The sequence below is a fragment of the Schistocerca cancellata genome, chromosome 7, assembly GCF_023864275.1.
Source record: "Schistocerca cancellata isolate TAMUIC-IGC-003103 chromosome 7, iqSchCanc2.1, whole genome shotgun sequence".
In the NCBI taxonomy this organism is placed as follows: Eukaryota; Metazoa; Arthropoda; class Insecta; order Orthoptera; family Acrididae; genus Schistocerca; species Schistocerca cancellata.
Genome location: NC_064632.1, coordinates 553363217 through 553507395, shown reverse-complemented (window position 1 = coordinate 553507395; position 144179 = coordinate 553363217). Strand labels below are relative to the sequence as shown.

At 41.2% G+C, this 144179-nt stretch overlaps 2 protein-coding genes across 2 annotated transcripts; both read right to left on the bottom strand.

Moving 5' to 3' along the window:
* Positions 1-19179: 19179 nt before the first annotated feature.
* LOC126092896 (uncharacterized) lies at positions 19180-20430 on the bottom strand. The gene has a single exon (XM_049908625.1). It carries the CDS (start codon positions 20428-20430, stop codon positions 19180-19182), a length of 1251 nt encoding a protein of 416 aa, XP_049764582.1.
* A 52195-nt stretch (positions 20431-72625) lies between these two features.
* On the bottom strand, positions 72626-126443 carry LOC126092200 (uncharacterized). Its single transcript, XM_049907689.1, has 2 exons — positions 126327-126443; positions 72626-74391 (listed from the first exon to the last, which is right to left on the bottom strand). Exon 2 carries the CDS (start codon positions 74386-74388, stop codon positions 73147-73149), a length of 1242 nt encoding a protein of 413 aa, XP_049763646.1. The 5' UTR covers positions 74389-74391; positions 126327-126443; the 3' UTR covers positions 72626-73146.
* Positions 126444-144179: the final 17736 nt, after the last annotated feature.

Sequence of the window (144179 nt, the reverse complement as noted above, 5' to 3'; positions counted from 1 at the left end):
GTTTCTACAAGGTGCAACAGAACGCAAATTCATCGACAACGACGCTTTTCATTCCACATACGGAACAGTTTCACACCGTTTACGGTATTTTATTTTTTATCTCTGAATAATTTTATTTTATATCACGCGCATCTATAAACTTTCAGAATGTTCATGTATTCTGCTCAGTTCAAATATATCAGCGATTCTGTCTTACCAAGAGGTTGAAGTAAAAAAATTTTTTCTTCAATATTTCTTGTAACGTCAGTTCTTATTTCTTTCGTAGTAGCTGGCAAGAATTTTGTTTTGGAAACTACTCCATCACATTCTGCACTAAAAATAGATGTTTCTGCCTTTTTTTAGACTTTTTACCAACATTTGAAATTATCACTAGCTGGCAGTTCTGTAAAACGGTGAGATGACATGGAAGTGCCATTTTCGTGACAGCCGCTATATTGTTGATCCACAAGAGAGACCAAATATCTGAAGGTATATTGCTATTTAGGTTTCACAATACCTGAACAACGACAAAGCCTACACTTTAAATAAATACGACCATAAATAGATAAATAATTTTTAATAAAAATAGTTTCTTCAGCGAAAAAGTCAGATCTACTGCACGATAAAATAGTTTTCGATAATATTTGGGTATTAGCAACAGAACAATAGGCAAAGGAGAAAGTAAAATGTTGCTGTTTACTACTTTCTAAGTACTGTTCAATGTATTCTTATGTATATAGGCCGGGCAACGGCAGTCTGATGATAAGGGCAGAACAAAATTCTCTAGACAGCCACAGGTTGGAAACGCTCCTTGTGCAGCTATAGTCACAAAACGACAACCGATCAAAACAAGCACGATGAAGTGCTAATAGTCATTATGTTAATGGGAACAGTTTTTAGCTGAAGGAAATGTGCTCAACTGAATAGAGAAAGCTAGGCAAATTCTAAATTCCTGTCCATGGCTAGTTACCGTTAGACGCGAATTTTCTGCGGTGTTTACTGGGCTAAGTCTGACTATTACATCAGGTATGGTAAATGTGCCATAATGCCGTAATTTGTCAAGAATAATACGCTGTACTTCAAAAACAGCACTGCACTGAATAATACCCAACTATTTGTTTGTTGCGATAGTCGTCGGCGACTGTTCATTGAAGATGAATCACAATCGCTTACTTTGTTGCGCTCCTTGTCGACGAATTGTGTCAGAGGGGGTTCACTGGCTTAATGAAAAAAAGAGACTCGTTCACTACTTCTGAGCTCCCATTTGAAGAGCTAAGAAGCAACAAGGACAAGTTTCTCTCTTTTTAAATTTCTGCTTGATTCCTACTACAAGTTTCTACAAACAGATTGGTCTGTTGAACAAACGTCTACGAACTCATATTGAACAGCAACATGTACTACAGTTTATTCAACAGAAAATAATTTTCGATTTCAGTAGTGAAAGAATTTGACAACGTTGACTGAAATACGCTATTTGGAATTCAGAAGGTATAAGACGAACATCAACTAAACATAAAGTGTCGGTAAACTATGTACAAAGAAATAAGTGACGTGGTTCATCTTCGTAGAAAAATCGCCGACGACTATCGCAATGAACTGTAGAGATCAGAAACTAATAGTCGTTGTTTTACTGTCGGTTTCCGCTACCGACTTGTTTAGAAATCTGGACATTTTCAGGTGCTCGAAAGTTGACAAATGGGACAAAGGAATGCCTAATATACATTAGAAGGCAACAAGTTGTAGTCTCTACTTAAACCATTCGCTCTTTAACCGCTGGCGCTGTACTGAGCGTTCAGAATCGATAAAATTAATTCTAAATATTCGAACCTGTTTTTACTGTGTGACGAAACTCACATTACCACCCGATTTTCGTTAACTGATAGTTCTATACACAGTCAAAGCAAATATTGCTAACTGCTACGCAACCCATCATTTGCAGGTGTAAGTCTTTTAGTTAGTCTAGCCAAAGACCATACTAAGAGAACGTCTAGTTCAAAACGTCTGTGCTGAACATATGTCAAACACTGCTGGATTCCACGCCGTCATTGTAGTGGCATAATGACAAAGCTACAGCTGTTCAGCTTCACATTTCTACATTACAGTCTACGTCTTTACTCCGAAGGTCATCGCCCTAAGTATGGTAGGCGCAAAAAGGGAACTTTTCGCCCAACGAGTCAGAAAACAGGTGAGTGTTAGAAATACTAAAAGATACTACATGGTCGAAATGTAAACTAGATGAAGGACAAAAGCGTGACAGAATTTCACTAGAAACAATAGCATTCTAACATTGGTCCTCTCGTTTCACCGAAGTTTCCAGCACCATGGATAATTAAAACTAGATAAAGAAGTGTTGTGATGGCACTGATACTTAAACTTACGTATTTTGCAGATACCCTTTATGCTACGACGGGGAATATCTTCGCACTACGATAACTTGACTTACACAAACTATCCTGTGTCTAGCGCGTGTCGCTGTACTGAATACACTAACTTAAAGGAACGCTATCAAAGGAAGTGGACAACACCATCAGTCCGATGAAGACGCTTAGATTATCTCAACTTGGGGCGAGAAAAGACATTACTGTGAGCGAATCGCCGTCCACTAACGAGGTTACGAGAAAACAGTAGGAAGTGAGATGGTATCGTTTCGTGGATATCATCACTGAACAAAGGCTGCATTCAGTGAAGGCCAGCGTCCGTAAAGTTGCTTCATATATCTCTCCTAACGCAACACATGCAGGCACTGTTTGCAAAATTAAAAGAAAAAAAGATCCGTTTGAGCTCTGAACTGCACCGGCAGAAAAATACTGACTTTTAGGAGACCATTACGCAAACTCAAGTTCTCTAAGAAATAGTGGTTGGAAACTATGAATTATTGTTCCAAGCACGCCGCAACTTACGTCAACTACTGTGCTTGGAAAAAAAACTGTATAATTACGTGCTACGTATGTAACTAAGAAATACATACGCCACTGTTCCGTCCTGATTTTTCTTCATCCGTATCAATTCGTCCTTCAGATTTTGCATCTCGGTTCTTTAACACTGGCGGCTGTAGTCGCAGATGACAGCAGGTCACTGACGTACAACATGAACAGCGAGGGTGTCAACACACTTTCTTGGGAAACATCTGAAGTTTCTTGTACACCTGTCGACGAGTCACAAAAATTCTCATAGGACTTCATTCAATTCGTGAGCAGTCCTTCTGCACCATCTATGAACTTACTGTACTGTCACTTATGTTCAAAGACAGAAAGTACGTAGCCACTGAACTTCTGTGTTGGTTCCTTGGTGTTTCCCTTTTTCCGAAGAACTCCTCAACTAGCCGAGTCCGGCACTGGTGTCCCTACCATAGGACGCACAGGTATCTCAATTTTCAGTGTTAACCGTACTGCAGATAGGCGAAATGGACGGGTTAAAACTAGTATTGGAACTTTAGTTCTGAACAACAGGTTTTTTTCGGTATGTTTTGTCTCGGTTACGAAAGTTTTTTTTACGATAACCGAGTAAAAACAAACGAAATATCAATCAACCATAAGATTTCATTTTTAAATAAACCTGTCTTTAAAAAAAGGAGTAATTTTTATTCGTTAAATTCGCTTTGGTTTGAAATATTGCATTACCACAGAAAATGGGAAATGGGAGCAGTGCTATTTTAGTAATAATACCTACAGAAACGAGCAACAAATACATGGCATAAGAATTGGTACATCATCGCCGACTCTTATAATGTCCCTGTTGTCGTGTGTCGTGGCTTAACAGTTCGCGTCTGCATGTATTGTGCAAGAGTTTCCCCCATCAGGTCTACACGCTTGCGTCTACATAATACTCCGTTATCTTCTTGATGTCCTTAAAAACGAACAAATTAGCACGAAAAACAGATTTCTTCAACCTCAGTTTTCATCCTTTAGTACTGACTATTGGTAATGGCCAGTTAGTACACAGAGGCTGAGCACCTAAAGGATAATTTGGAAAACATTTCGAGTAGATTTCCTCACCATGTTATAGTTCTGGGTGGAGATTTTAATTTGCCGGATATAGACTGGGAGACTCAAACGTTCATAACGGGTGGCAGGGACAAAGAATCCAGTGAAATTTTTTTAAGTGCTTTATCTGAAAACTACCTTGAGCAGTTAAACAGAGAACCGACTCGTGGCGATAACATATTAGACCCTCTGGTGACAAACAGACCCGAACTATTTGAAAACGTTAACGCAGAACAGGGAATCAGCGATCATAAAGCGGTTACGGCATCGATGATTTCAGCCGTAAATAGGAATATTAAAAAGGGTAGGAAGATTTTTCTGCTTAGAAAAAGTGACAAAAAGCAGATTTCAGAGTACCTGTTGGCTCAACACAAAAGTTTTGTCTCAAGTACAGATAGTGTTGAGGATCAGTGGACAAAGTTCAAAACCGTCGTACATAATGCGTTAGATGAGTATGTGCCAAGCAAGATCGTAAGAGATGGAAAAGAGCCACCGTGGTACAACAACAGAGTTAGAAAACTGCTGCGGAAGCAAAGGGAACTTCACAGCAAACATAAACATAGCCAAAGCCTTGCAGACAAACAAAAATTACGCGAAGTGAAATGTAGTGTGAGGAGGGCTATGCGAGAGGCGTTCAATGAATTCGAAAGTAAAGTTCTATGTACTGACTTGGCAGAAAATCCTAAGCAATTTTGGTCTTATGTCAAAGCGGTAGGTGGATCAAAACAAAATGTCCAGACAATCTGTGTCCAAAATGGTACTGAAACAGAGGATGACAGACTAAAGGCCGAAATACTAAATGTCTTTTTCCAAAGTTGTTTGACAGAGGAAGATTGCACTGTAGTTCCTTCTCTAGATTGTCGCACAGATGACAAAATGGTAGATATCGAAATAGACGACAGAGGGATAGAGAAACAATTAAAATCGCTCAAAAGAGGAAAGGCCGCTGGACCTGATGGGATACCAGTTCAATTTTACACAGAGTACGCGAAGGAACTTGCCCCCCTTCTTGCAGCGGTGTACCGTAGGTCTCTAGAAGAGCGTAGCGTTCCAAAGGATGGGAAAAGGGCACAGGTCATCCCCGTTTTCAAGAAGGGACGTCGAACAGATGTGCAGAACTATAGACCTATATCTCTAACGTCGATCAGCTGTAGAATTTTGGAACACGTATCGTCTTCGAGTATAATGACTTTTCTGGAGACTAGAAATCTACTCTGTAGGAATCAGCATGGGTTTCGAAAAAGACGGTCATGTGAAACCCAGCTCGCGCTATTCGTCCACGAGACTCAGAGCGCCATAGACACGGGTTCACAGGTAGATGCCGTGTTTCTTGACTTCCGCAAGGCGTTCGATACAGTTCCCCACAGTCGTTTAATGAACAAAGTAAGAGCATATGGACTATCAGACCAATTGTGTGATTGGATTGAGGAGTTCCTAGATAACAGGACGCAGCATGTCATTCTCAATGGAGAGAAGTCTTCCGAAGTAAGAGTGATTCCAAGTGTGCCGCAGGGGAGTGTCATAGGACCGTTGCTATTCACAATATACGTAAATGACCTGGTTGATGACATCGGAAGTTCACTGAGGCTTTTTGCAGATGATGCTGTGGTATACCGAGAGGTTGTAACAATGGAAAATTGTAGTGAAATGCACGAGGATCTGCAGTGAATTGACGCATGGTGCAGGGAATGGCAATTGAATCTCAATGTAGACAAGTGTAATGTGCTGCGAATACACAGAAAGATAGATCCTTTATCATTTAGCTACAAAATAGCAGGTCAGCAACTGGAAGCAGTTAATACCATAAATTATCTGGGAGTACGCATTAGGATTGATTTAAAATGGAATGATCATATAATGTTGATCCTCGGTAAAGCAGATGCCAGACTGAGATTCATTGGAAGAATCCTAAGGAAATGCAATCCGAAAACAAAGGAAGTAGGTTACAGTACGCTTGTTCGCCCACTGCTTGAATACTGCTCAGCAGTGTGGGATCCGTACCAGATAGGGTTGATACAAGACATAGAGAAGATCCAACGGAGAGCAGCGCGCTTCGTTACAGGATCATTTAGTAATCGCGAAAGCGTTACGGAGATGATAGATAAACTCCAGTGGAAGACTCTGCAGGAGAGACGCTCAGTAGCTCGGTACGGGCTTTTGTCAAAGTTTCGAGAACATACCTTCACCGAAGAGTCAAGCAGTATATTGCTCCCTCCTACGTATATCTCGCGAAGAGACCTTGAGGATAAAATCAGAGAGATTAGAGCCCACACAGAGGCATACCGACAATCCTTCTTTCCACGAACAATACGAGACTGGAATAGAAGGGAGAACCGATAGAGGTACCCTCCGCCACACACCGTCAGGTGGCTTGCGGAGTATGGATGTAGATGTAGATGTAGAAGAGCCAACAAAACTGGTACACCTGCCTAATATCGTGTAGGGCCCCCGCGAGCGCGCAGAAGTGCCGCAATACGACGTGACATGGGCCCGACTAACGTATGAAGTAGTGCTGGAGGGAGCTGACACCATGAACCCTGCAGGACTGTCCATGAATCCGTAAGAGTACGAGGGTGTGGAGATCTCTTCCGAACAGCACGTTGCAAAGCATCCCAGATATGCTCAATAGTGCTCATGCCTAGGGAGTTTGTTGGCCAGCGGAGGTGTTTAAACTCATAAGAGTATTCCTGGAGCAATTCTGGACGTGTAGGGTGTCGAATCCTATTACTGGAATCGCCCGAGTCCGTCGGAGTGCACAATGGACATGAATGGATGCAGATGGTTCAAAAATGGCTCTGAGCACTATGGGACTTAACTGCTGTGGTCATCAGCCCCCTAGAACTTGGAACTACTTAAACCTAACTAACCTAAGGACATCACACACATCCATTCCCGAGGCAGGATTCGAACCTGCGACCGTAGCGGTCGCGCGGTTCCAGACTGTAGCGCCTAGAACCGCTCGGCCACTCTGACCGGCGGATACAGATGATCAGACGGGATGCTTATGTAGGTGTCACCTGTCAGAGGCGTATCTAGACTTATCAGGGGTTCCATATCACTCCAACTGCACATGCCCTACACCATTACAGAGCCTCCACCAGCTTCAACAGTTCCCTACTGACAAGCAGGGTCCATGGATTCATGAGGTTGTCTCAATACCCGTACACGTCCATCCGCTCGATACAATTTGAAACGAGACTCGTCTGACAAGGCAACATGTTTCCAGTCATCAACTGTCGAATGTCGGTGATGAGGGGCCCAGGCGAGGCGTAAAGCTTTGTGTCCTGCAGTCATGAAGAGTACACGAGTGGACCTCTGCTCCGAAAGCCCATATCGATGATGATTCGCTGAATGGTTCTCACACTGGCGCTTGTTGGGTGATGGCCCAGCATTGAAAGCTACAGAAATTTGCGGAAGGGATGAACTTTGTCACGCTGAACGATTCCCTTCAGACGTCGTCGGTCCCGTTCTTACAGGATCTTTTTCGGGCCGTAGCAACGTCGGAGATTTGATGTTTCACCAGATTCTTGATATACACGGTACACTCGTGAAATAGTCGCAAGGAAAATTCCCACTTTATCTCTACCTGGGAGATGCTATGTCGCATTGCTCGTGGTGCGACTATAACACCACGTTCATACTCACTCAAATCTTGAGTACCTGCCATTGTAGCAGCAGTAACCGATCTAACAACTGCGCGAGACACTCGTCTTAAATAGGCGTTGCTGATCGCAGCGCCGTATTCTGCCTGTTTACATATCTCTGTATTTGAATATGCATGTCTATACCAGTTTCTTTGACGCTTCATTGTATAATGGACCCCGATTAGAACACGATTTTTAAACAGAGTTTAAAAAAATAAGTATGAGTAGGAGAATAATTGTGATTTTTTGTTGTTCAACCATTTATCACCTTTCGAGGAAAGCAGCGGACGTTGGACGGACTCAGTTTTATTTAATGTGTCTGTCTAATTTAATATTTTGATTCTATGTATCTTGGAACTGAGAAAGTCAAATTTTTTCAATCTTTGTTCTATTTCTATATTTATTACAAGAAATAATAGGAACAAAAAACCGAAAATACTTTATTTCAGATACGGGTTATTTTGAGCGCTTTTTACGTTCAGGTTAAACTATCGTGGAAAAGAATCGTTATCACCGAGATACGGTGGTTCCAGTGATGAAAGCCATCCATAACAGGTGCTGACTGCTCGCTTCGCCTGAAGATAACGTAGAGACCTTGTTGTCACTACAGAGCTTGCAGATAGTTATGAGTTTTTGCAGATGATACATTCGTCTACAATACACTACTGTTTGAAAATAGCAGCAGAAATACTCAGCCAAATCTTGAAAAGATTTCGAACCGGTGCGAAAACTGGCAACTTGCTTTAAGTGTGCGTAAACGTAAAAATGCGCAGTTCGCGAAACGAAATTCCGTAGTATCCTATGATTGCAATATCAGGAGATCAGTTGGAATCAGTCAACTCATACAAGTTCCTGAATGTAACAGTTTGTAGAGGTACGAAATGGAACGATCACACTGGTTCAGTCGTAGGTAAACCAGCTGACAGCATTCGGTCCTCTGACTATGCTAGGAAAATGCTATCAGTTTGCAAAGATTTGCTCACAAAACACTCGTGAGACCTTTTGTTACGGCTCCCAAACTCTAGGTCCTCAGCGGTACTTTTGGGGCAGCCACCACAAATTGTATAAAGCGTGGGCAGTGACCAGGATGTAGCTATCTATGTCTGTTGGCCGAAAAATAATTAATGACAAGAATTGCGCCAGCTAGAATGAAGAGATAACTTATCTTTATTTCTGACGAAACGTGCACCAGCAATACAGGTCCAAGTAATATCCAAGAGTAATCCGTGTACTGAGCCTAGTCGAATACAATAGCAAATATCACACTGCAATGGCTCCGCTATAAACTCCACGAAAGGATAGCAACGGACAATCGACAATAGACTGGCCGTCTCGGGGCCAGCGCTCCTCCTTGTACGCAAAAGGCAGAGGGCGCTGCGGACCCGAGCTCAGCCATGGCGCGACCTCTTCCGTCGGCGGTAACGCCCTGAGACGGCGACGCCCGCGACAGGAACTGTGGCCAGCGATGTCACGGTCAGGGCGCGCGTGCGCGAGTTGGTTGGTTGGTTGGTTGGTTGGGTCCGTGGATACAACAAGACCTATGCTACAATAAGGCTCCAGTGTGCGGGACTCGTACCTGATGGGTCTGGCTGGCTGGCTCTGAGCACTATGGGACTTAACATCTGTGGTCATCAGTCCCCTAGAACTTAGAACTACTTAAACCTAACTAACCTAAGGACCCACACACATCCATGCCCGAGGCAGGATTCGAACCTGCGACCGTAGCGGTCCCGCGGTTCCAGACTCAAGCGCCTAGAACCGCTCGGCCACTCCGGCCGGCACCTGATGGGTCTAACAGAGTATACTGAACTTATTGGTATACAAGGAAGGACAGCACGAGTGGTCACAAGTTTGTTTGACCCATGGTGGACCGTCGCGGAATAGGTAAAAAGACTGAATTGGCAGACGCTCTAAGCCTACCTACAGAGTTCCAAGGTCCACGTCGAAGTGAGGAATCTACGAATATCCTACAGCCCCTACGTATCGCTTCAATAGGGAGCGCAGAGACAAGATTAGGCTGATTCCAGCACGCGCAGAGGTGTTAAAGTGATTATTATAAAGGTGTTCCATGCGTGAATGGAACGGGAAGATGCCCTAATAACCGGCACAATAGAAATGTTCCTCTGCCATGTACTCCAGTGGGGTTTGCAGTGTATGGATGTAGCTGCAAATGCAGATTTTTCCCAGTTGCTTCTACTCACCTTCCAGTCGGTCGCCACATCTTTTCAAGTCCCTTGGCTTCCAGTAAAGTATTTGCCTTTTACATCTAGTTTCCAATATCCTGGCTATATGTCATTCTCACCTCCATTTAATTTTCTTTACTCACCCACTGACATCTTCCTCTTCAAGCTGTTCCCTAATCCAGTCGTGCGGGGTTCTCCTGTTCTAGTCATTACACGTCTCCATTATCACTGGGCAACCCTCAGTTTATGAATGGTATTATAATTAAAGTCTAAATGCCATTACACAACAAACGTAATTTATAATCACTGAACTTTGCTAACATATCCCAAACAATGTTTTAAAAACTTTATTTACTATGTAACAACCTGACACTCGCCATTCGTCATCCGTTTCCCGTCTAGCTTACCAAACTAAAAGTGATCTGTAAAATAGTATTGTACACTAAAGGTAAACTGAATGAGGTTGCACTGTTTTAAACAGAGTATTCGGGCGAGTGGTGACTCCATATTTCACCCAGCCATTCTGATTTAGGTTTTCCATTATTTACCTAAATTATTTCAGCAAATGTCCGCATGGTTTCTACATTAAGGTTATGGTCAACTATCTGTCCTATTCTTGTCATTCTAGATCTGCAATAGATGAAGAGATGTGCAGATGAATACAACTACCAGTACAACTGCTACTATTCGTAAGTTGCCCTTCTTTTGTTTTCATTTCATAGGGTAGTTCATTTTGTGTTTGTAAATTTCATTTTTAGTTATCTAAATTGTCTGTTTCATTCTCTAATAGCTTAAGTTTTATAACAATGTTTCTTGTAAATCGTTTAAAATAATTAAACTTGTTTGAACCATGAAATTTGGGGTTTACTGTCTGATATCGGTAACTTCTAGTTACGATATTTTAACACTCAATTCGTTGGGAAATTTTTAAATCTCACAACTTTCACAACGTCGTATCACCAATCAACCCAAGTGCAACACAACTTTTTAGACTTCAAAGTAAAAGGTTTAGTAAATACCATAATAGATGAAGTGATTAATTTATGATAATGATTCAATATTACTCATCAGCTGTGCCTAAAAATGCTGACTATTCAGACTCCTCCATTTCACATCACAAATATATATCACTGCTCTGTTACATTGTAAGTAACTTTTAGTTCTCTGATCTGTGAGTGTACCAAGTATCAGTTTTTCACATTTATTACAATCTAGGATACTGAAACTCTTCTTGTTCTTATGAATCCTTTGGAAATGTCTAAAATGAAGTATTTTGAGTTCAGCAATTTAACACAGCAAAATATAAGTAAGTGTGCTTAGTTCTAGGCATTGAAAGTAAAGCAAAGTAAAAGGAGATGTTTAATGAAGTGGCATTAAAATACTCTGACAAGGAGCTTACATTGTCTTCTCATATATCAATGATGCTGATGATGAGATATGGGAGCATTGTTTTATCATGTAGTGAAACACAATTTTATTTGAGTCTCTGCAAGAAATTGAAGAAAATTAGTTATTTATCTACCAACCAGAACCATTGATACACATCTTTTCTAAAAAAAAGGATGACACACAGCTTTTTAGTTGTCTTTTATTATTGCTACTGGTTTCTATTTCACACCATCATCATGGTATGTGTATACATCAACACAGCATGAAACAACCATGAATGCATACAGTCCAACCAATTATATATGGATGGTATAAATTAATACTTACAAAAGTCAAATGCTATTCCACTGTCCTAGCGTATTATATCAGTATAACAATACATATAACTGCTGCCTCTTCTGAACTGTTGGAAATTCTCAGATCCTGACAGGTATCTGTGCACAGTAAGTGGTGTGGCCAGTGATTCTTTGATCACATAATGAAAAATGTATTACAGCATAAAAGGATGAATATTCCTGGGGCAATTCGTCATTAAGAGAGAATGTATTCATTGCACAAAAGCAGGTAATCAGAATTGTAGAGGGAGCCCACCCAAGATCACCTTGTAGACATTTTTTTAAGGAACTCAGGATATTCACAGTAACTTCACAATACATATAATCACTTATGAATTTTGTTACTAATGATCCATCCCTATTCAAAAATATCAGGAAAGTGCGTAGCTACAACGCTGGAAGAAAGGATGATCTTCACTATTCTGGATTAAATCTCACTTTGGCACTGAAAGGGGTGAATTATGCTGCCACGAAAAACTTTGGTATTTTGCCAAATAGCATTAAAAGTGTGACAGATAGCCCACCAACATTTGAAAGGAAATTAAAAGAATTTCTGAATGACAACCCCTTCTGCTCAATAGGTGAATTTTTAGATATGAAGTATTAACTATAAATAATTAATCTTTTGTGTAAAGAAAACGTATGTTGAAGTAACACGTTCCACATCATTAGGGAAATGTCGTATTCATGATTTATGGAACAAGTATGTATGTATGTATGTAAAAAAATGAAGTGAGCGTATTGCATCGTTGGCTGGGAGGCCCCTATTCACAGAAATTGGGCCTCCAAGTGCAAGTCTTATTTCATTCGACGCCACATTGGGCGACGTGCGCGCCGGTGATGAGGATGAAATGATGATGAGGACAACACAACACCCAGTCCCCGAGCGAAGAAAATCTCCAACCCGGCCGGGAATCGAACCTGGACCCGCTTGCATGGGAGGCGAGCACTTTACCAACCACCTAAGCAGGCGGACATGTATGTATGTGTGCATGTACCATAGTAATAGAATTACTTTTTATAGATTTATCTGAGAATTATTTCAGTTTTGATGGAGATCTTGATAAGAACTACAAGATCTGCTCTTCTGTTACAGTTCAGCTGGTACCCCCTGCTGATATATTCGCAGAAAACATTAAAAATAAAATCTAACAACTAAGTTAGAAAATAAAATAAAACACTAAGAAAAGAACATAATACTCTACAAAAGATGTGTTAACGACACTTATTGTTTTGAAATGGCTTACAAACAATCTACATAAGTTAGATCAGTCTTACATTCAGGCTTACATCCAGCTATCAAATTTACGTTAAAAATTCAAAAGAATGGAGGGATTAATTGCCTAGATTTATGAATAAAAAATAGAGGGAGAGAGAAATCGTCAGTTCTGTATATTCCAAGAACCCACAACTATTGATGTTATTATACATGAAATATCTGATCACCATGTCCTGTAAAAATGCGGTTTCTTTCACTCAGGTGACAATACTAATGATAAACTAAAAACATCATCTCACATTATTTGGCAGAATGGTTATGAATCAATTTTATTTGATAGAGTATATCAGAAGAAAATTAAAATAAAATGAAATGCCGCAACACTTGAAATTACATTGATGGATATGGATGACAGATTGAAAACTAAATATCCTGTTCGCCGACATCTTGAAAGAGTTTCAGAGGAAATTAGTCAGTTATTCAAACATAGTAATGTCTCCACCTCTTTCCAGACTGACAATAATTTAGGTTTAAAACTGCAAGACAGTATTAAAAAAACATACATGATCAGTCAGGAGTATATAAAACCTTATATCTACACTATAACGACTTTTATATTGGGCAGACAGGGAGGATGCTAAAGACCAGGTTCAAGGAAGACCTTTACCAAAGCAACTCATCAGCTTCAGATACCCATGTAAAAACTCACAAGCATTCACTTAATAATATGAATGAACAAACGGAGATGCTACATATTGCCAATGAAGCAGTAAGCATGACTTTATATGAAGAAATGAAAATGTTTTCCAATATCTTTAAAGACCTAGAAAAAATCTTTAATGAACCAATAAGTTTTAAAAAAACTGCTTAAAAAGCTACATTGACATTGTTCAGTTTGTTACAAGCGATCACCTACGTTTTAAGCCTTCATTCACACATCTACCTTATATGGCCTTGTTTTCTAGTATTGCATTATGTGATGTCCACCGTTTGGTCTAATTGATCGTGTAATAACATGAATTGCGCAGGCTTAGACACCATTACATGTATGTTGTACCTGGGTCTCGCAATCCTATGTGACTTTTCTCTATGATGATAATACTTCCAAAGACAATGTTACATGATTACTTATAACCTTAATGCTTCATCGTTAATAACTCCCCCCTCCCCAAACTCTCTTTTGTTGCATTGTCTACTTAATTCCTATGAATACTGTGGTCTTATTTGGATAGGAAAAGAAGCTACATGTTAATTACATTTGTAATACTGGTTATATGACTTCATGATAATTACTGTTACTTAATATTTTGTTCTTTTATTGTGTCTCCAGCCTTTGCCTGAGATTAATAGTAGTCATGCTTATCTCTTATGTGAGTTGGCTGTCAGTTTGCTTCTGACATTCACATTTGATATTCGTTACAATCTGCTAATGTGTTACATATTACACATTAAATGTTGGGCACTGTTATTTCCAAATATTCTAGCTGTTTTAGCACATTAGCACTTGCGTTATTGCCTCCAAACTAGTAAATGTACTACAGGGCACGTTTTTTTTTTACCATGTGCAATGATAGTCATACGACTTAGTTGTCAGTTTTATTGATTTACGCTAGCATGTACATGATGGTTCCCACCCACTGTTATGCTGGACAGTAGATAACTGACAACTACGACACGTGCATTCAGAAGCGCAATGACGGTGGACGCTATTTAAATGTACACAGGCGCAGATACTTGTGTGGTATAATATGCCATCGGTGATCTACTTTTAAAGATACTTTCTACCTGTCTATGAATGAAATTAGCAATAGTACAGCAAATAAAGAAAAATATTAAGTTGAAGGCAGCATTGGGTCATTTAAACAATTAATTATAACTGCAGGCCAAGTCTCAATGAACAATCCTCTTAGCATACGATAGTGCCCTAACCTTCTTATTAATTTCGATAACTCCCGACTATACTTTTCCATCTCCGCTATCCATTGAGGTCAATTCTTCCGAATCCTGAGTTTGTCAGTAGTTACAATGTACGGAACCAAGGATTGTCTGCAATTTATGTACAAACCAATCTGCATTTTTAATAGTCGAGGTTCATAAAACGAAGACGCTACTTGAAAAAAGGGGTGAAACAGGGCTGTAGCCTATCCCTGATCTTATTCAATGAACAATGGGCAAGCAGTAAAGGAAACTAAGAAGGAATTTGGAAACGGAGGAGGAGATTAGTGTTTAACGTCCCATCGACAACGAGGTCATTAGAGACGGAGCGCAAGCCCGGGTGAGGGAAGGATGGGGAATGAAATCGGCCGTGCCCTTTCAAAGGAACCATCCCGGCATTTGCCTGAAGCGATTTAGGGAAATCACGGAAAACCTAAATCAGGATGGCCGGAGACGGGATTGAACCGTCGTCCTCCCGAATGCGAGTCCACTGTGCTAACCACTGCGCCACCTCGCTCGGTAATTTGGAAACGGAACTGCACAGTCTGGGGAGAAGAAATGAAAGCTATAAGGTTTGTCAGCGACTTTTTAATTCTGTCAGAGACGGCAAACGACTTGAAAGATCAGCTGAACGGTATGTATAATGACTTGGAAACATGCTGTAAGATTAGGACAAATCAAAGTAACACAAGGATAATGGAATGTTGTCGAATTAAGTCAGGTGATACCGAGGGAACAAGGTTAAAAAAGAAGACGCTAAAAGCAATAACCGAGGTCTGTTGTCTGGGCAGCGAAATAACTTGTAATTTCAGCAGTAGAGAAGATATAAAACAGAGACTGGTCACAGGCAGGTTAGATATGGTGAAAGAGAGGAAAATGCTAACAGCGATTAATGAATCAAGTATGACGAAACGTTTTGTGAAAGTATTTGAGTGGGATGAAGATCTGTACTTACGGCGAAACATGAAAGAAATACAATACGAACATTAACAAAAGGGAAATATAGTTCTAAAGAGGAATACTGAATATTAGATGGCCTGAAAACACAAGTAGTGAAGAGGTACAGAACCGAAACAGGGAATAAGAGCGAAGGGGCGACCGTATTTCGGGACACATCCAAAATCATCAAGAATTTGATAATGGGGGCGTGAAGTAGTGGGGGGTGGGGGGAAGGGGAGAGAGTGCCTTGAATACAGTGAGCATGTTGAAATGCATGTATACTGCAGTAGTTATGCAGATATGCAGGAGTTCCACAGGCTGCAGACTGACGTGAAGAGCTGCTTCAAACCAGTCTTCGGTCTGAAGACCGCAGCAATGTCAACACCTTCCTTACAGTTAATGGTATCTTTTCCAACGGTATCAATGAACGGAATACGAGGCACAAATTACTGATACTTCCTACTGAATGAGATATTCGAGATGTGCCAGCTGCGAGACTCTTTGTTCCTAACGGCTACCATGTTGCTGATTGCACTGCCTAGAGTTACACATAGGGACCAGTCCACGAAATTTGAGTTCTCTTTTTAGTGTAGACTACACAAAAGCCAATAGTGAGACGATGAAGGTAGGTATAATGAAATACAAGGTGCGGCTTCCCCATTTTCTTTGTAGAAAGCAAAAAATTGGTGTTTTTCTCCAACTTGTTCTGGAATAATAGAGTGGTATCTACGCTGCGAGTAACCAGCTTACTCAGGGACTTTCTTACATATACTGCGCTTAGAATCTAAGTTGCACGTCAGTACTGAGATGTACATGCATCATTCACGGCAACCCAGGTGGCAGTAGTTAGATATTCTTATTACACTCCACTCGTGAATCTTGTTTTCTTACAAACTACGCGACGGGTCGCAGGTGCCATCGGTAGCATACCGTTGCCATATTATTTAATTAGGTAGTAAGTATGTTCTTTATTTTTTTAAGAATTGCATGGGTAGCTGGAAGGTCAAGTAGAGGACTGGCGAAACATAAGAACAAAGTTACAGAGCAGTCCTTTTTTTAAAGAAGATGATTAAACAGTTCTCTAACTCATACAATGTAGGCTTTCACGGTCGGTGTTGTCTTCAGTTGAAACTTCCGGGCTTAGAGGCCGTGGTCGATGTACACTCCTGGAAATGGAATAAAAGAACACACTGACACCGGTGTGTCAGACCCACCATACTTGCTCCGGACACTGCGAGAGGGCTGTACAAGCAATGATCACACGCACGGCACAGCGGACACACCAGGAACCGCGGTGTTGGCCGTCGAATGGCGCTAGCTGCGCAGCATTTGTGCACCGCCGCCGTCAGTGTCAGCCAGTTTGCCGTGGCATACGGAGCTCCATCGCAGTCTTTAACGCTGGTAGCATGCCGCGACAGCGTGGACGTGAACCGTATGTGCAGTTGACGGACTTTGAGCGAGGGCGTATAGTGGGCATGCGGGAGGCCGGGTGGACGTACCGCCGAATTGCTCAACACGTGGGGCGTGAGGTCTCCACAGTACATCGATGTTGTCGCCAGTGGTCGGCGGAAGGTGCACGTGCCCGTCGACCTGGGACCGGACCGCAGCGACGCACGGATGCACGCCAAGACCGTAGGATCCTACGCAGTGCCGTAGGGGACCGCACCGCCACTTCCCAGCAAATTAGGGACACTGTTGCTCCTGGGGTATCGGCGAGGACCATTCGCAACCGTCTCCATGAAGCTGGGCTACGGTCCCGCACACCGTTAGGCGGTCTTCCGCTCACGCCCCAACATCGTGCAGCCCGCCTCCAGTGGTGTCGCGACAGGCGTGAATGGAGGGACGAATGGAGACGTGTCGTCTTCAGCGATGAGAGTCGCTTCTGCCTTGGTGCCAATGATGGTCGTATGCGTGTTTGGCGCCGTGCAGGTGAGCGCCACAATCAGGACTGCATACGACCGGGGCACACAGGGCCAACACCCGGCATCATGGTGTGGGGAGCGATCTCCTACACTGGCCGTACACCACTGGTGATCGTCGAGGGGACACTGAATAGTGCACGGTACATCTAAACCGTCATCGAACCCATCGTTCTACCATTCCTAGACCGGCAAGGGAACTTGCTGTTCCAACAGGACAATGCACGTCCGCATGTATCCCGTGCCACCCAACGTGCTCTAGAAGGTGTAAGTCAACTACCCTGGCCAGCAAGATCTCCGGATCTGTCCCCCATTGAGCATGTTTGGGACTGGATGAAGCGTCGTCTCACGCGGTCTGCACGTCCAGCACGAACGCTGGTCCAACTGAGGCGCCAGGTGGAAATGGCATGGCAAGCCGTTCCACAGGACTACATCCAGCATCTCTACGATCGTCTCCGTGGGAGAATAGCAGCCTGCATTGCTGCGAAAGGTGGATATACACTGTACTAGTGCCGACATTGTGCATGCTCTGTTGCCTGTGTCTATGTGCCTGTGGTTCTGTCAGTGTGATCATGTGATGTATCTGACCCCAGGAATGTGTCAATAAAGTTTCCCCTTCCTGGGACAATGAATTCACGGTGTTCTTATTTCAATTTCCAGGAGTGTATATTTGATATAAATATTTAATATCTAATTTTATTGCGTCTGCACTAGACAGATTTATTTCCACGCTGGTCAGTTACCGGTACAGAAAACATGGACACTCGTTCAAGAACATGGATGGTCCAGTCGTCGAACACAAGAAAGTACATACTTCGGCAACACTACCCACATCGAGTCTATCAAGTAACCACATATTAGTCTTAAGCAACTACACAGTCCATCCGAAATCGACAGGGGTTCAGAGTGTAAAAGTTTGTGCCTCATGTCGAAGCACCATGCTGACGTTGACCTCGGTATGCAGCGTAGAGTGGGGAGTGGGCGAGCCTTACATTTAGGCCCAATTTGTAGTCGTGATGTGTGGTACACAGGTAGATTCCAACGAGCTGTCTGAAGCGGATTAGGCTGTAATGCACTCATAATACGCCTTGGGTGTACAGTGCTACGATCACGCACATTCTAGAGCGTCTTTCGTATTAAGTTGGCTAACTAACGTTTCTCCTCTTTCATAACGAAATGAGCGTAGTGGAGGTAGTGGAGAAATTGGGAGACCAAATCAACAAGGAGAAAATTCGTCCATCCTGAGTGAGTTGCTTCTGAGACGCAACAAGGCGACTACAGTAGGCCTCTCTTTTCAAATTCTGGCAGCATTTGTTTTATAGCCTGCGTATACTGAGCACCATGCTGACGCAAACAGTGGAACCCATCATGGAGTGGGGCCTGTCTGCAGTCGTGACGTGACAGGTACGCAAGTAGTTTTCAACGAGCTGTCTGGATCTGTTCAAGCTGTAACGCACTCATAGTACGCCTTGGGTGTAGTGTGCTACAATCAAGAACATTCAAGAGCGTCTTTCATATTAAGTTGGCTAACTTACGTTTCTCCTCTTTCATAACGAAATGAGCGTAGTGGAGGCAGTGGACAAATTGGGAGAGCAAATCTAGTGGAGAAAATCGTCCATCCTGAGTGAGTTGCTTCTGACACGCAACAAAGCGACTACAGCAGGCCTCTCTTTTCAAATTCTGGTAGCATTTGCTTTATAGCCTGCATATACTGAGCGCTCGCGAAGGTGTTTCTGTTGGCAGCACTGTCACTTTCGTTCAGAGACGCTTCCACATCGAATCTAGTTTCGTCTTGAGTGCGCACGATTGGCAGCACTGCTACTGCCGAAAAAACGGCGTACAGTGCCTGCGCCTCGAAATCCTCCAGTAGCTCCTCAAAGGACATCTGTTTGTCCGTACTGATACCAATATCGTCCATCACCTCGATTAAATGGCTGTGGTACTCCTTCAGAAGGTCTGATAAATGATTGGCGTACACTTCTTCCGTAAGGCTTGTGTGAGTAAAATATTGCAAGTCAATCGAAGGTGAACAGTACGAAGACAACTGGAAATCGAGTAGGACCACGTCTTGGACGACTCCTGCAGCGTATTTGAACATGATGTTGTTGACCCAGGTATCTGCGTGAGTTAGCACACGAAACTTACCCTTCCGTTTCGTCAGGTCTGCCAGCCGTGGAAATATGCTTTCTGCGAGAGTTCGTAACCTCGGCGCATACTCTGAGTACGATCCGTCTAACGTGTCCAACTGATCCGCAAGTAATCTGCAGCCCTGTTTCAAGAAGGTCTCCAGATGCTGTGCGGTAGGTCCGTGGAAAAACTTGAAGACCAGGTAGTTGTCCAGAGCCGCTGGGTCCTGCTCGAACAGCTTGACGGAGGCCGCGTGGAACTCTGCCAGTTTCCTGACCACGAGTTTGGAGTGCGCCAAATCGAGTCCGCTGCACCTCTTCGCCAGCGAGAACCCTCTGGCCTTCAAGTCCTCGAGAACCAGATAGCTGACCGGCTGCCTCCCAGAGGCGAAACACTTGGCAGACAGCTGCGTGTATTTACCGGGTGCCGCCTTCTCCAGGATTTGTGACATTGCGGGAATGGTATCGCAGAACATGCGAGTCTCTTTCTCGAAGGCTTGAATCTCCTGCGCCATCTTTTGCATCGCCTCTCGCGTCGGGAGGCACTTGATGACCAGCGACAGGCAGCTGCCATGGGGACTGGCGTTGCGCTCCAGCTCGACGGTCATGCGGTAGACGTCGCTGAGGTAGTTGTCGCCCGTAGCCGTCGCCCTCTGCACAGCCACCGAGGTGACCTTCAAGTCTCTGGACGCGTCGCTCTCCTTCAGGGAAGTCTCTGCGAACTGCTTGTCCAGCCAGGCAGGCAGCACGGTGGTGGCTTCCGCGGTCATCACCTGCATTGCAACAGAAATGAAAGGGACGGTCTAGTGACGGTTGAGACGAATTGTCTTGAATCGCAAATAAATGCTATTGGTGTACCTAATAAATTATGCAGAACCATAATACGAAAGCACACTCATAACAACGACAGTTGTGCACGGGGTCCCGGGTTCGATTCCCGGCGGGGTCAGGGATTTTCATCTGCCTCGAGATGACTGGGTGTTTGTGTTGTCCTCATCATTTCATCATCATCCAGGAAAGTGGCGAAATTGGACTGAGCAAAGATTGGGTAATTATACGGGCGCTGATAACCACGCAGTTGAGCGCCCCACAAACCAAACATCATCATCATCATCAACAACGACAGTTAATATAAACTTTCGTCTTTTCTTAAATTTCGATTCCTCACCAGAGTAGGCAGGGTCACAGAGACTAAAACCACTCTTCATGTGGGAACGATTACCTCACTGTTTGGTCCTCCCCTCAGACCAACCAACCAACCAACCACCCTTCATGCAAAAGTTTAGCTGTTTAATAAAACTTTTAATCACATAAAACAGATTTAAAAAATTCTGTTTCTCAAAGTACGCGAGTTTAGATAACTTAAGATACACCGCTAAATTTGACATTTTCAGACGGAAGGATGCAATCTACAAGAAATGCGTTGACTGAAAGAAATTGCAGCACCAAAAAATAATTAATGTAGAGTAATGAAAATTGGAAATGCCTCTGTATAGGTAACACATGTAAGTGATTAACATTGCAAGTTCACAGCATGAGATACCCCACTGAAAATGTAAATTAGTGGTACATTAATAACGGGTATAACAACCTGAATGTTGAACGGAAACATGCAAACGGTCATGCATCGTGTGGTACAGATTCAGGATGTTAGTTTGTGGGACGGAGTTCCATGCCTGTTGCACTTCGTCTGCTAGTATTGGGACTGTTAATGCTCATATCACGCTGGTGGGGTTGTCGTCCGATTAAGAACTGTATGTGCTCGATTGAAGTCAGATATGATGTTCCAACAGGCTAAGGGGACATGTCGACACTCTGTAGAGTATGTTGGCTTACAACAGCTATTTGTGGGCGAGCGTTATCCTGTTGGAAAACACTTCCTGAAATTCAGTTCATGAATGGCAGCACAGCAGGTCGAATCTCCAAACTGACGTAGAAATTTGCAGTCGGGGTGCGTAAGATAAAGACGAGAATGCTTCTGCTGTCATACGAAATAACACTCCAGACCGTGAATCCGGGTAGTAGATCCAGTGTACCTGGCACACAGACAGGTTGGTTGTAGTCCCCCAACTGGCCTCTTTCTAACCAACACGGCCTTCACTGCCACCGAGGGAGAACCAACTTTTATCCGAAAATACACAGACCTCCAACCTGCCCTCCAATACCACTGAAGTCGCAAATGGCAGTGGTTTGGGGTCACTGGACAGCACGGTACAGAGCGTCTGGTTTGGGGCTGTCACTGATTTGTAACAAATAGCTTTTGATGTCGCTGAGCAACAGTCCTACAATAATTGTTAGATGAACTTATCGCCATTTAACCGTATTGTTGTTTATGTAATTGCGACCCAGGTTTCGGTTATATCCAAGAATGTTTGCCTATCGAAGCCGCGGGCTCCAAACGATAGATATCGAACGCGCGATTCTAATTCGATCACGCAACCATGGTGGCGCGCGTTATGAAAGCGAGATGCTACGAAAACCGAAACGATTTATGACGGTAGTGAGTGGGATATCTGGTATTGTAGCCGGTTCTTCGAGCGATTGCCTCACGCGGAAGTATCTAATTCCATGCTTATGCAATGTAGAAAATTATTTGAATTTTTGTCGGAAATGTGACACTCTACCCATATTTTTGAGTGACACTTGCAGAGTCTATCCAGATTACGGCAAAAATGGAATTCTTTCCGCAGCATACACATCAAACGGACTTCCTCATGACGACAACGTCGACGTCGAGTGAGGTAAGTCGTTTCCTTTGTAATTAAAACTATTTTAGTAACGCTCTTCTTTTACCGTTGCTGCAGTGACCACTATAAACATGCCCATAATGCGCGCCACCACAGTGGCGTGATCGATTTAGAATCGCGAGTTTGATATCTATCGTTTGGAGCCCGCGACTTCGATAGGCAAACATTCTTCGAAATTACCCAGGTTTCGGCCGTTTATGCGATTTTCAAGTGACTGAGTTTATGTCATTAACGTATACTGCAGGACATCAAACACAAACAAGGCCGTAAATTAAGAAAAATATTCGCTCTCCACTAAATGCCAGATGAAATGTCATCATCTTGTAAAAAGATCACTAAATATGTTAATAACATAAACTCAATCACCAAAATGGCATAAAAGGCCGAAACCTTGATCATAATTACGAGGGCTGTCCAGAAAGTAAGTTACGATCGGTCGCGAAATGGAAACGACTATGAAAATCCGATAAAGATTTGCAAAGATGTGTTGGGCAGTGTCTCTAGTACGACTCTAGGTAGAATTATGTCGCTCTTTTCATTCCTGTGTTCTTAGTGAGCGCGTAAAGATGGTATAGAAAATAGTGTCTCCCGCCAACTAAGAGGGCCTGGTGAGAATTTTCCCCTGAAGCTATGCAACCAACATTACATAACTGTCGTGCGGTTTCTTCTTCAAGACAATTCTCAGCCTCATTCTGCAGGGGCAATGAAGACGTTCCTACATCGTTTCAATTGGAAATGTTTGGTTACCCACATTACACCCCGTAATTGTCTCCCACTGAGTTTCATCTCTGCTCAAACGAACCGCTGCCTATGAAGACAACATTTTGGCACAGACAACGAGCTTTAGGCCAGTGTAGAGAATTGGCGGAAAGCACTGGCGGCTGCCTTCTATGATGAGGGTATTGGAAGGTTGGTACAACGCTACGACGAATGTCTGAGTCAGAACGGCGACTACGTAGAGACGTAGCTGAAAGGTGTAGCTAACTGTTACAAATGAAACATTTCTGATTTTCACTGTGATTTTCATTTCGCGATCAATCGTAGCTTACTTTCTGGACAGCCCTCGTACGTAAACGATGATGCAGTCAAATGGCGGTGTGTTCATTTAAAAATGATTTGTAGCAGTTCGTTTCGTCACAGTGGTGCCAACTGCTGCTAAAATTGCTGCTGCAGATGCAGTGCGATGCACCGGAGTCATACATCCAACACGATGGTCTTCCTTCTCGGTAGTGCCACGTGGACGTCCGGAGCCTCGTTTTCTTGCGACCTTACATTCTCGTGATTGCCGCTGCCAGCAGTCATGTACAGTGGCTACTTTCAGTCTCAATGGTAGCTAACGATCACGACCGTTACAGCGTGTATCTGAAGAAAACCTGATTCGCACATTCTTTGGCACTACTAGCGCCACTTCTATGCGACTGACGTGAAATCTGAACAGACGTCATCTTTCAGATGTAGAAGCACGGCTACCATCTTTCGTTTATTTCGTACATCTCCTTCTTCGTATACAGGGCTATTACAAATGATTGAAGCGATTTCATAAATTCACTGTAGCTCCATTCATTGACATATGGTCACGACACACTACAGATACGTAGAAAAACTCATAAAGTTTTGTTCGGCTGAAGCCGCACTTCAGGTTTCTGCCGCCAGAGCGCTCGAGAGCGCAGTGAGACAAAATAGCGACAGGAGCCGAGAAAGCGTATGTCGTGCTTGAAATGCACTCACATCAATCAGTCATAACAGTGCAACGACACTTCAGGACGAAGTTCAACAAAGATCCACCAACTGCTAACTCCATTCGGCGATGGTACGCGCAGTTTAAAGCTTCTGGATGCCTCTGTAAGGGGAAATCAACTGGTCGGCCTGCAGTGAGCGAAGAAACAGTTGAACGCGTGCGGGCAAGTTTCACGCGTTGCCCGCGGAAGTCGACTAATAAAGCAAGCAGAGAGCTAAACGTACCACAGCCGACGGTTTTGAAAATCTTACGGAAAAGGCTAAAGCAGATGCCTTACCGTTTACAATTGCTACAAGCCCTGACACCCGATGACAAAGTCAAACGCTTTGAATTTTCGGCGCGGTTGCAACAGCTCATGGAAGAGGATGCGTTCAGTGCGAAACTTGTTTTCAGTGATGAAGCAACATTTTTTCTTAATGGTGAAGTGAACAGACTCAGTGTGCGAATCTGAGCGGTAGAGAATCCTCACGCATTCGTGCAGCAAATTCGCAATTCACCAAAAGTTAACGTGTTTTGTGCAATCTCACGGTTCAAAGTTTACGGCCCCTTTTTCTTCTGCGGAAAAAACGTTACAGGACACGTGTATCTGGACATGCTGGAAAATTGGCTCATGCCACAACTGGAGACCGACAGCGCCGACTTCATCTTTCAACAGGATGGTGCTCCAACGCACTTCCATCATGATGTTCGGCATTTCATAAACAGGAGATTGGAAAACCGATGGATCGGTCGTGGTGGAGATCATGATCAGCAATTCATGTCATGGCCTCCACACTCTGCCGACTTAACCCCATGCGATTTCTTTCTGTGGGGTTATGTGAAAGATTCAGTGTTTAAACCTCCTCTATCAAGAAACGTGCCAGAACTGCGAGCTCGCATCAACTATGCTTTCGAACTCATTGATGGGGACATGCTGCGCCGAGTGTGGGAGGAACTTGATTATCGGCTTGATGTCTGCCGAATCACTAAAGGGACACATATCGAACATTTGTGAATGCCTAAAAAACCTTTTTGAGTTTTTGTATGTGTGTGCAAAGCATTGTGAAAATATCTCAAATAATAAAGTTATTGTAGAGCTGTGAAATCGCTTCAATCATTTGTAATAACCCTGTACATTCATCTATTCACATATGTGTCCTAGAATGAGTTTTGACTCTGCAGAACAGAGTGCTTTTATTTGAACCTGCCTGCTACACTGAAACCGTATACCAGACTGGCAGTCGAACCGAGAACCTCTCTCTGTCTTCCTACCGAGTGAGCCATTCCAGGGCGATTGAAGACCCACGCAAAGTTCGAGTCCCGGTCTGGCACACAGTTTTCATGTGTTACGGTGCTTCAATCAGCGCCCAACTCCACTGGAAAGTGAACACTCGTGTTGGAAACAATCCCCTACTCTCTGGCTATATCCTTTCTTCCAAGAGAGTAGTGAGACGTGTTTGGATAGCTTAGACGGCAGAGCATTTGCCCCCCAAAGGGAAAAAAAATGTGTGTGAAATCTTATAGGACTTAACTGATAAGATCATCAGTCCTTAAGCTTACACACTACTTAACCTAAATTATCCTAAGGACAAACACACACACATGCCCGAGGGAGGACTCGAACCTCCGCCGGGACCAGCCGCACAGCCTGCAGCGCCCAAGACCGCTCGGCTAATCCCGCGCGGCCTAGAGGGAAAGCTCCCGGGTTCGAGTCTCGGTCCGATGCACAGATCGGGCAGAAAAAATTGTTCAAATGGCTCTGAGCACTATGGGACTTAACATCTGAGGTCATCAGTCCCCTAGAACTTAGAACTACTTAAACCTAACTAACCTAAGGACATCACACACATCCATGCCCGAGGCAGGATTCGAACCTGCGACCGTAGCGGTCACTCGGTTCCAGACTGTAGCGCCTAGAACCGCACGGCTACTCCGGCCGGCAATCGGGCAGAAAAAAAAATTACAAATATTTTGATCGCATTTGATTGATTTGACAGTTAACCGGTTTCGACTCTAATGAATCATCATCAAAAACAAAAATTCTGAACAGAAAATAATGCAAGTTTACTATTCAACACAAAACGACTGGACTTGTTACTTTTGACTTGCTCTTCTTAACATTTTTATAACTTCAGATGTAATAATAGCAGTGAGCCATTTCTGCCTTTTCTGGATTTTTAGTTCTGATGGTCGCTCCTCAGAGAAGAAACTTATTAACAGTCAAAAAAGTGTTCAAATGTGTGTGAAATCTTATGGGACTTAACTGCTAAGGTCATCAGTCCCTAAGCTTACACACTACTTAACTTAAATTATCCTAAGGACAAACACACACACACCCATGCCCGAGGGAGGACTCGAACCTCCGCCGGGATCAGCCGCACAGTCCATGACTGCAGCGCATGAGACCGCTCGGTTAATCCCGTGCATTAACAGTCAAATCAACCAAATGCAGTCTAGACATTTGCGAATAAAAGACTGTAGGTAAAGTGTAATCAAAGATGATGCTGCCGTGCTATAATGGTGATACTGGTGGTGCTTGAAAATGATCACGTTCATTACGGGAATGAAATGAGTAGTGTCCACGCAGGATACGGTGGCCGACGCGCAGTGACCAGTTTTCGTCCAAACCGCTGTGAAAGTTCACTTGTTTGTTCGGATAGGGAAGCCGACGTTGTTTGTCCGCTTTTGGCCGGTTGGCGATGCTCCGTGCTGACAGAATCGAGGCGCTCACCGTGCCCTCTTTCTCAAACGATTTTACAGAAACTATTCAATACAAATAAAAAAAGGTTTAACATACAGCTTCACATGCTAACTTCATGATGACGTTCCCAACATTTCGTTAATGATCATAATTATTGTGGTATTTTCATTTAAGTAAGACACTGAGAAACTGGAAAAGGTTGGTTGGTTGTTTCGGGGAAGGAGACCAGACAGCGAGGTCATCGGTCTCATCGGATTAGGGAAGGACGGGGAAGGAAGTCGGCCGTGCCCTTTGAAAGGAACCATCCCGGTATTTGCCTGGAGCGATTTAGGGAAATCACGGAAAACCTAAATCAGGATGGCCGGACGCGGGATTGAACCGTCGTCCTCCCGAATGCGAGTCCAGTGTCTAACCACTGCGCCACCTCGCTCGGTTAAACTGGAAAAAAGTTTGCAATAAAACGTAGGGGTCGCTATGATTTTGCGCTGCAGCATATGTTGCTGGGTATGATAATTATCTAATATTTTGAATTTTTCAGCGTCTTTGATTAGTAATCAAAACGCCCACGGTATCGGTTTCGAATCCCGCCACGGCCTAAATTTTGAATAAAAATCTTCCACGATGGCGGCCGAAGACTTATGTGATAAGACGTCACCGTCATTCTGTCAAAGATCTTGTGAAAGAGAGCGGAAGAGCGAACAGAAATTTAGGGCTTTCCCTTGCCCTTGGGATGGAAAACTGCTCCTAAAGGCGGGATAATCAGCAATGATCAGGGAAATGGAACAAGTGCATTAAAGACACAGTGTCTATCCACACGACATGTGGCCTGTTATTGCAAAAAAATTTTCATGATGATCTCTCCGTTGATGATTCCGGATCTTACCCCCATTCAGATCTCCGGGAGGGGACAGCCAAGGTGAAGGTGACCACGAGAAAAAATGCAATAACCAAAGGAAGGATAACGTTCTAGGAGTCGGGACGTGGAATGTCAGAATTTAGACGTGTTACGAAATATACAAAATAGGAAAGGAAAATGCAAAAGCTCAATATACAGGGTGAGAAGTATTTAAACCGACAAACTCTGCGAGGTTGTAGGGGACATCAAACCAAATATTTTTCCCTAATGTCATTTTTTCCTATGAGGAGTATTTAAACCGGTAGAGGAAGATTTCTCTGGCGGTAAAATAATTAAACCAACAAACACTTTCCCATTTTTTATGACCAAGACACAACACATTAACACAACCCAATTTCAATTACAGTAGATTTTCAAAAATGCCTCCATTGAAACGTAAACAAAGGTTACACCGTCGAATCTGTTCTGTCTGACACGGGCAAAAACCCCAGGAGTATCCTGAATTGTTCCTGCTGCTGCTACTGTCCAGGCAACTAGATCCTCTTCTGGTGCAACAGGAGTTGCGTAAACATGGTTGCGCATCTCTCTCCACGCACAAAAGTCCAGAGGCGACATATCTGGGTATCGAGCAGGCCGTGGTACAGGACCACCTCTGCCAATCCACGTTTCTGGGAACCGTCGGTTCAGGAATCGACGCACACGACGACTGAAATGTGCCGGCGCCGAGTCACGTTGGAACCACATGCTTTATCTTGCAGGGAGCGGGATGTCTTCCAGCAATTCTGGCAATGCTCTGGCGAGGAAATTGTAATAGTGCCTGCCCATTTAATGGCATAGGTAGCGGATACGGGCCAATTAAACTGTCCCCAACAACACCGACACACACATTAACGAAAAACCGCACTTGATGAGCGCTAGTAACTGTGGCATATGGGTTATCCTCACTCCAAACATGCGAATTGTGTATGTTGAAGACTCCATCACGCCCGAACGTTGCTTCATCGGTAAACAACACAGAGGATGGAAATGTAGGATGCATTTCACACTGTTCCAGGTACCACTGCGAAAACTGCGCTCTGGGTGGATAATCAACTGGTTCCAGGTTGTGGACGCACTGTAAGTGAAATGGACGTAACAATTGCTCTCGAAGGACTGTTCTTATATTCGTCTGATTCGTCCCCTTGTGACGTGCAATTGCACGAGTGCTGACTGAAGGATCCTGCTGCACATGCTGCAAGACAGATTCCTCAAATTGCAGCTCTCTTACTATGTACGGCGTCCCTGTACAGGTAATCTGCTAAATGATACGGTCTCACGCAGACGATGGTACACAGCAGCAAAGGTCGTATGATGCGGGATACGGCGATTAGGATATTGTTGTTGATAAACCCGCTGTGCAGCTCGTCCGTTGTGGTGCGCTACGTAGTACGCACTAACCATTTCAGTGTACTCACTCCAGGTGTAACGCTCCATTAGTAAACAGAGACAATGCACTACTACGCTGGTGGAAAGCAGTTGCCTACAAGTGAAGAGCGTAATACGTCCTCTTAACAACTGAAGATCGTAATACGGCCTCTGACAACTGAAGAGCGTAATACGGCCTCCACCGGTTTAAATAGTCCTCGTAGGAAAAAATGACATTAGGGAAAAATATTTGTTTTGATGTCCCCTACAACCTCCCAGAGTTTGTCGGCTTAAATACTTTTCACCCTGTAGATATAGTGGAAGTCGGTGAATCGTAATGGAAAGAAGACAGGGATCTCTGGTCAGATGAGAATAGCGTAATATCAACAGCAGCAGAAATGGTGTAACAAAAGTAGCATAAGTTATGAATAGAACGGTAGGGCAGAGAGTGAGTTACTGTGAACAGTTCAGTGGTATCGCTGTTCTCATCAGAACTGGCAGCGAACCAACAGCGACAAAGATAGTTAAAGTATACATGCCTACGCCGCAGGCCGCAGATGAAGGGACAGAGAAAGTATATGAGGATATTGAACGGGTAATTCAGTACGTAAAGGGAGATGAAAATCTAATAGCCATTGGGGATTGGAAACAGGTTGTAGGGTAAGGAGTAGAAGAAAGGCTTATGGGAGAATAAAGGCTCTGTAAAAAAATGGTTCAAATTGCTCTGAGCACTGTGGGACTTAACATCTACGGTCATCAGTCCCCTAGAACTTAGAACTACTTAAACCTAACTAACCTAAGGACATCACACAACACCCAGTCATCACGAGGCAGAGAAAATCCTTGACCCAGCCGGGAATCGAAAACGGGAACCCGGGCGTGGGAAGGGAGAACGCTACCGCAAGACTACGAGTGCGGACAAAAGGCTCTGTACTAGGGATGGGAGATGACAAAGAATAGTTGAGGTCTGCAATAAAGTCCAGCTAGTAATAGCGAATACACTGTTCAAGAACCACAAGAGAAGGAGGTAACTTGGAAAAGGCCGGAGGATAAGGAAGATTTCAGTGAAATTACATCACGGTCAGGCAGAGGTTCCGAAATCTGGTGCTAGATTGTAAGATGTGCCAAGGATAACATATAGACTCAAATCACAATTTGGTAACAATGGAGAGAAGGCTGAAGCTTAAGAGAGTAGTCAGGAAGAATGAATGCGCAGAGAAATGGGACACAGAAGTACTAAGGAATGAAGAGATAAGCTTGAAGTTCTCCAAGGCTATAGATATTGTGATAAGGAATAGCTCAGTTGGCAGATCAGTTGAAGAGGAACGGAAACCTCTAAAAAAGGTAATTACATACGATGGGAAGAAAATCGTCGTAGATACGAAGAAAGTAACTGCGAAGAAACCATGAGTAAAGAAGAAATACCTCAGCTCATACATGATAGAAGAAAGTACAAAAATGTTCAGCGAAATTCAAGAATACAGGAATACAAGTCACTTACAAGGGAACCTCCCCATCGCACCCCCCTCAGATTTAGTTATAAGTTGGCACAGTGGATAGGCCTTGAAAACTGAACACAGATCAGTCGAGAAAACAGGAAGAAGTTGTGTGGAACTATGAAAAAATAAGCAAAATATACAAACTGAGTAGTCCATGAGCAAGATAGGCAGCATCATGGCTAGTGTGAACGCAGGTGCGCCGTGGTCACGTGGTTAGCGTGAGCAGCTCCGGAACGAGAGGTCCTTGGTTCAAGTCTTCTCTCGAGTGAAAAGTTTACTTATTTCTTTTTTTTAAGTTATGATCTGTCCGTTCGTTCATTGACGTCTCTATTCACTGTAATGAGTTTAGCGTCTGTGTTTTGCAACCGCACCGCAAAACCGTGCGATTAGTAGACGAAAGGACGTGTCTCTCCAATGGGAACCGAAAACATTTGATCGCAAGGTCATAGGTCAACCGATTCCTCCACAGGAAAACACGTCTGATATATTCTATACGACAATGGTGACGGCATGTGCGTCACATGACAGGAATATGTTGTCGACCCACCTAACTTGTACACTTGGCGAATGGATCAAAAGATTCTTCTACCTTGCCCGATTTAGGTTTTCTTGTGGATGTGATAATCACTCCCAAAAAAGTGATGAAAACATAAGAGTTTGTCACATAAACTGCAACAAATGAATGCAACAGTTTCACAGTCGCACAGTTTTCCCTGTGCTCTATCAAAACATATGTTTTTAACGTTTTCAAATTTTTCCATATGTAGAGCATCAAATCCTGCATAGGTCCAAGGAAATCTGAACATGTCCTGGCATATTGGAGAGCGAATTTGATTATGTGTGAGTGCCTGAACTTTGATAATTGTCTGAAAATAAAAAATTTAACTTTTCACTCGAGGGAAGTCTTGAACCGAGGACCTCTCGTTCCGCAGCTGCTCACGCTAACCACGGGACCACAGCGCTCCTGTGGTTACTCTAGCCATTATGTTACCTATCTTGCACATGGACTACTCAGTTTATATATTTCGCTTATTTTTTCATAGTTCCACACAACTTCTTCCTGTTTTCTCGATTGATCTGTGTTCAGTTTTTCAAGGCCTATCCACTGTGCCAACTTATAACTAAATCTGAGGGGGGTGCGATGGGGAGGTTCCCTTGTTAGTAATGAAATAAACAGGAAGACCAGGGAAGCTAAAGCGAAATGACTGCAGGAAAAATGTGAAGAAATCGAGAAGAAATTATTGTCGGAAGGACTGTCTCAGCGTATAGGAAAGTGAAATCGACATTCGGTGAAATTAACAGCAAGGGTAGTAACATTAACAGCGCAATGGGAATTCCACTATTAAATGCAGAGGAGAGAGCGTATAGGTAGAAAGAATACGCTGAACGCCTCTATGATGGGGAAGATTTGTCTGATGTAACAGAAGAACAAACAGGAGTCGATATAAAAGAGATAGGGGATCCAGTATTAGAATCATAGTTTAAAAGAGATCTGGAAGACCTACGATCGAATAAGACAGAAGGGACAGATAACATTTCACCAGAATTTCTGAAATCATTGGGGGAAGTGACAACAAAATGTCTATTCACATTGATGTGTAGAATGTATGAGTGTGGTGATGTACCATCTGACCTTCGGAAAAACATCATACAAGAAATTCCGAAGATTGCCGATAAGTGTGAGAATTATCGCATATTCCGCTTAACAGCTCATGCATCCAAGTTGCTGACAGAATAACACACAGAAGAATGGAAAAGAAACTTAATGATATGTTACACGACGATCGGTTTGGCTTCAGGTAAGATAAAGGCAGGACAGAGGCAATTCTCATATTGCGATTGGTAATGGAAGCAGTACTGAAGAAAAATCAGGACATGATCATAGGATTTTTCGACCTGGAAAAAGCGTTCGACAATATAAAATGGTGCAAGATGTTCGAAATTCTGAGAAAAATAAGGGTACACTATAGAGAGAGACGGGTAATATACAATATGCACTAGAGCCAAGAAGGAATAATAAGACGACCAACAACGAAGTGCTAGGATTAAAAAGAGTGCCTCTACTGCTCAATCTATACATCGAAGAAACAAATTATAGAAATAAAAGAAAGGTTCAAGAGTGGAATTAAAATTAAAGCGGAAAGGATATCAATGATAAGATTCACTGATGACATTGCTATCCTCATTGAAAGCGTGGAAGAGTTACATTCTATGCTGAATGGAATGAGCAGTCAAATGGGTACAGATTATGGATTTGGAATAAATCGAAGAAAGACGAAAGTAATAAGAACTAGCAGAAATGAGAACAGTCAGAAACTTAACATCAAGATTGATGACAGAAAGAAGGTGAAGTTAGGGAATTCTGCTACCTAGAGAGTAAGATAACCTGTGATTAGACACAGCAAAGAAGACATAAAAAACGGAGTAGGTCTGGCAAAAATTTGCGTTCCTGGCTAAGAGAAGTCTACTAGTATCAAACATAGACCTTGATGTGAAGAAAAAATTTCTGAGAACGTACGTTCGGAGCACAGCATTATATGGTAGCGAAACATGGATTGTGGGAAAACCAGAAATGAAGAGAATAGAAATATTTGAGATATGGTGTTGCAGAAGAACGTTGAAAAGTAGGTGAACTAAAAAAATAAGGAATGAGGATGTTCTCCACATAATCGACGAGGAAAGGAATATATGGATATCTCTGAGAAGAAGAAAGAACAGGATGATAGGACATCTGTTAAGACATCACGGAGTAACTTCCATGGTACTAGTGGGAGCTATAGAGAGTAAAAACTGTAAAGGAAAATCGTGTTTGGAATACATCCAGCAAATAATTGAGAATATAAGTTGCATGGGATGCTCTGAGATGAAGAGGTTGACACAGAAGAGAAATTCGTGGCGTACTGCATCAAACCAATCAGAAAAATGATGACTAAAAAAAATTAAAGACACTACACGTTTATTTTTGTACCAAGAATGTGCTTTTTCATAAGATACTGATGCTTCTTGTCCTCTGTTCCTCACGTAATAACCTTCATAAACCACTGTTTCCAAATTCTCTCGTAATTTCGACTGCAAAATTACATAAATAAGGTGACATTAAGAAAACTCCGCTGTATTTTGGCAGAAAAAGCAAATTTTAACATGTCAACAAAAGAAATGTAGGCTGTACTCAAAATTCGTCACTAACTGCACTTCTGAGAAAGTTAAAAATGATTAACAAGCGAGGCGAAAATAAATCACTGATTTTTGCATTTTCAGCGGAATTGTTTTTGGATACTAACAGAAGCAGATGTGACAGTAGATGTGTTTTGATGGTCGCCATGGAACTGTGACCGTGGATAGCCTCCACTTAATATTTGCAAAAAAATGTGAGTGTAGGCTTCAGCTCAGGACGACACTTCTCCTCCAGCACTCGGCATTTCACAGACACTACATGCCCGCAACTGCCACCACTACTGCTCTCCCCACACTTCACCTGCCGACTGCGCAGCTGCTGGTCACTTTATTTTGCGCGCACTCTACTGCAATGGGTCCTCGTTGAACTGCATAGAGCAGCTAACGGTTACTAAGAGGGGAGGATGGAAGAGGGATAAAACTATGCATTAAGTGAAGTCGAGTGTTGTTGACTAGGACTGCAAATAAGATGTATCTTAGGATGGATTTCATTGTCACATGACAAGAGGTGGTTGAATTTCCGGTGGTAGGTAGCTGAATTGACTGTCTGCTAGAGGTTTTGGATAAGGTATTAAGCTGCGTATAAGGTGGGATGTGGGGGTAGTGGCAGAGATGGTTAGTGATTAGTGGATGGAATATTGGGTGTTGGGGCTGATGTTTCCGATTAATATACTGGGTGTGAAGGTGCTCCAAGGTGAGACGTAAGTATGGGAAAATAATGAGTTGGTATAGGAACTTAGATGGAAACGTTTGGCAGATGTGAAACCGTGTCATAGTGCATGTATTTCAAGGTTTTCAAGCGACTGGTAGAGTTAAGGAGACGTGGAGATCTAGGAAATATTAACACAAGTTAGGGTGAGACTGATGTAGGAGTTATAGGTGAGGACAGTGGTGGAACGTTGTGGGTTACAAGTGTGGCCTTTTAGTAGTAATGGTCGCTTAAGTCAGTTTTGAACTTTGTATTTGATGGTAGGGAGGTATTCATTCCATGTTCGTTATCTGTCAAGGGTCAATCCTATACGCTTTACTGTGTTTGCTGTAGCTGGAAAGGCTGAAATCTGGACGATGGAATCAGCGAGTGGCGCGTACAGAGATGGTGGTTTCGATTGTCGGTGGAGTCACTTGAAACGTCCGCATATTACATCACTCGTCCAGGACATGCAAGTGACTTTCGCTTGGGGTGTGCGACAGTTGGAGGAAGGTGTGGGTACCTAGGTACGCACTGCCATCATAATATTATAGGAGATAAAAGGAGGATTGGGAATATGTGAAGGGTACCGTGTTCATAGCTTTTTATTTACGTATATTATACAGGAATGAAATAGTGAAGGCAGCAGAGAATCAAACAGGTAAAAAGACGAGAGCTAGTAGAAATCCTTGGGTTACAGAAGAGATACTAAATTTAATTGATGAAAGGAGAAAATACAAAAACGCAGTAAGTGAAGCAGGCAAAAAGGAATACAAACATCTCAAAAATGAGATCGACGGGAAGTGCAAAATGGCTAAGCAGGGATAGCTAGAGGACAAATGTAAGGATGTAGAGGCATATCTCACGAGGGGTAAGATATATACTGCCTAAAGGAAAATTAAAGAGACCTTTGGAGAAAAGAGAACCACAAGCATGAATATCAAGAGCTTTGATGGAAACCCAGTTCTAAGAAAGAAGGGAAAGCAGAAAGGTGGAAGGAGTATATACAGGGTCTATACAAGGGCGATGTACTTGAGGACAATATTATGGAAATAGAAGAGGACGTAGATGAAGATGAAATGGGAGATATGATACTGCGTGAAGAGTTTGACAGAGCACTGAAAGACCAAAGTCGAAACAAGGCCCCGGGAGTAGACGACATTCCATCAGAACTTCTGACAGCCTGGGGAGAGCCAGTCCTGACAAAATTCTACCATCTGGTGAGCAAGACGTATGAGACAGGCGAAATTCCCTCAGACTTCAAGAAGATTATAATAATTCCAATTCCAAAGAAAGCAGGCGTAGATAGATGTGAAAATTACTGAACTATCAGTTTAATAGGTCACAGCTGCAAAATACTAACGCGAATTCTTTACAGACGAACGGAAAAACTGGTAGAAGCCGACCTCGGGGAAGATCACTTTGGATCCCGTAGAAATGTTGGAACACGTGAGGCAATACTGACCCTACGACTTATCTCAGAAAATAGATTAAGGAAAGGCAAACCTACGTTTCTAGCATTTGTAGACTTAGAGAAAGCTTTTGACAATGTTGAGTGGAATACTCTCTTTCAAGTTCTAAAGGTGGCAGGGGTAAAATAAAGGGAGCTAAAGGCTATTTACAATTTGTACAGAAACCATATGCCAGTTATAAGAGTCGAGCGGCACGAAAGGGAAACAGTGGTTGGGAAGGGAGTGAGACAGGGTTGTAGCCTCTCCCCGATGTTGTTCAATCTGTATATTGAGCAAGCAGTAAAGGAAACAAAAGAAAAATTCCGAGTAGGTATTAAAATCCATGGAGAAGAAATGAAAACTTTGAGGTTCGCCGATGACTTTGTAATTCTGTCAGAGACAGCAAAGGACTTGGAAGAGCAGTTGAACGGAATGGACAGTGAGGATATAAGAAGAACATCAACACTAGCAAAACGAGGGTAATGGAATGTAGTCGAATTAAGTCGGGTGATGCTGAGGGAATTAGATACGAAAATGAGACACTTAAAGTAGTAAAGGAGTGTTGCTATTTGGGGAGCAAAATAACTGATGATAGTCGAAGTAGAGAGGATATAAAAAGTAGGCTGGCAATGGCAAGGAAAGCGTTTCTGAAGAAGAGAAATTTGTTAACATCGAGTATTGATTTAAGTGTCAGGAAGTCGTTTCTGAAGGTATTTGTATGGGGTGTAGCCATGTATGGAAGTGAAACATGGATGATAAATAGTTTAGACAAGAAGAGAATAGAAGCTTTCGAAATGTGGTGCTACAGAAGAATGCTGAAGATTAGATGGGTAGATCACATAACTAATGAGGAGGTATTGAATAGAATTGGGGAGAAGAGGAGTTTGTGGCACAACTTGACTAGAAGAAGGGATCGGTTGGTAGGACATGTTCTGAGGCATCAAGGGATCACCAATTTAGTACTGGAGGGCAGCGTGGAGGGTAAAAATCGTAGAGGGAGACCAAGAGATGAATACACTAAGCAGATTCAGAAGGATGTAGACTGCAGTAGGTACTGGGAGATGAAGAAGCTTGCACAGGATAGTGTAGCATGGAGAGCTGCATCAAACCAGTCTCAGGACTGAAGACCACAACAACAACAACAACATACAACTTTCTCATGACTCACAACTTCGCTCAGTATATACATGTATAATGCATGCAAAACAATGCTGCTGAATTTTATCTATTGACACCATGCATTTCGCTCTCAGAGATGATAATTTGATGTCGACTCCTCAAATAATCTGCCGTCTGTTTCCTGTCACTTGTTAATAATAATATTGTCCTGTCTTTGTTAACATTCTATTTAAAATTAATGCTCATTGATGGTATAACAGGCTTACGGTTATTACCTCCCTCCTCCGCTGTAACTGAAACGAAAAGCGCGGAGAACGGTCTCGTATGCTTTTGGGAGTCACTTGAAAACTTCCTAAGTGACTATTTATTAATAAACAGAAAACCGAATTGGGACGTTCAGGACGCTACTGGAAGTGGTACACTTATCTAAGACATGATTTTCGGGCTGCCGATCAGCTAAAGTGAAATTTTATTGAGACCAAAACAGTTTCCTGAAACTTGCTGATAATTCCAAGCAAACCACAAATGCTTAAAAAAATTTGAAAACTGCACAATCATGCATAACGGAATATTAGATCATCTGTGGCAAACAATGCAACAATGCAAATGCATCCAGTACTCAAAAGACCTTTTGCCGACTCTCAGTTGTTTCAGGAATGATTTATTTAAACCGTCAAAAGCCGATATATCAAAATAATTTTTATTGCCGTCTAGATTGGATCATAGGTTGTCGTCATGTCACATAATATTAAAAATGTAAAACGGTATTGCGTTTCGTTGACATCAGACGTATGAGCGGTGTATAAGAGCCGACTCTACTAAATATCATGCCTCCACGCCAGACCAGTTTGATATCAACTGCTATATTTACAATACTGTATTAACCCTTAACCGGTGAGGTGATTTTTTGTAACACGACTGGTGAGGTTGGGTTATAGATACCCAATAATTTCCATGGCCCTTATACATTGCAAAAGTAACTTTTACTGACATCTCTGAACAACTTTTGGCAGCAGAAAATTGTTTACAGTGAACAGAATAGACAATATTTCAAATATATGTAAGTCCATAACAAATTTTACAACATGTCACGAAATACATATATCTGCAACTTTTTTATAAACAAATAAGCCAAATTTTAATATTACAGTATAAGGTAACAATGAACCTTTATAAAAGCACATTATTTTTTTGACAAGTTATTATACACAGAAGAATTGGCAAGCCATTACTCTACGCAATCTCGGCATACAGGAATCGTGCAGGCTCTACAATTCGGTACGTTGCCGCTGTTACAGACCTTTTTCGTTTTTCTGTCAGAGCCTGGTGGGCACTTCTTACACGTAACTTGTTTGCCCAAGTCTCGTCTGGCTTCACATGGAACTGGTATCTTGAGGATTCTGCTGATGTTTAGCCGCAATTCACGGGGCAGATGGTCGTTTTGAAGTCGACGATTGAGATGAGGGTCTACGAGTTCCTTGGCAAGATTTTTGATGTATTACAATCTGGTTAGCTCTGGATTCTCTGGGAATCCACGGTAGATAACATAGGCATTCACTAGACTAATGTTCATTACAGTGAAAAATGCGGCTAATGGCCATCGCCTTGTGCGTCGACTTGTTCAGTATACTATGCATTTCTCATCTAAGGCCTCGACCCCTCCTTTTGTGTTGTTATAAAAGGCAATGACTTCTGGTTGCTGGGTTTCTAGATCAGTTGACTGGGTATGGTGCATTGAGGATACAAGTAGGATGGCCTTGCCTTTCTTTGGTACGTAAGAGAGTAGTGTTGTCTCCTTTCTGAAACCATAGAGAGCTTCTCCTACTTCTCTTTCCTTGGCAGGTAAAAATTCTTTCGGTATTTCTTGTTTATTTTTTCGCTGTGTTCCTACGTATGTCAAGCCCCTTTTACGTAGTTCCTGTACGAGAACAATGGACGAACACCAATTATCTGCTGTGATTTTGCGGTTACTTCCGATAATGGGTTTGGTCAATTGCACCACTGCTTGAGTTACCTGGAAAATTTCTTTTCCTCATCTGTGAGTGTCCTGCCATCACTATCCTTTCTGGAGTAAATGTAGGCGTTTAGCAAGTAGTGGGTTTTCGCATCTGCCAAAGCCATTATTTTGAGTCCATATTTTCTAGGTTGGCTGGGGATATACATTTTAAAGCAGCATCGACCACGAAAGCCCACCAACATTTCGTCAATGCAAGCGTACATTCAAATTGAGGAACTAGCCATACAATTTTTCGTAAACCCCTGGAAAACCCATTTCATACGAGCTGTTGCATCACATTTTTTCCTCACACCTCTGTCTGAGGTGTCATCAAAACGTATACTGAGTAGTAACACCAAGACCCTCTTCAGTGACATTGTACAACGAAAAATACCGCAACCAGTACCGTCGGTTGCAAACATAGCTTGAAGATCTTCATTATTAGATTTGAAGATGGCTGTGAACATGAGAATCCCCAAAAAAGCCTTGAACTCGATCAGATCCAAGTCTCTGTAGTCAGTTCTTGTATCATCAGACAACTTTTCCCTTATGAGAGCCAATTTTTATTGGTTTGCAGAATTATTTCATTCAGTATTCTCTCACTAAAAAGTAGCGTCCAAGCAGTCTGGGGTCTACAAATCTGACCAAGGGCTTTAGCAAGGCCAATTATTCCCGGTAAATGTGAAACGATATTATGTTTCCTTGTGCGAACATTTGAAGCTGGAGGTTTTTTGGACCATATGAAAACGTTCTTCCCATAATATTTCTTTCGCTCGTATTGACGATTCTGCCTTTTTGAAAGGGGTTCGTTTTCACCTGATGACGATGTGTCTGTTTCAAAAAAATGTGGTGGTTGTAGTGAACTTGGTGATGATCCAGGAACTGCAGCATTAGATATACCATGCACTTCATTCTCAGCTTCACATACTTCTTGCTCTGATTCGGTTTATGGGTACTCTCGAAACCTTGTTCTATAACATTTTCATCCCCACTACATTCACTCTCAGACTCATCCAGCATAGATCTCGCCCAGTCACCAAATCCAGGATCACTAGGTTTCATAGACCACCTTTTAGATGGAATGCCAGCTGAAAATCGGAAAACGAGAAAATCTCAGGGTAACTAACGTGGTTATCAATAAGCAGATTTTCTAGTAATAATGAATCAAATAAACTCACTGCTTTGATAAGAATTGCATCCAAGGTTATTTATTAGTTATCACAGGAAACCTGCTAGACGCCATACTACCTATACAATAGAATACGAGAATATTAAAAAAAAAGTTCCGCAACTGGTGAGGTGGGTTAAAAATACCCAGTAACTTTACAAAATCGCGTATAATATCAAACAACTCACCGCTCTGTTGAGTACAGCGCTTCAGGCCGACTTGCAACAAACTGACTTGAAGGTATAGGAACCAACAATGATGTACTCACGACAATCTGGTTAGATTTAGCTGGGTATCTGACACCCACCATCACCAGTTACGTGTTAACAAGCTGCGACATTGTCACGAAAGAACACTGACCCGTATATACAATAAGTGTCCTTTAATTTACGTCTATGGTCACAAACATATTGTTAACAATAAGTTTGTGACCATAGACGTAAATTAAAGGAAACATACTGTATTAAGATTTCTATGAGAGCTGAGTAATTGTGCCGTCTTCGTCACTTTTTATTTACGTATATTATACTACTTTACTTTATAAATATAAAGATGTCATTCCCGCCCACAGTTTAATATTAGGTCCTGGGTTTAACATAAAATTATTAGTGTTATTATAACAAAATTTTCGAAATAATACAGATTTATATATATGTGCTCGAAGTAATGTAGGAGTGTTCTTCTGCGGAGAATGCAAGGTCACTTTCCAATTACGGCAGTTGACCCAGCCTCAATATTGTCGTAACAACAACAACACTCCCTGAGGCGGCTGACGTGCACCAACCCCCCCTCCCTCCCCCGCCCCGTGACATCACACTAATGACCTAACAGCGCTGAGTCCTGAGATCTGTGGATTCCCAGATGTATTGGTTCGTTTCTCTGCATGTTTAGTTATCAAATTATTTAATTATCCTGATGCTGTCCCCTGGATCCTGAGATGTATGTCGTAATTTCATCAGATAATTACGTATGATTTTACCAGACAATCACGCTGTTACCTGGCTCCTGGTCCCCAGATCCTGATAGGCTTGTCTTCATTTTGTCAGATAATTACGCTGTCCCCTCTATCTGAACCCAGGGCTCTGTGCTCTGGATATGCTTCAACATGCTTTAGATGCATGTCATAATTTCATCAGATAATTACGCTTCAGATGTATGTACTAGCGTCTTTCAGTTTGATCTGTTACGCAGTTGTGATATCCCCAGACAATTACGCTTACGAGAATATGTCTTAGCTGCTCTGCACATGTAATTTCATCCACATAGCACGTCTATGAGACGTTTCCAGATCAAGAGTTAAGATTTTCCCTAGATGAACACAATATTAATTAGTAGACCTGAAACTTGGATACTGAGATGTATGCAATATGCTTTAGGCTTATCTCACGCAGTTATGTTATTGAATTAATACTGCAATGAGGTGTAATTTAATGAGACAATACGATTCAATAATAAATTCAACACCAGGCACAGAGATTTTCATTTTCTGACAGAATAGTGGTAGTGTGGAGAAATTTGTTTCATATTAGTAGCGACCTTCCTCAGTGAAGAACCGGCTGTTACTTGTTTTGGCTCCTCACCATGTTTCTTTTGGTATTTTGCATTTGCCTGTCTTCTTTTCATTTTTTCTCATGATAACTGTCCCAATAAAATAAAAATAAGAAATTGTAACAACTTCTCTCATATATAGGGTATAGACAATCATCGAACAAAATTGTAACAAGATCCCTCCCTAATCTTTAACACTGTAACAATTTACCCCATGTTATATCAAATTACAGTCTTGATGAATAACTAACCACACATTTTTTTGCAAACCGCACTTTCTTAACAGTATGTGAAGTCATGATGAACGGAATATTGTTTGACAATGAGAGTCGTTTTACTGCATGAGTGTCGTTAATAGTATATGAAGCCATATTGAAGTTAATATTGTTTTAAATCTGTAGCGCAGTACAGTCGCTAAGTGTAACAGAAAAATGTATACTGCGAATGTTTTCCTTAAACTGTTTTTACTTACCGCGTCCTGCAAGGTTTCATCACATATTGCAAACCTACCAACAAATAGGAAATTGGGTAAGACGAACTAGGTCGATGTTTACGACGTGTCCACGATGAACGCAATATTGTTTTAAGACCGCAGCACAGCACAATAGCCAAGTGTTAAAGAAAACGTGCAACGAGCTAGCTACCAAGTTGTGCAAGCTTTCATCATAAATGAAAAAAACTACTCACAAACGTGGAGTTAGGCCAAGATGTTATCACTCGATGTTTACGAAGTATCCTGAAACCTATCGATCGCGAAAGTGGGAATTTGAGAGGGCGTGTTAAATCGCTGAGGTCCTGTTCGTTGGATGTCACGCAATGATTTCAACTCATCCGCTGGTACCGGTAACATCTGCAGATCCTTTGAAGGTGTTCTACTGTACACTATTACGTATAATTTGAACAATTATGAATCGAGTAAGTTGTTGTTGTTGTCTTCAGTCCTGAGACTGGTTTGATGCAGCTCTCCATGCTACTCTATCCTGTGCAAGCTTCTTCATCTCCCAGTACCTACTGCAACCTACATCCTTCTGAATCTGCTTAGTGTATTCATCTCTTGGTCTCCCCCTACGATTTTTACCCTCCACGCTGCCTTCCAATACTAAATTGGTGATCGAGTAAGTAACACATGTAAAAAAGTTAATGTCAAACGTGACACTACTTGCACGCTGCGAATTTCAGCCATATGAAGAATTATTTCTAAATATGTTACAACTGTTTTGGGTATTCATATGTGGCACCATAAATGTACAGTAGCTGCAGGACACTGGAAATGAACTGAAACCACATTCTATTCTCCCACATGAAAAAAAACTTCGAAATAAATGAATGTGTGAAACGTTTTTATGTTTCACTAGAAAGTCTCGTACAAAGCAAACGTCTGTTCTGCTAAATGTCGAGGTGAAAGAACCACACTCTCCGAATTTACTTATGACTTAGCCCACCCAGATGGAGTCTTCCTTTTCCTTTTTTCTTTAATATTTTTTTTCTTTTGAACACCTCTATGTATTTTCTAAGCCTTTGTTCCAGTGAAAGTATCAAATATTAAAAGAATGGTGAGCGGAATCGGTGGTTTAACATTCATAGAGTTTAACGGCGTTGTACCAGTACCACTACCAGCTGAGATAAAACGTAACTCGGTTGTTATACGTGACCTGTGGAAAACAAACTCGGATGAGGAATTACTTTTGGTTTGACAGGCATAACAAAACGGATCCATTTTACATTTCGCAGCCATAATCAGAAATACCTAAACAGCTGATTGGTGACAGTATGAATATTATTTTCGTTTTCAAACAGGACGTCACGAATATGGAGCAAATTTATGAAGATAACTTAGGTATGGATCGTTGAATGTTAATTTAGAACGATTTTGTTATTTGCACCCACTTGCTGTTTAACACGAGTTGTAAGGTTTCACCATAATATGGAAACTCGCTCATGAAGCAAAGTTAACCAAACTATATTTCATGTGTTTACGACGCGTTACGTAACGTAAGGAATACACCCATGAGGAAAGTGAAAGCTTCATCTGGCTCACGATTCACTCACGACGAAAGACAAAACAGGAAACTCCTCAGAACGATTTCCCTGATTTATGTATTTCCTGCTAGATTTTTTCTTTTTTGGCAATAAAATAGTTACGCCTCGGTTGTAACAACGATAAAAAATATTTGAATAACATTTGGTCAACAGGTCTTTATATGTTAAACCGTCAACGTGAAGAGATCTTCCCGCCAACCATGTAAATGATAAATGCAATCTTCTAATATTTTTATATAACTGTGAAACAATGAGTTGTTGTTTCTATCATTATGGGTAATGTTGTGATTCTGGACGCTCACTCAGTACCGCTATGTATGGTTTTAACACTAGTGATTCGAAACGTATGGTTATAAGTTTGTATTCCAACTTTAAAAGTAGTTTTCCCGTATGAATATTTACATTCAGAATGCATGTATACGTGTGCGTTAGATCTTGCATTTTACCTCACCACGCTGTTTTTCCTCTGAATCGTGCCTCCCATTAATCAAGCAGAATTTGCGCGTATCAACACACATACAGAGACAGTACAGTGGAACCGTTCGAATGTGTTACGGCTCTGAGTAACTGATTTTGAAGGGGAAAAATTGAAAATGAAATGCATTTTAGCCTTATTTGTACAAATTATTCTTTATTCTTTATCGGATTCGATCACAGGGATCGTCAACACACAATATCAAATTGATATCTATGTGGATTTGGTTTGTGAGTCTTGTGAAGGATAAAGATTTCGTAGGTGAGGGAATCCATGTTACTGAACTAAAGTGTTCCAGATTACAATGTAGTCTTTGCTTGTAGTGCAGTCAACACTCACCGAACAGAATGACTTACTGGATAAAGTTTGTTAGAAGAACTTGTAAAGGGACACCGTCCTCTAGCATTACTTTTCCTCAACTGAAGTACTCGATACGGGAACTAATTTTCGAATTTTGGACAGGTCAATATTATCTCAGCTGTTATCTGTAAAATTTCATGTAATTTGATACACAAAATATTATATCTCAAGGTAAAGACTATGAAAATGAAGTACTTTATTTTCGTTGTCACAATCGATGTATGTACAGTTAATATTATTTTTTTTACAACCATTTGAAATTACGAAATATTTTTCACACTTAAAATTTCTATTATTAATTACGCAATCTGGTACGGTTTATTAAGTTTATTTTTGGATTCATTTATAAATTAATAGAAATTCATTTGTCAAGAAAATTTGTAAATTATCTGGAGTATTGTTATTACCGCAGAGTGAGGAACTAGCACTGGCAATGCCTCTGATGTAATCGGACGTGTTTTTGTATTTTGGAAGAACGATGTAATTTCGGCTCTGTTAATGTGAAAATTCAAAAGACAGTGTGGTATAGTAAAATGTGCAGCATATAAAGATAAAAAAAAAACAAATCTACACAGGCATTCATCAAATATATTTACATCAATTGGAATATGAGAAACTAAAATGTAAAAATTTCAGCTTCGAGAATCAGACCCTTAGACATGAAGAACTGGAGCCAACTGCGAGAAAAGAAGATAAGTAAAAAGTTTATTGTAAATGTTACTACTCACGTATTTTTTTAATAAACTTTACCATCCACAATAGTAGTGACAACAACAAAGGAGGGAGGCGTAGATTATAAACTGTCAATCAGTTATAACAAAAGGTTAATGTGAGTATATGGTCAACGCATTGAAAGAAAAAAAGAAAAAAGTATTAGGTCAGTTTGAAGGTTTCCTTTTTTGTGTGTTATCAGGCTTGTTGGACAAAACGATTGGTTTGGGAGAAAGAAGAAATTAACAAAGAGTAAAAATATCCTAATATGATGATAGTAAACTAAATAAAGATATCAAAACCAAGCTTCCAATGTGACTGAAAAGGAATTCCGTTTCTACTTATGACTGTGAGTAATGGACTATGTATATGAAAGTCATAGAAATTGTGAGTTGGTCAGCGCTAAAAGCATAAACATTCAAAACGGTGTTTCTGTGTTGTTTGAGTATGACAATTTTAAAGTGTTCCTACCTCGTCATCTTACAACAATGATCGACGACGATGTGGAGATTAATCATAGGAAGGTGTAGGTGACCGACAGCGACATAGACGAACTGGCCGACGTTGGAATTCTCACGGAATGAAGCTTATTATATCTCTGCTGTATTATTTTTAAACGGAACACGTGCACATTAAAGTATGTTTACTCTTATGTCTCCCACATTCTTTTCCTACGTGTAACAGAATAACCGCATTGTACTCACCGAGCGGCGCTCCGCTTCCTGCGCCATTCTGCTGCCGACTGACGGAGAAACGTTAGACGGATGCTGTCACCGTTCACAGCTTTCTAAAGACTACGGTGCAGGTAAACCACAGGTGGCGAGTTTTAGTTCAACATTTCGTAACCAGAATTTTGACTACGAAATTAGATGCTGTCCAGTGAAGTTCAACTCTACGCTATTACAATTAAATTTTCCCCGAGACATTTAAGTCTCATCTTTATCTACTATATTGCTGGAATCGTCCGGGACTCGAAGCCGGTTTTCTGGCTTAATAGGCAGAAAGACTGACCTTTACAGCACCGCAGCACTACGGCCAACTCTGCAAATCACATTTAAGTGCCTGGCAGAGGGTCCATCGAACCACCTTCACATTTCTCTATTATTCGAATCTCGTATAGCGCGCGGAAAGAATGAATACACACATCTTTCCGTACGAGCTCTGATTTCCCTTATTTTATTGTGTTGATCGTTCCTCCCTATGTACGTCGGTGTAAACAAAATATTTTCGCATTCAGAGGAGAAAGTTGGTGATTGAAATTTCGTGAGAAGATTCCGTCGCAACGAAAAACGCCTTTCTTTTAATGATGTCCAGCCCAAATCCTGTATCATTTCTGTGACACTCTCTCCCATATTTCGCGATAATACAAAACGTGCTGCCCTTCTTTGAACTTTTTCGATGTACTCCTTCACTCCTACCTGGTAAGGATCCCACACCGCGCAGCAGTATTCTAAATGAGCAGTATTCTAAAAGATGACGGACAAGCGTAGTGTAGGCAATCTCCTTAGTAGGTCTGTTACATTTTCTAAGTGTCCTGCCAATAAAACGCAGTTTTTGGCTAGGCTTCCCCACAACATTTTCTATGTGTTCCTTCCAATTTAAGTTGTTCATAATTGTAATACCTAGGCATTTAGTTGAATTTACAGCTTTTAGATTAGACTGATTTATCGTGTAACCGAAGTTTAACGAGTTCCTTTTAGCACTCATGTGGATGACCTCACACTTTTCGTTATTTAGGGTTAACTGCCACTTTTCGCACCGTTCAGATATCTTTTCTAAATCGTTTTTCAGTTTGTTTTGATCTTCTGATGACTTTATTAGTCGATAAACGACTGCGTTATCTGCAAACGACCAAAGACGGCTGCTCAGATTGTCTCCCAAATCGTTTATATAGATAAGGAACAGCAAAGGGCCTTGGAGAACGCCAAAAATCACTTTGTTTTACTCAATGACTTTCCGTCAATTACTACGAACAGTGATCTCTCTGACAGGAAATCACAAATCCAGTCACATAACTGAGACGATATTCCATAATCACGCAATTTCACTACGAGCCGCTTGTGTGGTACCGTGTCAAAAGCCTTCCGGAAATCCAGAAATACGGACTCGATCTGAAATCCCTTGTCAATAGCACTCAACACTTCATGTGAATAAAGAGGTAGTCGTGTTTCACAGGAACGATGTTTTCTAAACCCATGTTGACTGTGTGTCAATAGACCGTTTTCTTCGAGGTAATTCATAATGTTCGAACACAATATATGTTCCAAAATCCTGCTGCATATCGACGTTATCGATATGGCCCTGTAAATTAGTGGATTACTCCTACTACCTTTCTTGAATATTGGTGTGACCTGTGCAACTTTCCAGTCTTTGGGTACGGATCTTTGTTGTATAATGCATCAGCATACTCTGAAAGGAACGTAATTGGTATAGAGCCTGGACCAGTAGACTTTCTTTTATTAAGTGATTTAAGTTGCTTCACTACTCCGAAATATTTACTTCTACGATAATCATTTTGGCAGCCGTTCTCGATTCGAATTCTGGAATATTTAGTTCGTCTTCTTTTGTGAAGGCATTCCGGAAGGCTTTGTTTAGTAACTCTGCTTTGGCAGCATTGTCTTCAATAGTATCTCCATTGCTATCGCGCAGAGAAGGCATTGATTGTTTCTTGCCGCTAACATACTTCACATACGACCAGAATCTCTTTGAATTTTCTGACAGGTTTCGAGACAAAGTTTCGTTGTGGAAACTGTTATAGGCATCTCGCACTGAAGTCCGCTCTAAATTTCGAGCTTCTGTAAAAGATCGCCAATCTTGGGGATTTTGCGTCTGTTTAAATTTGGCTATTTCTTTCGTTGTTTCTGCAACAGTGTGTACCAAGGAGGATCAGCTCTGTAGAGTGTTAATTTATTTGGTATAAATCTCTCAATTGCTGTCGATACTGTTTCTTTGAATTTAAGCCACATCTGGTCTACACTTACATTATTAATTTGGAAGGAGTGGAGATTGTATCTCAGGAAGGCGTCAAGTGAATTTTTATCTGTTTTTTTTTTTTAATAGGCATATTTTTACGCTTATTTTTCGAGGATTTGGGGATTACGATATTCAATCTCGCGACGACAACCCTGTTTTCACTAATCCCTGAATCGGTTTTGATGAACTACCCAAGTTCGGGTCTCGGCCGTGGCAGAAATTTTGATTCATTTCTTCAGTTTTCAGCATTATCTACGCTATTACTACGCTTCCTGAAACTGTTTTTCACTTGCTCGACGTATCGGTATCCTACTGTGCTCGGTGTCAGTTAGCAAGGAGTTTAAAATTTGAAAAGTTTACCAACGTTATGGCGTGGAAGGGACCGCCTGGGGAGGTCTTTCTTACATCCAGTCCATATCGACAGAACACTGTAAACCATTTGCAGTACAGCTAACAATGTTGGGGTGTAGAATGAGTTGGATTGCTGTTTTAATGTGAAAATATCTAATTATATGCCCATCGAGGACAATGGTTAGCATGTGAATAAGGAAGTCCACATAATATCGTCAGATACAGGTCCGATTCGTATGTGTCGTAAGTGTTGCAAATTAGCTGTTGCTGTATCTCTGCGAAACGTGCATGCGAATGATTTTTGTCTGGGGAGAGTTCAATTGATGTTTATATTCAAAGGAAGTTACCTGACTGCAGAGTGTTAACGCATCTAACATGCTGGTGAAATTATTGAGACATTGGCTTTCTGTGTGCGTAAACACCTTTGTTCGGGTATAAGCGCAAATCCGCGCATAGTGAAGAGGAGAAAGGTGGAGAGTAATGCTATGTCTTCCACAGTATACATATTCTATGGATATGTGTATTATCTTGTAACTATACACTTCAAATGATTTTATGTTGCAAGCTCTAAATATTTTAACCAACCAGCGATATGATACGAATCATGTAATTTTTTAACTCCACACTTGCAATTTATCAGGCATGAGTTGTAGTAGATTTTTTTAATTTGTGCGTGTAAGTAGTGAGATGTTGTAAAGTACTCGCCGGCCGCGGTGGTTCTAGGCGCTTCAGTCCGGAACCGACCGACTGCTACGGTTCGAATCCTGCCTCGGGCATGGATGTGTGTGGCGTCCTTAGGTTAGTTAGGTTTAAGTAGTTCTAAGTTCTAGGGGACTGATGACCTCAGATGTTAAGTCCCATAGTGCTCAGAACCATTTGAACCATTTTTTGTAAAGTACTTATTTCTTTTCCGTAGCACGGCTTTGTTTGTGTGTGACAATCTTTCTCTCATAGGACCACTGATGTTACCTAAGCGAACTCCCTCCAGCACGACTGAAGTTGCTTTCCATTCTTCTATACTGTCAAGGAAGCAATTGAGTGCGGGGTTCGCAAGTTCAATCTTTAGTAAGGCTCATTTGAAAGTGTTGTGTTAACAATTATGACACAAAAAATATTAGTTGCTAATTACTCACCATGTGGATCAGGAGTCCGACAGTAAACGAGTGTCTAGAAGACGCAGAAATCAGCCTATGGGACGTATGTATTACACTTTACACAATGGACAGCGTCGACATCAATACATTTTTAAAACAAACCATTAACTTGCACCATGAACAACGAATGAAAAATAGCGCGTCACAGTGACTACAAAGGTTCGCAACACTTTCAATTCTTTGGGAGTTACAAAGCGTGCAGACGTTCGGCTAGTTATCCACTCTTGAGGAATGCAGTTACAATCGTATTGGTGCAACAGAGTGATGAGAACTGATGGAATCTGACGGCGTGCAAATGCAAACAGGAAACTCTTATGAAACGTCCCCATAGAAAAATTTATACAAGACTGTGCTTAAACTGACACACAATATTTTTTAGCGCAACGCAATCTGACTTTCAGAAATCTCTACAAAAGAATGGCCCTGACTAACATTAACCTATACGTTTCACAAATCACTTACCTCACCAAAAATCTTCGTTACTCGAACTACTGCAATACAGCGAGCGCCACTACTGCCAGCTAAATAAAAGATTCAAACTACTAGTAAGCATAGTTAGCAAATGAAAGATTTTAATAGAGAACAGACAATGTATTTACCTAAATAATCATAATATATATGCCATCCAGTCTTACAAATTTCAAGTCTCCGCCATTTCTCTCCCCACATCCACCACTACTGGCGGCTCACCTCCAACTGCGCAACGCTACGCGCTGTTCACATCCAGCTGCCGCTGCCCAACACTACAATGGCAGACAACAATGCAAACTAGCCACAGACTGCACACAGCACAGCCAGTGATTTTCGTACAGAGAGCGCTACGTGGCGGCGGCGTTACCAATATAAGAATCTAAACAGCCTACTTACACACTCTGTTGTGGAACTTATCGTGAAAGTGGCTATCCTGTAAGGCATAGCTGCTGATAAGCTGATAAGCCAAAACATTATGCCCACTGGCCACAGCGGCAATGGATCCCACTTGGTGGATTTGCTGGAACGGGACGTGGTAACAATACTACGTAGGCGGAGACGACACGGGTGGGAAATCACCCTAGCGAAGATATGGGCTGATAATGGGGAAGTCCAATGAGATAAGCGACTTTAACAATGGCAGATTATTGTTACGCAGAGCCTGTGAACGAGTACCTCGAAAACGGCAAAACTTTACGCATATTGACGTGCTACTGTCGCGAGCGTCTACGGATAGATGATGAAAATGTTTTGGATTGTGGGGCGCTCAACTATTGCTTATCAGCGCCCGTACAAATTCCCAACACTTCCTCAGTCCAATCTTGCCACGTGCATGAATGATGATGAATTGATGAGGACAACACAAACACCCAGTCTACTCGAGGCAGGTGAAAATCCCTGACCCCGCCGGGAATCGAACCCGGGACCCCGCGACCGCGAGACCACTAGCTGCGGACTGTACGGAAAGAGGTAGACGGACAGTGAAACTACCTCTGGCGCTAAATGGTTGGACGTCCACGACTCTTCACAGAACTTGGGGTTCGGAGGCTTCTCTTCTCTGCAAAGTAGATAGATTGTTACCCGTGCCGTCTCCACCGAAAGAGCGGAATGCTGGTGCACTCACAAGGGTTTCGCAGCACATCGTTCACCGTACATTGCTGATAGCGGAGCTCTGCAGCACATACCCGATACGTGTTCACATGTTGACCCAGCGACATCGTCGGTTACGATTGCAGTGGGCTCGGGACCTTCGGCATTCGAGCGTCAAACAGTGGGAACGTGTCAATGGTCGATGGTCGATGGTCGTCTACTCAAACGTCGTCATCAGCGGCCCGAAACGTGCAGTGCTCTACGGATGAAGGCGGGTGGGAGCAGTATTATGTTGTGGAGACATTCTCCTGCGCTTGCATGGGAACTGTGGTAGTAACCGAAGACAGGCTCACAGCTGCGAACCACCTGCACCCCTTTATGTTTGATGTCTTTCCCGACGGCCATGCCACATTTCAACAGCCGGCGGGGGTGGCCGAGCGGTTCTAGGTGCTACAGTCTGGAACCGCGCGACCGATACGGTCGCAGGCACGAATCCTGCCTCGGGCATGGGTGTGTGTGATGTCCTTAGGTTAGTTAGGTTTAAGTAGTACTAAGTTCTAGGGGACTGATGACCTCAGAAGATAAGTCCCATAGTGCTCAGAGCTATTTGAAATCACCTTTCAGCAGTATAACTGTCCGTGTCACGAAGTCAGAACCGCGCTACATTGGTTTGAGAAAAATTATAGCGAAATCACGCAGATGTCTCCGCGATCAAATTCAACTGATGCAAATCCTATGGTACCCATCTAGGTCACTATCGGGTGCCATCGCCGAGTACGCATATCAGCGGTCCGTTATTTACGCGAATTACAAGACCTATGCATAGACATCTAATGCCACATACCTCCACAAACCTACCAACAAACTGTTGGAAGCAGGTGGTCATAATCTTATGGCTCATCGGTGTAGTCCGATAATATGTCTTATGTGCATAATATAATATGTATCCTGTAATGTGCATAATATAATATGTCTTATATACACAGGGTGGTCCACTGATAGTGACCGGGCCAAATATCTCACGAAATAAGCGTCAAACGAAAAATCTTCAAAGAACGAAACTTGTCTAGCTTGAAGGGTGAAACCAGATGGCGCTATGGTTGGCCTGCTAGATTTCGCTGCCATAGGTCAGACGGATATCAGCTGGTTTTAACAAAAATAGGAATCCCCATTTTTATTACATATTCGTGTAGTACGTAGATAAATATGAATGTTTTAGTTGGACCACTTTTTTCGCTTTGTGATAGATGGCGTTGTAATAGTACAAACATATGACTAACAATTTTAGAGCAACAGTTGGTAACAGGTAAGTTTTTTAAATTAAACTACAGAACATAGATACGTTCGAACATTTTATTTCGGTTCTTCCAATGTGATACATGTAACTTTGTGAACTTATCATTTCTGAAAACGCATGCTGTTACAGCGTGATTACCTGTAAATACAACAGTAATGCAATAAATGCTCAAAATGATGTCCGTCAATCTCAATGCATTTGGCAATACGTGTAACGACATTCGTCTCAACAGCGAGATGTTCGCCCTCCGTAATGTTCGCAAGTACATTGATAATGCGCTGACGCATGTTGTCAGGCGTTGTCGGTGGATTACGATAACTTAATAGCCTTCAACTTTCGCCACACAAAGAAATCCGGGGACGTCAGATCCGGTGAACGCGCGGGCCATGGTATGGTGCTTCGACGACCAATCCACCTGTCATGAAATATGGTATTCAATACCGCTTCGACCCCACGCGAGCTATGTGCCGGACATCCATCATGTTGGAAGTACGTCGTCATTCTGTCATGCAGTGAAACATCTTGCAGTAACATCGGTAAACCATTACGTAGGAAATGAGCATACATTGCACCATTTAGATTGCTACCGATAAAATAGGGGCCAATTATCCTTCATATGGTTCAAATGGCTCTGAGGAGTATGGGACTTAACATCTACGGTCATCAGTCCCCTAGAACTTAGAACTACTTAAACCTAACTAACCTAAGGACAGCACACAAAATTATCCTTCCTTCCATAATGCCGCGCCATACATTAACCCGCCAAGGTCGCTGATGTTCCACCTGTCGCAACCATCGTGGATTTTCCGTTGCCCAATAGTGCATATTATGCCGGTTTACGTTACCGCTGTTGGTGAATGACGCTTCGTCGCTAAATAGAACGCGTGCAAAAAATCTGTCATCGCCCCGTAATTTCCCTTGTGCCCAGTGGCAGAACTGTACACAACGTTCAGAGTCGTCGCCATGCAATTCCTGGTGCATAGAAATGTGGTACGGCTGCAATCGATGTTGATGTAGCATTCTCAACACCGACGTTTTTGAGATTCCCGATTCTCGCGCAGTTTGTCTGCTACTGATGTGCGGATTAGCCGCGACAGCAGCTGAAACACCTACTTGGGCATCGTCATTTGTTGCAGGTCGTGGTTGACGTTTCACATGTGGCTGAACACTTCCTGTTTCCTTAAATAACGTAACTATACGGCGAACGGTCCGGACACTTGGATGATGTGGTCCAGGATACTGAGCAACATACATAGCACACGCCCGTTGGGCATTTTGATCACAATAGCCATACATCAACACGATATCGACCTTTTCCGCAGTTGGTAAATGGTCCATTTCAACATGGGTAATGTATCACGAAGCAAATACCTTTCGCACTGGCGGAATGTTACGTGATATCACGTACTTACACGTTTGTGACTATTACAGCGCCATCTATCACAAAGGGAAAGAAGTGGTCCAACTAAAACATTCATATTTCTTTACATACTACACGAATATACAGGGTGATTCAAAAAGAATACCACAACTTTAAGAATTTAAAACTCTGCAACGACAAAAGGCAGAGCTAAGCACTATCTGTCGGCGAATCAAGGGAGCTATAAAGTTTCATTTAGTTGTACATTTGTTCGCTTGAGGCGCTGTTGACTAGGCGTCAGCGTCAGTTGATGCTAAGATGGCGACCGCTCAACAGAAAGCTTTTTGTGTTATTGAGTACGACAGAAGTGAATCGACGACAGTTGTTCAGCGTGCATTTCGAACGAAGTATGGTGTTAAACCTCCTGATAGGTGGTGTATTAAACGTTGGTATAAACAGTTTACAGAGAATGGGTGTTTGTGCAAAGGGAAAAGTTCTGGACGGCCGAGAACGAGTGATGAAGATGTAGCACGCATCCAGCAAGCATTTGTTCGCAGCCCAGGAAAATCGACTCACAGAGCTAGCAGAGAGCTGCAAATTCCACAATCAACTGTATGGAGAGTCCTACGAAAAAGGTTAGTTATGAAACCTGAAATTGGTTCAAGCACTGTCTGCAGCTGATAAGATTAAAAGAATCGATTTCTGTGATTTTATCCTTGCTCAAATGGAAACAGATGAATCTTTCGTTTCAAAGATTGTGTTTAGTGATGAAGCAACTTTCCACACTAACGGGAAAGTCAACCGTCACAATGTCTGTATATGGGGCACTGAGAATTCGCGGGAAACAATTCAGTATGAACGTGACTCGCCTAAGGTGAACGTTTTCTGTGCCATTTCAGCCAATAAAGTTTTTGGTCCCTTTTTCTTCGAAGGTGCTACTGTAACTGGACTACAGTATCTGGAGATGTTAGAGAATTGGCTGTTCCCTCAGCTCGAACAAGAAGCACAACAATTCATATTTCAGCAGGATGGGGCTCCACCACATTGGCACTTATCTGTCCGTAACTACCAGAACGTCAACTACCCGAGGCGATGGATCGGCCGCCAGGCAGCCCGTGACAGAGCACTTCATCACTGGCCTCCAAGAAGCCCTGATCTTACCCCCTGCGATTTTTTCTTATGGGGGTATGTTAAGGATATGGTGTTCCGGCCACCTCTCCCAGCCACCATTGATGATTTGAAACGAGAAATAACGGCAGCTATCCAAACTGTTACGCCTGATATGCTACAGAGAGTGTGGAACGAGTTGGAGTATCGGGTTGATATTGCTCGAGTGTCTGGAGGGGGCCATATTGAACATCTCTGAACTTGTTTTTGAGTGAAAAAAAAACATTTTTAAATACTCTTTGTAATGATGTATAACAGAAGGTAACGTTTCTTTCATTAAATACACATTTTTAAAGTTGTGGTATTCTTTTTGAATCACCCTGTATAATAAAAATGGGGGTTCCTATTTAAAAAAACGCAGTTGTTATCTGTTTGACCTATGGCAGCGCCATCTAGTGGGCCAACCATAGCGCCATCTGGTTTTCTCCTTCAAGCTAGACGAGTTTCGTTCTTTGAAGTTTTTTCGTTTGATGCTTATTTCGTGAGATATTTGGCCCAGTCACGGTCAATGGACCACCCTGTATATAAGCGGAGCTCCTGCCAGCCTCGGCGACACCGTATCAGCATAGCACCAGACTGACACTCGCAGACCAGCACCGTCGTACACCGACACTACTATAGCAGTTATTAGTGCTCCATATCCATTACTTACATGGACATCGTGTATAGCGAAGAATATTACTTATTTGCATGTCGCCCATCGCTTGCGATACCGTTGGCAAATTCAAAGTTAAGTTTTTGTCAATCTTCTTTACTGTAATAAAAACTATTCATGTGATTTGCTTGAATTGTTGTATAGCATTTCGAGAACGCACTATCATTTAGGCACCCCATACGAGACGAGGGCTCCAAAAACAATTTTACATGATTACTTATAATCTTAACACTTCATCGTTAATAAGTACCCGTCCCCAATCTCTCTTTCGTTGCATTGTCCACTTAATTTATATTAATATTGTGGTCTTATTTGTTTAAGAAAAGATGTTGCATTTTAACTACATTTATGACAGTTGAATATGTAACACTGGTCATATGACTTAGTGGTAATAGCTGTTATTTAATATTTTGCTCTTTCATTGTGCATCCAGCCTTAGTCTGGGTTTAATGTTAGTCATTATTATCTCTTATGCGACTTGGCTATCAGTTTGTTTCTGACATTAAGATACAATACTGATTACAATCTGCTAACGAGTTAAATATTGCACATATAATGTTAAATGGCTTGGACACTGTTATTCCAAATATCCTGGCTGTCTTTATATGTTAACACCTGCTTTACTGCCTCCAACCTACTACAACATGCTACAGGTTTTTTTTTCTGTCATGCATAACACTAGTTATATGACTTAGTTGTCAGTTCGGTGGCCTCACGTTCTGTACAAGCGTGGACAAAACGAGCGAGACTCCTCGCCTTTTAGTTATACTGATCTGCACAGCTTTAAAGTCTGCTACACAGCATAACGGGCAAGGCGACGAAGTGCTACCAACATACTATGCACAGGTGTGAATTTGACACACTATACGAACTATGTCAGACAGTTTCCAATCATGTTGATTAGTGTGTTAAACACACAACACGAAATATTGTGCAATCGATGAACTTCTTGTAAAGATATTTGATAATAGTCTATGGACGAAATTTGCAATAGAACAACAAATACAGGAAAACATTAAGCTGCAGGCAGAATTAAGTAATTTAAACAATTCATTAAGACTATAGACCAAGTCCCAATCAAGAAGCCTCTAGATATGTGGTAGTGACCTAACCTTCTTATTAATTTCGATAACTCCCGACTAAACTTTTCCATCCTTGCTCTCCATTGAGGTCACATCTTTCGAATTTGACAGTGGTTAAAGTGTATGGAATCAAGGATTATCTACAATTTATGCAGAAACCAATAAGCATTTTTTAATAGTCGAGGGTCAGAAAACGAAGACGGTACTTCACAAAGGAGTGAAACAGGACTGTAGCCTATCCCTGATGTTATGCAATGTACAATGGACAAGCAGTAAAGGAATGTAAGAGGAAATTTGGAAAGGGAATTGCAGTCTGGAGAGAAGAAATGAAAGCTATGAGATTTGTCAGTGACTTTTTAATTCTGTTAGAGAGAGGCAATAACTTGACAGATCAGCTAAATAGAATATATAATGACTTGGAAACATGCTGTAAGATTGAAACAAAGGATAATGGAATGTTGTCTAATGAAGTCAGGTGATAACGAGGGAATAAGATCAAGAAATGAGACGCTAAAAGCAGTAACCGAGGTCTGTTATTTCGGCAGCGAAATAACTTGTAATGTTAGAAGTAGATAAGACATAAGGATCAGACTGGCCACGGACAGGATAGCTTTGGTGAAAGAGAGGAAAATGCTAACAGCACATATATAACCAAGTATGACAAAGTGTTTTGTGGAAGTATTTGTGTGGGATGAAGATTTGTACATGCAGTGAAACATGGAAGAAATACAATACGAACATGAAGGAAATGGAAATGTAGTTCTACAGAGGAATACTAAATATTGGATTGGCGGAACATACAAGTAGGGAAGAACTACAGAATAGAAACAGGGAAAAGAGCTTTGTGAGACAATTTTAGTAGAAGAAAGGATAACCATATCTCGAGACACATATAAAATCATCAAGAATTTGATAAGAGGGGAGTGAAGTAGTGGGGGGTGGGGGAAAGGGGGGAGAGTGCCTTGAATACAGTGAGCATGTTGAATTGCATGTATACTCCAGTAGCTTTGCACATATGTAGGAGTTCCATGGGGGAGATTAACGTTAAGAGCTGCCTCAAAACAGTCTTCAGATTGAAGACAGGAACAATGTCAACAGGTTTCTTACAGTTAGTGGTATCGTTTCCGAAGGTATCAATGAACGGAATATCAGGCACAAATTACTGATACTTCCTACTGAATGAGATATTCGAGAGGTGCCAGCTCCGTGACTCTTTGTTCCTAACAGTACTATGTTGCTGATGGCAGTGCCTGGAGTTACACATTAGGATAAATCAAAGTAACTTGATTTCTCTTTTTAGTGTAGGCTACACAACAGCCAATACTGAGATGATGGAGATGTTTCGTTGTTGTTGTGGTCTTCAGTCCAGAGACTGGTTTGATGCAGCTCTCCATGCTACTCTATCAAATCAAAAATGGTTCAAATGGCTCTGAGCACTATGGGACTCAACATCTTAGGTCATAAGTCCCCTAGAACTTAGAACTACTTAAACCTAACTAACCTAAGGACATCACACACACCCATGCCCGAGGTAGGATTCGAACCTGCAACCGTAGCAGTCCCGCGGTTCCGGACTGCAGCGCCAGAACCGCTAGACCACCGCGGCCGGCTGCTACTCTATCCTGTGCATGATTCTTCATCTCCCAGTACCTACTACAACCTACATCCTTCTGAATGTGTTTAGTGTATTCATCTCTTGGCCTTCATCTACGATTTTTACCCTCCAATACTAAAGTGGTCATCCCTTGATGCCTCAGAATAAGTCCTACCAAGCGATCCCTTCTCCTAGTCAAGTTGTGCCACAAATTTCTCTTCTCCCCAATTCTGTTCAATACCTCCTCGTTAGTTATGTGATCTACCCATCTAATCTTCAGCATTCTTCTGTAGCACCACATTTTGAAAGCTTCTATTGTCTTCTTGTCTAAACTATTTATCGTCCACTTTCCACTTCCATACATGGCTACACTCCATACAAATACTTTCAGAAACGACTTCCTGACACTTAAATCTATACTCGATGTTAATTATTTCTCTTCTTCAGAAACGCTTTCGTTGCCATTGCCAGTCTACATTTTATATCCTCTCTACTTCGACCATCATCAGTTAGTTTGCTTCCCAAATAGAAAACTCGTTTACTACTTCAAGCGTCTCATTTCCTAATCTAATTCTCGCAGCATCACCCAATTTAATTCGTGCATTCCATTGTCCTCGTTTTGCTCTTCTTGATATTCACCTTATATCCTGCTTTCAACACACTGTACATTCCGTTCAGCTGCTCTTCCAGGTCCTTTGCTGTTTCTGACAGAATCACGTCATCGGCGAACCTCAAAGTTTTCATTTGTTCTCCGTGGATTTCAATTCCTACTCCGAATTTTTCTTTCTTTTCCTTTACTGCTTGCTCAATATACAGATTGAATGAAATTGGGGATAGGCTGCAACACTGTCTCACTCCCTTCCCAACCACTGCTTCCCTTTCATGCCCCTCGACTCTTATAACTGCCATCTGGTTTCTGTACAAATTGTAAATAACTTTTTGCTCCCTATATTTTACCCCTGCCACCGTAAGAATTTGAAAGAGAGTATTCCAGTCAACATTGTAAAACGCATTCTCTAAGGCTACAAATGCTAGACACGTAGGTTTGCCTTTCCTTAATCGATTTTCTAAGATAAGTCGTAGGGTCAGTATTGCCTCACGTGTTAGAACATTTCTAGAGAATCCTAACTGGTCTTCCCCGAGGTCTGCTTCTACCAGTTTTTCCATTCGTCTGTAAAGAATTTGTGTTAGTGTTTTGCATCTGTGGCTTATTAAACTGAAAGTTCGGTAATTTTCACAACAGTCAACACCTGCTTTCTTTGGAATTGGAATTATTATATTCTTCTTGAAGTCTGAGTGCATTTTGCCTGTCTCATACATCTTGCTCACTAGGTGGTAGAGTTTTATTAGGCCTGGCTCTCCCAAGGCTGTCAGTAGTTCTAATGGAATTTTGTCTACTCCCATGGCCTTGTTTCGACTTCGGCCTTTCAGTGCTTTGTCAAACTCTTTACACAGAATCATATCTTGTATTTCATCTTCATGTACATCCTCTTCCATTTCCATGATATTGTCCTCAAGAACATAGCCCTTGTACAGACCCTCTATATACTCCTTCCACCTTTCTGCTTTTTCTTCTTTGCGTCGAACTGGGTTTCCATCTGAGCTCTTGATTTTCATGCAAGTGGTTCTCTTTTCTCTAAAGGTCTCTTTAATTTTCCTATAGGCAGTATCTATCTTACTACTAGTGATATGCACCTCTTCATCCTTACATTTGTCCTCTAGCCATCCCTGCTTAGCCATTTTGCACATCCTGTCAATCTTATTTTTGAGACGTTTGTTTTTCTTTTTGCCTGCTTCATTTACTGCATTTTTATATTTTATCCTTTCATCAATTAAAAATTCAGCATCTCTTCTGTTACCCAAGGATTTCTATTATCCCTCATCTTTTTTATCTACTTGATGCTCTGCTGCCTTCACTAGTTCATCTCTCAAAGCTACCCATTTTTCTTCTGCTGTATTTGTTTCCCCCAATCTTGTCAGTCGTTCGCTAGTGCTGTCCCTGAAACTCTCTACAACATATGGTTCTTTCAGTTTATCCATATCCTATCTCCTTAAATTCCCACCTTTTTGCAGTATCTTCAGTTTTAATCTACAGTTCATTACCAAAAGATTGTGGTCAGAGTCCACATCTGCCCCTGGAAATGTCTTACAATTTAAAACCTGGCCCATGAATCTCTGACATACCATTACTTCCAGTGTCTCCAGGCTTCTTCCATGAATATAACCTTCTTTCATGATTCTTCAACCAAGTGTTAGCTATGATTAAGTAATGGTCTGTGCAAAATTCTATCAGACAGCTTCCTCTTTCATTCCTTACTCCCATTCCATATTCACCTACTACGTTTCCTTCTCTTCCTTTTCCTAGTATCGAGTTCCAGTCACCCATGACTTACATTTTCGTCTCCACTATCTGAATAATTTCTTCTATCTCATCACACATTTCATCTTTCTCTTTATCGTCTGCAGAGATAATTGGCATATAAACTTGTACTAATGTGGTAGGTGTGGATTTCGTATCTATCTTGTCCACAATAATGTGATCAGTATGCTGTTTGTAGTAGCTTACCCGCATTCCTATTTTCCTATTCATTGTTAAACCTACTCCTGCATTACCTCTATGTAATTTTTATTTATAACCCTGTATACACCTGACCACAAGTCTTGTTCCTCCTGCCACCGATGTTCACTAATTCTCACTATATCTAACTTTAACCTATCCATTTCCCTTTTTAAATTTTGTAACCTACCCGAGTAGATTGTTTTTGTATGTTATGGACCACTAGACCAACATTATAAAAAATAAAAAATTAGTACCAACACATGCAATTTTTTATTTTCCATAAGATTGATCTAACGTTCCATATCATACAAAAACAATCTACTATCCCTTTTACCAAATAATAATATACTATAATAAAAGAATATGATAATAGTTATAGTAAAAATCATTTATTTTATATACATTTTCCGTAGGTGAATGTAATGTAATTAAATAAAGTAGAGAATTAAGTATTATTGTAAGAAATGATTTAAAGAAACTTTTTTTACATCATTTTTCTTAGCCCCAAAAATTTGACTTTAGTGAAAAATGCGTTTTTTAAAATTATTTTTAATACAAATTTTTAGAAAAGCATTTTTTATAACTTTCTTAGCCCTAAAAATTTCCTGTTTTTGAGTTCTGTGAAAAACGTGTTTTTTAATATTATGTTAATGAATATGTATACAAAATTATTTACTTTCTGCTTTAGCAGCCATAAGATTATATAGATGAAGTATATATGATTTCTAAATTTTTACACCTTGGTTTTTTAAGAAATTTAAATCAGACACCTAAGAAAATTACTTTACTTTCAGCTACTTTTTGAATGTAAGTAAATTACTTATAACAAGAGTAAATTAATTAAAGTATATTAGTTAACAAAAGTAAATTATATTAAAATTTTTAGTTTTTATTTTTTTCTATCCTTCTTAAAATGTCTCAGGAATGTATATAAGCATGAAGTTAAAGCTTTTATACATTTTATAAGTTTTTCATTCATTTATATAGAAGCAAATATTTAAAAAATTTCAGTAAGTATTTTATGTTTTTCTTTTTACCATACATAATTACATAAGCAAGTGTATTATTTGGAATTTTGTCATTAAAATTTGCACAATGTTTCATAGTAGTATTCTGTGTAGTTACAACATCCTTTCTGCATGTCATATTGCGGACATAAAATGGATAATTAGTTATAAAACTAAATGGATTAATATCAATATCTGGATTAGTATAGTAATTCGTATAAAATCTAGAAATGCTTTAAGAATATTATTTTGCCAATTAATATTCCACATTTCTTGAGGGAAAACTTTGTTTCTACTAAGATTATGTTACAAAACCAGAATACCTGAGCAGTCTAACACAATTTAATAACTATGCCACCAATAGACAATTTAATGAAAAAAATTAATCAGATTCATCAAGATAACTCCAACACTTTTAATAATGGTACATATATCCAATTTTATAACTGTAGAAAGATTCTGTTAAAACTGTTCCTGTAGATGTAAATATAAGTGTATTTGGTGAAATAATTTAAAATTAATAATTTAATAAATTTTTATCTATATAAATGCAAAATCATACTCCACATGATAATAATATTTATTGTTTAAAGTGTAAAATGTTTACTGATACACATAATCCACAGAGTAACAACTAAAAGGGAAAGACAAAGAATTCAAGGTCTTTCGACAATATGTAAATCTAAAAAGAGTAAATTTGTTAAAAATTTTTGTAAGTGCTGATGGAGGTTTAAATAATATTTGTGAATATATAAAAAATGAACTACATAAATCAATCAGAAGGAATTTAGAAGAAATGTTATTTCTTTTAATATAGGTGTTTTATCGCAGGCTGATTTAGTTGAAATTGATTCAGGAAATTTAAAAGGTAATTCTAAAATAAGTAAAGGATATAAATATTTATTGTTATTGATGTTTTCGGAAAATATGCGTTTGCTGTTCCTATTAAAGACAAAACAGCTAAAAATATAGTTGATACATTCAAAAAAATTTTCATAGTTAGGAAGCTACATAATTTACAAACAGAAAATGGTAGAGAATTTTATAATAAAGAATTTAAAGAATTACTAAAGAAATGTAACATTAATCGTCATTCAACATTTTCAGAATGAAAAGCATTTGTTGCTGAATAATTTAACAAAACACTTAAAGAAGAAATGTGGAAGAAATTTGCTTTACAAGGTGATTATAAATGGATAAATTTAGTTAAAAATGTTATTGATGGATACAATAACACAAAACATTCTACAAGAAATAAAAGCAGTCTTGTGGAATACAGAGGGAGTAAAAAGTGCTCTTAACCTAACACCAACAGACATTCTGCAAAATTCGGATCTTGCAATTTTAACAGAAACCTTCCTGATAGACAGCTGGCAACATAAAGATTTCTATAATTATCACCTAATGGCAAAGAAGGGAGAAAGACGACGACCCGTGGGAGGAATATCTATCCTACTGAAACCCTGGATGACGCCCACCAAAAAAATCATAAAACAAGAAAATAGTATCCTAATAGAAGCAGCAAACATAAATATAATTGCAGCCTATTTTAAATCACACACAAATGCTGTAGAAATAATTGACGAAATAGTCACACTCATCAAACAATGCGACAGCAAACCCACCATTATTGCAGGCGATCTGAACTGCAGAATAGACAAAGAAAACTATAAAACAAAACTAGTCGTTGAAACCCTAGAAGAAGATGGTTTCACCCTACTTATCGATAGGCAGATACCTACATACTTATGCCACAATGGGAAGAGCACCATTGATATCGCATTAACAAGAGGAGACATAGAAGGAAGTATTCAACCAATATGGCATGACTCCATTACTCAATGCTACAGCAAAAGGAACACTGTTCTAAGAATCCTCCACAGACTAAGAAACCAGCATGACGAGGAAACATACAAACTGTACGCAGAAGAGAGGAGAATCTACAAAAAACTAATAGAAGAGAAGAAAAAAGAATACATAGAAAGTGAGGCAAAAAGAGAAGCGGATGAAGCAGAGAAAGATCCATACATAGCAGCAAGACCAAGAAAAATGGCTCATACACCAAATATAGACCTGAAGGAATGGGAAGACCACTTCAGTAAGATACTAAACAAACAAGGACTCAAAACACCCCCAAAGAAAGAGAAACAACATCAAACTAAGGAAAAAGACAATACATGGGAACCCCTAAATGAAGATGATGTGAAAGAAGTAATAAAAGCACTGAAGAACAAGAATGCAGCAGGACCTGATAATATATACAATGAACATATAAAAGATGCAAAAGAGGCCCTCCAACACATATGGACCAAACTGTTTAACAAATGCCTGGAACTTGGAAGAATTCCAACACAATGGAGACACTCGCCAATAAAAGCTCTCTACAAAGGTAGAGGAGACCCAATGGACCCAAACAAGTATAGAGGCATAGCACTGGAAAATACTCAATTCAAGATATTTTCGAAGATAATAACACAAAAAATCCTAGCCTCTGTGGACAGTCATCTCCCAGAACGACAAATGGGTTTCAGATCTGGAATATCAACACTTATGGCAGTCAGGCTTCTTCTAAACAACATCGATGATGCGCTACAAAAGAAACAAATGTTCTACGCAGTGTTCATAGACTTTACCAAACCCTTTGACCTATCGGAAAGAGAGCTCATAGTCCGAAAACTGGAAAACACAATGGGAGAAGATAGCGTATGGGCAAGAATAATCAAATCAATCCTCGAATACAATTTAATTACAATATCAGACAACCTCTCTTTTTCGAACCCCATTCTGCAATCGAACGGAGTCTTACAGGGTGACCCAATGAGCCCTTTGCTATACATTCTTGCCACTGAAGAAGTACTCCGAATTGGAGAAAATGAAGAAGATGTGTATGTATATGCATACGCTGACGACATAGCCATAGGTTCAACAGATATACAGAAGCTGCAGAGAATCATTGAGAAAATAGACAAATGGTGCAGTGAACACAAACTACACATAAACATAGCAAAGACAGAAATGGTAATTTTCAGAAAAGGAGGCAAAATACCCAAGAATGCGGAAATCAGTATCAGAGGACAAAAAATAAAAATCTCATCAGATTTTAAATACCTAGGAGTGACATTGCAACCAACAGCCAAATGCTTCACAAAACATACAACAGAATGTGCAGCCCAAGCAATAATAGCAATACAGGACATCAAAAACATCCACCTACTCAGTCTAGAAACGGCCATGAAATTATTCAACACAAAAATCTTGCCAATCCTGGCCTATGGGATAGAGGTTATATGGGACCACCTGACAGAAAAAAAATCTAGAAACACTAGAAAAGGTAAAATCGACCTATCTAAAAAGAGCACTAGGTCTCTCAAAGACAGTAAGATCTAGACTAGTGTACCTGCTAGCGAGAGAGACATTCCTAATTGAAGACATCAGACTTCGATATATGATGCCACACACCAGGGTTTCCAGAAAGCAACTGAAGATCATGGAGGACAAATGATCATGGCCAGAGTTTTATGGCACCGAAGCAATGACGAACTGCTCATGGACAGCACCAAACTTCGAACAGCGACATGTTGTAACTAGACTTTCTACTCCCGGCTTTCATCATCTAATCTGCAAAAACAAAACTTACCACGACCCAACCGCAACATGTGTATGTGAACTGTGTAATGAAGCCTGTGAACGATATCACATAGAACTGTGCAGTAAAAGAGTGAAATCGATAAATGAATATGAAAAAATGTAAAATGTAAATGTAAAATGTTAAGCAAAGTAACTGTACATGGCTATTTGGCTGCAATTTTATTAAATAAAAACATTCTACAGTAAATATGAAACCAATAGAAGTTAATGAAAAAATTTAAAAATAAGTAACAGTATATCTAGTCGCAGACTAAAGTCTGCTTCTGCTGACGCTAATGAGGAAGCTAAATTTAAAAAAGGTGATAATGTTAGAATTAGTAGACTTAAACTTCAAAAACGATATACAGCTAATTGATCAACAGAAATATTTGAAATTGAAGATGTTATTTATTCCAATCCAATTACATATAAATTACAAGATATAAAAGGAAATTTTTATGAACAAGAACGACAGAAACCAAAATATCCTGATGTATACTTAGTTGAAAAAGTTTTAAAAAAGAAAGATAATAAAGTTTATGTTAAATGGTTAGATTTTGACAATTCACATAATAGTTGGGTAAATAAAGATAAAGAAATTTTATAAAAGTTCAGTTTAATGAAGAATTTTATAAAAGTTGAGTTTGATGAAGCATTTTTATTTTATGTCATTAATCAATTGTTCTTGTGTATAGTTATTCAAAATATTGAAATAGTTCACATGACAGACAATCCTTAAATTCTCCTTCATACTTTGATACAGATTTATTGAATTAGAATTATAATTCAATCTTAATATTTCCTCACAATTTGGATGCCTATCTTCGATTTTATATAGTTGCTTCTCTAAATTTTTTGTTGTGTTCTAATGACATAATAGTTATATTCACAATCATCATCAAATAGTTTTAAAATATTGAATGTTGGTCGTAAATTTTCATTAAAACTATTTATTTCTTTATTTATTTACCTATTATTTCTGAAGCATTACTACCTGTTTCTCTCAAATTTTGAATATGATCATTTTTCATTTTAATTCTATCATCTTGTAATTGAATTATTTCTGTGTTTAATTTCTTCCGTTCTTGTAGTTGTTTAATACAATTATCATTGTGTTTTATTTGATAATTATAAGCATCAATATCTCTTTTCTAAACTTATATTCACCATGTTTTCTAATTGTGGGTAAAACTTTATAAGTAAACCATTTTTACATTTGATTTTAAAATTAAAGAATATAATCCAGACTCATTGATGAAAATAGTTTGTATATCAATTCTTGATGTGGACTCGCAAAACGTGATGCTCAAAATATTAACAAAATTTGCTTTATCTTCTGAGTCAGCATGTTTAATTATTGCATCATATGTGTTTTTGTGTTCTATAATCTCAGCAACATGCTTAGTTTAAAACCATGGATTATTTTCTTCATCAATAATCCTGAAAACTTGTTTATTGTTTTATGTAAGCTTGTTTTTGAACATATCTACAATCGAATCTATTTAAGAGAAATATTTTTTATTAGTTTTGCAAAAATAAATGGTATGTGAAATTTGTAGCTTCTATTTATAATTAAATTAAATTAGAGAAGTTAACTTTCCTATAAATCTAATAAGAATTATTTCTTATAAATGGAGAACCAAAACGAAATGCAAGCTAAAGAAAAAGATACTTATGAACTAATTGAGGTGTGTGAAAAAGATATTGATTGCCCTATTTGTTTAAGTGTTGAAAGTATGAATCAATTTGTCAAAACAAATTGCAGTCATATTTTTCATGAAGTATGTATTGATGAATGGTTATAGGAAAAAGAAAATTGTCCACTTTGAAGAAGTATTATTATAAATAAAGAGCCAACATCAGTTGACATAATGACACCACTTGATTCTTTACCAGTAAATATAATTTGATCTTTCGATTAATCTTTTGATTCTTTACCAATAACTACAAACTCTTTTGATCCTTTATTTGATAGAAATCGACAATTTAGAAATCAGGGCTATGAGTCTAATGATGATTCTTATGATTCTAGTGTATCTAATTTTTTAATAATTTATATGAATAACTTAAAATTAAAATTTAAAAAATTGTAAAAACTATTAAAATTTAAAACATTATTAAAATTTACTTTTTTATAATTCTAACAAATTTGTGTCTATATAAATGGAGCACGTTCAAGTTCAACGAGATTATTCTGTGAAAACTAAATTTTGTTAAAATTGTAATACAGAAAAACCTATTGATAATTTCAGTTTACAAAAGTATACAAAAGATGGTTATAGAACTGTATGTAGACCATGTTTAAATAAACATTTAGAAAATTACAATAAAAATCGAATTCATTGTGTATGTGGAAAAAGAATTGCTAAATATTATTTTAATGAAAGAAAATGCAAAATTTACCCCGAAATTAAAGATTTAAATTGTTTTTATATAAATCCATCACATAAAGATAAACATAATAATCAATGTATGAAATGTACCTTAGAACATATTGATAGTCAGAAAGTTTTAACTCTAAATAATAATCCTTTATGATAATTTATCTATTCATCTATTAAATAATTATCTTTTTTATTTAATAAAAATGATTTTTACAAATCTAATGAATTTTTTTGGTAATAAATACAAGAGCAAACTAGTTTATCATTAAACTAATTGTTTAAAAACTAATTGACTGTTAAACTAAATAATAAATAAATTGATTGTTAAACTAATTGCTTAAAAACTATTTTATTGTTAAACTAAATAATAAACTAATTGCACAAGAATTAATTGATTGTCAAACTAATTGTCTAAAAACTAATTGATTGTTAAACTAATTCTCCTTCTGATTAATTATATATTAAATAATAATCCTTATCCATCTATTATATAATTATCACTTATTAAAAAAAATTTAAATCTAATAAATTTTTAGTAATAAATAAAAGGGCAAAATGGAAAGAAACATTGCTGTTCAACTAGAAAAAGTTGCTTATCAAGTATAACAATATACTGTTGTAAGACTTCGAAAATTTGTAAAATAAATCATTTATGAGGGTATTCAAGTTTACATAAAGCTGATTTAATTAGATTTATTATTAGCAATCGTTCAATTATTATTAGTAATCACCCAAATTAATTGATAGTCATGTAAGTGATGAAAATTATGAACATGCAAAATTAGTTTGGGAAAAATTCAATAGTAAAAATCTTGGTGAATATATTGATTTATATCTTAAAACTAATACATTATTGTTAAAGGATATTTTTGAAAATTTTAGAAAAACATATCTATATACATATAATTTAGATCCTTCTTGGTATTTTACAGCACCAGCTTTATTTTGGGATGCAACGTTAAAAATTACTAATCGATAACTTGAATTATTACATGATTATGATATGCTTCTAATGGTTGAAAAAGGTATAAGAGGTGGAATTTCACAATGTTGTAAAAGGTATGTAAAATCAAATAATAAATAGTTAAAAGATTATAATAATAAAACAATATCAAATTATATAATGTATCTAGATGAAAATAATTTATATGGTTATGCAATGAACCAATATTTACCATATGGCTGATTTAAATGGGAAGAACCAAATAATTTTAATTGTAGAAAAATATGTAAAATGTCAAACAATAGTCAAGATGGATATATATTTGAACTAGATTTAGAATATCAAGAAGAATTAGATGATTTACATAAAGATTTACCGCTAGGTCCTGAACCAAAACTTGTTCCAGGTACAAATGAAATTTAATTAACAACTACTTTTGATAAAAAGTATAATTATGTAGTACATTATAGAAATCTTAAACAATATTTATTTTTAGGATAGAAACTTACAAAAATACATAAAGTTTTAAAATTTAAACACTTTAATTGGTTGAAATAGTACACAGAGTTAAGAACTAAAGCAAAAAATGATTTTGAAAAATATTTAAATTAATGAATAATCCTGTATTTGGTAAAACATTGGAGAATATTAGAACCAGACAAGATATAAAATTAGTTTCAAATAGTAAAATATCTGATAAACTTGTAGCTAAACCAAACCTTAAACATAGAACTATATTTAATGAAAATCTAGCTGCTATTCATATGAATAAAGCTAAAATAATATTTAATAAACCGATTTATGTCGGTTTAAGTATGATTGATTTATGTAAGGAATTAATGTTCGATTTTCACTATAGAGTTATGAAACCTAAATATGGAGAAAATATTGAATTATGTTATCAAGATACAGATAGTTATATTTACAATATTGAAACCAAAGATTTCTATAAAGATAGGGAATCGGTTATTGATTATTTTGATAGAAGTGATTATCCAACAGATAATATAATGGTATTCCAGAAGTAAAGAAGAAAGTTGTTGGTAAAATGAAAGATGAAAGTAATGGAAAAATAAAGGAAGAATTTTGTGGTTTAAGAGCAAAAATGTATGCTTATAAAGTTGGTGACAAAATAGAAAAGAAATCTAAAGGAATTAAAAAAATGTGTTGTTAAAAAAATAAGTTTAGAAGATTATAAAGATTGTTTGTTTAACAATATAGAACAATATAGAAAATTTAATTTAATTAAAAGTGAACAACTTGAGATATATATAATTCAAGTAGATAAGAAAAGCACTAAGTCCTCATGATAATAAAAGATATGTTTTAGAAAATAGAATAGATACATTACCATATGGTCATTACTCATTATTCAAAATCTAATACATAATTGTTATATATAAATCTAATAAACGTTTTTCTATATAAATGGAGACTACAATCAATAAACTCAAGGATTTTAGTGTCTCGATAGAGATTAGAAAAATAACTAAACTAGAGATTAATATCTTATATAATGTTACTGACTGTGAATATCTAAATACTAGATATGGAGAAAAAATTTGTACGGAATTTAATAATGATTTTAAAGTTATTTTACCAACCAGATATTACAAATTAATTGATCTTTGGGATCTTGAAGTAATTAAAAAAGGGCAATGAAACAGAAATATAAATGAAGAAATTTAAAAATAGAAATAACGAATTTCATGATATAGAGTTTACGATGTGCAATTTTTAAAAATAATTGTTCTTATTTATTTTATTTTATTTAAATGGACAACACTAAGTGACAGCTAAAGCAGTCTTTAGGCTGTGCCAAGCCACAATTAAGACAGTGTAGTGACTGTATGATTAAAAGAAGTATTGATGAATTTTATAAAGATAAATATAGAACAGGTGGACATTGTTATCTATGTAAAGAATGCTGGAAAGAACGTAGTAAAATTAAAGTTACTTGTGAATGTGGTAGAACTGTAAATAAGTGTTGTTTAAAAAAAATTTACAAACAACAACTATAATAATCTTTTGGCTGCTAAATCAGAAAGTAAATAGTTTTATATACTTTTTCTTTAATATAATTTTAACAAAACATGTTTTTCAAGGAAGTGAAAAATAGGACATTTTTGGGGCTAAGAAAAAGTCATAAAAATGCTTTTTTAAAAATTTGTTTTAAAAATAATTTTAAAAAACGCGATTTCCACAGTATTCAAAAATAGGATAATTTTTGGGTGTAAGAAACAGATGTAAAAATGCCTTTTTTTTAAATCGTTTTTCAAAATAATAGTTAATTGTCTAATTTATTTAATTACATTACATTCACCAATAGGAAATGTATATAAATTAATGATTTTTTATTATAGCTATTATTACATTATTATATTATATTATTATTAGGTAAAAGCGATAGTAGATTGTTTTTTTATGTTCTGGATTATTAGATCAATCTTATGGAAAATAAAAAATTGCAAATGTTAGTGAGTAATTTTTAATTTTTTATAAGATTGGTCTAGTGGTCCAGAACATACAAAAACAATCTACTTAACTGCCCGATTAAGGGATCTGACATTCCACGCTCCGATCTGTAGAATGCCAGTTTTCTTTCTCCTGATAATAACATCCTCCTGAGTAGTCCCCGCCTGGAGATCCCAATGGGGGATTATTTTCCCTCCAGAATATTTTACTCAAGTGGATGCCATCATCATTTAACCATACTGTAAAGCTGCATGCCCTCGGGAAAATTATGGCTGGAGTTTACCCTTGCTTTCAGCCAATCACAGTACCGGCACAGCAAGGCCGTTTTGATTAGTGTTACAAGGCCAGATCATTAATCATCCAGACTATTGCCCCTGCAACTACTGAAAAGGCTGTTGCCCCTTTTCAGGAACCACACATTTGTCTGGCCTCTCAGCAGATACCCCTCTGTCGTGGTTGCACCTATGGTACAGCTATCTGCATTGCTGAGGCACTCAAGCCTCCCCACCAACGGCAAGGTCCATGGTTCATCGGGGGGGAGGGGGGATGATGGAGATAGGCATAATGAAATATATGGTGCTAGTTCTCCATTTTCTTTGCAGAAAGTAAAAAATTGGTGTTTTTCTCCAATCTGTTCTGGACTAATTGAGAGGTATCTATGATGCGAGTTACCAGCTTACACAGAGACTTGTTTACCAATAGAGCACGTAGAATCTAAGTTGTATGTCAGTACGGAGATGTACGTTCATCTTTCACTGCAAGACAGCTGGCAATTGTTACGTATTCTTATTACACTTCTCCCATGTATCTTGTTTTCTTACAAACTACACGACGGGTCACAGGTGCCATCGGCAGGATTCCGTTTCCATATTATTTAATTAGATAGTAAGAATTGCATGGGTAGCTGGAAGGTCAAGTAGAGGACTGGCGAAATACAAGAATAAAGTTACAGAGCAGTCCTCTTTTAAAGAAGATGGTTAAACAGTTCTTTAACTGGTCACTCATGTTTTACAGGTTATTACACTATCTTACAACTAAGAGGTTAAGGAGACAAGGTTTCTGATTCTGAGAAATATATTGGGTATAACCATTTCAAATCTAAATTTATTGCGTCTGCACCAGACAGATTTATTTTCACTTTGATCAGTTACCGGCACAGAAAACTAAGACAAAACATGGATGGTCCAGTCGTCGAACACAAGAAAGTAGATACTTCCGCAACACTATCCACATCGAGGCTATAAAGTAAGCACACAAGTAGTCTTAAACAACTACACAGTGCATCCAAAATCGACAGGAGTTCAGAGTGTAAAAATCTGTCCCTCATGTCAAGGCACCATGCTGACGCAAACAGTGGAACCCATCGTGGAGTGGGGCCTGTCTGCAGTCGTGACGTGACAGGTACGCAGGTAGTTTTCAACGAGCTGTCTGGAGCTGTTCAAGCTGTAACGCACTCATAGTACTCCATGGGTGTAGTGTGCTACAATCAAGAACATTCAAGAGCGTCTTTCATATTAAGTTGGCTAACTTACGTTTCTCCTCTTTCATAACGAAATGAGCATAGTGGAGGCAGTGGACAAATTGGGAGAGCAAATATAGATGGAGAAAATCGTCCATCCTGAGTGAGTTGCTTCTGACACGCAACAGGGCGACTACAGCAGGCCTCTCTTTTCAAATTCTGGCAGCATTTGTTTTATAGCCTGCATATACTGAGCGCTCGCAAAGGTGTTTCTGTTGGCAGCACTGTCACTTTCGTTCAGAGACGCTTCCACATCGAATCTAGTTTCGTCTTGAGTGCGCACGATTGGCAGCACTGCTACCGCCGAGTAAACGGCGTACAGTGCCTGCGCCTCGAAATCCTCCAGTAGCTCCTCAAAGGATATCTGTTTGTCCGTACTGATACCAATATCGTTCATCACCTCGATTAAATGGCTGTGGTACTCCTTCAGAAGGTCTGTTAAATGATTGGCGTACACTTCTTCCGTAAGGCTTGTGTGAGTAAAATATTGCAAGTCAATCGAAGGTGAACCGTACGAAGACAACTGGAAATCGAGTAGGACCACGTCTTGGACGACTCCAGCAGCGTATCTGAACATGATGTTGTTGACCCAGGTATCTGCGTGAGTTAGCACACGAAACTTTCCCTTCCGTTCCGTCAAGGCAGCTAGCCGTGGAAATATGCTTTCTGCGAGAGTTCGTATTCTCGGCGCATACTTTGAGTACGATCCGTCTAACGTGTCCAACTGATCCGCAAGTAACCTGCAACCCTGTTTCAAGAAGGTCTCCGCTTGCTGCTCCGTAGGTCCGTGGAACAACTTGAAGACCAGGTAGTTGTCCAGAGCCGCTGGGTCCTGCTCGAACAGCTTGACGGAGGCCGCGTGGAACTCTGCCAGTTTCCTGACCACCAGTTTGGAGTGCGCCAAATCGAGTCCGCTGCACCTCTTCGCCAGCAAGAACCCTCTGCCCTTCAAGTCCTCGAGAACCAGATAGCTGACCGGCTGCTTCCCAGAGGCGAAAAAATTCGCAGACAGCTGCGTGTATTTTCCGGGTGCCGCCTTCTCCAGGATTTGTGACATCGCAGGAATGGTCTCGCAGAACATGCGAGTCTCATGCTCGAAGGCTTGTACCTCCTGCACCAACTTCTGTATCGCCTCTCGCGTCGGGAGGCACTTGATGATCAGCGACAGGCAGCTGCCATGGGGACTGGCGTTGCGCTCCAGCTCGACGGTCATGCGGTAGACGTCGCTGAAGTAGTTGTCGCCCGTAGCCGTCGCCCTCTGCACAGCCACCGAGGCGACCTTCAAGTCTCTGGACGCGTCGCTCTCCTTCAGCGAGGTCTCCGCGAACTGCTTGTCCAGCCAGGCAGGCAGCACGGTGGTGGCTTCCGCGGTCATCACCTGCGTTGCAACAGAAATGAAAGGGACGGTCTAGTGATAGTTGAGACGAATTGTCTTGACTTGTAAATAAATGCTATTAGTGTAGCTAATAAATTATGCAGAAACATAATACGAGAGCACACTCATAACAGCGGGAATTCATATAAACTTTCGACTTTTCTTAAATTTCGAGTCCCCATGTGCAGACAGGGTCACTGAGACTAAAACCACTCTTCATGTGGGACCGATTACCTCACTGTTTGGTCCCCCAAAAATGTTCAAAGGAGAAACACACACACACCCATGCCCGAGGGAGGACTCGAATCTCCGCCGGGATCGGCCGCACAGTTTTGGTGCCCCACCCCCCCACCCGAACCAGCCAACCAACCACCCTTCATGCAAAAGTTTTAAGATGTTTAATAAAATGTTTAATGACTCAAAACAGATAAAAAATTCTGTTTTTAAAAGTACAAGATTTTAGTTAAGATAGACCACTAAATTTCACATTGCCAGGCAGAACGATGCGCTCTACGTGAAATACACTGACTGAGAATGTAACACAAAATATAATTAATGTAGAATAGTGAAATTTTGGAATGTCTCTGTATAGGTAACATATTTAAGTGATTAACACTGCAAGAGCAACCTGGAAGAGCAGCTGACCGGAATTGACAGTGTCTTGAAAGGAGGGTATAAGATGAACATCAACAAAAGCAAAACGCGGATAATGCAATGTAGTCGAATTAAATCGGCTGATCCTGCGGGAATTACATTAGGAAATGAGACGCTTAAAGTAGTAAATGAGTTTTGCTATTTGGGGAGCAAAATAACTGATGATGGGCGAAATAGAGAGGATATAAAATGTAGACTGGCAATGGCAACGAAAGCGTTTCTGATGAAGAGAAATTTGTTAACATCGAGTATAGATTTAAGTGTCAGGAAGTCGTTTCTGGAAGTATTTGTATGGAGTGTAGCCATGTATGGAAGTGAAACGTGGACGATAAATAGTTTAGACAAGAAGAGAGTAGAAACTTTCGAGATGTGGTGCTACAGAAGAATGCTGAAGATTAGATGGGTATATCACATAACTAATGAGGTGGTATTGAACAGAATTAGGGAGAACTTTGTGGCACAACTGACTAGAAGAAGGGATCGGTTGGTAGGGCTTATTCTGAGGCATCAAGGGATCACCAGTTTAGTATTGGAGAGCAGCGTGGAGGGTAAAAATGGTAGAGGGAGACGTAGAGATGAATACACTAAACAGATTAGAGGGATGTAGTTTGCAGCAGGTACTGGGAGATGAAGAAGCTCGCACAGGATAGAGTAGCACGGAGAGCTGAATTAAACCCGTCTCTGGACTGAAGACCACAACAACAACAACAACAACAACACTGCAAGTTCACAGCATGAAATAAACCACTGAAAATGTAAATTAGTGATACATTAATAACGGGTGTAACAGCCTGAATGTTGAACGGAAGCATGCAAACGGTCATGCATTGTGTCGTACAGACAATGGACGTCAGTTTTTGGGACGGAGGTCCATGCTTGTTGCACTTCGTCTGCCAGTACTGGGACTGTTAATGCTGATATGTGAATCACGCTGGTGGAGTTATCGTCCGATTAAGGACTGTATGTGCTCGATTGGAGACAGATCTGATGTTCCAGCAGGCTAAGGGGACATGTCGACACCATGTAGAGTATGTTGGGTTACAACAGCGGTATGTGGGCGAGCCTTATCCTGTTGGAAAACAATACCTGAAATTCAGTTCATGAATGGCAACACACCAGGTCGAATCACCAAATGACGTACAAATTTGCAGTCAGGGTGTGTAGGATAATGACGAGAGTGTTCCAACTGGCATACGAAATCACAGTCCAAACCATAAATCGCGGTGTTGATCCAGTGTATCTAGCACAAAGACAGGTTGGCTGTAGTCCCTCATCTGGCTTGTTTCTAACAAACACGGCCTTCACTGGCACCGAGGCAAAGCCAGCTTTTATCAGAGAAAACAACAGACCTCCACCCTGCCCTCCAATGTGCTCTCGCTTAATACCACTGAAGTCGCAAATGGCAGTCGTTTGGGGTCGCTGGAATGCACGGTACAGAGCGTCTGGTTTGGAGCTGCCATTGAAGTAACTGATTCGTAACAAATAGTTTTTATGTTGCACAGCGACAGTCAGACAATAATTTTCAAATTAACTTATCGTCATTAAACTGTATTGTTAATTATGTAATTACAACCCAGGTTTCGGCCTATTATGCCATTTTCAAGTGATTATATTTGTCATTAACATATATTGCAGGACATCAAATTCAAAACTGACCATAAATTAAGAAAAATATTCGCTCCCAACCAAATGCCAGATGTAAAATTATCATCTTGCAAAAAGATCACTAAATATGTTAATAACATAATCACCAAAATGGCATAAAAGCTGAAAGCTGGGTCGCAATTAAAGAAACAACAATGCAGTCAAATAGCGGCGTGTTCATTTAAGCGCCAAGCAAACTGGTATAGGCATGCGTATTCAAATATAGACTTATGTAGTCGGCCGGGGTGGCCGAGCGCATCTAGGCGCTTCAGTCTGGAACCGCGCGACCGCTACGGTCGCAGGTTCGAATCCTGCCTCGGGCATGTGTGTGTGTGATGTCCTTAGGTTAGTTAGGTTTAAGTAGTTCTAGGGGACTGATGACCTCTGATGTTAAGTCCCATAGTGCTCAGGGCCATTTGGACCATTTGAACCAGACATGTGTAAACAGGCAGAATATGTCTCGGCGGTCGGCAACGCCTACATAGTTGCTAGATTGGTTATTGCTGATACAATGGCAGGTTATCCAGATTTAAGTGAGTTTGAACATGAGGTTATGGTCGCCACATGAGCGATGGGACATAGCATCTCCGAGTAAGCCATCAAGTGGGGATTTTCCTATACGACCATCTCAGGAGTGTACCGAGGATATCAGGAACCCGGTAAAACATCAAATCTCGGACATTGCTGAGGCCGCAAAAAAGATTCTGCAAGAACGGGACCAACGATGACTGAAGAGAATCGTTCCACGTGACAGAAATGCAATCCTTTCGTACATTGCTGCATATTTAAACGCTAGGCGATGAACAAGCGTGAATGTGCAAGCCAGTCAACGAAACATCATCCATATAAGCTTTCGGAGCCGAACGCCCACTTGTATACCCTTGATGACTTCACGACACAAAGCTTTACTCCTTTCCTGGGCTCGTCAACACAGATATTGGACTCTTGATGACTGGAAACTTGTTCCCTTGTCGGACCAGTCTCATTTAAAATTATATTGAGCTGATGGACGTGTGGAGGTATGGATACAACTTCATGAATCCATGGACTCTGCATGTCAGCAGGGGACTGTTCAAGCTGGTGAAAGCTCTGTAGTGGTGTGGGGTGTGTGCAGTTGGAGTGATATGGGACCCCTGATACGTCTAGATACGACTCTGACAGGTGTTACGTACGTAGGCATCCTGTCTGATCACCTGCATCCTTTCACGTCCATTGTGCATTTCGACGAAGTTGGACAATTGAAGCAGGACAATGCGACATCCCATATGGCCTGAATAGCTACAGAGTTGCTCCAGGAACTCTATTCTCAGTTTAAACATTCCCGCTGGCCACCAAACTCCCCAATCAATAACATGTTTGAGCACGCCTGGAATGCCTTTCAGTGTGGTGTCCAGAAGAGATCTCCACCCCGTCGTACTCTTACGGGATTATGGACAGCCCTGCAGGATTCATTGTGTCAATTCCCTCCAGCACTACGCCAGACGTTAGTCAAGTCCATGCCAGGTCTTGTTGTCGCACTTCTGCGACTCGCGGGCCCCTATTCGATATTAGGCAGGTGTACCAGTTTTTTTGGCTCTTCAGTGTAGAAATACGGCTACCAACTTTCACTTATGTCGCACGACTGCTTCTTGGTGTTTTGATTTTTTTTCCGTGAGTGTACGATCTTCTATTCACAATCGTGTCCTAGAGTGAGTTTTGACTCTGCAGAACAGAGTGCTTTTATTTGAATCTGCCTGCTACACTGAAACTGTATACCATACTGGCAGTCGAACTAAGAACCTTTCTCTGCCTTCCTACCGACTGAGCCATGCAACAGCCATTGACGACCCACGCAGAGTTCGAGTCCCGGTCTGGCACACAGTTTTCATATGTTACGGCGTTTCAATCAGCGGCCCATTCCACTAGAAAGTGAAAGCTCGTGTTGGAAACAATCCCATACTCTCTGGTTATATCCTTTCTTCCAAGAGTGCTAGTCCCTCAAGGTATGCAGGAGATTTGTGTGGTGGTGCTTTGAAGCTAGGTGATGCGGCACTGCCGGAAGTAGGGCTCTGAGGACGGGTAGCGAGTCGTGCTTGGAAAGCTTAGACAGCAGAGCATTTGCCCCAAAGGGAAAGAACCCAGGTTCGAGTTTTTTGCGGGCCCACTTTTAATCTGCCAGAAAAAGTTACAAATGTTTTGATCGCATATGGTTATTTGGCAGTTAACCCGTTTAGACTCTATTGGATCATTATCAAAAGTAAAAATTCTGAAAGATAAAATAATGCAAATTTTACTGTTAAACATAAAATAACAACTGGATGTGTTGCTTTTGACTTGCTTGTCTTAATATTTTTGTGACTTCAGATTTAATACACTGATCAAAAAAAGTTTTGCAACACCTTGGTTCCGAGAGCTCCAGAACCTGTACAGAAAATTGAAATAGATATCAACATAAACCTCATTTCCGCCTTTTAACTGCTCATGAAAACCGTACATTGCGTGTTGTACCACCATACAGCGAGACCTTGAGAGGCGAGGGTCCAGATTGCTGTAAATACCGGTACCTCTAATACCCAGTAGAACGTCCTCCTGCATCGATGCATGCCTGTATTAGTCATAGCATACTATCCACAAGTTCATCAAGGCACTGTTGGTCCAGAATGTCCCACTCCTCAACGGCGATTCGGCATAGATCCCTCAGAGTGGTCGGTGGTTCACGTCGCCCATAAACAGCTTCATGTCTGGAGAACATGCCTGCCACTCTAGTCGAGCGATGTCGTTATTTTGAAGGAAGTCATTCACAAGACGTGCACGGTGGGGACGCGAATTGTCGTCCATGAAGACGAATGCCTCGCCAGTATGCTGCCGATATGGTTGCACTATCGGTTGGAGGATGGCATTCGCGTATCGTACAGCCGTTACGGCACCTTCCATGACCACCAGCGACGTACGCCAGGCCCACATAATGCCACCCCAAAACAGCAGGGAACCTCCACCTTGCTGCACTCGCCGGACAGTGCGTCTAAGGCGTTCAGCCTGACCGTATTGCCTCCAGACATGTCTCCAACGATTGTTCGGTTGAAATCATAAGCGACACTCATCAGTGAAGAGAACGTGATGCCAATCCTGAGCGGTCCATTCGGCATGTTGTTGGGCCCATCTGTACCGCGCTGCAAGGTGTGGTTGCAAAGGTGGACCTCGCCAAGGACGTCGGGAGTCAAGTTGCGCATCATGCAGCCTATTGCGCACAGTTTGAGTCGTAACACGACGTCCTGCGGCTGCACGAAAAGCATTATTCAATATGATGGCGTTGCTGGCAGGGTTCCACCGAGACATAATCCGTAGGTAGCGGTCATCCACTGCAGTAGTAGCCCTTGGGCGGCCTGAGTGACGCATGTCATCGACAGTTTCTGTCTCTCTGCATCTCCTCCATGTCCGATCAACATCGCTTTGGTTCACTCCCAGACGCCTAGACACTTCTCTTGTTGAGAGCCTTTCCTGGCACAAAGTAACAATGTGGACCCGATCGAATCGCGGTATTGACGGTCTAGGCATGATTGAACTATGGACAACACGAGCTGTGTACCTCCTTCCTGGTAGAATGACTGGAACTGATCGGCTGTCGGACCCCTCCGTCTAATAGACGCTGCTCATGCATGGTTATTTACATCTTTGGGCGGGTTTAGTGACATCTCTGAACAGTCAAAGGGACCTGCGTCTGTGATACAATATCCACAGTTAACGTCTAGCTTCAGGAGTTCCAGGAACTGGAGTGATGCAAAAAATTTTTGGATGTGTGTGGAAATGCGGCATTTCTGTCTTTTATGGATTTTCAGTTCTGATGATAACTCATTAGAGAAGAAACTGGCTAACAGTCAAGTCAACCAAATACTATCTACACATATGCGAAGAAAAGACAACAGTTAAAATTTAATCGGAGATGATGGTTTTCATATCGCCGGTGGCGCTTAAAAATGATCATTGTCTTTGCGGGAATGAAATGCAGGATATGGTGGCCGATGCCGATGCGCAGTGGCCAATTTTCGACCAAACTGCATAGCGAATTCGTTCGTTTGTTCGGAAGGGGATGCCGACGTTACTTGTCCACTTTCGTCCGGTTAGCGACGCGCTGTGCTGACAGAATCGATGCGAATGCTCTGGTACCGCGCGCCGCGGAATTTGAATCCCCGCCAGATGTCATGGACGTCGAAGACCCCTAGAGGTCCCTGCACCATCGCGCCTCCTGGCCCGCATTTAGTGTGAGGGCTCCACAGTGGAACACGTGGTTGCAGAGGCCAGTAGCGGCGCCCCCGATAGAGTACTTAAGGTGCTGCCTCTCGCTCAGCTAGGTGGCTTCCGTCAAGAATTTGGGGGCATGCTTATTATATATTACAGTGTGGCTGTGATTTGACCTTGTTTTCATTGCAGTCTATTTGTGCTGCAGGCCATTTGTTAAGTCTGCTCGTTTCCTGGCGTCGGTGCGGTTATGGATTCTTGTCAGGACCGCTCATTGTGAGGCCGGTCTGAATATATATATATATAAACAAAGATGATGTGACTTACCAAACGAAAGCGCTGGCACGTCGATAGACACACAAACAAACACAAACATACACACAAAATTCTAGCTTTCGCAACCAACGGTGGCTTCGTCAGGAAAGAGGGAAGGAGAGGGAAAGATGAAAGGATGTGGGTTTTAAGGGAGAGGGTAAGGAGTCATTCCAATCCCGGGAGCGGAAAGACTTACCTTAGGGGGAAAAAAGGACGGGTATACACTCGCACACACACACATATCCATCCACACATATACAGACACAAGCAGACATATACAGAGGCAAAGAGTTTGGGCAGATATATATATATATATATATATATATATATATATATATATACAGAGTGTTTCAAAAATCACCGGTATATTTGAAACGGCAATGAAAACTAAACGAGCAGCGATAGAAATACACCGTTTGTTGCAATATGCTTGGGACAACAGTACATTTTCAGGCCGACAAACTTTCGAAATGACAGTAGTTACAATTTTCAACAACAGATGGCGCTGCAAGTGATGTGAAAGATATAGAAGACAACGTAGTCTGTGGGTGCGCCATTCTGTACGTCGTCTTTCTGCTGTAGGCGTGTGCTGTTCACAACGTGCAAGTGTGCTGTAGACAACATGGTTTATTCCTTAGAACAGAGGATTTTTCTGGTGTTGGAATTCCACCGCCTAGAACACAGTGTTGTTGCAACAAGACGAAGTTTTGAACGGAGGTTTAATGTAACCAAAGGACCGAAAAGCGATACAATAAAGGATCTGTTTGAAAAATTTCAACGGACTGGGAACGTGACGGATGAACGTGCTGGAAAGGTAGGGCGACCGCATACGGCAACCACAGAGGGCAACGCGCAGCCAGTGCAGCAGGTGATCCGAAAGCGGCCTCGGGTTTCCGTTCGCCGTGTTGCAGCTGCGGTCCAAATGACGCCAACATCCACGTATCGTCTCATGCGCCAGAGTTTACACCTCTATCCATACAAAATTCACACGCGGCAACCCCTCAGCGCCGCTACCATTGCTGCACGAGAGACATTCGCTAACGATATAGTGCACAGGATTGATGACGGCGATATGCATGTGGGCAGCATTTGGTTTACTGACGAAGCTTATTTTTACCTGGACAGCTTCGTCAATAAACAGAACTGGCGCATATGGGGAACCGAAAAGCCCCATGTTGCAGTCCCATCGTCCCTGCATCCTCGAAAAGTACTGGTCTGGGCCGCCATTTCTTCCAAAGGAATCATTGGCCCATTTTTCAGATCCGAAACGATTACTGCATCACGCTATCTGGACATTCTTCGTGAATTTGTGGCGGTACAAACTGTCTTAGACGACACTGCGAACACCTCGTGGTTTATGCAAGATGGTGCCCGGCCACATCGCACGGCCGACGTCTTTAATTTCCTGAATGAATATTTCGATGATCGTGTGATTGCTTTGGGCTATCCGAAACATACAGGAGGCGGCGTGGACTGGCCTCCCTATTCGCCAGGCATGAACCCCTGTGACTTCTTTCTGTGGGGACACTTGAAAGACCAGGTGTACCGCCAGAATCCAGAAACAATTGAACAGCTGAAGCAGTACATCTCATCTGCATGTGAAGCCATTCCGCCAGACACGTTGTCAAAGGTTTCGGGTAATCTCATTGAGAGACTACGCCATATTATTGCTACGCATGGTGGATATGTGGAAAATATCGTACTATAGAGTTTCCCAGACCGCAGCGCCATCTGTTGTTGAAAATTGTAACTACTGTAATTTCGAAAGTTTGTCTGCCTGAAAATGTACTGTTGTCCCAAGCATATTGCAACAAACGGTGTATTTCTATCGCTGCTCGTTTAGTTTTTATTACCGTTTCAAATATACCGGTCATTTTTGAAACACCCTGTATATATATATATATATATATATATATATATATATATATATATATATATATATATATATACCGCCTGCTAGTGAGCCTATGCACAAGCCGTGGGGAGTGAACGCTCGTATTTCCAGATGGCCGTAGCGTTATTGCTTCAGAGTACTGCTGTGGGCCTTAATACTGTTCTCTAAAGTTAAGTGCAATCTGGGAATCATTCTGAGTCATTATGTCCGCGGTTCTAGGCGCTTCAGTCTGGAACCGCGCGACCGCTACGGTCGCGAGTTCGAATCCTGCCTCGGGCATGGATGTGTGTGATGTCCTCAGGTTGGTTAGGTTTAAGTAGTTCTAAGTTATACGCGACTGAAGACCTCAGATGTTAAGTCCCATAGTACTCAAAGCCATTTGAACCATTATGTCCGCTAGTTAAGTGAGGCCACTTTGTTAATATTAGCGTTTCTGTAAGTCATTTTACTGGTTGAGTTATTAGTAGCCATTCTTATTGAACACTTATGTTAATCATTTGTGTATCTTTAATGAATGTGCAACTTGTTATTTTTCCTGTGTGCCAGTTTTGCGACCTTGGTTGGCCCACTTTGCATTTTTAGTATAAGCATGTTTCGCTGTGGACCTTTATGTGGGCAGTTCAGTTTTATTAAGCTTTAAGATCTTTGTTTTTTTAAGAACTTGTGGCTGTGTAACTTTGGGTTGAAAGTGTATAGTGTTACTAGTCTTTCGAGATATGGTTAAACAAGAACGATTGTTTTTGATTGATTATTTCACAGTGCCTACTATCTATGATTTTGGTTGCGGACGCAAAATATGATTCTTATTCGTGTTTATGTAATTCAATGAAAGTGAATATTTGTATATTACATCAGTAAGAGGGCAAATGTCCGAACTGAAGTTTATAATAAAGTTCGTTTTGAGTCAAATCAAAATTGTAAAACAATCACAAGCTTCTCCATCACTAGTGACCCCGGGTTTCCAATTTCCTTTAAATAACTTTGGTGAGATTGTAATTTTTTACTTTCTTAAGAATCGAGTAGTACCACGGTTCACTGGGTATCATATTTAGCGAATATATTGAAATTGTCAACGTCTTTGATTAGTGATCGGTTTCGAATCCCGCCACAGAATAAATTTTGACTAAAAATCATCGACAATGCGACCGAAGACTTCTGTGATAAGAAGTCACCTTCATTCTGTCAAATGCCTTGTCAAACAGGGCAGAGGAGCGGATACAGGTTCAGTGAACTCCATGCCCCTTGGGATTGGAAACTAAAGGCGAAAGAATCAGCAATGATCATCGGCATGAGGATGTAGAAAGCAATGGAAACTACTGCATTAAAGATACAATGTCTATCCACAGGACATGTGGCCTGTAATTGAAAAAAGTGTCTTGATGGTCTTCATATTGACAAAAGATTCCGGACCTTTCCACCACTCGGCTCTCCTGGAGGGGGGGGGGGGGGGTGACCACGAGACAAAGATGGAATAACCAACTCAAGGGTAACGTTCTAGGAGTAGGTGGGTGGAATGTCAGAAGTTTAAACGTGGTAGGGAAGCTAGAACATTTGGAAAGGGGAATGTAAAGGCTCAAACTATAAATAGTGGGAGTCAGTGAATTGAAGCGGAAAGAAGACAGGGGATTTCTGGTCAGATAAGTATAAGGTAATATTAATAGCACCAGAAAAGAGTATAACGAGAGTAGCATTCGCTATGAATAGAAAGGCTGGGCAGAGAATGAGTTACTGTCAACAGTTCAGTGGCACAGCTGTTCTCATCAGAACTGACAGCGAACCAACAGCGTCAACAATAATTGAAGTATACATGCCAACGTCCCAAGCCGTAGATGAAGAGACAGAGAAAGTATATGAGTATACTGCACGGGTAATTCAGCACGTAAAGGGAGATGAAAATCTAATAGTCATGGGGGTTGGGATGAGGTTCCACGGGAAGGAGTAGAAGAAAGTCTTGTGGAAGAATAAAGGCTTGGTACATGGAATGAGAAAGGAGAAAGAATAATTGAGTTCTGCAATGAAATCCAACTAGCAATAGCGAATACACTGTTCAGGAATCACAAGAGGAGGAGGGATACTTGGAAAGGACCTGTTAATACGGGAACATTTCAGTGAGACTACATCAGGGTCAGGCAGAGATTCCGAAGTCAGATACTACATTGTAACGTGTACCAAGAATCAGATATTGACTCAAACCACAATCTGGTAATGATGAAAAGAAGACTGAAGCTTAAAGAGTCAGGAAGAATTAATGTGCAGAGAAATGGGATACGGAAGTTCTAAGGAATGAAAAGATAAGGTTGAAGTTCTCCGAAGCTATAGGTATTGCGATAAGGAATAGCTCACTCGGTAGATCAGTTGAAGAGGACATCTATAAAACGGGGAATCACAGATTTTGGAAAGAAAAACATGGGTATAAAGAAGGTAACTGCGAAGAAATCGTGGGTATCAGTAGAAATACCGCAGCTGATGTAGGATAGAAGTACAAAAATGTTCAGGGGAACTAAGGAATACAGGAATACAAGTCACTTAGTATTGAAATAAACAGGAAGAGCAGGTAAGCTAAGGCGAAATGGCTGCAGAAAAAATGTGAAGAAATCGAGAAGAAATGACTGTCGGAAGGACTGTCTCAGCATATGGGAAAGTCAAAACAACCTTCCGTGATATTAACAGTAACGATGGTAACATTAAGAGTGCAACAGGAATTCCACTATTAAATCCAGAGGAGAGAGGGGATAGGTGGAAAGAATACGCTGAAGGCCTCTATGAGGGGGAATTCTTGTATGATAACGTGACACAAGAAGAAGCAAGAATCAATATAAAAGGGATAAGGGATCCAGTATTAAAATCAGAATTCAAAAGAGAGCTGGAAGCCATGCGATCGAATAAGGCAGAAGGGACAGATAACATTCGTCAGAATATCTAAAGACATTGGGGAAAGTGGCAACAAAACGACTATTTGCCTTGCCGAGTAGTGTGTGTGAGTATGGCGATATACCACCACACTTTCGGAAAAAAACATCATCCACACAATTTCGAAGATTGCCGACAAGCGCGAGAATTATCGCTCAACTGGCTTAGCCGCTCATGCATCCAAGTTGCTGACAAAAATGACACACAGAAGAAAGGAAAAGAAAACTGAGGATGTGTTAGATGACGATAGGTTTGGCGTTAGGTAAGGTAAAGGCACGAGAGAGGCAATTCTGATGTTGCCATTGGTAATGAAAGCAAGACTGAAGAAAATCAAGACATGTTCATAGTACACTCCTGGAAATGGAAAAAAGAACACATTGACACCGGTGTGTCAGACCCACCATACTTGCTCCGGACACTGCGAGAGGGCTGTACAAGCAATGATCACACGCACGGCACAGCGGACACACCAGGAACCGCGGTGTTGGCCGTCGAATGGCGCTAGCTGCGCAGCATTTGTGCACCGCCGCCGTCAGTGTCAGCCAGTTTGCCGTGGCATACGGAGCTCCATCGCAGTCTTTAACACTGGTAGCATGCCGCGACAGCGTGGACGTGAACCGTATGTGCAGTTGACGGACTTTGAGCGAGGGCGTATAGTGGGCATGCGGGAGGCCGGGTGGACGTACCGCCGAATTGCTCAACACGTGGGGCATGAGGTCTCCACAGTACATCGATGTTGTCGCCAGTGGTCGGCGGAAGGTGCACGTGCCCGTCGACCTGGGACCGGACCGCAGCGACGCACGGATGCACGCCGAGACCGTAGGATCCTGCGCAGTGCCGTAGGGGACCGCACCGCCACTTCCCAGCAAATTAGGGACACTGTTGCTCCTGGGGTATCGGCGAGGACCATTCGCAAACGTCTCCATGAAGCTGGGCTACGGTCCCGCACACCGTTAGGCCGTCTTCCGCTCACGTCCCAACATCGTGCAGCCCGCCTCCAGTGGTGTCGCGACAGGCGTGAATGGAGGGACGAATGGAGACGTGTCGTCTTCAGCGATGAGAGTCGCTTCTGCCTTGGTGCCAATGATGGTCGTATGCGTGTTTGGCGCCGTGCAGGTGAGCGCCACAATCAGGACTGCATACGACCGAGGCACACAGGGCCAACACCCGGCATCATGGTGTGGGGAGCGATCTCCTACACTGGCCGTACACCACTGGTGATCGTCGAGGGGACACTGAATAATGCACGGTACATCCAAACCGTCATCGAACCCATCGTTCTACCATTCCTAGACCGGCAAGGGAACTTGCTGTTCCAACAGGACAATGCACGTCCGCATGTATCCCGTGCCACCCAACGTGCTCTAGAAGGTGTAAGTCAACTACCCTGGCCAGCAAGATCTCCGGATCTGCCCCCATTGAGCATGTTTGGGACTGGATGAAGCGTCGTCTCACGCGGTCTGCACGTCCAGCACGAACGCTGGTCCAACTGAGGCGCCAGGTGGAAATGGCATGGCAAGCCGTTCCACAGGACTACATCCAGCATCTCTACGATCGTCTCCATGGGAGAATAGCAGCCTGCATTGCTGCGAAAGGTGGATATACACTGCACTAGTGCCGACATTGTGCATGCTCTGTTGCCTGTGTCTATGTGCCTGTGGTTTTGTCAGTGTGATCATGTGATGTATCTGACCCCAGGAATGTGTCAATAATGTTTCCCCTTCCTGGGACAATGAATTCACGGTGTTCTTATTTCAATTTCCAGGAGTGTATTTTTCGGCCTGAAAAAAGCATTCGACAATGTAAAATGGTGCAAGATGTTCGAAATTCTGAAAATATAACGGTAACCTATAGGGGAAGACGGGTGACATACAGTATGTACAAGAGTCAAGAGGGAATAATAAGAGTGGACGATCAACAACGAAATGCTCGGATTACAAAGGGTCTAAGACAGGGACGCAATATTTCGCCTCTACCGTTCAGTCTATACATTGAAGAAGCCAACTACGGAAATATAAGAAAGGTCCAAGAGTGCAGTAAATTCATGGTGAAAGGATATCAATGATGAGATTCGCTGATGAGACAACTATCTTCAGTGTAAGTGAAGAAGAATTACATGATTTGCTGAATAGAATGAACAGCCTAATGCGTACAGGACATGGACTGAGAGTAAATCGAAGAAAGACTAAAGCAATGAGAAGTAGCAGAAATCAGAATAACCAGAAACTTAACATCAAGATTGGGGGACACTAAATAGGTGAAGTTAGCGAATTCTGCTTCCTAGAGAGCAAGGTAACCTATGACGGACAGAGCAAGTAAGGCATAAAGGCAGAGTAGCTCTGGTAAAAAGGACATTCCTGGCTAAGAAAGTCCTACTGGTAACAAACATAGGCCTTGAAATTTCTGAAAATATACGTTTGGGTCACAGCGTTATATGGTAGTGAAACGAGGATTGTGGGAAAACCAGAGAAGAAGAGAATCGAAGCATTTCAGATGTGCTGTTACAGAAGACTGTTGAAAATTACGTGAACTGAAAAGGTAATGAAGGAGGATGTTCTCCACATAATCGACCACGAAAGAAGTATATGGAAAACTCTGAGAAGAAGAAAGGACAGGATGGTAGGACATCTGTTAAGAAATCACGGAGTAACTTCCATGGTACTAGAGGGAGCTATAGAGAGTAAAAACTGTAAAGGAAAACAGAGTTTGGAATACATCCAGCAAATACGAGTAACTGAGAACATAAACTGCAAGTGCTGCTCTGAGATGAAGAGGTTGGCACAGAAGAGAAATTCGTGGCGTACTGCATCAAACTAATCAGAAGGGTGATGACTAAAAAAAAGTAAAGACACTACACGTCTATTTTTGTACCAAAAATGTGCTTTTTCATTAGCTATTGATGCTATTTGTCCTCTGTTCCTCACGTAATAACCTTCATAAACCACTGTTCCGAAATTCTCTCGCAACTGCGATTGCACAATTACATAAATAAGGTGACATTAAGTAAACTCCGCTGTATTTTGGCAAAAAAAAAATGTTTAACATGTCAACAAAAGAAATGTAGGTTTTACTAAAAATTCACCACTAACTGCGCTTCTGTGAAAGTTAAAAATGATTAGCAAGTGAGGCGAAAATAAATCACTGATTTTATTGCATTTTCAGCGGAATTGTTTTTTGATAGTAACCGAAGAAGAGGTGACAGTAGATGTTTTTTGATGGTCGCCATGGAACCGTGAGCGTGGATAGCCTCCACTTAATATTCGCAAAAAATGTGAGTGTAGGCTTCAGCTCAGAGCGACACTTCTCCAGCACTCGGCATTTCACAGACACTGCATGCCAGAAACTGCCACCACTACTGCTCTCCCCACACTTGACCTGCCGACTGCACAGCTGCTGGTCACTTTATTTTGCGCGCACTCTACTGCAATGGGTCCTCGTTGAACTGCATAGAGTAGCCAACAGTTACTAAGAGGGGAGGATGGAAGAGGGATAAAACTATGCATTAAGTGAAGTCGGGTGTTGTTGACTAGGACTACAAATAAGACATATCTTAGAATGAGTTTTATTGTCATGTAATAAGAAGTGGTTAAATTTCCGGTGGTAGGTAGCTGAATTTCTGGTAGAAGATGATTGACTTAGTGCTGGAGGTGTTGGATAAGGCATGAAGCTGCGTGTAAGTGAGATATGAGTGTAGTGGCAGAGCAGGGAATCTGGGTTGGTGATTAGTGGACAGTGTATTGGGTGCTGGAGCTGATATTACCGATTAATATGTTGAGTGTGAAGGTGCTCTGAGGAGTGACATAACTATGGGAAAATAATGAGTTGGTATAGGACCTAGAGAGAGAAGTTTGGCAGATGTGAAACCGTGCCACTGTACATGTCTTTCAAGGTTTTCAAGCGATTGGTGGAATGAAGCAGATGTGGAGATCCAGGAAATACTAGCATAAGTCTGGCTGAGACTGATGTAGGAGTTATAGGTGAGGACAGTGGTGGAAGGTTGTAGATTACGAGTGTAGTGTCTTAGTAGTTATGGTCGCTTCATCTGCATCTACATGCATACTCTGCAATTCACATCTATGTGCCTGCAGAGTGTTCATCGAATCACCTTCACAATTTTCTATTACACGAATCTCGTAGAGCGCACGGAAAGAACGAACACCTATATCTTTCCGTATGGGCTCTGATTTCCCTTATTTTATCATGGTGATCGTTTATCCCTATGTAGGTCGATGTCAACAAAATATTTTCGTATTCGGAGGAGAAAGTTGATGATTGGAATTCCATGAGAAGATTCCATCACAACGAAAAACGCCTTTCTTTTAATGAAGTCCAGCCCAAATCCTGTATCATTTCTGTGACACACTCTCCCATATTTCGCGATAATACAAAACGTGCTGCCTTTCTATGAACTTTTCCGATGTACTCCGTCAGTGTTATCTGGTAAGGATCCCACACCGCGCAGCAGTATTCTAAAAGAGGACGGACAAGCGAAGTGTAGGCAGTCTCCTTAATGTCTGTTACTTTTTCAAAGTGTTCTACCAATAAAACGCAATCTTTTGTTAGCCTTCCCCACAACATTTTCTATGTGTTCCTTCGAATTTAAGTTGTTCATATTGTAATTCCTAGGTATTTACGGCCTTTAGATTTGACTGATTTATCGCGTAACCCAAGTTTAACGAATTCCTTTTAATATTCATGTGGATGATCTCACACATTACGTTATTTAGAGTCAACTGCCACTTTTCGCACCGTTCAAATAACCTTTCTAAATCGTTTTGCAGTTTGTTTTGATCTTCTGATGACTTTATTAGTCATCTGAAAACAACCTAAGACGGCTGCTCAGATTGTCTCCCAAATCGTTTGTATAGATAAGGAACAGCAAAGGGCCTATAACACTACCTTGAGGAACACCAGAAATCACTTGTGTTTTGCTCGATGACTTTCCGTCAGTTACTACGAACTGTGACCTCTCTGACAGGAAATCACAAATCCAGTTACATAACTGAGACAATATTCCATAAGCACGCTATTTCACTGCAAGCCACCTGTGTGACACAGTGTCAAAAGCCTTCCGGAAATCCAGAAATACGGAATCGATCTGAAATCCCTTGTCAATAACACTCAACACTTCATACGAATGAGGAGCTAGTTGTGTTTCCAAGAACGGTGTTTTCTAAACCCATGTTGACTGTGTGTCAATAGACCGTTTTCTCCGAGGTAATTCATGATGTTTGAACACAATATATGTTCCAAAATCCTGCTGCATATCAACGTTAAAGATATGGGACTATAGTTAAGTGGATTGCTCCTACTATCTTTCCTGAAAATTGGTGTGACCTGTGCAACTTTCCAGTCTTCGGATACGGCTCTTTCGTCGAGCGAACTGTTGTATATGATTGCTAAGTATGGAGCTAATGCTTCGATAGTATCTCCATTGCTATGGCGAAGAGAAGGCATTGATTGTTTCTTGGCGCTAACATACTTCACATATGACCAGAATCTCTTTGGATTTTCTGCCAGGTTAGGGACAAAGTTTCGTTGTGGAAACTGTCATAAGCATCTCGCATTGAAGCCCGCGCTACATTTCGAGCTTTGTAAAAGATCTTCTGACCCGTTTTGTGTACCAAGCCCCGTCGTTTGTTAATTTATTTGATATAAATCTCTCAATTGCTGTCGATACTATTTCTTTGAATTCAAGCCACATCTGGTCTACACTTATATTATTAATTTGCAAGGAGTGAAGATTGTCTCTCCGGAAGGCGTAAAGTGGTTTTTTATCTGCATTTTTGAATAGGTATATTTTTCGTTTATTTTTTGGAGGATTTGGGGGTGACAATATTCAATCTCGCTACGACAACCCTGTGTTCACTATTCGCTGTATCCGTTTTGATGCTCGTTATTAGCTCAGGATTATTTGTTGCTAAGAGCTCAAGTGTGTTTTCACAACCGTTTACTATTCGCGTGGGCTCATGAACTACCTGCTCAAAATAATTTTCAGAGAACGCGTTTGTCACAATTCGGATGATGTATTTTCGCCAACATATCGAGGGTAAATTAAAGTCACCACCAACTATAATCGTATGAGTCGGGTACGTGTTTGAAACCAAACTCAAGTTTTTTTTTTGAAACTTTCAGCAATTGTATCATCTGAATTGGGAGGTCTGTAAAAGGATCCAGTCATTATTTTATTCCGGTTGCCAACAATGACCTCTGCCCATACTAACCCACAGGAAGCATCTACTTCAATTTCGCAACAAGATAAACTACTTCTAACAGCAACCAACACGCCACCGCCAACCGTGTTTAGCCTATGCTTTCGGAACACCGTTAGGTTCTTCGCAAAAATTTCGGCTAAGGTTATCTCCGGCTTTAGGCAGCTTTCAGTGTCTATAACGACTTGAGCATCAGAGCTTTGGTTCAAATGGTTCAAATGGCTCCGAGCACTATGCGACTTAAATTCTGAGGTCATCAGTCGCCTAGAACTTAGAACTAATTAAATCTAACTAACCTAAGGACATCACACACATCCATGCCCGAGGCAGGATTCGAACCTGCGACCGTAGCGGTCGCTCGGTTCCAGACTGTAGCGCCTAGAACCGCACGGCCACTCCGGCCGGCTCAGTGCTTTCTATTAGAGCTTGGAGCTATGGCACTTTCCCAACATAGATACGACAATTTACAACTGTTATAACTATGCTTCCTGTATCTATGTTCTTCCCGTGTTCGACCTGCACACTTGTGACTGAAGCCCTTCTTGTGTTTTCCCGAGACTCTCTAACCTAAGCAACCGCCCAGTCCACGCCACACAGCCCCTGCTACCCGTGTAGCCGCCTCCTGCGTGTTGTGGACACCTGACCTATTCAGCGGAACCCGCAACCCAACCACCCTTTGGCGCAAGTCGAGGAATCTGCAGAACCGCCTGAGCCTCTGATTCAGACCCTACACTCTGCTCGGCATCAGAGGTCCGCAATAGGTCCTGTCGGCTATGCTGCAAATGGTGAGCCCTGCTTTTATCTTGCAAGCAAGACTGGCAGCCTTTACCACTTCTGTTAGCTGCTCGAGACCAGAGAGAATCTCTTCTGATCCAAAGTGACACACGTCATTGGTACCGACGTGAGCTACCACCTGCAGTTGGCTGCATCCTGTGGTTTTCATGGCATCCGGGAGCACTCATCTGGAATGACTCCACCCAGTATGCACACGGAGTGCACATTGGTTTTCTTTCCCTTCTTGGCAGCCATGTCCGTAACTAACCTAACGTTGGTGCTCCCAACTATCACTAATCCCACCCTCTGTGGTTGTCCGGATCTTGCTGGCTGAGAGGTTTCCTCTGAAACAGGACAGGCTACAGCATTTGGCTCGGCGACAGTGTCAGCCACAGACAGCACCTGCGACCTGTTTGTCAGAGAAACTGGGGAGGCCTTACGTGCGGCCGCCTGGGAGTCTTTCGCCGCCTTCTTCGCCCCGGGGCGACCTCCCACTCGACCACAGGTGAGGGGTCAGCCTCAGTGTGAGCAGCAACTGTGTTGGCCACTGGTGAGGACCGACCGGAGGACTCGGACGTGCTGGACGTCCGTTGGATCCCCACTGCCGGCCCACAACAGTGGTGGCCATCCACTGCAGCCTCCAGCTGTGTAACTGAAGCCATCACAGCCTGAAACTGAGAGTGATGTGTCACCAACTCGGCTCGCATCCGCACACAACAATCGCAGTCCCTGTCCATACTTAACACCTGCGAAACTCTACTGTAGACCCTAAGTTTAATACGCAGAGATTCAAAAACCTAACTACCGAAGCACTCAGGTGAAACTAAGTAATTCGCCACTGATTAGGAACTTGTAATGTGGTGTCACCGCCAGACACCACACTTGCTAGGTGGTAGCTTTTAAATCGGCCGCGGTCCGCTAGTATACGTCGGACCCGCGTGTCGCCACTGTCAGTGATGGCAGATCGAGCGCCGCCACACGGCAGGTCTAGTGAGACGTACTAGCACTCGCCCCAGTTGTACAGCCGACGTTGCTAGCCATGATTCACTGAGAATTACGCTCTCATTTGCCGAGACGATAGTTAGCATAGCCTTCAGCTACATTTGCTACGACCTAGAAAGGCGCCGTATTCAATTGATATTGAGATTCTATTAATGTATCATCAAGAGCGATGTTCTACAAATGTGGATTAAAGTTAAGTATTCCAGAAGCTACGTACTTTTCTTTATAGCATTCATTACGTATCCTGTTTCAGACCTCACGCCAGCCTGCGTGAGTTTAAGCGCGTGCCTTTCGGCTTCCTCTCATTGTGTCTAGGCTGTCTTGTCTAGACACAACATGTAATATGTCGCAAAAGCGGTTTCATTTCCGACGCAAACGAAAACGCGAGAACTGTGGCTATTAGATATTACATAAACACGCAGAAACTCAATAAACTAAACTATTAAACCACACAGATGATATAAAATTCGCTCCTGTTTAGAAACTCGCAAAAGTCAGAAAGTCGGTTACTTCCCTGCTGCTGCGTCTGTCTCGGTCGGCGACTGCTGCTGTACCTAAGTCAGTTCCAAGCTTTGTGCTGGACGGTAAGGTCTGCATTCCATGTTCGTTTTCTGTCAAGAGTCAATCCTAAACACTTTTCTGTGTTTGTTGTAGCTGGAGAGGCAGAAATCTGGATGATGGAATTGCCGAGTGGCGCGTAGAGAGATGGTGGTTTCGACTGTCTGTGGAGTTACTTTAAACTTTCACGTATTACATCACTCGTCCAGGACATTCGTGTGGCTTCCAAGCGAGGCGTGGGACAGTTGGAGAATGGTGTGGTTACCTAGGTACGAGCTGCCACCATAATGTTATAGTAGATAAGCGGAAGGTTGGGAATGTGTGCAGCGTAAGTGTACGGTGTTCATCTACATTGAAGAGCAAAGCAAACTGGTACACCTGCCTAATATCGCGTAGGACCCCCGCGAAAACGCAGAAGTGCCGCACCACGATATGGCATGGACACGACTAATGTCTGAAGTAGTGCTGGAGGGAACAGGCACCATGAATCCTGCAGTGATGTCCATAAATCCGTAAGAGCACGAGGGGGTTGAGATCTCTTCTGAACAGCACGTTGCTAGGCATCGCTGATATACTCAATAATGTTCATGTCTGGGGAGTTTGGGGGACGGCGGAAGTGTTTAAACGGAGAGGAGAACTCCTGGAGCCACTCTTAGCATTTCTGGATGTGTGGGGTGTCGCGTTGTCCTGCTGGAGTTGCCCAAATCCGTCTCAATGCGCAATGGACATGAATGGTTACTGGTGATCAGACAGGATGATTACGTACGTGTCACCTGTCAGAGTAGTATCTAGACGTATCGGGGGTCCCATATCACTCCAACAGCACATGCCCCACACCATTACAGATCCTCCATCATGTTGAACAGTCCACTAATGACATGCAGGGTCCATGGATTCGTGAGATTGTCTCCATACCTGTACATGTCCATCCGCTCGTTACAATTTGAAACGAAACTCATCCGCCCAGACAGTATGTTTGCAGTCATCAACGGTCCAATGTCAGTGTTGACGGGCCCTGGCGAGGCATAAAGCTTTGTGTCGTGCAGTCGTCAAGGGTATAGAAGTGGGCCTTCGGCTCCGAAAGCCCATATCGATGATGTTTCGTTGAATGGTTAGCACGCTGACACTTGTTGATGGCCCAGCATTGAAATCTGCAGCAATCTACGGAAGGGTTGCACTTCCGTCACGTTTGAACAATTCTCTTCAGTCGTCGTTGGTCCCGTTCTTGGAGCGATGTATGAGATTTGATGTTTCATAGGATTCCTGATGTTCACGGTACACACGTGAATTGGTGTACGGGAAAATCTCCACTTCATTGCTACCTTGGAGATGCTGTGTCCCATCGCTCGTGCGCCGACTGTAACACCACGTTCATTCTCACTTAAACGTGGATAACCTGCCTTTGTAGCAGCAATAACCGATATAACCACTGCGCCGGACACTTGTCTTATAAAGGCGTTGCCGACCGCAGCGCCATATTCTTCCTGTTTACGTATCTCTGTATCTGAATACTCATGCCTATGTCAATTTCTTTGGCTCTTCAGTGTACATCTACATGGATACTATGCAAATCACATTTAAGTGCCTGGCAGAGGGTTCTTCGAACCTTCTTTTTATTTACGTATCTTACGAGTATATAACTTCCTCATCACTCACAACTTTGCTCGGCACGTAAATGTATAATATATACTGAACAATGCTGCTGAATTTTATCCATTGACACCATGCATTTCGTCCCCAAAGATGAGAATTTGATATTGACTGCTCAAATAATCTTCTGTCTGTTTCCTGTCACATTTGTTAATAATAATATTGTCCTGTCTTTGTTAACATTATATTTAACATTAATACTCATTGACGGTATAACAGGCTTATGGTTACTGCTTCCCTCCTCAGCGGAAACTGAACCGAAAAGCGCGGAGAACGGTCATGATTGCTTTTGAGAGCCCCTTGAAAACTTCATAAGTGACTATTTATTAATGAATAGAAAACCGAATTGGGACATTCAGGACGCTACTGGAAGTGGTACACTTAACTAAGACACGATGTTTGGGTTGCCGAGCAGGTAAAGTGAAATTATAGGGAGACCAAAACAGTTTCCTGAAACTTAATGATGATTCCAAGCAAGCTACAAATGCTTAAAAAATTTTAAAAACTGCATAATCATGCGTAAAAAAATTAGATCATGTGGCAAACAAGGCAACACTGCAAATTCACCCAGCACTCATAACACATTTTGCAGACTCTCAGTTGTTTCAGTAATGATTTATTTAAACCGTCAAAAGCTGATATACACACATCATAAAGGTTTTGCATTACCCCGGTTCCCAGAACTTCTGAAGATAGACGCTGACTGTGGATATTGTATCACAGATACTGTCCCTTTGACTGTTCAGAGATGTCACTAAACCCGCCCGAAGATGTAAATAACCATGCATGAGCAGCGCCTATTAGACGGAGGGGATCCGACAGCCGATCAGTTCCAGTCATTCCACCAGTAAGAAGGTAAACGGCTCGTGTTGTCTGTAGTTCAACCATGCCTAGACTATTAATACCGCGATTCGATCACGTCGGCATTGTTACTTTGTGCCAGGAAGGGCTCTCAACAAGAGAAGTGTCTGGGCGTCTCGGAGTGAATCAAAGCGATGTTGTTCGGACATGGAGGAGATGCAGAGAGACATGAACTGTTGATGACATGCCTTGCTCAGGCTGCCCAAGGGCTATTACTGCAGTGAACGACCGTTACCTACGGATTATGTCTCGGTGGAACCCTGACAACAACGGCACCATGTTGAACAATGCTTTTCGTGCAGCCACAGGACGTTGTGTTACGACTCAAACCGTGCGCAATTGGCTGCGTGACGCGCGACTTCACTTCCGTCGCCCATGGCGAGGTCCATCTTTGCAACCACGACACCGTGCAGCGCGGGACAGATGGGCCCAACAATATAAGGATTGGCATCATGTTCACTTCACCGATGAGTGACGCATATGCCTTCAACCAGACAATCGTCGAACACGTGTTTGGAGGCATCCTGAACGCCTTAGGCACACTGTTCTGCGAGTGCAGCAAGGTGAAGGTTCCCCGCTGTTTTGGGGTGGCATTATGTGGGGCCGACTTACGCCGCTGGTGGCCATGGAAGGTGCCGAATGGCTGTACGATACGTGAATGCCATCCTCCAACCGACAGTGCAACCATATCGGCAACATATTGGCGAGGCATTCGTCTTCATGGACGCAATTCGCGCCCCCATCGTGCACGTCTTGTGAATGACTTCATCTACATCTACATTTATACTCCGCAAGGCACCCAACGGTGTGTGGCGGAGGGCACTTTACGTGCCACTGTCATTACCTCCCTTTTCTGTTCCAGTCGCGTGTGGTTCGCGGGAAGAACGACTGTCTGAAAGCGTCCGTGCGCGCTCGAATCTCTCTAATTTTACATTCGTGATCTCCCCGGGAGGTATAAGTAGGGGGAAGCAATATATTCGATACCTCATCCAGAAACGCACCCTCTAGAAACCTGGACAGCAAGCTACACCGCGATGCAGAGCGCCTCTCTTGCAGAGTCTGCCACTTGAGTTTTCTAAACATCTCCGTAACGCTATCATGGTTACCAAATAACCCTGTGACGAAACGCGCCGCTCTTCTTCGGATCTTCTCAATCTCCTCCGTCAACCCGATCTGGTACGGATCCCACACTGATGAGCAATACTCAAGTATAGGTCGAACGAGTGTTTTGTAAGCCACCTCCTTTGTTGATGGACTACATTTTCTAAGGACTCTCCCAATGAATCTCAACCTGGTACCCGCCTTACCAACAATTAATTTTATATGATCATTCCACTTCAAATCGTTCCGCACGCATACTCCCAGATATTTTACAGTAGTAACTGCTACCAGTGTTTGTTCCGCTATCATATAATCATACAATAAAGGATCCTTCTTTCTATGTATTCGCAATACATTACATTTGTCTATGTTAAGGGTCAGTTGCCACTCCCTGCACCAAGTGCCTATCCGCTGCAGATCTTCCTGCATTTCGCTACAATTTTCTAATGCTGGAACTTCTCTGTATACCACAGCATCATCAGGAAAAGCCGCATGGAACTTCCGACACTATCTACTAGGTCATTTATATATATTGTGAAAAGCAATGGTCCCATAACACTCCCCTGTGGCACGCCAGAAGTTACTTTAACGTCTGTAGACGTTTCTCCATTGATAACAACGTGCTGTGTTCTGTTTGCTAAAGACTCTTCAATCCAGCCACACAGCTGGTCTGATATTCCGTAGGCCCTTACTTTGTTTATCAGGCGACAGTGCGGAACTGTATCGAAAGCCTTCCGGAAGTCAAGGAAAATGGCATCTACCTGGGAGCCTGTATCTAATATTTTCTGGGTCTCATGAACAAATAAAGCGAGTTGGGTCTCACACGATCGCCGTTTCCGGAATCCATGTTGATTCCTACAGAGTAGATTCTGGGTTTCCGAAAACGACATGATACTCGAGCAAAAAACATGTTCTAAAATTCTACAACAGATCGACGTCAGAGATATAGGTCTATAGTTTTGCGCATCTGCTCGACGACCCTTCTTGAAATCTGGGACTACCTGTGCACTTTTCCAATCATTTGGAACCTTCCGTTCCTCTAGAGACTTGCGGTACACGGCTGTTAGAAGGGGGGCAAGTTCTTTCGCGTACTCTGTGTAGAATCGAATTGGTATCCCGTCAGGTTCAGTGGACTTTCCTCTGTTGAGTGATTCCAGTTGCTTTTCTATTCCTTGGACACTTATTTCGATGTCAGCCATTTTTTCGTTTGTGCGAGGATTTAGAGAAGGAACTGCAGTGCGGTCTTCCTCTGTGAAACAGCTTTGGAAAAAGGTGTGTAGTATTTCAGCTTTACGCGTGTCATCCTCTGTTTCAATGCCATCATCATCCCGGAGTGCCTGGATACGCATTTTCGAGCAACTTCCTTCAGGATAACGACACCGCTCGATTAGAGTGGCCAGCATGTTCTCCAGAAATGAACCCTATCGAACATGCCTATGATAAGGCTGTTTATGGACGACGTGACCCACCAACTACTTCTCTGAGGGATGTACGCCGAATTGCCGTTGAGGAGTGGGACAATCTGAACCAACAGTGCCTTGATGAACTTGAGAATAGTATGCCACGACGAATACAGGCATGCATCAATGCAAGAGGGCGTGCTACTGGGTATTAGAGGTAGCGGTGTTACAGCAATCTGCACTACCACCTCTGAAGGTCTCGCTGTATGGTGGTACAACATGCAATGTATGGTTTTCATGAGCAATAAAAAGGCGGAAATGATGTTTATGTTGATCTCTATTCCAATTTTCTTTACAGGTTGCGGAACTCTCGGAACTGGAACAATTATATACGTGACTGTGCTTAAACTGACACACAATGTTTTTAGCGCAACGCAATCTGACTTTCAAAAATCCCTACAGAAGAATGGCCCTGACTGACATTAACCTATACGTTTCACAAATCACTTACCTCACAAAAATCTTCATTACACGAACTACAGCAAAACAGCGAGCACCATTACTGCCAGCTAAATAACAGATTCAAACTACGGAAGGCACTAACTACTGATAGGGATAGTTAGCAAATGAAAGATTTTAATAGAGAACAAACAATTTATTTATCTTAATAGTCATAATATATATATCAGTTCATGACATCCATTCTGTACTCAAAAATCCGCCATCTCATTTCCCACATCCACCACTGCTGGCGGCTCACCTCCAACTGTGCAACGCTACGCGCTGTTAACATCCAGCTGCCCAACACTACAGTGGCAGACAACAATGCTAACTAGCCACAGACTGCACACAGCACAGCTTGTGATTTTCATACAGAGCGCTACGTAACGTTGCCAATAAGAAAATATAAACAGCCTACTTACACAGTTTTTTTATGTGTGTATCAATATAACTTTTATTTCCGTCTACATTCAATCATAGGTTTTCGTCAGGTCGATATAGTACTAAAAATTTAAAATTTTAAAGCATTTCATTGACATTAGACAATGAGCGACGTATAAGAGCACGACAGTTCAGTCTGATGTCAACTGATATATTTACAACACTATACCAAGGTAATTACAAATATAAAAAATTATAGCAGCTTCTTGCTGTTTGAAGATGTCATTCCGGACCACAGTTTAATGTTGGATCCTGGGTTTAACATAACAGTATTATTGTTATGTTAACAAAAAATATTCTTAGTGATGCAGGTTTATGTAGAAGCCGGAAGCAGAGTAGAATTGTTCTTTTGCAGACAATGCAAGGTCACTTTCTAATTACTCCAGTTGCCCCAGCCTCAATATAGTCATAACAACAACAATGTCACATGATGCAACACCCTCTGAGGCGGCTACGTGCCCCCCCCCCCCTCCCCCCGACGTGACGTCACACGATAACCCAGCGGCGCCGAGTCCTGAGATCTATGGATTCCCAGATGTGTTGGTTCGGTTCCCTGCATGTTTAATTACCAAATTATGTAATTATCCTGATGCTGTCCCCTGGATCTTGAGATGTATGACGTAATTTCATCATATAATAACGTATGGTTTGATCAGACAATTATGCTGTTCCCTGGATCCTGGTCCCCGGATCCTGAGATGTGTATCTTCATTTTATCAGATACTTACGCTACCCACTGCATCTGAACCCAGGACTCTGTGCTCTGGATATGCTTCAACATGCTTTAGATGCAGCTCATAATTTCATCAGATAATTACGCTTCAGGTGTATTTACTAGTTTTTCGGTTTGATCTGTTACGCTGTTGTGATTTTACCAGACGATTACGCTTTAGGAGGGTATGTCTTCTATGCTTTGCACATGTAATTTCAGCCATATAACACATGTATGAGACGCTTGTACCTCAAATATTAAGATTTGTTCTAGATGAACACAATATTAATTACGTATGACGTCATCAGACAATTACGCTACTCTTTAGAACTGAAACTTGGATACTGAGGTGTATGGAATATGTTTTAGACGTATCCCACGCGTTTACGTTATTGCATTAACCCTATAGTGAGGTGTAATTTAATGAGACAATTAGGATTCAGTAATAAATTCAACATTAGGCACAGAGGTTTTCATTTTCTGACGGAATCGTTGTAGTGTCATGAAATTTGTTCCATATTAGTGCGACCGTCCTCAGTGAAGAATCGCCTCACCATGTTTCTTTTGGTATTTTGCATTTGCTTGTCCTCTTTTCATAGTTTCTCATGATACCTGCACAATAAAAGAAAAATAAGAAATTGTAGCAATTTATCCTCATATACAGGTATTTTATATCGGGGTATAGACAATTATCAAACAAAATTTTGACGTCGTCCCTTCCCAATCTTTAACACTGTAACAATTGACCCAATATTATAGCAAGATACAGTTCTGATGAATAACTAACTGCACATTGTTCTGCAAACCTCACTTTCTTAACAGTATGTGAAGCCATGATTAACGCGGTATTGTTTGACGATGGGACTCGTTCTGCCGCATCAGTTTCATGATGTCTTCACTGCTCTTAATAATATATGAAGCCATGAAGAAGTTAATATTGTTTTAAAACTGTAGCGCAGTACAATTTCCAAGTGTTACAGAAAGATGTGCAGTGAGAATGTTTTTCATAAAATGTTGTAATTTACCGCGTCCTGCAAGCTTTCATGATATACGGAAAACCTACTCACAAATATGAAATTAGGCAAGACGAACTCGGTCGATGTTTATGACTTGTCCATGATGAACGCAATATTGTTTTAAGACTGTAGCACAGAACAATTGCTAAGTGTTAAAGAAAATGTGCAACGAGAATATTATTTATAACCACGTTGTTCAAACTTTCATCGTAAATGAAAAATTACTCACAAATGTGAAGTTAGGCTAAGATGTTCTAACTAGATGTTTACGAAGTGTCCTGAAACCCATCGATCGCGAAAGTGGAAATTTAAGAGGGCGTGTTAAATCGCTGAGTTCCTGTTCGCTGGATGTCCCGCAATGATTTCAACTCACCCGCTGGTACTGATAACATCTGCAGATCATTTGAAGGTGTTCTACTGTACACCATTACGTATAATTTGAACAATTATGAATCGATTAAGTAACATATGTAAAAAAGTTATTGTCAAACGTGACAGTACCTTCACGCTGCGAATTTCAGCCATGTGAAAAATAATTTCTAAACATATTACAGTTCTTTTTGCGCATTCATATGTACCACCATAAATGTGCAGTACGTACATCTAGCCTGCCATATGTCAAAAGACTTTGAAATAAATGGCTGTGTAAAGCGTGTTTATATTTCACTAGAAAACCTCATACAAAATAATATAAACGTCTATTCTCCTAAATGTCAAAGTGAAAGAACCACCCTCTCCGAATTTACTTCTGACTTAACGCAACCAAATGGAGTCTTCTTTTTCCTTTTTTCTTAATTTTTTTTTTCTTTTGAACACCTGTATGTATTTTCTAAATCTTTGCTCCAGTTAAAGTATCACATATTAAAAGAACAGTGAGCAGAATCAGTAGTTTAACATTCAGAGAGTTAACCGACGTTGTATCTCTACCACTACCATTTCAGATAAAACGTAACTCGTTTGTTATACGTGACCTGTGGAAAACCAACTCGGATGAGGAATTACTTTTGTTTTGACAGACATAACAATAAGGATCCATTTTACATTTCGCAGCCATAATCACAGCTCATTTGTGATAGTATGATATTTCAAACATAAAGTCACAAATATGAAGCAGATTTATGAAGATAACGTCACTACAGATCGTTGAATGTTAATTCAGAACAAAAATGCGCGACGATTTTATTATTTGCAGCCAGTTGCTATTTAACATGTCCTGTAAGGTTTCACGATAATATGGAAACCCGCTCATGATGCGAAGTGAACCAAAACATGTGAAATACACCCATTAGGAAAGTGAAAGCTTAATATTGGTAACGATTCACTCATGACGAAAGAGGAAACAGGAAACTTCTCGGAATGATTTGCCTGCTTTATATGCTTATCATTGGTTTTTTTGCGATAAAATAGTTACGCCTCGTTATTTATGTTAAACCATTAACATGAACAAATCTTCCCGCCAACCCTGTATATGATAAATACAATCTACCAATATTTTTATATAACTGTGAACCAATTATTTTAGAAGTAACGTTGTTTCTATTCTTGCGGGTAATGTAGTAATTCTGGACGCTCACTCAGCACTGCAATGTATGGTTTTCACAACAATGATTCGAAACGTATGGTTATAAGACAGTATTCCAAATTTAAAAGTAGTTTTACTGTATGAATACTTACATTCTGAATGCATGTATACGTACGAGTTAGATCTTGCATTCTACCACACTGTGCTGTTTTTCCGCTATCTCGCGCCTCCCAGTATATCAACACACAAACGGAGACAGTACAGACGAACCATTCGAATGTGTTAGGCCATCAGTAACAGACTTTGAATGTGAAAAACGTAAAAATGAAATGCATTTAACCCGTCACCAGTACACATTATTCTCTATTCTTTACCGTTTTCGATCACAGGGGTCATCAACACACAATATAAAATTGGTATCTATGTGGATTTGCAAGTGATTGTTTGCGATTCTTACGAAGGATAAAGATTTCGCAGATAGAGGAATCCATGTTACTGAACTAAAGTGTTCCCGATTACACTGTAGTGTTTGCTTCTAGTGCAGCTGTCACTCATCAAACCGAATGACTTACTGGGTACAGTTCGTTAGAAGAACTTGTAAAGGGACACCCTCCTCTAGCATTACTTTTCCTCAACAGAAGTAGTCGATACCAGAACTAATTTTCGAATTTTGGACAGATGAATATTATTTCAACTGTTTACCTGAATAGTTTCATATAATTTTGTACACAATATATTGCATTTCAAGCTAAAAACTATGAAACTGAATTACTTTATTTTAGTTGTTACAACTAATATGTACTAGCTCTCTATGTACAATTAAAATTATATTTTAAAAAACATTTGGAATTACGAAATATTTGGTACACTTAAATTTTCAATTATTAATTACGCAGTCTGGTACTGTTTATTACGTATATTTATGGATTCATTTAAAAATTAATAGAAGTTCATTTGTCAAGAAAATTTGTAAATTCTCTGGAGTATTGTTATTACCACAGACCGAAGAAGTAACACTGGGCATGCCCCTGATGTAATCGGACGTGATTTTGCATTTTGGAAGAACGATGTATTTTCGCCTCTGTTAATGTGAAAATTCAAAAGACAATGTGGTATAGCAAAATGTGAAGCAAATAAACATTAAAAAATCCTTACAGGGATTAATCAAACTTATCTACGTCTATTGTAACATGAGAACCTAAAATGTGAAAATGTCAGCTTCAAGAATGAGACTCCTAGACATGAAGAACTGGAGCCAACAGCGAGAAAAGAAGTATTTTTTTTAAAAGATTTTACCACCGACAATAGAAGTGACAACAACATAGGCGGGAGGGGTAGATTACAAACTGCAAACCTGTTATAATAAAGCTTAACGTGAGTATATGGTCAACACAGCGAAAGAAAAAAAGTAGAAAGTATTAGGTCAGTTTGAGGTTTTTTTCCCCCAGTCAGGGTAGTTGGACAAAATTATTGGATTGACAGGAAGAAGAAATTCACAGAAGAGTAAAAATAGCCTGATATGCTGATAGTAAACTAAATAAAGATACTAAACTAAGCTTCTAATGTCATTGAAAAAGAATTCAGTTTTTACTAATCGCTGTGAGTAATGAACTTTGAATATGAAAGTCATAAAAATTGTGAGCTGCTCAGTGCTAAAAGTGTAAGCACTCAATACGGTGCAACTGTGTTGTTGGAGTATGACAATTTTAAAGTGTTCCTCCCTCGTCACCTTATAACAATGATCGACGACGATGTGGAGTTTTATTACAGGAAGGTGTAGGTGACAGACAGCGACATAGACAATGTGACCGACGTTGGAATTTTCACGGAATGAAGTTTACTATAACTCTGCTGTATTTTTTTTAAACTGAAATATATCTACTCTTATTTCTCACACATCCTTTTCCTACGTGTAACTAAAAATAACCGTATTGTACTCATCGAACGCCCATCCGTCCCGTGTGCCATTCTGCTACCGACTGAAGGAGAAATGTTAGACGGATGCTGTCACCGTTCATAGCTTTCTAAAGGCTACGATGCAGACCCTCAACGGCATTCCTGTTACCCCAAAGGTGGCAACCTGTCGTTGAATATCTTGTAAATAGAATTTTGACAATTAAATTAGAAACTTATTTACGGAGAGAACAGTGAAGCATCATGGAGCTGTGCAGCGAAGTACAGCTTTCCGGTACTACAATCAAATATTCCCCGAGACATTTAAGTCTCACCTTTATCTACGATAATACTCGAAGCTAACAGAAACGAATTAAAATTTGCAATACAGCCAGGACTCGATTATTGGTCTTCTTACTTATCCGGCAGAAATGTTGACCATTACGCGACTGCATCACTATGGACAACACTGCTGCACCAGCTACCCAAGTTAAGTGTCACAGCCGTGGCACAAATTTTAATTCATTTCTTCAGCTTCCAATATTATCTACGCTATTAATACGCTTCTTGAAACTGTTTTTCGCTTGTTCGATTTACCGGTATCCTACTATGCTCGGTACCAGTTATCAAGGCGTTTTAAATTTGAAACGTTTACCAACGCTATGGTGAGGAAGGGACCGCCTGGGGGGGGGGGGGGTCTTTCTGACATCCAGTACATATCTAACGAACACTGCAAACCATTTGCAGTACAGGTAACAAAGTTGGGGCTAGAATGAGTTGGATTGCTGTTTTAATGTGAAAGTATCTAATTATCTGCCTATCGAGGACATTGCTTACTATGTGAATAAGTAAGTCCACATACAGGTCCGATTCGTATGTGTGGTAAGTGTTGGAAGTTAGCTGTTGCTGCATCTCTGCGAAACGTGTATGCGAATGATCTTTGTCTGGGGAGAGTTCAATTGATGTTTATATTCGAAAGAAGTTACCTGATTGCAGGGAGTTAATGCATCTACCATGTCGCTGAAATTATTGAAACACTGGTATTCTGTGTGAGTAAACACCTCCGTTCGGTTGTAAGCGCATATCTGGAGACAGTGAAGAGGAGAAAGATAGATAGTAATGCTGTGTATTCCGCAGTATACGTATTCTACGGATTTGTGTATTTTCTTGTAACTATACTCGGCAAATGATTTTGTGTTGCAGGACCTAAATATATTAACGAAGCAGCGATATGAAACGGATCGTGTAATTTTTTAACTCCACATTTACAATTGATCAGGTATGAGGTGTAGTAGATGTTTTTTTTTATTTGTATGTACAAGTAGTCAGATGTTATAAAGTGCTCATTTCTTTTCGGTAGCGCGGCTCTGTCTGTGTATGTGTGTGTGTGTGGGTGGGTGGGTGTAGAAACGTTTCTCTCACACGCACACTGATGTTACGTAAGCGAACTCCCTCCAGCACCACTGAAGTTGCTTTCCATCCTTCTATAATGACAAGGAACGCCTTGAGTGCGAGGTCGACAACTCAATATTTAGTAAGGCTCGTTTGAAAATGTTGTTTAAACAATTAGGAGACGAGAAAAATTAGCTGCTAATTGCTCACCATGTGGATGAGGAGGGCGACAGTAAATGAATGTCTAGGAGATGCAGAAATCAGCCTGTGGGATGTATGTATTACACTTCACACAATGGACAGCGTCGACATTCAATAAATTTTCGAAACAAATCATTAACTTCCACCATGAACACCGAACGAAAAATGGCGCTAAACAGTGATCACGAAGGTTCGCAAAATCTAGATCGAAAGGGGATTTTTTAGGAGTTACAAATCGTGCAGGGCGTTCAGCTAGGTATTCACTCTCTTGAAGAATGCATTAGAATCATATTGGGTAACGGAGTGATGAGAACTGATGCGATATGACGGCGTGCAACTGAATGCGAAACAGCCTGATGTGGAGCTTATTGTGAAAGTAACTATACTTTAAGGCTTAGCTGCAGATAAACTGATAAGCCGAAACATTATGACCACTGCCCACGGCAGCGTTGGATGCCACCTGTTGGCTTTGCTGGAACGTGACGCGGTAACAAAAGCACGTAAGCGGAGAAGATACGGACGGCAGATCACGCTACCGAAGATATGGGCTGCAAATGGGGAATTCCAATGAGATAAGTGACTCTAACAAAGGGTAGATTGTTATTACGCAGAGCCTGTGAACGAGTACCTTGAAAACGGTGAAACTTTTCGCATGTTCACGTGCTACTGTCACGAGCATCTACGGAAAGAGGTAGAGGGACAGTAAGAAATGGTTTAAATGGCTCTGAGTACTATGGGACTTAACATCTATGGTCATCAGTCCCCTAGAACTTAGAACTACTTAAACCTAACTAACCTAAGGACATCACACAACACCCAGTCATCACGAGGCAGAGAAAATCCCTGACCCTGCCGGGAATCGAACCCGGGCGCGGGAAGCGAGAACGCTACCGCACGACCACGAGCTGTGGACAGGGACACTAAAGCTTCCTCTAGGCGCTACATTGTTGGGCGTCCACGACTCATCGTAGAACGTGCGGTTCGGAGGCTTCGCTGCTTTGAAAAGTAGGACAGATGCGATCAGTGGCAACTCTGCCGGAAGATAACAATGCTGGTGCACGCACAAGTGCTTCGGAGTACATTGTTCATCGTACATTGTTGAACATGGGGCTTCGCAGCAGAGCCATCCCAAGTGTTCATACGTTGACCCAACGGCATTGTCAGTTACGATCGCAGTGCGCACGGGACCTTCAGGATTCGACCGTCAAACGATGGAAACGTGTCGGCTCTTCTTGTGAATCACATTTTGGCCACACTGGGTCGATAGTCGTCTCCACAAACGCCGTCATCGATGTGAACGGCGGCTCGAAACGTACAGTGTATCACGGACGTGTCCTGGTGGGAGCAGTATTATGCTATGGGATACGTTCTCCTGCGCTTGCATGGGACCTGTGGTAGTAATCGAAGACACGCTGACAACTGCGAACCACTTGTTTGATGTCTTCCCAGATGGCGATGTCACATTGCAGCAGTATAACTAACCGTGTCTCGGGCGCCATCACCGCGTACGCAAATCAGCGGCCCGTTATTTTACGCTAATTACAAGACCTGTCAGTACACATCTAATGCCACATACTTCCACAAACCTACCAACAAACTGTTGGAAGCAGGTGGTCATAATGTTTTGGCTCATCTTTGTAGTCCGACAATATGTTTTATAGACAGGGAAAAAAGAAACATCTGGAGGCTGAATTTGTCCAGTGGCTCCTGGTAGTATGAAATGCAGTCACACATTTTTCAGCAGGTATAGTTTGCTATAAAGGAGTATGATTTTGACACGCAGACCAGGAACCAAACAAAAGCAGTTATTTTGAACAGCTATTGGTCAAAAGCAGTGCTCAAACTATAGTTGCCGTTCTCTTACGATCATTTCCCACTCTTGCTTGCTGTGTCGTAAATACTGCCTACTGCCCTTGCAAGATCAGGCACACGAGAGAGAAGCGAAGGGGGTACAGAACCTCCAACTTCTAACAGCACAATACTCGTAAATGGCTTTCCAGCAACCAGATTAACAATCAGCATAATTGTGTACGAATACGTTAGGGCTTTGATGTTAGTTCATGTTGACACAACTTTTTTGGTATATCTAATTTGCAGTGTTCCTTTCATATGCATTTCCTCTTCAAATCCCGATTGGTCTAAGTTGAAAACAAATTCCTTATTGAACCATGGAATAAGTTTGTTTATCTTATTTTTGGGCCGACTGTGTAGTTTGCTGTGCATTGTGAAGTTCACCGCTTTGTTTGAAATTTCGTTATCTTACGCCTTCCAAACCTGTAGCACTGTTTGAAGTTATGCAACCACCCACTGCCTCATTTGAAACAACTGTAATCTATGTCGTACGCAATTCGATGTGCATGCACATACTGTAAATTGTGTCGAGCATCATTGAAACGCGCAAGTACCAGTGTCTGTAGCAAACACGCCTTGTCCTCCCTTGAATATCCGTACTTTTCCTAATGCACTACATTGCTGCGGACGTATTCGAAATCTGTTCGTATTTTTTTTTATTATGTACGTAATTATATTTAGTAACCGGTCATTGGACAACGATTGTCCTTTACTACCTTTCACTAGAGACAAGATATTTGGCTCGCTGTCCAACAAGAATGATGAACTACTCGTCTCGACACCTGTTTCAGTATTGCTTTCACTTGTTAAGCACGCATCGTTATCATTGTACTCCTCATGTACATTGTCCGCACAGTCGCGCCTATACGATACCACACATTCCTTTGACTCATCTTGCAGAAACGCAAATATTTCATCTGCTACTTCTTCGCACTCTGCGAAATTACTTGGGTTCCTTTCTGACGAAATTTCGACTTCAGCAACTGTTGTTATAGATACACTCCTGGAAATGGAAAAAAGAACACATTGACACCGGTGTGTCAGACCCACCATACTTGCTCCGGACACTGCGAGAGGGCTGTACAAGCAATGATCACACGCACGGCACAGCGGACACACCAGGAACCGCGGTGTTGGCCGTCGAATGGCGCTAGCTGCGCAGCATTTGTGCACCGCCGCCATCAGTGTCAGCCAGTTTGCCGTGGCATACGGAGCTCCATCGCAGTCTTTAACACTGGTAGCATGCCGCAACAGCGTGGACGTGAACCGTATGTGCAGTTGACGGACTTTGAGCGAGGGCGTATAGTGGGCATGCGGGAGGCCGGGTGGACGTACCGCCGAATTGCTCAACACGTGGGGCGTGAGGTCTCCACAGTACATCGATGTTGTCGCCAGTGGTCGGCGGAAGGTGCACGTGCCCGTCGACCTGGGACCGGACCGCAGCGACGCACGGATGCACGCCAAGACCGTAGGATCCTACGCAGTGCCGTAGGGGACCGCACCGCCACTTCCCAGCAAATTAGGGACACTGTTGCTCCTGGGGTATCGGCGAGGACCATTCGCAACCGTCTCCATGAAGCTGGGCTACGGTCCCGCACACCGTTAGGCCGTCTTCTGCTCACGCCCCAACATCGTGCAGCCCGCCTCCAGTGGTGTCGCGACAGGCGTGAATGGAGGGACGAATGGAGACGTGTCGTCTTCAGCGATGAGAGTCGCTTCTGCCTTGGTGCCAATGATGGTCGTATGCGTGTTTGGCGCCGTGCAGGTGAGCGCCACAATCAGGACTGCATACGACGGAGGCACACAGGGCCAACACCCGGCATCATGGTGTGGGGAGCGATCTCCTACACTGGCCGTACACCAATGGTGATCGTCGAGGGGACACTGAATAGTGCACGGTACATCCAAACCGTCATCGAACCCATCGTTCTACCATTCCTAGACCGGCAAGGGAACTTGCTGTTCCAACAGGACAATGCACGTCCGCATGTATCCCGTGCCACCCAACGTGCTCTAGAAGGTGTAAGTCAACTACCCTGGCCAGCAAGATCTCCGGATCTGTCCCCCATTGAGCATGTTTGGGACTGGATGAAGCGTCGTCTCACGCGGTCTGCACGTCCAGCACGAACGCTGGTCCAACTGAGGCGCCAGGTGGAAATGGCATGGCAAGCCGTTCCACAGGACTACATCCAGCATCTCTACGATCGTCTCCATGGGAGAATAGCAGCCTGCATTGCTGCGAAAGGTGGATATACACTGTACTAGTGCCGACATTGTGCATGCTCTGTTGCCTGTGTCTATGTGCCTGTGGTTCTGTCAGTGTGATCATGTGATGTATCTGACCCCAGGAATGTGTCAATAAAGTTTCCCCTTCCTGGGACAATGAATTCACGGTGTTCTTATTTCAATTTCCAGGAGTGTATAATGCAATGTTAGCTTTGTTTATCGTTGGCATTGCTGTGCTTTGTGTCAGCATCACTGACACTGCAGCACTTACGTGAATTACTCGTCGGCTAAGCAGTTCAAGTACGCTCGCTGTGCCCACCGCTGCACACCTCCAGTCCCGCCCCCTGTTTCCAGTAGCAGCCAATATTATGGTTGCATGGTAGACAATGTGAGGGGCGTCGAATGTCCTCAATGTCATTGGCCTTTTGCGACCTCACACCCAAAGGGTTCCTAGTGAGTGTATATGAGGCCCATGTAGAGACGGTGAAGACGTATTTGTCATCATGAAACGACACAGTACGTACGGATCTCAGAGCAGTAGTGACTATCACGTCCCTTGTACTGGTAAGGCCAATTTTATTTATTGGCACTCACAGATGATAATGACAAGCCCAAAATTGCCTGGATATATTCTGCTGTTGATGATGTATTCGTACGTATCCACCATAGTTTTTGTTCGCTTGTAAATTTTTATTGATGGTTACATATTTATTTATTCGAACAAACCTTTTGGAGTGCACGATAAATCAGCTTTGGTTTTGTTGCCGGCCGGAGTGGCCAACTGGTTAAAAGCGCTTCAGTCTGGAACCGCGCGACCGCTACGGTCGCAGGTTCGACTCCTGCCTCGGGCATGGATGTGTGTGATGTCCTTAGGTTAGTTAGGTTTAAGTAGTTCTAAGTTCTAGGGGACCGATGACCTCAGAAGTTAAGTCCCGTAGTGCTCAGAGCCATTTGAACTATTTGAACCATTTGGTTTTGTTTCTTTGTATTTAATTTTCGTTGCTCCCAGGCTTCCTTCATCCTTTGAGCCTGTCGTTCCTTTTCTTCCTAGGTCCACTTTCTTTCTTTTGCAGGCTTCTTTCCTTCCTGAAGTCCTGCCTGTTGTGGTGCTTCTTCAAAAATTATTCTGTTACCTGTTATGCCCATTCATAACTTTGACAATTTCAGTCAACCCTTTGGGTTTGGATTTCTAGCTGTTTAGTAAGTTGAAGGTATGCTTGGCCAGTCTGTTAGTATCCATTCGGTATATGTGGTCACAAAACTGTAGTTTATTTTTCCCCATTACCTGCGTTAGCTTTTCCACTTTTAAAAAGAGTTCTCTGCTCTTAATTTGTGTTCGACATTAGAACTAGTTGTGGGTCGAGTATTCCTTCAGCTCTCTTTAAAAGTGCCATGGACAAAATGTTATACAGGGTAGTCCATTGATAGTGACCTGGCCAAATATCTCACGAAATAAGCATCAAACGAAAAAACTGCAAAGAACAAAACTCGTCTAGCTTGAAGGGGGAAACCAGATGGCGCTATGGTTGGTCCGCTATATCCTATTTAAAAAAACGCAGTTGATATCCGTTTGACCTGTGGCAGAGCCATCTAGCAGGCCAACCATAGCGCCATCTGGTTTCCCCTTTCAAGCTAGACAAGTTTCGTTCTTTGTAGTTTTTTCGTGTGACGCTTATTTCGTGAGATATTTGGCCCGGTCACGATCAATGGACCACCCTGTATACCAGCATCGGAATCCCACTGGGTTGCATATACGCTACAGCACCTCTCTCAAACGGAAACTTTTTGATCGCCCCTTGTATTTTGAATGTGCGAATTTCAGTCCAGCTGATTAAATGATCGTGGTACTTTTCAAAAGCTATGTTATGTGTTTGAGGTGCACTTGTTCCGTAGGACTTGTCAGTGTGTAACTATGAAGTACTGTTAGTAACATTAAGCATTATGATATGTGAGTACATAAATTTCTAGATCCTTAAAAAGATCTCTGCCGTTATCTATTTTACAGAATATTCTTAATGCTTCCTGCGCTGAATAAATGCTTCATTTGCTTTGAATGCACTGTCCCCAGAAGATAATTTTGTAAGTCAGCAGAGATGAGAGAATGCAAGCTAAGCCAACACTCTTTCAAATGTTTCAAATGGCTCTGAGCACTATGGGACTTAACATCTATGGTCATCAGTCCCCTAGAACTAAGAACTACTTAAACCTAACTAACCTAAGGACATCACACAACACCCAGCCATCACGAGGCAGAGAAAATCCCTGACCCCGCCGGGAATCGAACCCGGGAACCCGGGCGTGGGAAGCGAGAACGCTACCACACGACCACGAGATGCGGGCCAACACTCTTTGTTACGATGATAGATATTCCTGGAGGGGATATATTGTGTACTGAGCTCCTTGATTAGTTTACCTAAATGCTGATACCTGAATACTTCATCAACATCTTACATCCTGTTTTCAAGACACTGACCATTCCGTTCAACCACTCTTCCAAGTCGTTTGCTGTCAAAGTTTTTATTTCTTCTTCCTGAACTTAAATTCCTACTCCAAATTTTTCTTTTGTGTCCTTTACTGTTTGCTGAATATACAGAGTGAATAAAATCGGGGATAGGCTATAGCCCTCCCTCATTTACTTCTCAATCACTGCTTCCTTTTCATGTCCCTCGACTCTTATAACTGCTGTCTGGTATCTGTGCAAGTTGTAAATAGCGTTTCGCTGCCTGAATTTCAGCCCTGGTACCTACGGAATTTAAAAGAGTAATCTGGTCAACATCATGAAAATCAGTCTCTAAGTCCTCCTACCAGTAACACTGCAACATTCAGATTAACATCCCCCCGTCGGGCAGGCCGTTCGCCGGGTGCCTGTCTTCCAATTTGACGCAGCCGAGAATCGAAGGGCCCAGAGGATTGAAAATCCGTCACGATGACCATTCAGCCACCAGGGTCGGACAGGATATGGGATGAAAGCTAGGAAAAAGAAGAAGTCAGGAGGACCTTTTTGAAAGGTTTAGGCTGGGGCGTAGCCTTGTCCGGAAATCAAAAGTAGACGATGAACGGTACTCACGAGGAAAAAATAGAAAGTTTTAAGGTATCGTGCTATAGAACGGTGAAGACTACGTCGATAGACAGAGGTACTACATCGATTCTCAGTACGCTTTCTTTGGCGTCAAAGGGTAGTCAATTGGTAATGGTCCGACGTGTAGTGGATAAAATTGTAGAGGAAGGCCAAGGTTTGACTGCATTAAGCAGGTTGACGAGAATATAGGTTACAGAGACAAAGAGGACTACACTGCGCAGACTAATGCAGATAACTGGGCCAGTCTGTGGACTGAAGACTACAACGACAACATTCAGAAATTAGTTTCTTTATTCATTTAAACCACGACTGGACTAAGTATGGAAAAAATGCTTCAGTTGTTTGTAAATTAAATATTACTTATTGTAGCCGTACAACTGGACCGTTTTGTTAGTGGGTGGAGCGATTGATTGAACTTGGAGTTACACCTGTAACAAACCCTTTGTTACAATAATTCCCAAATGTAACATTGATATAAGTCTCTGTATCCCATTCAGTATCATGGACTCAGTCCCGGTAAGTAAAAACGTGACTTCCAAGTTAAAAGAAATTTTTACCTCTTTTTTCATATTAAGAGAAAATAAATTAACTTGATTGAGAAGACACAGTAAGAAAATCATTAGTACGCAAGAGCGTCTGGCTAAACTAGAAACAAATGAATGTGCTTATATACAATATCCCACGCAGATATGTTAACCAGGAATACTTCAGTGAGACAGTTAGTTTTACAGATTATGTCTGAGTACAGTGACCAGTGACCCATTTCTCTGCGATTCCGTACGTAATAGAGCAGACAAGGTTATAAAACAGACAAGGTTGTATAAGGCTCTGAGTTCAAGATAACAGTCACTGGTCACAATGGCATCAGTCTGTAAATATTATCTTCCCACTAACATTGCTTCCCCAAAATGTTCCTTCAATTACATCAACGAACGTGTTACTAACAGAGAACGCAATTACCCTTGCATTCCAAGCAGAGAACTGTCCAGTAGTCTTTAATGACAGCTTACCAAGGAAACTAATTGCTTATAATTATACATCATTGCAACCGTAACCTAAAACACGAAATCAAAAACCAGAAAGACATAATTTAAACTGCTTCCGATCAATAGATGAAATTTCAACTTCGGAAAATATTATGATCATATGAGCTGTTAGATATATAGTGCTTTTGTAATCAGAGGTCTATACCAAATTTTCAAGTAATGAGCATATGCCAGATATAGCTTCACTGTTACTATTTCTCGCTACACTGCTTCCCACATGGGGTAGGTCTTTGGTACATGGCAGTTTCAAACTCGAATGCTTAATCTGGAACAGACCGTTATTAATACGCAGAAATGACAAATGTTATCAAAGCAGTTCAGTTCTTCATCTAGTTGCGACAATAACAAACAGCGTACAGCTTCAGACCCATTACAGAACAGTCGGACAACAAGAGTTAACCTAACCTCCAAAACTAGTCAGCAAATAATGTCTCTTGCAAGCAACACCGACAAAACTTCAACCCTGGTACACCACATACTAGTTGTTAGGGGTACAAGCGCAAATATTTCTGCTAATGACTGAGGAAAGTGTACTTCATATGCAGACTAATAATTATGGCTATTACAAGTGATATATTTTTAGGCTGGTTAGTACCTCCTAGAAGAGAAGACGCAAGGTCTTAGGTGTATTTCACAACAGGCAGCAGGTAAGGTATTGAAGTGTGGACGTGGAGACGCAAAACGGGTAGTCTATACTGACAGGCATGGCCCATAAACAGCAGTAGTAAATTACGTGATATGTTTTCGGAAGACTGTTAGAAAAATGGTTCAAATAGCTCTGAGCACTATGGGACTTAACATCTCAGGTCATCAGTCCCCTAGAACTTAGAACTGCTTAAACCTAACTAACCTAAGGATATCACACACGTCCATGCCCGAGGCAGGATTCAAACCTACGACCGTAGCGGTTCCAGACTGAAGCGCCAAGAACCGCTCGGCCACCAGCGGCCGGCCGAAGACTGTTAGACCTAGAGAAAAAAACATTAACATATTAAGGTACCAATTATTATAATACCTGTACCTATAGTCGTGACGTTCGGTATATCCAGAACACAAACGAAAGCAGTGAAAAGATGGAAGGAAGAGGAAAGCAATGAGCATAGGAATTGGAGAATTCAGCGTAAGAACAGAAGATTGCACCACGTAGGGAGGAAGCCATCTTGGATCACAGTAGCAAGGAAGGCCATCAGAGCAGACAGGTATCGGCGAAGAAAGATTTCCTCACCAAAGAACTCTGCTGACGAACAGCAATCGAATAGAACTGAGGAAGATACAGTACTTCTGAAACTGTATGTCTGAAGTTCAACGTTGTGCGAAAGTTGCGTTGGCCCAAGAGTAAATACGGGGCAAACATCAGTTTCAACTCCATGGAAGAGATTCTCCTAAAAGTATGGCTGCGTGTCAAGAAAAGACATCTATCCATGCTTAACACAAAAAACATCCATTGATTATGGCTTTCTGTTTTACGCAACTAATACTCTCTACGGAACATTTTATTTCTAACCAATGTAGGAAGTTTTAGGTTTGATTTCGTAACGAAATGGTACACCACTGCAGCCTTCCATGCTAGAGAGTCAGTTTTTGAACAACTCTGTATGAGTTTGGGTGATAGGGACCTAATTAGACACTTCACTACTAACAACAAAAGTACAGAATGTGATTTCTTTTTGCGGAAGTTTGTAAAAGGTTCTGTGTATGTTTCTCCAATAATGAACATTTTAGATAACTTGAAGACACAGGTTATAATAGCGGCTACGTAGCCATTTTGAAACGAGTAGCTATCGGCTTAATGTGTGGTCCGAGGAACTGGAAGAGGCTTAACTGCTTGCGAAACTACTATGTAACAACTTTTTCTTTGTTTATTTGTAATCCTCTTAATTGTTTCCTCGGATTCGATGTGACGAACTGACGCTCTTTGAGACAAATAAGTCACAGAAAGTCTAGAGAAAACGTTGAGACAAGCTGAAACATAGAAACAAGAGTCACTGGACAGTGCGTAACATAAATATTTATTCAAACAACAATAAGAATAAGAAATAATGTATCAAGGGAACAAAAAAGAAAATCTCCAGAGGGGCGAAGTGTCTATTAAAGAGTAAATGAATGTTTCAAGTAAACAGTTATTGGAATATGTTAGAATACGCTTCATTAAACAAAACTATTAAGAAATTTCATCGAGAAAGTGTGAGAAAATGGAATGACAATATAATGTGAGAAACAACTACAGTCCATAAGAGTGTGGAGAAGACAAAAGAGAAACTTATGCTAAATAAACACAACATTTCATCAGTTAAGATGGCAGATAGGGTATGGAAAAAAAACCAACAGCAAGAAATAATTCATGTAGAGTAATGAAATTACAGGAATACATTTGTCTACGTAATATATTTAAGTGGTTAATGTTGCAAGATCACAGGTTAATGTAAGCGCCAGAAAACACATTGTAAATGTCAAATGATGGTAGATTAATAATCGATGAACCGCTAGAATATTGAATGGCAGCATGCAAACGTACACGCACTGTGCTAGACAATTGCCGGATGTGAGTTTGTAGGATGTAGTTCTATGCTGTTGCACTTGGTCGGTCAATACATGGACAGTTAAATACTGGTTGTGGATGACGTTGGAGTTACCGACCGATGATATGACATATACGCTCGATTGGAGACATATGTGGTGCTCGACCAGGTCGAGACAACGTGTCAACGCTCTGTAGACCATGTTGGGCTACAACAGCGGTATGTGGGCGAGCATTATCCTGTTGGAAAACACTTCATGGAATTCTGCTCACGAATGGCAGCACAGCAGGTCGAATCACCAAATGACGTACAAATTTGCAGTCAGGGTGCGTAGGATAATGACGAGAGTGCTCCTACTGTCATACGAAATCACACTCCAGACCACAAACCCGGTTGTGGATCCAGTATGTCTAGCAGATAGGCAGGTTGTTTACAGTCCCTCAACTGGCCTCCCTCTAACCAACACGTCCATCACTGGCACCGTGGCATAACCAGCGGTCATCCGAAAACACAACAGATCGCCCCTTGCCCTCCAATGAGGTCCAATGGTGGCTCGGAACTGTCCTTGAAGAAACCGATTTTTAACAGTTCGTTGTGTCACTGTGGTGACAACCGCTCCTAGAATTGCTGTTGCAGACGCAACACATTTCTCGACAGCCATACACCGAATACAGCCAAGTGGCCGGCCAGAGCCAAAGCCTTCTAGATACAAGGCCTACGCACAGCGGCCATATTGGCACGTGACGTCACGAACTGTTGGCCATCTTACCTTCAGTCGGCAGTCCTGTTGGCGTGTATGTTGTGTTGAAAGTGTGTGACAGATGAAAGTGATATATATTTCATACAGTATTCGCCTGCAGTTCTTCGAAGTATGGGATACAAGTGCTGTGTTTCCTCTTGCCAGGGAAACTATAAATTCCAAAAAGGCATTAAAGTGCACATGTTTCGATTTCCCAAATATGTGAAGTTGAGAAATCGCTGGATTGCAGCTATTTCCAGACAGGAATTTGTGTCTACGCATGATTCAAGCGTAAGTAAATGACAAAAAATTTGTTGCGTGTTTCCATTGCACCACATTTGCCAATTGTTTTTAAAAGCAGTATGTATCATGTACCAGTATCATTCGTTTCTTAATTCTGGACCATTGCTGCGAGGTTAATACGAAGCTGGCTGTGAAATGCCTCTCATATTGTCACACAGAATAGTTATATTAATTGGTGTGACTCGAAAATGTTTAGTATTCGTTGTCATTCCTACCAGATTATTGAGTTTCCAGTACTTTCATTTGGAAGAGCTACAGAATGATTTTGTTCAGTTTTACTCATACAGCTATTCGGAAATAATTTCAATTTGAGTAAACTACCTTACAAAATTGCTTTAATGAATTCTGTGTTCGACATATTACCGTAAGCAGTATAGAAAGCAGAATTTCGAGGTAAGTGCATTATGATTAAATTAATAGCACACTCAGGCACGAATTTCAATAAAGGATATAGGAGAAAAAATCGTTTCATGTTTAAGGTTCGAAAGTTATGGAGAAACAGGGAAATAAAATATTTTTCGGGTTTTTTGATTTATTAAACATTATGTCAGGAGGTGCTCCATTTCGTCGAATGATTTGAGCTTCGTGTGAGGTCAGCAAATTTTGAAGTGGAGAGGAAAATTTACGAAAATAACCAGGGAAACAAATTCTTAAATTCTGTAGGAGCTCCAACTGCTTTATTTAAAACCGGAAACGTCTGATCGTTGTTGCATATTGCCGATTTTTTAATGCAAGAAAGTGTAGCCCCTGAGGTAAAAGACAGAATTTAAAATTACAGTTTCTATTTAAGACTAGAAACGCGTATTTAAGGCAAATCGTCAAAATAATTTTGCATCTTGAAATAACATAGGGCAGTTTTGTATAGTTACTTTACGCAGTGATATAAATTTCCATACTTCCATTACAAGGACACGTAGAAGAGGAAAGAACGAGAATCCCTGTGCGGTCTCAGCTCTAAAGCACGTAAAATTCGTATAGCTGCAGAGTGCTTAACAGGAGCGTTCCGATACAGACCCGGCCATCAGTATGTGACGTCACAAGTGTGCACGCAGGCCTGTAGTCTAGGTGGTGTTGGCAGAGCTCGCCAAGTCCTTCTACAATATTGCCCTAGGAACATCCTCGTAGCCCTGTTACACGAACTCGTACAAACTCAGAGAGCGTTTGATAATGGCTTCTTCGTCATCTTAAAAGCATTCGAAACTGACATCAACTCACTACGTCCAATCTCCAAGGTAAATAGCGCTAATGATCGTTACAGCGCGTATTTAAAGCCAACCTGGCGATACCAGCGCCACTCTTAGTTTGAATAGATATCTTTCAGATGTAGAAAAGCGCCTACCAACATCCGTTTATCTCGCACAACTCCTTCTTGGTGGTGGGATTTCTTTTCCTTGAGTATATATTGCTGTGTCGTCCGAACGAGACACAGCCAGGGCAAAAGCACCACAGGCGCAAAGACGCGAGCTGGTGCCAGCGCTATAGAGGCTCGCCACTTGCTCGATTTCCACCAGCGCCACGGGCGGCTACGAGGATGAAGAAATCGACTTCGCCTCGAGCAATTGCCGGCCGAGTACAATCCGCCAATGACCGGACGACAATGGATTGAAACCTTTTCAGAATATAGGAGATCAGCTCTCGCCCACTTATTTATACACTCCTGGAAATTGAAATAAGAACACCGTGAATTCATTGTCCCAGGAAGGGGAAACTTTATTGACACATTCCTGGGGTCAGATACATCACATGATCACACTGACAGAACCACAGGCACATAGACACAGGCAACAGAGCATGCACAATGTCGGCACTAGTACAGTGTATATCCACCTTTCGCAGCAATGCAGGCTGCTATTCTCCCATGGAGACGATCGTAGAGATGCTGGATGTAGTCCTGTGGAACGGCTTGCCATGCCATTTCCACCTGGCGCCTCAGTTGGACCAGCGTTCGTGCTGGACGTGCAGACCGCGTGAGACGACGCTTCATCTAGTCCCAAACATGCTCAATGGGGGACACATCCGGAGATCTTGCTGGCCAGGGTAGTTGACTTACACCTTCTAGAGCACGTTGGGTGGCACGGGATACATGCGGACGTGCATTGTCCTGTTGGAACAGCAAGTTCCCTTGCCGATCTAGGAATGGTAGAACGATGGGTTCGATGACGGTTTGGATGTACCGTGCACTATTCAGTGTCCCCTCGACGATCACCAGTGGTGTACGACCAGTGTAGGAGATCGCTCCCCACACCATGATGCTGGGTGTTGGCCCTGTGTGCCTCGGTCGTATGCAGTCCTGATTGTGGCGCTCACCTGCCACCAAGGCAGAAGCGACTCTCATCGCTGAAGACGACACGTCTCCATTCGTCCCTCCATTCACGCCTGTCGCGACACCACTGGAGGCGGGCTGCACGATGTTGGGGCGTGAGCGGAAGACGGCCTAACGGTGTGCGGGACCGTAGCCCAGCTTCATGGAGACGGTTGCGAATGGTCCTCGCCGATACCCCAGGAGCAACAGTGTCCCTAATTTGCTGGGAAGTGGCGGTGCGGTCCCCTACGGCACTGCGTAGGATCCTACGGTCTTGGCGTGCATCCGTGCGTCGCTGCGGTCCGGTCCCAGGTCGACGGGCACGTGCACCTTCCGCCGACCACTGGCGACAACATCGCTGTACTGTGGAGACCTCACGCCCCACGTGTTGAGCAATTCGGCGGTACGTCCACCCGGCCTCCCGCATGCCCACTATACGCCCCCGCTCAAAGTCCGTCAACTGCACATACGGTTCACGTCCACGCTGTCGCGGCATGCTACCAGTGTTAAAGACTGCGATGGAGCTCCGTATGCGACGGCAAACTGGCTGACACTGACGGCGGCGGTGCACAAATGCTGCGCAGCTAGCGCCATTCGACGGCAACACCGCGGTTCCTGGTGTGTCCGCTGTGCCGTGCGTGTGATCATTGCTTGTACAGCCCTCTCGCAGTGTCCGGAGCAAGTATGGTGGGTCTGACACACCGGTGTCAATGTGTTCTTTTTTCCATTTCCAGGAGTGTAGATCGTCGTCCGGGGCTGACCTAGACAGGGAACTCTTTGAAGTGAACAGACAGTTGTTGTAAACTGTATTTTCTATGTACTGTAAAGTTTATCTACGATTATTTGCACTCAGCCATTGAGGGCCGTTTTTGCTTTAAATTACAAGCGGTGTTGCAGACTTAATCATGCAACAGCGCACAAAGATAGGTAAAGTTTTAACTCATTTGTGTGACCTCGTTACTAATTTGTTGGAGTGTTGTAGAACCTTCGTTCTCCTTTCCTGTTTTCTGACTCTGGGGCATAGCTGTGTAATAGTGGCAGGGAGAAATTGTCTTAGCGGTGTTCCACGAACTCACAAGCTCGGCCTACCGTAACAAACATGGCAACTCGGCCACCACAGCAGTAGCGACGAGGCTTTTACAAAACTGGCGACGAGGGTCTACAAAACGTGTACCCCTCCTCGGACCTGTTTGCATCAGAGAGCAGACGGTCAAATTTTCTCTTTATTTGTTGACACCAGAGTTTTTAATTACTAGATACGAAGATACAAATAGAACCATTTATGAGAGTTTTCACTGATTCCGTACTGCTCCAAATTCTGTAAAGGTATAGCTTGGTCCAGAAATTCAAAAAAATTTGTTCAGTAAAACAAGGTACTCTCTTCAGCTTATCTTTTGGCCCAAGTAGTACCACACACCCGAACGAAAAATTTATATTTATTATTTATCACACTTTATTGGAGGCAAAACGCAAATCCGTCTGTAGTTCTATGTACGGAGATGTTACTTTTCTTTCACATACCACCTAAAACATCATTTTTTCTTCCTTTTTCCTTTTTGCTAAAGTGGTTTTCATCTACGTCGAAAATTAATACACTCGAAAGACGCATTCTGAAGATGACAGAATGGTGTGATTCTTTACTCTTGTGGTTCATAATAGTTGCTCTAATTTCCTACTTGCCTGTCCTTTGGATTATAGAATTGTTAAACTTCTGTATACTTGCCGGTACCAGTATAATCTCTATTTAAATTGCTAACGACGAGTGTTAACAGGAAATGATTATTAAATTTTTTGTACAGCACTGACAATAGTTTCACAATTGACCACGTAGTTTTATATTTATTCTTAGAGCTCCAAATTTTCTTCTTGTGATATTAAATGTACAACATTTTTAACACGAAACTGTTGTTGATGAAAAATATTACGGCTTGAAATCGGAATAAGGCTTAAGGGATATCCTGCGTATTTTAAAAATAAGAGACTGTTGTTCCATTACTTCTCAGCAGAAACAATTCGTCCCCTTCATAAAAAAGTGTATTATACACTCCTGGAAATGGAAAAAAGAACACATTGACACCGGTGTGTCAGACCCACCATACTTGCTCCGGACACTCCGAGAGGGCTGTACAAGCAATGATCACACGCACGGCACAGCGGACACACCAGGAACCGCGGTGTTGGCCGTCGAATGGCGCTAGCTGCGCAGCATTTGTGCACCGCCGCCGTCAGTGTCAGCCAGTTTGCCGTGGCATACGGAGCTCCATCGCAGTCTTTAACACTGGTAGCAAGCCGCGACAGCGTGGACGTGAACCGTATGTGCAGTTGACGGACTTTGAGCGAGGGCGTATAGTGGGCATGCGGGAGGCCGGGTGGACGTACCGCCGAATTGCTCAACACGTGGGGCGTGAGGTCTCCACAGTACAGCGATGTTGTCGCCAGTGGTCGGCGGAAGGTGCACGTGCCCGTCGACCTGGGACCGGACCGCAGCGACGCACGGATGCACGCCAAGACCGTAGGATCCTACGCAGTGCCGTAGGGGACCGCACCGCCACTTCCCAGCAAATTAGGGACACTGTTGCTCCTGGGGTATCTGCGAGGACCATTCGCAACCGTCTCCATGAAGCTGGGCTACGGTCCCGCACACCGTTAGGCCGTCTTCCGCTCACGCCCCAACATCGTGCAGCCCGCCTCCAGTGGTGTCGCGACAGGCGTGAATGGAGGGACGAATGGAGACGTGTCGTCTTCAGTGATGAGAGTCGCTTCTGCCTTGGTGCCAATGATGGTCGTATGCGTGTTTGGCGCCGTGCAGGTGAGCGCCACAATCAGGACTGCATACGACCGAGGCACACAGGGCCAACACCCGGCATCATGGTGTGGGGAGCGATCTCCTACACTGGCCGTACACCACTGGTGATCGTCGAGGGGACACTGAATAGTGCACGGTACATCCAAACCGTCATCGAACCCATCGTTCTACCATTCCTAGACCGGCAAGGGAACTTGCTGTTCCAACAGGACAATGCACGTCCGCATGTATCCCGTGCCACCCAACGTGCTCTAGAAGGTGTAAGTCAACTACCCTGGCCAGCAAGATCTCCGGATCTGTCCCCCATTGAGCATGTTTGGGACTGGATGAAGCGTCGTCTCACGCGGTCTGCAATACAGGCGATTGAATGTTTCATAGAGTCTTAAAAGTCAACTACACTAATTTAAGAAATCGATTTGTGTCTGATTTACTGTTACCATATTTAAAAATTTTGAATTTGAGTTTCACAACCATACATCCCTCTACTTGTAGAGGATGAAGGTAACTGTACATTCTTTGTTCTGGAATTATAAATACATACAGAGTTTCGCCTACGTACTAGAAGTAAATCAGACAGAGTATACACCAATTATAATTTTATTGCTTAAAATAGATAAGACAAATTACAAAACAAAGATTGAAAACCTAGTAAATAAACAATCTAATCCATAGAAACATTTAATCTGCGTCGGATTCCTCTTCAATATCTGTTTCAGACAGTGCGGCAGCTTGAGCGCTCAACGAACTGCTATAATAATCCTGATATTCCCGCCTAATCATCTGTTGGTCACACATTATGATAAGATCTTGCTATTACAGAACTTTGTTTTTCGTGTATACTTTGGGTCGAGACATATTTGCCGAAGGCTGGCGCTTTCAGGTTTACTTCCCTAATGGTCCGTTTCAAATTCTCGCTTATAAACAACTGAAAGAGGTTTGTTTCATTGATAATAGGGAAGGCAGACATTGTGTACTGAAATTCTGAGGATGTCTTTCTGGTCATTTTTAAAGTTCAGAAAATCGTCGCTTAGCGTAGTACAGACGACGACGAAAGGGCAAGGATTGTTTTTGCAGCTTGGAAGACTTATGCCCATCCTCCAAGGTGCTACATCTACATACTTTTTTCTCTCTCGTGATTGAATGAAGTCACTTTTCATTTCCGTCTGACATATTTCAAAAACTGCATGATAATTTGACTGTCAGTTTGGATGGTTCTTGAACAGATCAGTACACACAGACACGAGCCAGAGTTGTTCTGCTGGTCCAACATCCATCCATCTTGTGTAATATCTGGTATGGCCATAACGTAATCATAAACACATGTGGGAATTTCAAAAAATGGTTCAAAATGGCTCTGAGCACTATGGGACTTAACATCTGAGGTCATCAGTCCCCTAGAACTTAGAACTACTTAACCCTAACTAACCTAAGAACAGCACACACATCCATGCCTGAGGCAGGATTCGAACCTGTGACCGTAGCAGTCGCACGGTTCCGGACTGAAGCGCCTAGAACGGCTCGGCCACGGCGGCCGGCGTGGGAATTTCAATCGAACCTCTTTTACCGGCTATCTCATTTCATAAGTACCATGTGCCTTCTTGATTTCCCATATTGTGTATGGTCAAATTATACTCTGTCAGTTTTTTCAGGTAGAACATTTGAACACAAGGTGAATTCGGATTGTTTAACGTGCGTTGTAGATCAAAATTTACTGCCACAGAACATGCATCACTTTGTACTAGCATTGTATTCTTACTGTGTTTCTTTTGACACAGATCTCTTCTCTTCAAACGATTGTTAAGATCACATAACTTCAACATCATTTCGTTCTCGGCTTATATGCACATTGTTACGAGCGAAACCCGTAAATAATGATATGCGCGATTGTAGTCGCACGTAAGAAAATTTGTAGATATTGCACATTCATGTTTGCATAACGCACAGGAAGCTCCTAACGTGGTACCAAATTCACGAATGCGGTGCATTCGCCATTGGGGTGTTGCAAAATACGCAAATTTTGCACTTTCGTGATAATGTACCTTGCATTTTCCCTGCACTACCAAGGCAGTTTACTCATGGTTTTGCCACAACAAACAACACGAAGAATGACACTCTACGATTCACAATCATAGTTTTGGCGTAAGAGATACGATATTATATGCAGATTAACAGCTACACTTAAATTAATTCTCCACTTACGATTACTAATTGTAGGCGTTTGGTTCCAAAGTCCGCTTCCTCTGTGACCAGAGGGCGCAACTAACGGCAATATTCGTCTTTCCCTAGTTGTAGCGGTAGTAGCCCCTAGCAAAGATGACCACAATAGAAGCGGTTGCCAGCCGCGGATTTCCTTATATAAGGAAACTTTGCTACTGGTACCATCGTGACGTCGGGTAATTACATCACTCCTGGCCTCTCTTCAAGGTTCCTTTACTTCTAGTCATCGTGCGTGTGCACATGTGCTAATTATATGCTTCTCTACTGTCAGATAAGACACCACATGATTGTTCTCCGACACATCACATGGTCTGGGATAAACAACCTGCTTTTTAGTTGCCCCTAATCTTGAACACAAGATTATGCAACTGTTAACAGTCACATGGCATCTGACATTGCTTGCCACTGTGAAGTATCATTGACCTGCTGGTATTTTGACTGTCTTAAGTTGCGTGTCGAGCTAACTCGTACCACCTGCGTGTTCCGACTCGCTTCTTGCAGCCGGTTTGGTGTTTTTGTTTCTGTTTCCTAAATGCATACATTTATACAATTTCGAATACGCAACTAAGTATATATATATATACAAAGATGATGTGACTTACCAAACGAAAACGCTGGCACGTCGATAGACACACAAACAAACACAAACATACACACAAAATTCTAGCTTTCACAACCAACGGTTGGTTCATCAGGAAAGAGGGAAGGAGAGGGAAAGACGACTTCCTCAAATCCTGCCCTGAAATGAGATCCATCCTTCATGAAATCCTCCCCACTCCACCAAGAGTGTCTTTTCGCCGTCCACCTAACCTTCGTAACCTCTTAGTTCATCCCTATGAAATCCCCAAACCACCTTCCCTACCCTCTGGCTCCTACCCCTGTAACCGCCCCCGGTGTAAAACCTGTCCCATGCACCCTCCCACCACCACCTATTCCAGTCCTGTAACCCGGAAGGTGTACACAATCAAAGGCAGAGCCACATGTGAAAGCACCCACGTGATCTACCAACTGACCTGCCTACACTGTGATGCATTCTATGTGGGAATGACCAGCAACAAACTGTCCTTTCGCATGAATGGACACAGGCAGACAGTGTTTGTTGGTAATGAGGATCACCCTGTGGCTAAACATGCCTTGGTGCACAGCCAGCACATCTTGGCACAATGTTACACCGTCCGGGTTATCTGGATACTTCCCACTAACACCAACCTATCCGAACTCCGGAGATGAGAACTTGCTCTTCAATATATCCTCTCTTCCCGTTATCCACCAGGCCTCAATCTCCGCTAATTTCAAGTTGCCGCCACTCATACCTCACCTGTCTTTCAACAACATCTTTGCCTCTGCACTTCCGCCTTGACTGACATCTCTGCCCAAACTCTTTGCCTCTGTATATGTCTGCTTGTGTCTGTATATGTGTGGATGGATATGTGTGTGTGTATGCGAGTGTATACCCGTCCTTTTTTCCCCCTAAGGTAACTCTTTCTGCTCCCGGGATTGGAATGACTCCTTACCCTCTCCCTTAAAACCCATATCCTTTTGTCTTTCCTTCTCCTTCCCTCTTTCCTGACGAGGCAACCGTTGGTTGCAAAAGCTAGAATTTTGTGTGTATGTTTGTGTTTGTTTGTGTGTCTATCGACCTGCCAGCGCTTTTGTTTGGTAAGTCTCATCATCTTTCTTTTTAAATATATTTTTCCCACGTGGAATGTTTCCCTCTATTATATTCATATATATATATATATATATATATATATATATATATATATATATATATATGTGTGTGTGTGTGTGTGTGTGTGTGTGTGTGTGTGTGTGTGTGTGTGTGTGTGAAATTCGTTATTAATAACTCATCCCAATTCAAAATCAATATAAATGTGCATAACTACAGCACTAGGAGAAAGGCTGGTTTTCCCTATTTTGGGTTAAATTTAACTTTATCCTAGAAACGGGTGAATCATGCTGCTACAAAAATCTTTGGTCACTTTCCAAAAAGCATCAAAAGTCTGACATATAGCCAATCAACATTTAAGAGTAATTGTATTCATGATCTATGGAACAAGTATTAATCTAATCTAATCATCATAACACTAGAGGCACAATGGATGGCTAGAGCCTATTCTCAGGTACAAACAGACAAAGTTTGGGAAGTCACACCAAAAATTATGTTTAAATTTCTTTCATAAAAATTCAAAACTCTGTTTGGTCCTTGTCCTATAATACTTTTGATGTTAAGATTTAGAATTGCTTATTAAAACATCAATTCTGCAAGGTAACAAAACTTTTTGAAATAAACAGTGCTGATATTAGTTTCTAAGAAAAATGTTAATTAAGTGGAATTAAAGTGCCAGAACTCTTTTCTAAATATACCCTTGTTGTCAGCTGTATATGTAATGACTAAACCTTCTACACCAGAGTAAAAGTCATTTACTTTGCAACTCGATACTTACAATTAGCAAAGTAGATGATGCAGTTTCTGGGACACAGTAATGTTATGTGACTCTTGTTAAACTAAATGGCACATGGATTTGTAAATTATATGAACACATCATATATGTTCTTTCAGACACATCGTAAAGAACAGACGCCGTGCAAGATCTGCAGCTGTGAAACATAATTGTTTATAAATGCTGTTATACTTCAACAGTGTATTACTATATGTCATAACTTCAGTAATTGTTATGTAAAACAGTTATTGAAAATGTACTGGAAGGTGACATGATAGCATGTAACTACAAAACAGACTTATAATCTGTCTGTCAACCATGGATTTTATTGTAAAATGACCAGTTTCAGGCTGCATTCAGATCGTATCCTGTAGTTACTCTCTGATTATGAGATATTGTCTGAAGATGGATGACATTGCCCAAAACCAGTGATATTGAAAACAGTGATCAACAGACAGAAAATTTGCCTATGTTGCATACATATAGATTGGTGATAACTTTCTGTGGCAAGTATGTCCAGTTCTGATAAGTATATAAGTACCTTAAAAATACTTACTATCTACTAATGAAATAACTGACTACAGAAATTTGTTCAGCCATTATTCAATATTCTGCGAGAACCTTAGCATTAAAAGCAACCATGTAATTAGAAAGTAGAAAAATGTATTTAGGAATTAATTATTGGGAAGCTCATTTTCTAAAAAAAATATCATGTAAAACAATGTACTTGGACAAATTCTGTTTTGTGTAAACTTTTTGTATTTTGTTGTAAAATTTATTTTTGTGTCTGAACCTTTGTAGACAAATTACATTTTTTTTAGTAGCCATTTTAGCAATGATGTGTGGAATGGTAATAGTTGTGTATTTGTTCATATGATGGTGAGAGTGCCTGCCAGTTTTGTTGATATGTGTCCAGCTGATTTCAGTCCAGCGTTATGTAATTTTAGTTCAGATGTGTCCAATGTCGAGAGTAGTGGTGAGTCAAGATGTGGGAGTTACATGTTTGTTCTTTTGTGTTTTTGTAATGACAAGACTGTGAATTATTAAATTGAGTTATCATAATGGTTAAAAATTGTGTTCATCATTTTATGGAGTCCATTGAGAAGTTCTTGTATGCAACAAGACTCAGTCATTTTAATTGCAGGAAACAAACTTTCATCACCCTATTGTCAACTTAATAATCGAAGGATAAGTACAAGTTATGTAACATTCTGCTACAATTTCATTAAAATATTTATAACAAGCTTTGAGGAACTGTCCCAAGCAACATACAAATTAATGATTTTAAATGAATTTGTAGTACCATCTGTCACTGTTTCATTACAACCAATTCCACTGAAAGTGGTAAAAGGCTAATAAAGAACAATGACTTGTGCAAAAAATTAGCTCTAGAGGAACTGAATGTGTGTGAAATATGAGTATGCCACACTATCCATGTGAAAGGAAATATAAAGTAAAAGATCAGGGCTGTACTTTGAAATTTACAACCTATGGATTAACACAGACAGTGAAGAAGGAGAGTGTAACAAATTGTGACATAAATTCAACAAACATAGTGACATGACATAATTCTACCAGATCCCATCTCAAAAGTAGCTCTAATAAGACAGTGAAACTGGGAAATCTGCAGCAGGAATAAAGAAACGAGAATTTCTTCAGTAATACTGTCAGACAAATTGAATTTCATAAGTGTTCACATATTTAGCATTGGAGGGCAGTGTGTAGGGTAAAAATTGTAGAGGGAAACCAAGAGATGAATACACTAAGCAGATTCAGAAGGATGTAGGTTGCATTAAGTACTGGGAGATGAATAAGCTTGCACAGGATAGGGTAGCGTGGAGAGCTGCATCAAACCAGTCTTAGGACTAAAGACCACAACAACAACAACAACAACAACATTAACAAGTGTAACAAAAAGGAGTGCATACAAAAACATGCTCTAAGGCAAAAAATGATGCACCATGAAGGAATTATGTGATTGAGATTGAAATTGGCAGATGTAATGTACATGTACATACAAACAAGTGATTACAATTTCAGTAAAATTGGATGATTTAGTTAAGAGAAAGAACTACACAAATTGAGCAAATCAATAACATCTTGGTCCACCATTGGCCTGTATGCAAGTGGTTATCCAGCTTGGCATTGATTGACAGAGTTGATGGATGTCTTCCTAAGGGATATCATGCCAAATTCTGTCCAACTGTCATGGTAGATGGTCAAACTCCTGAGTTGGTTGGAGGGCCCTGCCTGTAATGCTACAAACATTATTAACCCTTATGCGGTCGCTCGGCTTTTCATAACATTAATAGTGGCTTAAATGACATTGTTGTGCAGAATATCACTGATATGAATATGTTTACTTCACAAATGGCTATTTAGAATGTTATCTCCCAGTAAAAGGTGGGAATTTAAGGAGATGGGACCTGGATAAATTGACTAAACCAAAGGTGATACAGAATTTCAGGGACAGCATAAGGGAACAATTGACAGGAATGGGGGAAACAAATACAGTAGAAGAAGAATGGGTAGCTCTGAGGGATGAAGTAGTGAAGGCAGCAGAGGATCAAGTAGGTAAAAAGACGAGGGCTAGTAGAAATCCTTGGGTAACAGAAGAAATATTGAATTTAATTGATGAAAGGAGAAAATATAAAAATGTAGTAAATGAAGCAGGCAAAAAGGAATATAAACGTCTCAAAAATAAGATCGACAGGATGTGCAAAATGGCTAAGCAGGCATGGCTAGAGGACAAATGTAAGGATGTAGAGGCTTATCTCACTAGGGGTAAGATAGATACTGCCTACAGGAAAATTAAAGAGACCTTTGGAGAAAGGAGAACCACTTGTATGAATATCAAGAGCTCAGATGGAAACCCAGTTCTAAGCAAAGAGTGGAAAGCAGAAATGTGGAAGGAGTATATAGAGGGTCTATACAAGGGCGATGTACTTGAGGAAAATATTATGGAAATAGAAGAGGATGTAGATGAAGATGAAATGGGAGATACGATACTGCGTGAAGAGTTTGACAGAGCACTGAAAGACCTGAGTCGAAACAAGGCCCCGGGAGTAGACCACATTCCATTAGAACTACTGATGGCCTTGGGAGAGCCAGTCCTGACAAAACTCTACCATCTGGTGAGCAAGATATACAAGACAGGCGAAATACCCTCAGACTTCAAGAAGAATACAATAATTCCAATTCCAAAGAAAACAGATGTTGACAGATATGGAAATTACTGAACTATCAGTTCAATAAGCCACAGCTGCAAAATACTAACACGAATTATTTACAGATGAATGGAAAAACTGGTAGAAGCCGACCTCGGGGAAGATCAGTTTGGATTCCGTAGAAATGTTGGAACACGTGAGGCAATACTAACCCTACGACTTATCTTAGAAGCTAGATTAAGAAAAGGCAAACCTACATTTCTTGCATTTGTAGACTTAGAGAAAGCTTTTGACAATGTTGACTGGAATACTCTCTTTCAAATTCTGGTGTCAGGAGTAACATACAGAGAGCGAAAGGCTATTTACAATTTGTACAGAAACCAGATGACAGTTATAAGAATCGAGGGACATCAAAGGGAAGCAGTGGTTGGGAAGGGAGTGAGACAGGGTTGTAGCCTCTCCCCGATCTCATTCAATCTGTATATTGAGCAAGCACTAAAGGAAACAAAAGGAGAATTTGGAGTAGGTATTAAAATCCATGGAGAAGAAATAAAAACTTTAAGGTTTGCCGATGACATTGTAATTCTGTCAGAGACAGCAAAGGACTTGGAAGAGCAGTTGAACGCAGTAGACAATGTCTTGAAAGGAGGATATATGATGAACATCAACAAAAGCAAAATGAGGGTAATGGAATTTAGTCAAGTTAACTTGGGTGATGCTGAGGGAATTAGATTAGGAAATGTGACACTTAAAGTAGTAAAGGAGTTTTACTATTTGGGGAGCAAAATAACTGATGGCTGGTTCAAATGGCTCTGAGCACTATGGGACTTAACATCTGAGGTCATCAGTCCCCTAGAACTTAGAAATACTTAAACCTAACTAACCTAAGGACATCACACACATCCATGCCCGATGCAGGATTCGAACCTGCGACCATAGCGGTCGCGCGGTTCCAGGCTGAAGTGCCTTTAACCGCGTGGCCACACCGGCCGGCAAAATAACTGATGATGGTCGAAGTAGAGAGGATACAAAATGTAGACTGGCAATGGCAAGGAAAGTGTTTCTGAAGAAGAGAAATTTGTTAACATCGAGTATAGATTTAAATATCAGGAAGTCATTTCTGAAAGTATTTATATGAAGTGTAGCCATGAATGGAAGTAAAACGTGGACGATAAATAGTTTAGACAAGAAGAGAATAGAAGCTTTCGAAATGTGGTGCTACAGAATAATGCTGAAGATTAGATGGGTAGATTGCATAAGTAATGAGGAGGTATTGAATGGAATTGGGGAGAAGAGGAGTTTGCAGTACAACTTGACTAGAAGGGATCGGTAGGTAGGACATGTTCTGAGCATCAAGGGATCACAAATTTAGCATTGGAGGGCAGTGTGGAGGGTAAAAATCGTGGAGGAAGACCAAGAGATGAATACACTAAGCAGATTCAGAAGGATGTAGGTTGCAGTAGGTACTGGGAGATGAAGGAGCTTGCACAGGATAGATTAGCATGGAGAGCTGCATCAAACCAGTCTCAGGACTGAAGAATACAACAGCAAACAACAACAACATCTCCCAGTACATTGTTTTATTTACTATTACTTTAGTACTCAATTGTGTTATTTGAAACATTTGCAGTAATTCCCATTTTCTTACAATATTTTGTTTGATTATTTATTTCTGTTATTCTTCATACTGTATTACAGGTATAAGACATTATAAATATAATTTAACATTTGTTCTGTCAACTCATACAAACATTTTATGAAATCAGTCACTATCACTGGCTGCACAGGGTGCGTTATCGTAAAACTTTTCACACACATTTCTCATGTGCTTTACACAATTAACTTTCAAATATCGAGCACAGTGCGATTTAAATTTTATATCTTTACTCCGGGGACAAACTGGGCAGGGCCTGGGCTTAGGTATTCCATGTTCAGAAGGTGGTGCATTGTTGCTGTCTTCAATTCCCGCCATTTTAGTGGCTTTCTGTGGAACTTGTTTAGGCGGGGAATGAGCGGCAATGTACTGGGAGATGTTGTTGTTGTTTGCTGTTGTATTCTTCAGTCCAGTGTCTAGTTTTTCTCGAGGTTGAATAAGTAGCGCACATTTCATCCATTGTGTCCACACCTGTTGTGGTCTTATTGTACATTGTTGTAATTTCTGGTTTCTCTTCCTCTGCAGTATTAGTGTCAATGGCACCGTCATGATGCAAAGATGAAAGGAGAATAACATTTTTGCCCTTATTTGGTACATATGAAACTATGGTGATATCCATTCTAAATCAAAAAATGCTGCTTCTAAGTTCACAACTTCTCATGCAAAGTAAGTCTGGAGGGAGCTCCCTCTTATTCTTTCTAAGAGTTCCTCCTACTGTAAGTTTGTTTCTCAGGGGCTCTCCAGCCAGTGGTATGGAACAAAACCAGCTGTCTAGTATCACATTGCATCCTGTACCTTAGATAGGCGATAAAAGTCTATTTACTATCTCCTTAGATGAGTTTGACAGTGCAAAGGAACCCTCTGGCTGTATCCCAACATAGATTTCCATCCCCAAAGTTTACCATGTTCTGGTCACACAAGGTAAAAATTTTCGAACCATATTTTGCAGACTTGCTTGGTATATACTGTCAGAAACTGCATTTTCCTCTAAATACAACCAATTGTTCATCCACTGTCATATATTCAGACACAGTATAATTACTGACACAGTTTCACATGAATAATTCAAACACTTCTCTGAATGCAGGTAGGCAATAAAGTTCTCTATGCTGTGGTCTGTCTCAAATATCATCAAATGTCAAACAGCACAACAAGTAATTAAAGTGCCATAAACTTATTGTTGCATGAAATATTGGAATTCCAAAACCATTTGTGTCCCATAAGTCTCCCAGATTTTGGTGTCCTGCCCTGTAATGCCCAGCCAATATCAACAGTCCCAGAAGAGATTTGATTTCTCCCTCATTTGTTGGTTTGGCATTACAGTCTCTTGTGAAATTTGATGCACTGTGTTCTATGTAAATATTTGTGCATGATGTAATTTTTCTAATTATTATGTCATTTATAAATATTGAAAAACAGTCCACAGCAGTTTTCGCAGATTTTGCGATAGGTTTCACACCAGGGAGATGAATAATGAGGTCTACACTTGTAGTTCTTACGTTGCAACTAGGACAACTTTTCATCCATTTTGTAACCTTATCCTTTCCAATAAAAAAATCATGCTTGCTTTGCTTACATTATCCACTGCACTTACTTGTGGCTCCAATTCCAGGTTGTCTTCATCCTCTGTTTCTGCGTCACTGTGATGAGGGAGAACTTCACAACTGTCTGTTTCCTCTTCTCCTCCTTCAAGAGTTTTGTCTAAGACCTCTTCCAGAAGCTTCCACAATTTTTCTTGTTCTATTTCGTATCAGTCCATAGCTGTTTTAACTGCACAGAGTGACAAAATACAAACAGCTGCTACGGAACACAACTGTGTGCTTTCAAGCAGCAATGCAACACAAAGAGTCACGCGGGGTGCTGACAACACCCCAAGGCACATTGCTGTGTGTTTTCTTGGAACTTGCACTTCCGTTGTAGATTCTATTGTTACTCAAAGCTTTGGTATTATGTCCTAGAAAGGTACCAAAGAACGTGACATTGTACTCCTATCCCTTATGTAATAATCCATTGATAAGGATTACTGGGGTGTTCTGAACACCACTTAAGGGTTAATTATGGACAGCTCTTGCTACCTTACTGGCCAAGGTAGGGTTTGGTAAGCATGAAGGTAAGCAGTAGAAACACTCCCTACATGCAGCCTGACATTATCTTGCTGAAATGTTTGCCCAGGATGGCTAGCCATAAAGGGCAACAAAACAGGGTGTAGAATATGTTTGATGTACTAATGTGCTGTAAGGCTACTGCAGATGATTACCAAAGGGGTCTTGCTAGGAAAAGAAATGGCACCCCACATCATCACTCCTGATTATTGGTCTGTATAGTGGGCAACATTCAGAATAGTATCCCACTGTTGTCCAGGGCATTTCTAGACATGTCTTTGCCCTGGAATGTCATTTATTGGAGTAAAGTGACCTTCAGTGATGGGTTCAATTTCGAACAGAGCCCTGATAACCTGCAAATGCATGTCTGGAGATGACTCAAACAGCAGTCTGTCTCCTGCCATATGTCACTGATGTAACTTCAATCATGATGCATGTGATTTCAGAGATCGTATTTCCATATATATCACAGGCCCTCTTATAGAGGCCATCTGGGTTGGCTCCCCAGTGTGCTCTGGTGAGCCACCACCATCCATGTTTAAAATCTTCAAACAAACAATGTTATTTAAGTGGTCATAAATGAGTGTTTGACCTATCCTGTAACCTGGATTGCTGTTGCCCACTCAGTTTGTTCAGTGCTATCTGCAATCTGTACTTCATTGAATCTTTCATTGGTTCTATAAAGTACTATGTTCCATAAATCATTTTTGTTCTTGCTATAACAAACTTGGTGACAAGTGAGGGTTACATTTTCTCTGTGTGTTACTATCCATGCAAAGTCAACTGAAAAACATCTTGATGGAAGAAATAATTTAATATATCATTACCCAGCACCACGTTTTCATGGTACAACAGCAGGCTCTCATCACTTCTCTCAATCAAATGGTACCTGTATGCTCACAGCGGGTTACTCCTCTGTCATTGCAGCCATCACCCTTTCCAGCATATGATGAACCAGCTGAAGATTGGGCCTCCTATGAGACAAGCTTACGCAAACATTTCCAGGTTTTTTTGCAAGGGCAATGCAAACCTGTGTACGGCTTTGTTTCTTTGCTGGCTTTCACCGCACACGTATTAGTTGTTATGCCAACTTGTGCCTTTAAAGAGCCTGCCAGCTTACCATTTGATGAAATGTGCAAGCTTCTCTCAGCCTATTAGTGTGACAGAACACAAATCTTTGCAATGCATGTAGAATTTTACTCTTGTCAGAAACACCCAAACCAGTCTTACAAAGTCTGGGCTGCAGATTTACACAGGTTGAGCTATCATTGTAAATTAGTCACTACGACCCATAATGAATGCCCTAAGCATTGGGCCATTTGCAACTAGTGTCAAAGGGAAGACCACATTGAATCTGTGTGTAAATACTCTTCATAGGTGGTGGACACTGTAGTACCAATGAACGTAAACTGTACCTCTACAATCACTGTCTCCCTGAACAAATTGTTTATTGACTATCGTGTGTTCAATAAATCTCTAAAAATGCAAGAGGAGGCAGGAACTGGAGTTGACTTTTGTAAATGCACAAACATACATGGACTTGGGATCCCCTCCTATCACACAGGTTGCACAGAAGTTGGTTAGCTACAACAAACAGCAGATTATGATCCAAGGTCAGTTACCTGCTCCTGTGTCATACAAATCTGTTCACTCACCTTCCTCATTGTGAATCATTCCCATTATAACTGAATGTAAAATCATGTACGTCTGTAATTTATTTATGTGTAATATTTTATGTAAATATAGCCTTTGAATGCAAGTTTAACAACTAAGAGACTGTTATCTTCGGTCATGCGGGAAGGAGGTGGATCTTTGGAGGAGGTAGTTGGCGGTCTTTTCAGCTGGAGTGTGGGTTGGAGGAGGTGGTGACACAGATGTGGTGGAAAACAATGTCTTATTTTATATTATTGTAGAAGTGTTAAATGTGAATAAATGAATTAAATAGTGATATGCAAAACTAATGTAACACTTGCTCCCTAAAAATCAAAATACCATGTCACCCTACAAACCAGTTAGTCTCATCCAAACACAAAGAAAACCGTGTGAACCTCGCAGTGGAATCACCTCTAGACTTCACGAAGACAACAACACAGCCATCGATATAAGAGTTAAGTACCAGACTGTTCATGCTTGTTAATGACCTCTGACTATAAATTTGAATCTCCTGTAGTTGCTGAAGTCACCGTGTGGACAGAGGAGTAGGACAATTTATAGACTATGGAAATTTTAGGAAGAGGTCTGTTAAACTTGGGGGGTCGTCCGGGATATTACAGTTACATGCGACAAGACTAATTGTGCTTTGTTTGCAGTACAGTATAAACTTAATAATTCGTAAAACATGAATAATATTGTACACGTTTTCTGGACCAGAAAAAGTATTGTGAGAGCCAACAAAGTACTGGCTTATTGGAGAGGTGGACCTGTGATCAACGTTGTGACGTGAAAAGATAAGTACAATTATTCTTTGTTTTAAACTTTTCATCAAGACTGTGTCTAAACACATGGTGTCATAATGACGGTATCAGAAGAAATTGAAAAGGAAGTGAGAGAAAAGTTAGACTCTGACGTGTGTGGTGTAAGTGACGATCCAGATGATTCACAAACCAAAAGAAAACTGGATCAACAGGACTGGGTAAGGTTACTCTTTGCCAGAATGGGACAAATGCAGTCCGAATTAACAATGGCAATGAATTCAAATAGTGAATTCCTTGAATCAAAAATAAATGCATCCAGTGAATCACTAGAAGTGAAATTAAACTTAACTAGTGAATCGCTGGAAGCAAACATGAAAAGCAACGGTGATGTACTGAAAGAAGAGATCTCAAATTTAAAACTTCAATTAGGAGAAAGTTTGAAGGGTGTGAACTCCAAAATTGAGGCTATAGAAAATAAGTTTGTGACCTTAGAAAATAAATTGGCCACAGAGATTGAAAGGTTAACCTCAGCTCAAAGAACTGTGGAGGAGAGGGTAGACAAATTAAGTCTAGAGACAGAATCAAAAGTTAATTCCTTAGATGCTGAATTAAATAAGATACAAGAGCCTGTAACATGTAATTTAAGTGTAATAGACAAGAAATTCACTGAAATGCAAGATAATTTTGTGTCTAGAAATTTATGTATGAATGGTGGAAGTGTGTGGAGTAATTCACCTGTAAAATGTTTTCCTTGTGATAATTTACACCATGTAGACTTCTTACAACACTCCTCTGACAATCTTGTTCCTGGTATGTCTGATAATCTAAAGATTAAATTTGTCAAAAAATTTCTTGAGGGGGAAGCTTCGTCTTGGGCAAACCAACATTTTGATGAGTGGAAAATGTTTCATGATTTTAAGAAGAGTTTCTTAAATAAGTTTTGGTCTGAGACTGAACAGGGTAGGATGAAAAGTGAATTTTAAAATTGGCCTAGTTTCAGGGGCAGAAACCACTCAATGAAAGACTTTTGCAGGGATCAATTTAGGAAATTGGTGCATCTAGATAAACCCTTTGATGAAGTGACACAAATTGATGCCCTTAAAAGAAGGTTACCTGAAAGAATACAGTGGGAATTAGTGCATGGACCTGACAATTGTTTGGACTAGTTTCCAAAATATATAGACAAATTAGACAGGGCAATGGGGAGAAATGTGCAACAGTTTAGTAATGGAAACCATTAGAGTGGGAGGTGGAAATCTGATTACCGTGGGGAGAATCCTAGAAGGGACGATAGAGATTTTCAGAATGAACACCAATGAGATAGAACAAGACAGTACAATGTTAATGGGAGAGGGGAAACTGGGAAAACAATGGTGTAACTAGGAACAACAGATGAGAAGGTAACAACAGAATGAATACAAATTGGAGGAGTGACAATAGAGGTAGCCATCCGGAAAACTCCGAACCACCTCAATGAGGGTCCACAGCTTTGGGGCGAACAGATTTAAACATAATAGGACCACTAACTTTCACACAAAACCAAATAACTGTACCATTAACAAACAGGTTAAAAACCAGGAATATCAAGTGAATTATATAATTTTGATAAAAAATTTTGGGATGCTATGTGGCACAGTAAACCACCACAAAATAAACATAGGAGAGATCAAAGTTCTGATTCAATTCTGGATGAGGAGATGTTAATGATTTTTACAGCTGGGCAAAAAGGGGGGAGCAAGCTAATAATGAAGAGAGTAATAAATGTTTTAGTTCAGAATTGGGGGGGGAGGGGGTGTTTACACAAGAGGGTAATAGTGAGTCAGCTGATGATAAACCTAAGCAAAAAAGAATCAACCATAGAAAGTGAGAAACAAAGAGAAATAGATGAAACTGGTAGTAAAGTATACCATAGTAGTTAGTATTATTGATGTGAAAAGTATGGTAAGCAAACCAGAAGTGTTGAAACTTGATGATAGTTGTGGTGACAAAGCAAAGGAATATGATAAGAATAGTGAAGTGACAGCTGAAAATCAATTGTTACATGTCTGGCCTGTTCAGTTCATGGTTAATCACAGTGGTGATAACAAAAGTGAAAATATTGTGAAAGAATTAGATTTGTGTGAGATTATTGAAAGTAAAGGAATCCAATTTTTAGAAATTCTGTGGAACCAGTATAATTAGAGTTGTACCAGCAAAGTGTTTTGGTACCATCTAGGTATAATTAGTAGAATTGTATACTCAAGCTGGTGGGAGAGTAAAAGAAAGAGTCTGAGTGAAGGTACATACACAGTAGTGAGTTATTTTGTGTGCTGCCAAAGTGTAAACTTTATACTAGTAACTTAGAATCTGACACTCAGGTAAACTTGATGAAGACTGAAAGGGAGGAAGTAGATGGAAATTATAAAGAAATTGAAAAAAGATTTATTATATGAAGTTCCTGAGGGGAAGACAGATGAAAAGGAATTAGGCTGTCCATACATTAAAATAAGAGTAAATCAGTGGGAAGGAAATTAGCTTATTGATACAGGAAGCCCCATATGTGCAATATCAGAAAAATTTAGAGATAAAATTAGGGATGGTAAGAACTTTGTAGAAATGCCGGTTGTAGGGGTAAAAATTGGAGGTGCCACTGGTAAGCAAAGTAAGGTAGTTAAGAGTCAAGTATTGTTAACATTTGAAATTGAAAATGTGGAATTTGAGCAGGGTTGTCTTGTGGTCCCGAGGTTGGAAAAAATATCATTTTAGGCATGGATTGGGTCTTAAAAGTGGGTGTAAGCTTCTCTTGGGAAGATAAGAGTGTTATAATTACTGAACCTGAGAAAAATAGTATTCTGAAAACAGAAATGTTCATCCTTAGCTGTAGTAATTCTTGTAACCATGTCAAAACTGTTGTAAGCAAGGTAGATAACGAAGCCATAAGTAGTAACACATCCATTGATCATATAAATGAACAAAATTTTGAAGAGTTAGTCAAAGTCAAATTGAAGGAAGCTGTAAATATAAGCAAAAGTCAGAAAAATCAGTTAAGAGAAGTGTTATGGGAATTTCAGGATACATTTAGTGAGAGACCAGGGAAGGTAATAGACTATCAGTGCAGACTTCAACTCAGAGATCATCATCCTTTCTTCCTAAAACCATATGGCATTCCAATCTCCAGGAAAAAAAAGATGTAGAAAGGGAAATCCAAAAATGGAAACTTGGTGGATTATAGAAAAGAAGTAGAAGTGCATACAACAACCCATTAGTAGTTGTGTCTAAGAGAAATGGTGGGATTAGACTTGTACTTGATTCTAGGCACCTTAATAAGTTTTTGATTAGAGTAAATGACCATCCTGACAATATGGATGAACGTCTGCACTTATTTGATCATGTAAAATTTATGAGTAGTCTAGACTTGACAACTGGTTTTCACCAAATACCACTTGAACTTGATTCTAGGAAGTATACTGCCTTTTTGTATGGTGGCAAAAGTTACCAATATTGTGTTGTCCCTTTGGGATTGAATGTATCTGTTGCTGAATTTGTCAGAGCATTGGATTTTGTATTAGGTGATGAATTGTCTTCAAAATTAATGGTATATGTAGATAACATTCTTGTAACTGGAAAAACCTGGGAAGATTATTTAAACCTTCTGATATAAGTCTGATCAAAATTGAGGGAAGGGGGAATGACTGTAAAATTGGAAAAATGTTGTTTTGGAGTTAATGAATGGAAATTTTTGGGTCATAATATTTCAGAAAAGGGAATCTTACCTGATAAGGATAAACTTGCTGCCGTTGTAAAGTTCCCCACTCCCAAGAACAAAAAACAACTCAAGTCCTTTTTTGGTCTCACCGGATTCTATAGAAAGTTTCTTAGTACCTAAGCTTTAAATGCAAATTGCTTAAGTAACTTACTAAAAAAGAATATTGTTTGGGATTGGACACAAGAATGTCAAGGATACATTTGTGGAAGTAAAACAACTGTCCCAAAGTCAGATGTATAGACCTGTTATATCATTACCATTCTGTATAATATATCTAAAAACAAAGATGATGAGACTTACCAAACAAAAGCACTGGCGGGTCGATAGACACACAAACAAACACAAACATACACACAAAATTCAAGCTTTTGCAACAAACGGTTGCTTCGTCAGGACAGAGGGAAAGAGAGGGAAAGATGAAAGGATGTGGGTTTTAAGGGAGAGGGTAAGGAGTCATTCCAATCCCGGGAGCGGAAAGACTTACCTTAGGGGGAAAAAAGGACAGGTATACACTCACACACACACACACACACACATATCCATCCGCATATACACAGACACAAGCAGACATTTTTAAAGGCAAAACTCTTTGCCTTTAAAAATGTCTGCTTGTGTCTGTGTATATGCAGATGGATATGTGTGTGTGTGCGAGTGTATACCTGTCCTTTTTTCCCCCTAAGGTAAGTCTTTCTGCTCCCAGGATTGGAATGACTCCTTACTCTCTCCCTTAAAACCCACATCCTTTCGTCTTTCCCTCTCCTTCCCTCTTTCCTGACGAAGCAACCGTTTGTTGTGAAAGTTTGAATTTTGTGTGTATGTTTGTGTTTGTTTGTGTGTCTATCGACCTGCCAGCGCTTTTGTTTGGTAAGTCTCATCATCTTTGTTTTTAGATATATTTTTCCCATGTGGAATGTTTCCCTCTATTATATCCATTCTGTATAATGACAGGTAGTAGTAAGACAGGTTTAGGTGCACACTTGTTTCAAAACATAGAAGCAGAAGGAAAATTAGAACACCATTCTATTGCTTTTGCTAGCCGTGTTTTACAAAAGTATGAAAAATCATATACAGTTACAGAGAAGGAACTACTTGTCATCCACTGGGCATTCAATAAGTTTAAAAATTATCTGTTAGGGCACAAGGTAATTGTTTTCTCTGACCATGAAGCTCTATCTTACATTCAGGAGTGCAGAGTCTATCATGACCATATAACCAGGTGGGTTTTATTCCTTCAACAGTTTGACTATGAGATCAAATTTATTCAGGGTAAACATAATGTCATTGCAGATGTCCTTTCCAGACTACCTGTAGGTGCAGATTTTGAAAATACTTATGGAAGAGAGAAGAAAGAGTTCAAACTTAAGTACTTAAAGGATGTAAAAGATGAAGCTGAAATACTAAAAATCTGTAATGATATTCGTAGAAACCAAAATCGTGATGAAAATTGGAAATTGGTTAAAAGTTATATAGGGAAAAAGGGAAGAGAAAAGGTAGTCAGTATTATAAAGTACAGAAAGGGATTTTGTTTAGGAGACCTAGACCTGACTTAGACAACTGGAAACTATGCTGGCCTGAGCAATGTATTGACATGTTAATCAGTTACGTACATGAAAGCTTTGGACACTGTGGAGCAACAAAATGTATACAGAAGATACAGGAAAATGTATACTTCTATAATATCAGTAGGAGAGTGAAGAAAAAACTGGAAACCTGTGATCATTATCAGAGAGTAAAAGTGAGTAACCAAACATCTAAAGGATTGAGGCAAAACATTTTACCAAATAAAAACCTTGAATTGACAGCTATCGATTTATATGGACCACTACCAAAACCGAGTCGAGGGTACAGTTACATCTTCGTTGTAGTTGATGTTTTCTCTAAATTTTGTTGAAGAAAGCAACCAGTAAACAAATTATCATCCAGCTGATGAATCATTATTTCACAAATGTTGGTATACCTCAGGCCATCATGTCTGATAATGGGTCACAGTTTACATCTAAATTATGGAAAAATTTTATCGAAGATACAGGAATAAAACATATTTTGATTTTGGTCTGTCACCCATCAAGTAACCCAGCAGAAAGGTACATGATGGAAATTGGAAGGCTTTGCAGAACATATTGTAGTAAAAATCATGTTAATTGGATTAAAAATGTTACTGACTTTGAGGATATAATGAACAGCATACAGCATCCATCCACTGGTTTTTCACCTTATGAAGTAATGTTTAATAGACGACCTGCAAACTTGATTTCTGAGAATGTTGATTTCCCACCTTGTCAAACTATGACACCCCCGGAAAGGGGGAC

What these genes read in the sequence shown, in the direction of transcription:
- LOC126092896 (XM_049908625.1), bottom strand. Translation starts at nt 20,430, where the DNA reads ATGCAGGTGATGACCGCGGAAGCCACCACCGTGCTGCCTGCCTGGCTG.
- LOC126092200 (XM_049907689.1), bottom strand. Translation starts at nt 74,388, where the DNA reads ATGACCGCGGAAGCCACCACCGTGCTGCCTGCCTGGCTGGACAAGCAG.